This window comes from Ictidomys tridecemlineatus, chromosome 11 (genome assembly GCF_052094955.1).
Source record: "Ictidomys tridecemlineatus isolate mIctTri1 chromosome 11, mIctTri1.hap1, whole genome shotgun sequence".
Taxonomy (NCBI): domain Eukaryota; kingdom Metazoa; phylum Chordata; class Mammalia; order Rodentia; family Sciuridae; genus Ictidomys; species Ictidomys tridecemlineatus.
This window is the reverse complement of record NC_135487.1, coordinates 113,689,009-113,833,187: the sequence shown is the minus strand read 5'-3', so window position 1 is coordinate 113,833,187 and position 144,179 is coordinate 113,689,009. Positions and strand designations below refer to the sequence as shown.

General features: G+C 36.8%; 3 protein-coding genes and 4 pseudogenes across 3 annotated transcripts; 5 read left to right on the top strand and 2 right to left on the bottom strand.

The window, feature by feature from the left end:
* Positions 1-19,755: 19,755 nt before the first annotated feature.
* On the top strand, positions 19,756-21,075 carry LOC144364787 (progestin and adipoQ receptor family member 3 pseudogene; annotated as a pseudogene).
* A 6,800-nt stretch (positions 21,076-27,875) lies between these two features.
* Positions 27,876-62,182, bottom strand: LOC144368659 (vomeronasal type-1 receptor 48-like). Its single transcript, XM_078027818.1, has 4 exons — positions 62,026-62,182; positions 60,329-60,365; positions 28,453-28,842; positions 27,876-28,368 (listed from the first exon to the last, which is right to left on the bottom strand). Exons 1-4 carry the CDS (start codon positions 62,180-62,182, stop codon positions 27,876-27,878), a joined length of 1,077 nt encoding a protein of 358 aa, XP_077883944.1.
* Positions 62,183-65,057: 2,875 nt separating this feature from the next.
* On the top strand, positions 65,058-68,435 carry LOC101971479 (DNA (cytosine-5)-methyltransferase 3B pseudogene; annotated as a pseudogene).
* Positions 68,436-69,402: 967 nt separating this feature from the next.
* LOC120883638 (vomeronasal type-1 receptor 90-like) lies at positions 69,403-70,325 on the top strand (annotated as a pseudogene).
* A 12,254-nt stretch (positions 70,326-82,579) lies between these two features.
* On the bottom strand, positions 82,580-83,514 carry LOC106145497 (vomeronasal type-1 receptor 90-like; annotated as a pseudogene).
* Positions 83,515-103,351: 19,837 nt separating this feature from the next.
* On the top strand, positions 103,352-104,284 carry LOC144368658 (vomeronasal type-1 receptor 90-like). The gene has a single exon (XM_078027817.1). It carries the CDS (start codon positions 103,352-103,354, stop codon positions 104,282-104,284), a length of 933 nt encoding a protein of 310 aa, XP_077883943.1.
* A 15,232-nt stretch (positions 104,285-119,516) lies between these two features.
* LOC144368657 (putative vomeronasal receptor-like protein 4) lies at positions 119,517-120,455 on the top strand. The gene has a single exon (XM_078027815.1). It carries the CDS (start codon positions 119,517-119,519, stop codon positions 120,453-120,455), a length of 939 nt encoding a protein of 312 aa, XP_077883941.1.
* Positions 120,456-144,179: the final 23,724 nt, after the last annotated feature.

Sequence of the window (144,179 nt, the reverse complement as noted above, 5' to 3'; positions counted from 1 at the left end):
ACTGCTTGCTGAAGGTGGACATGGTGAGGATCCATAAGATGAGGAATAACTCTAGGATAGGATTTGTGGATTTAAATGTAAAATTGACCTTCCCAGAGCCTTGGGGCTGATGGTGACTTCCTGAAGCACACTCGGGATGCAGGTGATGCAGATGGAGCATCTGCTCATTAGCTTTTACAGAAAGATGAGTACCATGTATTTGAAGTCATTTGGAATATCCTGCATTTTTCAAATATTTGTCGATATTAGAAGTCCTTTGCAGAAAAGCATGAAGATGTGTGTTAGAGCCAAGTGGGTGATGGGAAGGTCAGTGAGCTTTGGCTTGGTGCCCACAAGGACAGCAGCAGTGTGGAGGAAAAAATAGAAAGCTGTTTGCTGAGATCTCAATATCAGCCTGGGGAAAAAAAGGTCTTTTTTACACTAATATCATTGACACGTTGATTCATATTCATGTGGATGTTGAAGCAAATAATGTTTATGGAAAGAAAGGTAGGAGCATTTTATAGCTGTAGTGTTTCTATAGAGATGTTTCTAGTCATGTCACCCTTTACAATCTCTAGAATCATCATTCCACCAAAATAATTCTATGGTTCTTAGTCCCCATTTAAATCTCAATCCAAAAGCAGGGAGTGTAGCACAGTGGTAGAGTGGTTACCTATCCTGCATGAAGCACTGGGTTTCAGTGCTAACCCTGAGAAAATAAGACATTAAGTTTTGTTTTGTTTTGTTTTGTTTTTAATTTTAACATATGTGTCTCTTTTGGGTCTGAGTCATGGTTTTAAAATATCTCCTGTTCACCACATAGAGATGTGCATATCATGCTCTTCTCTGTGAGCTTGTAATACCTGTTATTCAGTCTTTGCTGCCATAATAAATTACCATATTTATCTTGGTGAGGATGTGGGGAAAAAGGTACACTCTTACATTGCTGGTGGGACTGCAAATTGGTGCAGCCAATATGCAAAGCAGTATGGAGATTCCTTGGAAATCTGGGAATGGAAACACCACTTGACCCATATATCCCTCTGCTCATGTATATCCAAAAGACTTAAAAACAGCATACTACAGGGACACAGCCGCATCAATGTTTATAGCAACACAATTCACAATAACTAAACTGTGGAGCCAAACTAGATGCCCTTCAGTGGATGAATGGATAAAAAAATGTGGCATATACACACAATGGAATTTTACTCAGCAATAAAAAAAAAACAAAATCATGGCATTTGCAGGTAAATGGATCACATTGGAGAAGGTAATGCTAAGTGAAGTTAGCCAATCCCAAAAAACTAAATGCTGAATGTTTTCTGTGATATAAGGAGGCTCACACTGGGATAGGGAGAGGGAGCATGAGAGGAAGAGATGAATTCTAGATAGGGCAGAGAGGAGAGAGTGAAAGGAATGAGGCAGGGGATTAGCAAGGATGGTGAAATGTGATAGACATCATTATACAAAGTACATGTATGAAAACATGAATTGGTGTGAATATACTATGTACACAACCAGAGATATGAAAAATTGTGCTGTATATATGTAACAAGAATTGTAATGCATTCTGATGTCATTTATTTTTAAAAAATCAATAAAAATAAATAAATTACCTTATATAATGGAGAAATTTTGTTTATTTTTTTGTCTTCACTGAATATTTCATAAAATTACAAATTCCATCTTATTTTTCTTTGAATCTGCAGTACACTCAGTATTGTTGTTAGATAAAAATTATTTCCAAAGTCTGTTCATGTCAATTTTAGATCAGTGCAAACAGGAGTCTGTCAGGTAAAACATCCCCATGGACACATCCTCAGGGTTTCTTTATAAAGCTGCAGGATGGCATGGGATTAAGTACTATTCTAGACACATAAAGCATTTAACAGAGGTCAGAATTGTCAGCTCAGTTAACTGCTTTTGAATGAGTTAACATAATGAGGTTAAGTATCATTGAGTGAGCTAGGAAACATATGAAAAGCATTTAGAAAGTGTTGACCCATTGAAGTCAGTTTTTAATTTAAATCTTCACAAATAATTTTTGCTTCTAACATTTTATTTGAAAATGCTGAGAGTCTGATATTTCTTGGAAGAAAATGTAAAATATCAAATGGTTGTTATCACTTGTGATAGGAAAGAGAATACTCTGTTGCTATGTCTCACTAGAAATGTAAAACTTCAGTGTCTGTCATAGTTAATGACAATACTTCACAATTTTATGAAAGAAACATTACTCATAAAAAATAAAATTGTTGATATATATGAAGCATGTTAATAGTGTTAATTCCTGGTTTCTTATTGATTACTACCTTACTTGGTGGGGAGAGTTCATGTAGTATATTTCATATCTAAGAGAGGAAGTGATTAGAAGCCTACCACAACATCAAACTCCTCTGGCAAACTTACATCCTTGGTCAACAACAGTATTTTATTTTTTTAAATATCTATTTTTTTTAGTTACAGGTGGATAAAATATATTTATATTATATTTTTGTGGTACTGAGGTTAAAGCCCAGTGCCATATTCATGCTAGGCAAGCAATCTACCTCTGAGCCACAACCCCAGGCCCCAGTATTCTATTAAAAAAAAAACACTTTTTTCCCATTTTCCCAAGGAAATAACTTCAGATACTTCCACATTTAAAATATATCCCATGGGCACAGATGGAAGATGAAAGGACATCTCAGTTATCAATGATAAGAAATGCCATTTTTTAAAATTATTTTCACAAACCTATGGATTAGAGAAAATAGATTCTCTATCAGAATGAACTGAGACATACTTTACTTGAAGTACTTTTTACAAGGTATTACTCTGAAAGGTGTTCAGCTGCTTGTGGGTAGGAACTTAGGTCTCCTTTAGTTCCTCATTTATATTTCTCTGGGTAACTATGGGGACATGAGTCAAAATCACATTAAAATTGTGTAACATAACTTGAATGCAGGCATTTTACTCAATTTCTTTTTTAAAAATATTGTTTAGTTGTAAATGGATATTTATTACATTTATTTTTATATATGGTGCTGAGTATCGAACCCGGTGCCTCACACATGCTACACAAGTACCATATCACTGAGCCACAACCCAAGACCATATAAACAAATGTATTCATAGATTTGATGTACATAATACTGTGAAAGTGGTGATAATTTCTTTCTGAGTCTTCAAATGATTAATGCATATGATGGAATAAGAGATTAATGATCTATGCTGATTTTTGCAATTATACCAATATACATCTTAAATGGAAGTCTAAATTATTCAGAGTTCAAATTCTTATCATAATGTTTATATGGTAAATGCAAAAACCATATAAATAATTATAGAGCAACACAAGTGACCCAGTCAGTCTAGGCAAGCCAAATAGCCCCAATGTGAATTATGATTATTCCATATGAACAGGATGAAGATCATGAGACAGTTTGGATTGCAAAGCTGAAATCAATGAAAGGTGGAGCTAGCACTCTTTATTGCTGTTTGGATCTTACTCCACAAAGATGCTTCCTGAAGAAGGAGAATAGAACAGATTGCTTCATGTTTAGGAGATAGAGAAATAGAAGGAGTTATGTCAAAAATACATTAAGAAAATTAGCTGAAGCCTAGATATGTTTTTGGAGAAAAGAAAAAAACAATAAAGCAATTTATTCATAAAGCAATTCATCAGTTATTTTGATTCATAGAAAAAGGAAATATGTTACACAAACACACAGAATACATGCAATAAAACCTTCCTTTTCGATGAAAATAATATAATACAAACCTGTGATCCAAGTGTTGCTAGGTCAGATTTAACCTCTCATGCTGCAGCTGCCATGTTCAATTCTAAGAAAGTAAAAGAACTTTTCTCCAAAAGTAAGGTTAAGAACACTTGAAAGTCTTCGCAGACACTTGTCCACTCTTGGCATAATGTCAGAATATTCCTTAGCTGTGAGAACTATGGCAGGATATTCAATCAGGCCCTAGATTTTTCCTGGCCCCAAAGTAGGCACCCGGGCCTTTGAGTTTCCTTCAGGAAATCTGTCCATGCTTCCAAACTGATGTCATTCTGTTACCAATGCCTGGATGCAGATGTCTTGGACTTGGGTAAAGAAATATCTTTATTATCTTCATCTCGTTACTATATTCTTCTTTTTCAAAATCATTAGATCCCTGATCATGTGCTTAATTTACATGAATGCTCACAGATAAAGCCTGTAACTATTCAGTAAGTATATTAAAAATGAACTTGAAAAATATTTTTGTGAAGGAAGTTTTCAATTGTGAACATCACCATTTGACATTTGGGAGGTAGGAGTAGCAAAAAATATAACATAAAATATTTCTGATGAAAATATAAAATATCCTTTCTCTAAAGTATAATAAACTAATTCCATCATAAAACTTCTGTGAAAATATAGGAAAGAAATTTGTAGTTTTAATTTCAGAGGGATTCTTGTTTTTAGCATAAGTCAAATATTCCACAGCATAAGGAATTATTAGTTATGCAAAAGCATGGGGTTAATATCTGTGTCTTTCCTCAAAGGTTATATAGTGGTAAAGAAGAACTCAAAAGCTAATAGATCACCTGAGGAAAGATACAAATTCCAGAAATGTATTATGTATCAAGGAACAATATTTGCTGACATCAGGAGACATAAAATATCACCAAATAAGTAGAACAGTGATTGTCTATACCAATATTACAATGCCAAACCATGAAAATTATAGTATATTTACTATTTTTCCATAGTTTCATTTATTATTAAAAGGAGTAAACTTTTCCTTTAATTTTCATAATATCCCTTGCTTTTTCACATGGTGAAATACATTGCATTGGTATGATTTAACCAGTACATTCATTAGAGAATATTTTGTTTCCATTTTGTAACTAATCAAGATATTTCCAGCTAAAAGAAAAGAGGCTGCTCTAACTGGATCCTCCTTGGAGAACCTAGTGCCCAGCATAGATTGTCTTTGGCTATGTGTTTGGGGGTACACTGTTAGCAAGTGGTTTACCTGCACCAGGGAAAGAACTGAAAAAATAAAATGTAGATTAAGACAGTTCTAGGTTAGAGTTCACAAAAAGTCATCCACACCAGGGTCAGTAGTTTCACGTCTGCAATGAGGTCCAGTGGCCATGCCAGGATCACCCACTCCTTGTTGATCTCAGGCAGGTTACACAGGGTGGGTTTGTTTTTTGTTTTTTTTAACATGAGTTTGCAGACCAGAGTCCAGCTTGAACAGTCAGGGGCAGCTCAGTAGAAATGTGGGACAGCCTTTCAGAGTCAGGACCTCCATGCCTTAGAGAGCTGCTCTCTGCAGGCTGGGTGAACAGCACCTGGCCCCAACGAACTTCCCAAAGCCTGTGACATGAAGGCTTCAGCTGCTGAGGTGCGGCATGCTCCAGAGGCTGGTTCTTACACAGGGACCTTCATACAAATATCTGGGGGCTCCTGAACACTTGGCCTCAGATAGAGGAACTGACAGAGGGTGCCTTGCACACCACACCACCCTTCCATGCCTTCACACCTGTCTTCTCCCTCCAGCCTAGTGTCTGAGGAGCTTCCCTGGGCAGTGGAGAAGAGCCCTCCTTGCTGACCAGCAGCCACCAGTGAACTCAGCTGTGGAAGGGTCATTTGTGAATTTGAGCTGGCTGGATTGTGTGAAGTGGATGACATTCTAGAAAGGGAGACAACCTCTTGGCATGCATGACATTGGCAGGTGAGGTTAAAGGCAATGCCTTCGTCTGTTACACCATGCCACATGGAAATGTATTTAGTTTGATCACATATTTATTCCACTCTTCTACATGTTCTTGCATGTGTAGGATAATTTTGAGCCAAAAAGGGTCTAAATTTAAAATAAAATCTATGCTATAGAAGAGGAAAGTAAAGTCATTCAGATTTTTGAGGCCATAACACTTTTTTTTAGATGCAATGTCATTAACTTTATGTAAGTACATATTATGCATTTAATATGAAGCCATGAGTAACAAGCAGATTCATATTGGCCAGAATTTTTAGGCAGGTATATATTTGATGATTTTGAACATTTTAAGTTCTAGATTATTATGTAAGTCTAGATACCCTGCCATTTGAATTAATATTACTTGTGAGTAATTATGATGAAAAACATCTATAAGATAATTTAATTATGTAAGATAATATGTTCATAGTATAAATCATAGTAATAATAAAAGTAATACTATAAAATTTTGCATAAGTTTTAATTCAAATAAATTTTGTAGCATGTTGGAAATAAATGATGTAGTAAGAGTCAGAATTGAAAACACCTTCCTCCAGCACCTACTCTCCTTTGCTTTTTCTTCTACTCCACTTTGGAGCTTTGAGGCTTCCCAAAATGAGATTATATGAAGCTTTAACTCATCTCTAGACTGGTAATCTTGGTGTTGCAGCTGAAGTCTCACTATACCTGTTACTGTAGGCAGAGAGGGAGTCCCCAGTGGAAAAGAGAAATTTTTTTTCATTCTCAGTGATAAATAAGCACCATATGGATAAAAGTTTTTGATTGTGCTTCTTATTTTCCAAGGTAAGTGACCCTGGGCTTTTTATTGGGTACCAATCATAACAAACCAATTGATGATGCCACAGGTATTCCAAATGGGCAGGACCTATCATAAAGTATAGTAAGAAAACTATTTAAGAGTTTTTAATGCAAATATATTTAGAAGATATATTTCTGAGGTGTGTCTCCTGAAAGAAGCTCAGAGTAATGACACCCATTATCTATTTATGTACCTTACAGTGATGTTAGTGTTCTAAATGCTTTGGGTGTGAGAAGAAAACATGGAGACTGAACTGGAACAACTAGTCCTAGAATAAAAGGAAGGGAGTGAATAAGGATAGAAGAAAAGATATATCGAGGAAAGAAAATTAGGAAGAAAGGGAGGAATTCATGACCAGTGGTATTTTGGCGATTGGGCAGGAAGACACCATAAAGAGACCTCCTGCCTGTAAGGGAGCCACAATTGTCTGCATTGAGGTTATGGTAACTTCCCTCAATAACTGTGAGTCCTCAGTTAATTTTAGTCCATTCCTTAACTTCTCTCATTCAAGTAAAGCTTGAATTTGCAGATCTATTCTCTTTATTGCACACAAATCCATCAAGAAATCTATATAAGTCATGCTTCTACTTGTAGGTAATTTATGTAGCTTCTGTAGATTGTAGTTTAGCCAAGAGCAAGTGGTGTGAGAATCTTGGATATTTGTCCCCAAGGACTCTCTCCTTCTCACTTTAGTCTCTCTAAAAGGGAACATCATTGCTGTTAACTTTGGCTAACCTAATGTAGGGGAAGTTGATAACTAGTTATGAGCTGGTTATGAGCTTCCCTTACATTACTAGGTTGTGTCCACTTATTGTGAAGTCACAGAGGAACTGAGCTGGCCAGAATTGATTCACAGGCCCTGATCCATGCTTCTGGTTGATAGTGTCTGTTATTACTAAAAAGTTCAGAAATTGATCACCCACAAGTGGAAAAGTTATGTTATTTAAGGAATGGAGAAAAATGTGGGGCTTCACCAATGCCAAATATCAATGACTCTTTTCATCAACAGCTCTGTTTATAACATCAGACACAACTAATTGTTTTCTATGTGTTCCAGCACCCTTGCTTACATGAATTATCCTGCTGAATTTCCATCAAATCTTACCAGGTTTCTAGAAGAAAATAATTTTTAAAATATTTTTTTTATTTGTAGATGGACAAATGTCAGGGGCTAGAAGGAAGTTCTCCTTCAAAGAATAGCCTGACACTTACAAGAAACAGCCCCCTGGGAGACATCCTGCCTGGGAGACATCCTGCAGCCATCTACCTCCCTGAGACATCCTGCGGCCATCTGTCTTCCTGAAACATCCTGCGGTTAATCTCACCTTGTGAAGACATCCAGCAACTGCCGATAAGAGAGCTTCCCCATCCCCAGCATATAAATACCCCTGTGTGAACAATAAAAATTTGCAGGTTAATTAGAACTCTTGTCTTGCTGTCATCCCTCGTGTCTCTTGTCCCTTCATTCCTCCCCACCTAGGTTCACCGCCCATGTTGATGTGTCCTGCTGGTTGGGACAGACAAAATAACTTTATCTTGTTTATTTATGTTCATGTTTTGTTGAGTATTGTACCCAGTGCCTTCCACAAGTGAGGCAAGTGCTCTACCGCGGGGAGGTGCTCTGAATGACCACACCTTCCATTACTGAAGCACTAGGCTCTGACCAGTCACTACATTTCATGGTGACTTGGGTGTTCTCCCAGCTCATATAGCAGGTCTGGTCTTCAGGTGTAGTCATCCATTCCTCTGTAGCCATACCTTCCCTCATTTGAATGGCTTCTTCCCAATAAGAGGGTTCAGCACATGCTCCTCTCTCTCTCTTTCCATGGACCCCTAAGGTTAGAGAGCCATAATAGGACTCAAAGAAACAGATATTTTTCTGCCTCTGTGTGGTTATTTTGTGCAGCCCAGTTCACCTGGAGTGACCTTGAGTGTTTAGTTATGAGATGTGACAATTGGTGGCCCATACTGCAACTCCAGGGTGAAATTTAGAAATGTAATAGGTTTGGAATTTCTCTCCAGAAGTTGAGTGCATTTAGGATTTCAGAGTATTATGGTCTGAATTATAGAAAGTAAATGAATAAGACAGAAGAATAATCTGTGACATTAAACTGTTTTAATATCTTCGAATATTTCATCTTTAAAAAGAAAATTGTTGGGAAAAGTATAAATGGCAGCCGTACCCCAGAGAAAAACCCCAACATGGCGCCTAAAGACCTCTTCTTCCTACCTTCCTCTTTTCTGCAGTGGCTCGAAAAGTTCCCGCCCATGTGAACTCTCCCGCCAGGGCCAAATTCAAATCTCGCTGGCAGGGAACCTTAGCCCCAATAAGAACTAATTCCTGGGCTCTGGAGCTGATATCTGGAAGAAATTGCCAATAAACGGGTTGCCTGCCATTTATCTAAGCCCTACCATCTCCCCCTTAGTTCTATATAAGCACACAGCTTTCTGCAATAAAATTGGAATTCTCCCAGCAAAGTGTTTTGCGTGGAGAATTCTTTCAAAAATAATTTAGTTTTTTACAATTCTAGAGCCTGTCAATAAATGTAAAGAATTATTAAGATGATTAATGGAATATGTTATTAAATTCAGTCCTGTCCCATGAGAAAAGTGTATTTATGGACTTTTTGGATTGTTTTTGTGAATCTTTATGTATTTAAAATATTATGTAGAGATTTGGGGGGGTTATATGCTAGAATATACACTTGTACAGGGTAAGAGAGAAAAAAAAGTTTTTTTTTTCTTATGATGAGACCTTGATACAGGAGATTTTCAACATCTAAAGAGGGGAATTTTGTTTTTCTACTGTTTTTTAAAGGTGCTCTAACAATTTATATTAAACCTTTTTACTACATTCTTGTCCTACTGGATCAGAATGGCTATAACTCAGCCTTTGAAGACAAAAGACTTTAGCTGCTTTTTCCTATGGGTTCTGTAACTAGCCCCACCACCAGCAGTGCTTTTAACCATTAAAGAACCTGGTCTGGATGCCAAATGCAGACTGCCCTAAGATCTGATAGTAACATTGGTATCTGCCATTATAACTCATTTTTAAAATGCCCATGTGCTACAAGGGAAAACACAAAGGACAAGAGAACACATACTGCAAGCACAGGTGGTAAAGAAAAACAAATCAAATGGAATGCAACTTGCTCTGGGAGCCTTTGCCCCAGACAATGGACAATAAGCTTTAAGCTGTTTTTATTACCATGATAACCACAGGAATCCTGGCCAGCCAAGCAGTCTTCCTGGTCCCATTTCCACATTTTTTCAGGCTTCCCATTGGCTGTTGGACTGTCACTCAAATAGGACTTCTGATCCCACTTTCAGCCACTAACCTGTTCTTCCTGTTTCACACAGACTTGCTACTGAAACTACACAGAGCCTACATTTTTATGAATGTCCACCTGAAAATACTAACAAAATGTATCTTTTTTCAGACAAAATCTAATTCCAGCTTTCTACATGACAACCCTAAGCCTGACTTGCTCTCAAGGCTAAATAACTTGATTTATTTTTTTATCCCCCAACAGCTTCCTTTGAGATCTTTACTTTTGTTACTAAATAGTGATCTATTGATAAGCGGTATCTTTTTTTTGTGTGTGTGTGTGTGTGTATAAGGATGCATTTGCATACCACAAGAAACAAAGGGAACAATGTTCCTGTGATGAACAAAAAATCCTTATTCTAATCACTGACTATATAATTACAAGAAATAAATAAATGTATACACAAGAATCTTATTATGTGACATCACAAATATAAAAAAATCTAAGGAAAATTGAAATGGATTTAAATACCTTAAGAACCATATGGTTACATAAAGTTAATACAATTACAAATTATGCCCTTATTCTTAATACATATTTTTCTAGGTATTTGGATAACTTGTAGTTGTTAATCCATAAAATAATTAGCATGCATGTTTAATTATTTAGTTAAAATATATTTATCTAATCATTTTTCTTCAACAGAAAATATATAACTTGTAATATATATACACACATATATATATATATATATATATATATCAGGTGTTCTCATTGTGTAATTAGAAATATTTAAGAAATTTGTATTTTACTATAAACTTACTTTCAAGAGATAATCAAGTAGTCTTTAAATCTCAAATTATTGTACAAATTTTATAAAATATACAAACAAATGTAATTCTGTCTACAGAAATGTCTAAGCGCTTCAACTATATTTTCATTGAGACATTTCTTTTTATCAAGGTGCTATAATTTGTTTAGATTCCAAGATTTTCAGAAATTGTTACAGGTTATAATAATGAAGAATTCTAAAATAAAAAGAAGTCATTTCTACAAGAAGAAACACATATTGGAGGTCCTAAGAAGAAGAAAGAAATCTTCTTTGGTTGAAACAAGATCTTTATATTTTAAATTTTAATGATAAAAATATTTTTCTAATTAGGAAAGTCTATATCATTACCTATACTTATTATACATAAAGTTAAAACAATTGAAAAACAGATTTATATATAACTGGACTAATTATAAAAATTTAAACTGATTAATTTGAGGATAATTCAGGCTATTTCCCTGATTTTTTAAATACAAATATGAGTTAAGATTTTGTCCATTTATTGACATGATAAAGACCTATTAAAATGTTAACATTATTTTCTTTAAGGAAAGTCTTTATTACTTAATAATTCTTACTGTTTAAGACAGGGGTTAATTTTAATGAATACATTCACATCCTTGATTAAATACTAAATATAGATAGTAAATGGCTAAATTGGATTCCAACTTTGACAATTCTCTTTGGAGACTAAATTTGATTGATTCAAAGGTACTGCTGATTCTTGCATTTTCTGTTTGTTGGATAGTTGTAAAATTTGAGAGAACATTTTGTTATGACTTATGCTCTTCAAATTAAAGTCATATGTTAATTTTAATCAATAAAAATTACAAATTTGTTGGAAATTCATTGGTATTATGTAAACTCTCTGACAGAACCTATTATCCATAAAAAATATGGTAAGATTTATATACTACTCCCTACACTGGGAAGTAACTTTAATTATATTTTCTAGAAGAAAATTAAGAGACAACTATTCAAAGGATAGTATTTTAAGAGATAGATATATTTTGAAACCTCCTCTTAAAAAGAGATTGTGGGTTTCTTTTAAATTGTCAAATTACATACAATATCAAAATAATTCAACTAGTCTATATATGAAAATATCACAATGATTAATAAAAGATCTCTCATTTTCATATCTGGCCTCAGTTACTATTAACAGAGAAGGACTTAAAATTGTTTACTGGATACTAAAATTAAAAGAAACCTCTCAAGCTTAATACAGACCAAAAGAAATTCAACCCTAAGGAGAGAAATTGAAGAAGACCTTAGAAGATGGAAAGATATAACTTGTTTATGGATAGGCAGAATTAGTATCATTAAAATGGCCATATTACCAAAAGTACTCTATAGGTTTAATGCAATGCCAATCAAAATCCCAATGGCATTCCTTGCAGAAATAGAAAAAAGCAATCATGAAATTCATCTGGAGAAATAAAAGACCCAGAATAGCTAAAGCAACTCTAAGCAGGAAGAGTGAAACAGGTGGTATAGCGATACCAGATTTTAAACTATACTAAAGAGCAATAGTAACAAAAACAGCATGGTACTGGTACCAAAACAGACCGGCAGACCAATGGTACAGAATAGAGGACACAGAGACCAATCCACAAAATTACAACTACCTTATATTAGGCAAAGGTGCTAAAAGCATGCAATGGAGAAAGGATAGCATCTTCAACAAATAATGCTGGGAGAACTGGAAATCCATATGCAACAAAATAAAATTGAATCCCTTTCTCTCACCATGCACAAATGTTAACTCAAAATGGATCAAGGAGCTAGGAATCAAACCAGAGACTCTGTGTCTAATAGAAGAAAAAGTAGGCCCTAATTTCCATCTTGTGGAATCGGGCTCCAAATTCCTTAATAGGACACCTATAGCACAAGAGTTAAAATCAAGCATCAACAAATGGGACATATTAAAACTAAAAAGTTTTTTTTTTTCTTCAGCAAGAGAAATAATAAGTAAGGTAAATAGGGAGCCTACATCCTGGGAACAAATTTTTACCATTCACACTTCAGATAGAGCTCTAATCTCCAGAGTATACAAAGAACTCAAAAAGTTAAACAAAAACAAAACAAACAAACAAACAAACACAAAACACAAATAACCCAATAAACAAATGGTCCAAGGATCTGAACAGACACATCTCAGACGAGGATATACAATCAATCAACAATTACACACACACACACACACACACACACACACACAAAATGCTCACCATCTCTAGCAATCAGAGAAATGCAAATTAAAACCACTCTAAGATATCATCTCATTCCAGTAAGAATGGCAGCCATTATGAAATCAAACAATAACAAGTGCTGGTGAGGATGTGGGGAAAAAGTTACACTTGTACATTGCTGGTGGGACTGAAAATTGGTGCAGCCAATTTGGAGGGCAGTAGGAGATTCCTTGGATAGCTGGAAATGGAACCACCATTTGACCCAGCTATTCCCCTTCTTGGACTATACCTAAAAGACTTAAAAAGAGCATACTACAGGCACACAGCTACATCAATATTCATAAAAGCACAATTCATAATAGCTAGATTGTGGAACCAACCTAGATGCCCTTCAACAGATAAATGGATAAAAAAGTAGCATTTATACACAATGGAATGTTACTAAGCACTAAAATATAACAAAATCATGGTATTTGCAGGGAAATGTATGCCATTAGAGCAGATTATGCTAAGCGAAGTTAGACAATCCCTAAAAACAAATGCCAAATGTCTTCTCTGATATAAGGGAGGTGACTCAAAGCAGAGTAGGGAGAAAGAGCATGAGAAGAAGATTACCAAAAAATAAGGAAAAGAGGTGAGAAGGAATGGGAGGGAGAAGGAGAATTGCATGGAAGATGGAAGGAGATCCTCATGGTTACAAAAAATATATATATGATGGTGTGAGAGGGAAGGGAAGAAAAAAGAGAGAGAGAAATAAGTGTCACAGTAGAATGTGTAGAGAGAGGTGATGGAAAGGGAGGGGAGGATAGGGAGGGTAGCAGAATACAACTGACACTAGGATTGCTGTATGTATACACATGGATGAATAACCAATGTGACCCTGCAATTTGTACATGTAGAAAAATGAGAATTAATACCCTATTTGAATCAAATGTATGATATGTCAAGATCATTGTATTGTCTGGAGCAACTAATAAAAAAATTAAAAATTTAATAAAAAGAAATTCAAGTAGATTTTTTATAAAAACCAAACTTATATATAATATCTTTCAAAATTTATGCCAGATGTCTAACATTATCTCCAGAGATATCATGCTATTACTTAGCTAAACTTTAAAATAGATGGCCATCTTAAAAATGGATTTAAAGGAGATTTATCTTAACCATATCCCCATTACACACAATGGGAACAAGTCTGAGAGTTTGTTTGGAGCATAGACAAATTGGTATTCAACAGATAAACAAAATATCTAAAAAACATATTTTTAACAAGCCTTTGGAAGGATCACCAAAATATCATATAGGGAAAAAGACATAATTTTGGTTGGTTATTAATTCCTAGGACCAAGGCATCTGTGTCACTGTGTGAGGGTCATTCAGGCATAGCTCATAGCTGCAGTATGAGAACCCCCAAGTGTGTTCTGTTTGTTTTAGTAGACAGGCATTGTGTTTCTCAAATGTGGTTACATTTACAGGGCAATTTTGCATATAGAGAAGAGTTTCCATATGCCTGCTCCTCACACAGTTTTTTCTATTATCTACATTTTGCATGTCTATGTTAAATTTGTTATCATTAGAAAACCAATATAATGACAACCAAGATATTATTACTAATTGAATTACTTGTTGTTTGTTTCTGAAGGTGTTGATAAAATATAGTGTTGAGTGTCCACCATTATGCTATATTACTAATAGGTTCAGATTGCCAAAGTTCCCCGTTCTTCATCTCTTCACTGTCTTCTATTTCCCCTGCATCTCTGGAACAATTACATGCTTTATTGTCTATTCTTTAGCCTTTTCCAGATTGTCATATATTTGACATCACACAGGTATGGCATTTAAAACAACCTCTGCCTTAAGCAGTATGCACTACATGTGCCTCTGTGTCCTCTCATATTTGCTAGCTCATTGATTTTATATTCTGAACAACACTCCATTTAATGAATGTGTCACTTTTTAACTAAAAATATGTAAGTGCTTACTGAAAGATATCTTGTTTGCTTCCTGTTCTGGGCAATTATGAATAACAAAAGTGTGAATATTTTTATTTTTGTGTGATCTTGGGATGGAACTCAGCAACTTATGCACACTCGACAAGTGCTCTATTACCTAGCTGTATCCACAATTCAAGACCTTATAAAAATGTGCATGCAGGTTTTCATGCAGTTGTTAGAACTCAACTCCATAAACAATATGACTGTGGTTGCTATAATTATGGTTAAGACTCTGTTTAGCTTTGTAAGGAAATGTTTCCAACTCTTCCAAACTGGCTTTACAATTTTGTGATCCTGCTAGAAATTAATGAGGGTCACTGTTGAACATCTACTTACACACAGGAGCTGGTATTTTCAGATTTTGGTATTTATCCATGCTTATAGATGTGATTAGTTTCTTTTTCATTATGACCTAAGATGTTGAGCATCTTTTCCTGTGTTTATTTGCCATCTTATATACCCTCACCTTTTTTTAATTGCCTATAGCAAGTTTTATCATAGCAGCCAATCCTTATTGAATATGTATATGTCAGGTATTGATCTTGGTGATTAACTAATTTAATTCTAACTCTCCCTCCCATTATCTTTATTAAGTGGTAGAATTATTATCATCGTTTTATGAACAAAACATTTTAGGTCCAGGCTGGTAAAATAATTCACTCAAGGTCTTACTGCTACTAAATGATAGGTAATCCATGTCTAGTACAAATGTCCTAATTACTATATTCTGCTACACTTTGGAAATGAACAAGTGATAGTAATCAATGCATTGATACTAAGCACCACATTTGCCCTTGTTCATCTGCCAGCACATCACTGCATATCACTGCAAACAATACTATGAAACACAGAGATGTGAATGTCCCTGCTTAATAGGAGAAAGAACTGGGAGCACTAAAATCACATGCCACCTATGCTGCACAGTTCACACCCTGAGGACTAGGGCCATATTGAGGATATTGCTTCATCATGGGGAACCTAGTATTCATATAATGCTTTTTTTTTCTGTATAGGGGATTGAACTCAGGAGCACTCACACACTGAGCCACATTACCACCCCTCTTTTATATTTTCCTTACAAACCGGGTCTCACTGAATTTCTTAGCACCTCTCTTTTGCTATGACAAGATTTGAATTTGCCATGATAATGTCTCAGCTTTCTCAAGCAGCTGGGATTACAAGCATGATCCATCGTGCCTGACACATATAATACTTTTTAATCTCTCTGTCAAAATACAGATTCTAAAAATTCACTTTGAACCTGTAAATAGATACTCAGAGTGCCCAAGAATCTCCTTTCCCCCCTCTTGTCCCTAGTTTCCTCATCTATAAAATGGAGCAAACCAATAACTCTCTTATTGCCCTAGGGTTCTATTTTTTTTCTTTTTTTGTTAGTGCATACAGTTGCATATAATAGTGGAATGTGTTGCTATATTTTCTTACATGTGTATATATGCCATGTTTGCTTAATCCATTCTTCTGCAGATGAACACCTAAAATTGTTCCATACATTGGCTATTGTAAATCATGCTGACAGAAACATGGGTATGAGTATATCAAGATGGTATGATGACTTTAATTGTTCAGGATAAATACCAAGGAGTGGTATGGCTGGGTCATATGGTGGGTGGTTCCATGTACAGCCTTTTGGGAAAGTTCCACACTGATTTCCATAAATTTGTACTAATTTACAATCCCATTAACAATGTAAAAGCATTCCTATTTTCTTCACATCCTCCCCAGCATTTTTTACAGTTTTCATTTTTGTTTAATTTTTGTATTTGTTCTTTTTAATTATACATGAAAGTAGAATGAATTTGAACTTATTATACATACACAGAGAATAACTCCCCATTGTTGTCATTGTACATGATATGGATTTACACTTGTCATGTATTCCTATATAAACATAGAAAAGTTATTCTAGTAGCCATTCTACTGTTATTCCCATTCTTATCGCATTCCCTTTCCTCCACTTCCCCCTATCCAATATGGTAAATGTCAAATTCTCCTTGCCCACACTCTGCCTGTTGTTAGAGAACATTTTGCCTTTGTTTTGCAGTGGGAGGTATTGGCTTATTTCTCTTAGCATTATAGTCTCCAGTTCCATCCATTTTTGGCAAATGCCAAAATCTGATTCTTTCTTATGGCTGAGTAGTATTCCATTGTGTGTATATACCACTTTTTCTTTATACATTCATTTGTTGAAGGGCACCTAGGTAGGTTCCACAGCTTATCTATTGTAAATTGAGCTGCTATAAATATTGATGTGTCTACATGACTATATTATACTGATTTTAAATTCTTTGATAATACACCAAGGAGTGAGATGACTATGTCAAATGGACGTTGCATTCCAATTTTTTAAATTTTTTTTTAGTTGTTGATAGGTCCTTATTTTAATTATGCATTTATATGTGGTGCTGAGGATCAAACCCAGTGCCTCACACATCCAGACAAGTGCACTACCATTAAGCCAATGCCCCAGAATCTTTGTTCTAAGTTGTCCAAGGAAACTCTATACTGCTTTCCAGATTAATTGTACAAATTTGAAGTACCAGCAGCAATGCATGATGTACCTTTTCCCCCACATCCTCACCAACATTTATTTTCACTTGTATTTTTGATAATTGCCATTGATTAGGGTGACATGAAATCTCAGTGTAGTTTCAATTTGCCTTATTCTAATTGCTAGAGATTTTAAAATTGTTTCATATATTTGTTGACTTTACATATTTTTTGTACAGTGTCTGTTCAGTTTCTTTGCCATTTTTTTATTGTTTTTATTTTTATTTTTATTTTTTTTTGTTTTTTGTGTTAAATTTTTGAGTTCTACTTTATCCTAGAGATTCATGTTCTATCTGAAGTGCAGGTGGCAAACATTTCTCCCATTCTTTTTGTTTAAATGTATTAACTCTCTGTTTTTAATACCTTTATTTGTTTATTTGTTTATTTTTATGGGATGCTGAGGATCAACACAGTGCCTCACACTGAACTGCTAAGCAACAATCCCAGCCCCATATTTCTCCCATTTTTTAGGCTCTCTCTTCATGTTCTTGATCATTTCCTTTGCAGTGAAGAAACTTTTAAGTTTGATACTAACCCATTTATTGATTCTTGATTTTAACATTGTGTGCTTTAGAAATCTTCATGGGAAATTTATTTTCTAAGCTGACATGATGCATATTTGGTCCTACATTTTCTCCTATTTGGGTTCAGTGTCTCTGGTCAAATACATAGATCCTTGATCCACCTTGAGTTGAGTTTAGTGTAAGACATAAGTATTAAATTTTATTATACTATATATATATTTCCAATTTTTCAGCACCATTTGTTAAAGAGGTTGCCTTTTCTTCAATATATATTTATGGTGGCTTGTCTAGTATGAGATAACTGTATTTATGTGGGTTGGTCTCTATGTCTTCGATTCTGTTTCTTTGGTCTTCATGTTTGTTTTGTTGCCAATACGTTACTTTTTTTCCCACTGCAGCTCTTAGTGTAATTTAGAGTTTGGTACCTTTCCTCCACATTCTCACCAACATTTATTTTCACTTGTATTTTTGATAATGATGATAGTGATGACTCTTGCTTCACTTTCCTCTCTGAGGATTCCTTTGACTATTCTGGGCCTCTTTCTTGTTGAAATAAATTTTAGGATTGCTTTTCTTATTTCTATGAAGAACATAATTGGAACATTTATACAAATTCCATTTAATCTGTACAGCACTTTTGTTAGTATGCTCATTTTGACAATAATAATTCTAGCTAACTAAGAACATGAGGAATCCTTCCATGTTCTAAGGTCTGCCTCATTTTTTTGTATATTCTGTAGTTTTCATTGTAGAGGTCTTTCACCTCTTTTTTAAGATCATTTCCCAAGTATTTTATTCTTTTTTTAAAGGCAATTGTAAAAGGGTCAGTTTTCCTAATTTCTCTTTCAGTTGATTCATTAATGATGTATAGAAATATAACTGATTATGTGTCTTGATTTTATATTCTACTACTTTACTGAATTCCTTTATACTTTCTAGAAGTTTTCTGGTAGAGTTCTTTGGGTATTCTAAATATAGAATCATGTCATGGCAAATAGGGAGAGTTTGAACTCTTCTGTTCCCATTTATATACTTTTAATTTCTTCTTCTCTCTAATTTCTCTGGCTATAGTTTCAAGGTCTATTGTTTAATGGAAGTGGTTAAAGAGGACATCCCTGTCTTTTTCCATTTTTTAGAGAGAATACTTTCAATTTTTCTCCATTTACAATGATATTGGCCTTGGGTTTAGCATATTTATGTTTTATATTTTTTTATTCTTGGTGAATGCTATTATAAATTGGTGTGTGATGAAGTCTCCAGTATAGTTTTGGTTTATTTTTACCTAATTGCTACAGATGTTTTGATCTTAATAATTTCTTTCATTATTCTTTTCCTTTTTTTGAATTGGTTTTCCTCTTGAGGCTTTTAAAATTCTATACTTATTCTGTATGAAATTTATTTTAATTATGGTATGTCATGAAGATGTCCATTATTCAACCTGAGTCTTAAGTATTTTGAATGTGTTTTGTCTCTGGATGTCTATCTCGTTCTCATGGATTGAAAATTTTGTGTTTTTATTTTCCTGAAGAGACTATCCCATACATTGGTCTGCATTTCACAACTTCTTCAATTCCATTGATTCTTAAATTGGTCTCTTACTATTGTTCTGAAGTTCTTCTATATGTTGCTCATGTTCATTTATTTTATTTTCTTTATTTCTTTTCTTTTCTTTAATACTCTCTAACTGTTCAAGATTGGCCACTTTTGAGCTGAGCCGGGCCTGGGCAGTGGCGGCGCCTTAGGACCTCGCACGCGGTCCGCGGGCTCCGGGGCGGGGGCTCCAAAGGCGAAGCCCCCTTCCCGGGGAGGCGGGGCCTGGGTGAGCTCCGAGGCGCGAGCGGGGGCGGCCGGGAACCATGCATCAGAAGCTGCTGAAGAGCGCACATTACATTGAGCTGGGCAGCTACCAGTACTGGCCGGTCCTGGTGCCCCGTGGTATTCACCTCTACACCTTCGAGCAGATCCCGGTGTCGCTCAAAGGCAACCTGTATATCACCGATGGCTACCGGGCCTACCTGCCCTCCAGGCTGTGTATCAAAAGTTTGTTTATTTTATCTAATGAGACGGTAAACATCTGGAGTCATTTGCTGGGTTTCTTTCTCTTCTTCACCCTGGGAATATATGATATGACATCTGTGTTACCTTCGGCAAGTGCATCCAGAGAAGATTTTGTAATTTGTTCTATTTGTCTTTTCTGCTTCCAGGTCTGTATGCTTTGCTCTGTGGGACATCATCTTTTTTCTTGTCATCGGTCAGAAAAAAACCTGTCGAAGATGGATGGCATTAGCTTATGCAGGAATTTCTATTGGAATACTGAGTTGCTATGTCTCAGGAGTATTTTATGCATTTTATTGTAATAATTACTGGCGTCAAGTTTACTTGATCACAGTGTTTGCCATGATCCTGGCAGTGTTCTTTGCTCAGATTCATCCCAGTTACCTCACACAGCAATGGCAGAGGCTCCGTTCTATCAACTTTTGTTCTGTTTCAGGATATAGAATAATCCCTACTCTTCACTGGGTTTAGCTCAATGGAGGAATTGGAGCTCCTATTGTACAGGATTTTGCACCTCGTGTAATTGTGATGTATGTGATTGCTCTTCTTGCTTTCCTATTCTACATCTCCAAAGTTCCAGAGCGGTACTTTCCAGGACAACTAAACTACCTCAGATCTAGCCACCAAATATGGCATATCCTTGCAGTAGTGATGTCAGTCAACAGTATATGTCATGCAGTACAGACATAGCAAGCCGTGTCCTGACTATGTTTCACATTTGTGAAGAATTCAGGTATGGCCACCTGGTGAATTCAGTTGTTAAGCAATATAAAATGGGGACTTGTATACCCCACTATTTCTAAGGTTCCTTTTCATCTTTTTCTTTTTCTTCTTGTTTAAGGTATCATGGGTAATGCTTTATAAAAATGGAAAAATACACCTAGGGATCTGTAGTAATAACTGCTTTGTAGACCCTTAAAACTACTAATTTGCTGCTTATATAGAAAATGAGAATTAGTTGGTGATCATAACAAATAATCTGAATGGTAAGAATGAATGTGAAACTATTGTAGAAATAGGATTCAGTTTACTTGACACCAGCTTAATTTCCTTAGGAAGGGCTCATCTCCATTTGAAATGGAGTCATCCTGTGTGATTACTTAAATAGAAGATATTTTCGTTAAATCATCAAATTTAAGTGCCTAATCAAGGTGAGGTTTGTTACAGCCTATGTTTAATATAAGCTAAGATAGTGATTTTGAGTAATCAAAGCCTTTAAATACATGGTTTGTGAAAATCTGGCACTTAAAATATTATTTCCTTTAGCCACAGGGTCTGAAACATTAGGAATTTTCAGTTCGTCAGAACAAAAGTTCTTCTTTAGGGGAGGTATTAAAAAGAGGAAATGAACATGCAATGTTACTTTTTATCAGAGAAGAATCACATTAGAAACTAAGGACGTGATTAAGCAACAAATGCCATGATCTAATAATCACATCATTACTCAAGCCTTTTAATTCCAGAGTTTATTTAATTCCAGATCATAATTGAATTCTTGCAAGTGGATTATAGAAGATTTTGATCCCAAAATTCTAAAAGAAATTTGATGATGAGGACTCTCAGCTATATGGGTGCTACTTTCAAGGCCATAAGATTTACATGGCCCTGATTTGACCCTGAACTGAACCTTAAGCCTTAGAATAAAGTCATGCTGATGCCCCACTTGATGAGGACTGTGCTTTAGTCTTCAGCTTATGTGTAAGTTAACATTGTATTGATAAAATGTTTATATTCACCATCTAAAATTTGGACTTGAAGCTGGATGCAGCAATGCATGTCTGTAATCCCAACAACTCGAGAGAGGCTGACGCAGGTGGATCACAAGTTTGAGACCAACCTAAGCAATTTAGCAAGGTCCTAAGCAACTTAGTGAGACCCTGTATCAAAATAAAAAATAAAAAGAACAGAGGATATAGATATAGCTCACTGGTAGAGTGCCCTTGGATTCAATCCCCAATACCAAAAAAATTAAAAATGAATACAATTTGGACTTGAAGCATTAAATTTGTCATTGTTTATACTTAAAAAAATAGTTTTACTAATACAGTCATTGCTGTTCGTTCATTGATCATTTCATATGCATAAATTAAATCTCTTAAAGCAGACATTCATAAAAAAATTGTTGTTAGACTATAAATTATTACCAACATTTCTTAATGAGTTGACAAACTGTTTTAAATATTGGTATGTTTTCAAGATAGAACTGACTGGATATCTAAAAAAATGTTCATTGATGTTGAATCTTATTCCCAATATGCCTTTTGTACATTCAATATTAGAAAAGTTACTTTAATGTGCCTCAGTTTATCCATCTGTAAAATGTTGTTCCTCTCCAGTGTAGTGAGTTTGGAATATACATTTTCCATGTTGGTATCTCAGCAAGGAGAATTTTCTTCTAGTGGGCCCAGTAAGGGCATGCTATATCATACTCATTATTATGGTGGAATGCTATTTTGAAAATGGCTATAGTATCTCATAGACCACAGTGTGATTTATATACTAAGTAATAGGAGATTTTGGTGCAAATAGGACATATTTCCCCTAAAACATCCTTTATTGGCTTACATAATACTGCTGCTTCTAAATTGACATTTCATCCAAATGAAGTACCCTAAGTAGTTATCATCAAGTTAAAAATGAGGGGAAAGTCCAGTTATTTTAGGTGTGGAACCATTTTTTTCCAATAAAATATTCTAAAAAATAGCCTTTTAAGTTTAATTTTTTAAAAAATTCCCATCTTACATAGTGTATGAATTATGTAATACTTGCCACCCAAATTAATACATTAAAAAGAGGATATTTTGTTTTTAAATGATTATTTCTTTGAATTTAAAGGGCATACAGGTCTATAGGAAGAATGATTCCTTATTAATACTTAAGTGTTTTCTGAAAATGTTAAATATTGTAAGAAATCTATCCTCTGATTTTTATCTTTACTATGATGTATTTATTGTAAAGAAATATTCACATGAATGTGGGTTGCTGTCAACTATAAATACTTATGTATGTCAGCATTTACTGACCACCTACTATGTGCACAGTACTACTGGTAAAATGTTTTAAGACACTGTTAACATTAAAGAATATTTAAAAGTTGCCTAGAAATCTGAGCCTTGTAATAATGTATATATGTTATTTTTTGTTATTAGTTAATTAAAAGTATAATTTCCAGCTACAATACTAAAAAAGACTACTTTTAATTTTTACCTATGTGTAAATTATAAAAGCTCTTTATCTAGACTTTATAAGTATATTTTAAAATTATTTTTAGCTTTTTTTTAAGTTACCATAGCAATTTTTATAGTTTAGTTAAGAAAGTTATCTTTCTCTATAAAGCCATTTTCAAATAGCAAGATAGTGCCGGTTTATTTTTGTTTATTACTCTGAGTGCAATTCCATAAGCTGCATGGTAAAATATGTATTATGTAAATAAACTGGGTTTACTAAAAAAAAAAAAAAAAAAAATTGGCCACTTTTGTCTTCCAGCTCTGAAAGAATGTATTCAGCCTGGTTTACTCTCTTAGACTTTCAACAAAACATTTTACTTTATTATTATGTCTTTTGATTCCAAGATTTCCCATTGGCTTTCTTTTTCAGTATCTCTATCATCTTATTGATTTTATCATTCCTCTATCTGACTTCTAGATCCATTCAGTTTTTTGTCTGTGTTCTCTTGGAATTCATCAATTGTTTTGATAATTAATTATTTGATCTTTTTGTCTGTTATTTTATCCAGGGCAGTATCTTTGAATTCAGCTACTTATGAATTATAAACTTTAGGATGTGTCATGCACCTTGTTTCTTTTTTCATATTATTTTAGTTTCTATGTTGTGTTTTATGAATTTTCTGTAATATATTTCTCTTTTACTCTTTCATGTGGACTTTTTGGTGAACAGATTTCTTTTACAAAAGTGTCCTAGGGTAATATCATAGGTATGGTATCCACAGTCTTTGTGCTAATTACTATAGCAGTGGATGTCCATGAGTGGGATCTGAGGGCCCACCCCTGGCTCATCCTGCTTGGGGAATGGATGTTATTTCAGATTGTTCTTCCTTCTATGTTTTGTATTAAAGATAGTTATTAGTATGAATGTTGTTGACTATGGAGCAAGATGCTCTATTTACTGAGTTTAGCTGAGCATCAGTCTCTGCCCCATAAACTTGTGGTGTCCCTGTTAATTTTAGCACCTAACAGAAGTTGGGAAAACAAACAAAACAAGTACTTACACAATAATAGACTGCATTAATAAAATAGCAGGTTCTTATTATGACATCAACAACATTAGCACAAGCCATAGCAATGTTTGGGTCAGCAATTACCAGCAAAATTAGTAAGTAGTAATGAACTAGATCTGGTATTACAATAAACATCAGGTTTCAACTCTGTCACTCACACCAATAAAAAATGCAGCTATATGAATGATGGGTGCAAGAGTTTTATAAATCTATTAGTTCTAAAAGATGGTAAAAATTCAGTTCATGGGCTGATAGTGTAGCTCAGTAGCACAGTACTTGCCTAGCATATGTGAGACACTGGATTTGATCCTTAGGACCTCATAAAAGTAAACAAATAAAAGACATCTGTTATCTACAACTACAAAAGAAATTTTAAGAATTCAGTTCATTAAGAGAAAATAAAATATGATAGTGAGGTAGAATTAAGTTGACAGTATTTAAAAAGTGATGTTAGAGAATGCAGAAGAGATGTAGCAGGTGATGGTTATTAGAAAGGCTGCTGCAGAGTTGTTCAAGGGGAGTTTCAGGTGTGGGCTTAGGTGCAATCAGGTTTAAATTATTTGTTGATTGGTATCTGCTCTGGAGAAATTAGATCAACACACCCATAGGGTGTGTTGGGGGTCTCTGTCAGGAACATTCAAAGACTTCTAATCATGGTGCAGAGAAGCTAATCCACTATACCTTCTGCTGCTTATAAACACAGACTTCCAAGGCTTAGTATTTGAGTGTATTCATATCCACCTGTTGAGATTTTCAAGCCTCTTCATCTTCCACATGAAGAACTCAAATGAAAAGCAAGTTGAGCTCTGTTTTTCTTATTTGAATCCCCCTGGGTGCAATCTTCTCTGTGCCTGTTTCAATCATGCTCTGCTAGACATACCCTAGGCCAATCAGTAGCCCTCTGTAAAGGCTGGCCATATTCTCTATGATCTCCTGACTTCCCCTGGATGAGCTATAGTGTGGCCTCTACAAAATGGCTTCAACCTCAGCTGGCCAGTTGAAAACTACAGAGCACACCCTTTAAACACCACATGGATTAGCTTCCAGATCAGCTAAGTTCAAGGTTTTTCTGTTGCTAATCTACTTATTGTGTTTCTCTGGGTTCTCCCTCCTCTCTTTTGGGGACCAGCACCTCTGTTGCTACTGTAACCAGCTTGCTTCCAGTGTATGCTTTCTTCTTAGTTAAGTGTACCCAAGTTCTGGAGTCTCTAAAGACACTGCTATCATAGGACAGCAGAGAGAGAAAACTTCAAACCTCTGTTCTTTTCTTTCAATGAAAGAAACTTTCATATGAAAAGCCATGCAAGAGAACTTTATTATAAGTGACAGGAAAAAAAGTATGTTGAAGTGAAAATGAAGTAAAAGCAAAGTAAGGCTTCAGAGAGCTCTCCCAGGAGTGAGTGTGTCATCTCCAAGTGGTGTCTCAAAATATATTACCATTTGGTGCCTTTCTTCAGCAATCTTTGCCAATAAAGTGTTCAACTCATCCTTTACATCAGTTGGTATAGTTTTTTTTGTTTGTTTGTTTGTTTGTTTACTTTAGTTGGTCTTCTCTGGAACTGTCATGGTGGCCCTTCTATTGGGAGAAGCTGACCTACAAGACAATCATGTTAATGTGAGCATAGGGGTCAGTGTCCAGTCAGAAGTTATTTTGTTGTGTCTGAGCAATTAAAGCAATCCTCCTTCCCAAATAGAAGCATCTCTAGCTATAACTCTTAGCTCCACAATCAACCTCAATGGACATGGTCAAGGATTAGTCCCTTTATTTCTTCTTTGTTGATGTATTTCCCCAGTTATCCCCTTTGTTCCTGTTTTTTTTCTATAAATTCACTGTGATCAATTACTTTCTCATCCACTTTGAAAATAGTTTAAAGAACATGCTAAAAGTAATTTAAAGAACACTTTGGTTCTTGCTGTGTGTTTTACTGATAATTGCTAGCTACAACCTAATTATAGCACATGTGAAAGATTTCTTGGTGAAGTTTGTAATCCTTCCCTCTTACCTCCTCCTCTACCCAGAAATGACCACTTACTGGAGTTTTATTTTCATAGACGAAATTGTAGTATGAACCTCAGAGAAATCAGCAATTAGAGCCCAAGTCTGCATGGCGGGTGACCCTGGGACAATCCATTCATCACCTGCTCTTAGCTTGTTTATCATAAAATCAGGATTCCACCAACAAAGACACAAGACCACTGGGAATGTTAGGATCAAAGTTTAGAAAAAAATCATCCCTGGCACATAGTAGGTTCTCAGTTTTGGGAAGTCAGTATCATAACCAACACTTAAGTTGTTTGTCCAGAGTACAATTGGGAACGTGTGGCTCCACAGTGCCTTCATATCTCCTAGAGTTTATATCCTTTATAATTGAAGCCCTGCTGACAACCTTTCCACCTTCTACTCCTGCATGTTCATATTCTGGATATTTCATTTTAATGGAGTTATACAATCTGTGATTTTTTTAAAAAAAATAGTTGTAGATAAATGTAATGCCTTTATTTCATTTATTTATTTTTATGTTGAGGATAAAACTCAGTGCCTCATGCATGTAAGGAAGTGATCTAACACTGAGCCACAACCCCAGCCCCCAATCTGTGATTTTTGTGTGTTTGATTTTAATTAGCTTAATACTTTGGAGCTCTATCAATGTTGTAGTATATATCAGAATTTTATTCCTTTTTATGTCAGATTGTTATTCTACCATATACATGTATAAATTACAAATATATATATATATATATATATATATATATATATATATAAACACACAGACACACACACATACACATATGGGTCTATTTATACATTTATATATAATTAAATACATATGCATATACACATCACATTTGTTTATACATTCTTTGCTTGATAAACATTTGGATTTTTACATTTTTGCAAAGTTGAAATGTGTTGCCACCAGCTAGAATAATTTCAAAAAAAGAATACAACACAGCTATATTTACACAGAATGAGGGACAATGTAGAAAAAACAACAGAAGAAATATCAGTGGAGTAGATAAAAATGAAGGGAAGAGAGGAGAGATGGGATAGGGAAATACACTGGAATGTATCTGAACTAAATTTCATACATATATACCACAGTTAATATCACTATCATATAAATCCACAAGACATGAATTTTAAAAACTAAATAAGTAGAGAAAATGGATGAGGTGATCGGAAGATGGGAGGGAAAGGAAAGTACTTAGGACTGAATTAGAACAAACTATATTCTATGCTTTTATAACAATGTCAAAATAAATTTCATTATCATGTACAACTTAAAAGAATAAAATTAAGGGCTGGAGATATAGCTCAGTGGATAGAGTGCTTGCCTTGCAGTCACAAGGCTCTGGGTTCTAATCCCCAGCACCACAAAAAAAGAACAAATTAAAAATAGAACTTCATTAAAAAAAACTTAAGAAATAAAATTCACAAAAATATGCATATAATTAATAATGTGACAGAAAGTAACATGAAACTAAAAATCTATAGATGTTAATCAAGAAACTTATGCAAATATAAGGTAAAGTTATACATAAGATTTTTAATAAATAAATAGGTTACATTACCTGACAAAAATTTTGATATATTCATTAATTTATTTTTCATTCTGAGAGACAATGCTATAAAATATAGAAAATTGTTTTAATGAGCATAGTAAAGCTGCCTTAGATCAGTTTTGTCAGAAACTGACCTTTGTTCTTGCATTTGGTTTGCATTACTGTTATTATTTGAGTGTCAGCACCGATCAGCACCAAAGGACTGACTGAGCCATAGCCATTGGCCTCAAGCATGTGGAGACACACCAGGATGGGGTTATTGGTCCATGTCATGCCTATGAATAATGAAATAAAGAAATCTGCACAGTGCAGAATGGCAAAGCAGCTGATGAGCTGCAGGATGGTGTGAGTGGCCCTTTGTTGTGGGGAGGTCTTTGGGGAGAAACCAGAACTATGAAGAGTCATGGACCACTGTTTATGTCTGTACAAGAGAATGATCATGTATCCACTGGAGAGAACCATGAGGCTCACAAAGAAGACATCTCTGAGTGCCGTCAAGGTGAGAAAGATATCCCTGTAAATTGGTATAAAGGAACAGCAGTCAGTGACAAACAGAAGACCAGTTTTATTGGTTGTGGCCACAGTACACAGAAGCTGGTTGCTAGAAATGAGCATGGAAAAGACCCACAAGAACAGAAAGAGCTACTGGATGTAATTTTGGGGTTTAAATCTGAAGTGGGCCAACCAGGAGTCATAGGGGCTGATGGTGATGGCCTGAAGCACACTCAGGACACAGGTGGTGCAGATGGAGAGTCCCCTCATGACATTGTGCAGGAAGACAAGCACTTTGCATTTGAGGTCAACTGGAATGTCCTGTGTTTCCCAAATGTCTCTAGATATCAGAAGGCCCATGGTGAGGAGCATGAAGATGTGTGTCAGAGCCAAGTGGGTGATGGGGAGGTCGGTGAGCCTGGGTTTGGTGCCCACGAGGACAGCAGCAATGTGCAGACATAACAGAAAGGTGTTTGCTGAGATTCCAATGCCAGCTTGAGGATAAAAGGCATTTCTTATGGCACTGAATGTGGAATGTTGTTTCATCTTCATGAGGACATTGAAGGTTGAAACAAATATGTTTCTGGAAAGAAAACCAGAAGTGTTTGACAGAAGTAGTATTTTCATTGCCATATTTCTGTCATTTTATTACCTTTTACTGTATTAAGAAGCATTAGCTACTACAAAAGTTTCTAGTAAATAGGAGTGAGTATTTCTTCCATTGTCAATTTAAGTTGAAGGGATGGTGTGTGGCTCAGTGGTAGAGTGCTGGCTTGGCCCTCAGGAAAGTTTTGTTGCACACCAGGCATTGAAAAGGAAAATAATAAAGAAAAATTAATTAGTTAATTTTACCTCATGCACCACTTATTCATTCAGATCAATGTTTTTTGCATATTTTCCACTCACCTCATGGATTTGTAAAATTTGTTCACACCAACAATGCTAGTAGAAATGTTCAATCTTGGTATTGCTTTTACTCAGGATATAAACTGAGATGAAATTCATTACTCTGTTTCTCAACCTAGAAGACATACTATGCTTTCCTTTAGGTTATAAATTCCATCATGTTATAATCACTTACTTTTAATTTCTTCCTGAAGAGTTCTTAAAAGTGGAGATGTTGTCTTATTTATCTTTGGAGTAAAGTATCTGAAATACTGCTGCTGCATAGAAATTTCCCATGAACGATTGTTGGTGTAAAGGATGGATTAGTGGAAATTGGAATCTGCCAGGGAAATAAATACTCTCATGATGCTCAATATCATGGTTTCTTTATAGAAGTTCAGAATTGTGGAAAATTTTGTAGTTGTGTTCCTCACCCAGATGACTTCAGTTAACTCATGCCACACCACTTACTATAATGGTGAGCCCTGTTCCCTTACATAATTAATTTCATCTCAGTTTATACCCTGAGTAAGAACAGTCCCAAGAAAGAACAATTCTACTGGTATTGTTGGTGTATATAATTAAATAATGGTTAATATATTTGAAGCACTAAATAATTTTAATTATTCTTGTATTTTTACCACTATCTCAACGTGTTTTGGCAGATTTAATTTAGTATATTAAAATTTCATACCTTAGAGTATAAAAGTCTACCAAACTTTAATGCTTGCATATTGATAGTATTTTAACTTTTCTCCCCTCATTTTTAAATTACTCCCAGCAATATATAAAAATATTTTCATATTGATAAACACTCCAGAGAAACAGGCAGACAGCTGGTATGACCTCCTTCTCATGGATGAGCACTAAGAAATTTCAGTTTCTATCTTAATTTTCTCAGACCTGTGTATAAGAGAAAATAATCTAACCAGGTTAATGATGGTGGGGCATCCTTTACACAAAATGTCCCATGCAACTTGTTCAGTTAAATTCTGACAGATGTTTAGATGCTCAGCAATAGAAACTGATGTCAAGTGCCCTTCAGTTAGTCTCTCATAGGATCCACAGTTCTGTGGGTACATGGTCAATGTTCCACTGAATTTCTTCAAAATTATACAAGAGCAAGGCCCTGGCTCCTATGCAGGAATTTTCTTCAATCTCTTTAACCTGTGTCTTAAAGTTTTTGATCTATTAAACACTGAGAAAATGGTAGTAACTTAGTTCTGGGCACTTATATTAATAGTAAGAATTATGTAATAAATGATTTATATGCTCCAATTTATGAAAATAACTATCTAATGAAAGGCAATAATCCCAACATAATGCCTCTGAAATGAAGAGAGTGGGCATAGAAATAAATACAGAGAAACACAAGAGACTCAGCCCAGGGAAGCCACAGAGCCCATGTACAGAATGCACAGATACCATGTGAATAGGGTGGAATGCAAGAGATATATTTGGGGTAAAAAGCTGAATCCCATGAAATTTAGAGCTAGCATTTTTATCATGGCATTGGGATAATTCCTACCCCAACATATGTATGTGTTTTTTGAAGAAGAAAATCAAAAGCCAACATTAGATTTTTAAGTGATTAACAAACAGGAAGAGTATTCTCATAAAATACTTCCTGAAATTAGCTGAAAATCCAGCCTAAGAATGGTTTGTAGAAAGCAAAAAAAGTGGAATTTTTTTGCAGAAGGGACTGGTGATTGGACCTGGGAATGTTTTATTATATCCCTAACCCCCAGTCCTTGTTATCTTAAATTTTGGACAATTTCTCACTATCATGTCTTAGGACATCACTAATTTGCCATGATTGGTCCTGATCTTGGCATTCTCCCGCCTTTGACTCCCGAGTTCCTGAAACAATTGTCACAGTCATGCCCAGCTAAAGTGAAACTTTACTCATCTAGTCTATCTCTTTGCTTGCCTTTCAGCAGATAAAAGAAAGAAAATGGTCATAAACACACACACAACACACATACACACACACACACTTTGTAAATGCAATAAAACTTGCAATTTCAGGGTACATCAAGTATTTCAAACCTAAAATTCAGGCATTGATAATAGGACCCATCAAATTCAACCTGTCATATTCTAGTTGGTACATTTGTCACCAAAGAAGAGAAATAAATGTCTGCTATGACCAAGTTTACCTAAAACTGCAAGTCTTCAATTTGAATTGATACTTTTTGGAAGATACTGAAATATTCCTTACCTCAGAAACATTTACCAGCACATTCATTCAGACCCTGAAATATATCCGAGTGATGAGTAGTAGATGTCTAAGACTTTGAGTCTCCTTCAGGAAATTGGGCCATATTTCACAAGCATCTTTCATCCTGCTTTCATGCCTGGCTTCAGACATTTGGGAATTAGGATGGAAAACATCTCTACTATTGCAGTCTAATTACTATTTCTTTTTCTTCAAAATTATACAAATTCCTAAAGTTTATAGTAATGTACCTTAATGAATGTGCAAATGTGAATTCTGTGATTATTCAGTGACTGCATAAAAACTGTCATTGGAAAATAATTTTATGAAGATTATTTTCAATTATGAACATCATTAATAAAGATTTGGGTGACAAGATCAGCAAAAAATGCTTTAAAATATTGTATATTTTTCATTAAAGATGAAATATTTTTCTTCTAGGCTATTTTAAATTGCTGTTATTTGCTGCAGAAATTTCAGTGAGAATACAAAAAAAAAAAACGACTTTGTTTTATTTCTAGAGGATTCAAATAAATTTAACATAAGCAAAATAAATCTTGCTTTTTAAGAAATTGCTACTTATGCAAAAATTCTTATTTTAAATTTTATGTATCTTCCTAATGATTGTGCATTAGTAAAGAATAAAGCTAGTAGATCAACTGGGAGAAGGTGACAATTCTAGACATTTTCTGGATCAAGGAACGATGATTTTTAACATAGGGGATATAACCTGTAGCCAGATCACTGGGCCTATATTTATGTATAATAGCATTACTCTGCTAAGCCATGAACAAAATAATGTTTATTTCATCAAAATTATAAAATTTTTCAGTTTTCTCTCTTTGCATCTCTGGGAATTTTTTTTTAGAATAGAAAATTGAGTGAAGCTACATCAAAGAATGACTAACTCTGGAACATTTTGATGTTAAATTCTATGTCCTTTGTTAATGATTGGCATTAATAGAGAAGAACTTATCTTACAGGTGAAGCAGACACTTACAGAAATATGACAGGTATTAAACAACAGTGTTTTCCAAAATGAAGAGATATTAACTTTCACCAGATAAATGTCCCTGGGCCGTGTATACTAATGTCACTATATTAATGTCAATTATTAAAACATTTTATATTTTACTGCATACAAAACTCAAGTTTATTCTACTATTTCCTTATCTCCATGCACCCCTAGGACATTTTTTTTAAATTGTGAAATATTTTAATTGATAACAAGACTGCTAAATCATACCCTTTTTTACATTTTTGTGTTTGCTAACCATTTTTGATTCTTTGTAGTTATGTTCATCATTAGGCTACACTTTGATCTTATCACAATTGCATGGAATACAATTTGTTCTAATTCTGTCCCCAGCACTTCACCCTCTCACATTCTAGTTAAAACAAACAAACAAAAAAAGTGCGTGTCCGTCCCTTTTAAATCCAAACTACTTGGCTGGCTATCTTATCTGTTTTCAGTCAGCTTTCTTAACCAGTTCCTTCCTAAAGTTACAGAACAGAATAACAAAATTAAAATGATTCTAAATGTACAAGCTTTCTTTTTCAAAATTTGTGTTCTGGGAATTTCATAGGCTTCAACATTGTTTAGATGTATACACTAACTTATGTAAGCTAAAAGTACACTCTGACCTGATAAAAATGTTAATATTGTGTCCATGCATTAATATTCAACATAAGTTAAGTCTTATTTTATCTAACTATAAAGATTTTTATTTTATGACTTTGTCCAGAGGTCAGTTTCTTCAGAGTTAACTCAAATACATTCAAAAATTTCTTTTAAAATCTTTAGGGGGATATAAACATGGTGATATTGGAAATGAGTCTGACAATCGTCAGGTACAAACAGCCAGCTATCTGAAACCTTTGATTTCAGTGTCCATCATGGCTACTGGATTTTATACATGGCATTTACAATTATACAGGCCTATCCTAGGTCTATATATTACGTACTTGGTATCAAGTTGACATTTAGACAAATGAGCACTCACCAATTAAAATTTAAATAAGTAAATGGATTCAAAGTATTCAATTTAAATTAAATAATTAAATAGAAGTATAAATGTATTTAAATTCAAACTCAAAAACTTTTTTAGGTGGCCAGACATGGAAGTCTTAATTTCTTAAAAAATGTATAACATGTAATAAAATATATATGTTTCTGAGATTTTTCTTTAAGAGAAAAGGGATGGGCTGGAGATGTGGCTCAAGCTTTAGCGTGCTGGCCTGGCATGCATGCAGCCTGGGTTCGATCCTCAGCACCACATACAAACAAAGATGTTGTGTCTGCCAAAAACTAAAGAATAAGTATTAAAAAATTCTCTCTCTCTCTCTCTCTCTCTCTCTCTCTCTCTCTCTCTCTCTCTCTCTCTCTCCTCTCCTCTCTCACTCTCTCTTAAAAAAAAGAGAAAAGGGATGATTAATACTGGTAATTATATTTTTCTGATATTTTTAGTTTACAATGAAAATAAGTAAATTAAATTTAATATAAATAGGATTTATCTTCACAATAGGTTTCTTAAATAAATAAATTAGAAATTACAGCTGACACACAACTCCTCTCTCCTTTTTTTCAGTTATTGAAGAAATAATAGAACGCTGCCTCCACACTTTATATGACTGCTTCTCTATAACAGGCTCTACAAACCTAAACAAAAACTCTAAACAGTAGTGGTGGATTGACTTCCTGTATCAAATGTGCCATTATCATTGGCAAAGTTATTACTGGAAAACATTATGCCTTTGCAGCTGTAATAGCTACTTACAATCAAATATATATATATATATATATATATATATATATATATTTGTAATAGCTACATATATATATATATGATTGTAAGTAGCTATTACAATATATATATGTATATATCTTGTAATATAACTATATGTGTATATATATATATACACATATAGTTACACATATACACACATATAGTCCTCATTTCTCATGCCATAATATTTTGCACTTTGGTGACATATATCCACAATTAATTGCTGCTGACAACATTAAAATTTTATTCTTAACAAGTACTGACATTCATGTTTTATATCTTACATATGGAAAAAACTACGTCATCAATACTTATAGTTGTCCTCCTATCATCAAGCCATATTAGCAAATTTTTTAGCAATAATTTCTTTTCACATGCCTCATGATGGGAAATTTTCTTTGTTATGCAGGTTACACATTCTGTCTCTTTCTTGATTTATACCATTCTTCTTGAAATTGGTTTACAATGTATATAGATAAAGGGAAACAAAGGGGGATGATATCTGTTTTTATCAATGTTAAAAATGGACTAAATATTATGTCCTGCCTCAAATTTTCCCACATTGAAGTGAATTGGCTGCCATTTTCTTGGTGCTGAAATTATTTTCAACTATTTTAAACATTATTACAGATTCTCAATATGTAGCTAAACTTTTTCCTCATTTCTTTATCTGTATTATTCCCTCATTGGATTCTAATTTACCAACTCTTTTTTTAACTCTTCAAACTCTTACTGCATCATAAACCCTGTATCTTCTTTGCTCATATATGCAGCCACATTACAATTTCTGGACCTCTGACTTAAGGTAACACTCATGCAGATGCAGCTGTGAGATCTTTTTATCCTTAATTTTCATTTGCTGTAGAATCTCGAGGATTTTTCACCAAAATGCTTGATCACTAATGAACATGTTTTCTATTTATTCCCAACAGGCTCGTGCCATTGTTAATAACTGTTCTCACTGTACACCCTTTGGGGCCCCTACATGGAAATCCACAAATTCATGTGACCTACATTCTAATGCACTATGACAAATGACATAACTCATTTTCCTCCCTTTCATCCTATTCCTTTCTCCATGTTTCTATTGATATGAATTCTGAGTTTATTTGGGATAGTGCCCATAGATCTGAAAAGTATTTGCTCACATTTCTCATTTATTAATCTGCTTTGCCACTATGTGCAAACCTGCTCACTAAAAAACAGATAAGACTCCTGCATATACATCCTGTGCTTTGTAACAATTTTATACTCATTTAAATATAATTTTAACCCATGGAATTTCTCAAAATCCTACCAGACAAGCCTTGTTTAAATAAACACATCATACCCTGAAGACATGCCTCTTGAAACAAAAGAGAGGGACCTAGGTTTTCTTATTTATAATGCCTTAAATATTGCTTTATTTAATTAATGCACTTAACATTCAATATGAAGATAATACTCACAATTGGTCATCTGCTTTGGATGGACACTTTATTCCCAAACAACCACTGTGAAATATTTAAGGAAAGTACACTGTTTCAGCAGACACAGGATGACAAAACCCTGTACCTCTGATCACATGGAGACAAGGATATGCTTCTGGGCTTATGCCAAGAGGTCCTGTTTGGATACTGGCTCAGTGCATGAGACTGTCAATCTTGAGTTGGCATCAGGGACTTCGCAACCTAATCCAGAGTTTTATTTGACCCTGCATGAGGAAGATTTCTCCAAACAAAAAGATGATCTTTCTCCTCAAAAGAGAAGAAAACATACAAGAGGGCCCTGAGATACTTGACCTTGGGTGACTTGGGGGATATAAGATCATTAGCAGTCTCAGCTCAACAGCTGTTGGCTCAAGTGGGGAAAATATCTGTTGAAAATTGAAGGGAGTTTCATAAATTAGAGGAAAGGAAAGAGAGATAGGAAGGAAAGGAGGTAATGTTCTGGAATGGAAATTCATAAGCATATTCATATATATGCATACACATGTTTATATATTCATACATACATATACGTATTTATTCATATATATATACATATATTCATATTTACATGTTAATGTACATATTCACATTCACATTTTTACTATGTAAATATTCACATATATTTTTATATAGTTATATATATGTGATATATATCCATGTATATATTCTCATATCTGTATTTATATCCGTATGTCTTCTCTAGTTTTGTACTTTGGGAATTGAACAGAATTTTTCTGGAATGGGAACTCATCAGATGGAGGGCAAAAGGATTACCTCCTCTGATCATGTGGACAATACGTTATTCTAATCCCCTCATCGGGTAGATGGGATTAGGATCTACTTTCTTCAAAGGGTGAAGAACACAATGACTTACACCCCTAAAGGTGATCTATACCCATCACTAGCCTGAGGGTATGAAGATCTCTTCTCATGTAGCAGTGGCACACTGATCCATTCCCCATACAGAGTGGAAGGCATGGAGAGGTATAGTTGCATATATATTCACACATGTATTCAGGCTTGTAGTAACAGATATAACCATATAAAAAAGTATTCTTGAGGGCTGGGGTTGTGGCTCAGTGGAAGGGCACTCGCCTAGCACCTGCAGGGCCCTGCATTTGATCCTCAGCACCACATAAAAATAAATAAATGCAATAAAGGTATTGTGTACAACTAAAAAATAAATATTAAAAAAGTCTTCTTGAATTTTGTACTTTGGGGTTAAATTGGAAGGTTTTGTAATGACAGCTAATTAGATGCAGGTACAGAAATTAACTTTCCTGCTCAGATAAAGGAGATATGATTCTAGTCCTCCCACTATGGGGAGAGGATGGGGAGATCTACTCCCCAACTGTGACCTTTTCACATCAGGTGCAAAGGGTGTTGGGTTCTACTCACCTCATCTAGCAAAGGGTGTGGTGATCCATTTCCCATACTGACCAGAAGGCATGAGAATCTAATTTTATAACATATGTTCATATATATATTCATATATACATTCATGTATTTATATATACTCATGTACTTAAACATATATTCACATATATTCATATGTAAAATGTAATCCATATATATACATATATATCCATATTCATATGGATATACATATACATATATTCATTTAAATATTCATGTACATATGCATTCTGATATATACATACTCATATCCACATGAATATTCAAGTTACATAAAAAGTCACATTGATATTTATACCTATTCATGTTTATATTCATGTTTATATCCTTATACATACTCATATTGATATATTCATATTTACATACATATTTATGGCATGATTATGTATATATTCATGTGTATATTCATATACACATTTCTTTTACTCAGTGGTTTCACTGCTATGACTAAAAGACCTAACAGGAACAATTTTAGGAGATGATAGGTTTATTTGGGTCCTCACAGTTTTAGAGATCTCAATTCATAGAGAGCTGGCTCCATTTCTTGGAGTTCAAGATGAGGAAGATCATGGCAGAGAGGAGTGACTAATATGATGATTATGAAACAGAGAGAATCTCCACTCACCAGATACAAAACATAAACCCCAAAGTATCTCTAGAAGAATGTACAAATAAATGATGGATATAGAGATGATGAAATGGACCCCAGTGCCTTCTGCTCAACCTGGGTAACGGATCACCGTGCCCTCTCCTAAGTGCTCGAAGTAGATCTCCACATCCTCCAGCAAGTTAGGGGAGTAGTTCCCCTTGTGGGGAGTAGGTGCCTCTACTCATCATATCTGAGGGCTCAGATCCACAGACCTTCTCCCTGGTAAGATGTGGAGAACCATGCATCCTCCACCTGGTCAGAGAAGTTAATCTCTGTTTCCACCATCTAATGATTTCCAATTCCAGAATATTCCAGATCTACTCCCATTAGTATGTATGTGAATATGTATATGATCATATATATAAGTCTGTAAATATGGTATGTAAATAAATGTAAATATGAATATGCATATGAGTATGCATATAAATATAAATGTTTAGATTAATATGAACATATGTATGAATAAGTCTATGCATATGAATATAAACATTTGGATGAATATGAATATGAGCATGTGTATGAATATAAATATTTGTATACATACATAAAAATATGTAGATGAATATAACTGTGAAGACTAATATTTATATGAGTATAAACATGAATATTTGTGCTGTATAAATATGAAAGTTAATATGTATGTGAACATGTACCTGAATGTGTATTTGCATATGAACAAGATATTGATTAATATGTACATGAGTATATATATGTGTTTCTATGAATATAATATGAATATCTACATAAATTGTATATGATATGAATATGAATATGAATATGAATAACAAAACATGAAAATACATAAATGTATATATAAATATGTGCAAATAGGAATATATAAATGAACATATGCATATGTATATGAATATGTATGTAAATATATATAATGCATATGAGATATATATGAATAGATCCCAGTACCTCTGCATAGTGTGCAAAATGGATCACCATTTCCTCCAGATGATTTGACTTGATCTTCACACCCTCCAGACCATGAAGGGTGTTGATCCTCATGGAAATAGTAGGTCCCCTGTGTCCTTCTATTTGCCTTGCAAGGAGAGTAGATTATAATGCCCTCCACATGATGTGTGAATTAAAATTATGCATCCTTGAACTGAACAGAAAGTTAATCCCTGTAGTCTCTTTCTGATGAGTTCTCTTTCTAGAATATTCCACTTCAATCATGATGTACAAAACTGAAGAAGTCATATATGTATGCATATACTCAAATACAGAGTATAGGCCATCTTCTCGGTATGAAGAATGGATTACTGTGCCCTGTGCTAGATGAGAAGAGGAGATCTTTAGGTCATTGCCCCTTGAGAGGAGTAGGTCATCTTGGTTAGAATCACTAAATGAATATGAATATGTACATGTATATGAAAATGGTTATCGATATGTGTTTAAATATCAGTGTGTATATGTACATAAAGTTGAATGTTTACATGTACACAAACATAAATATGAGGATGTTTATGAGTTTGCATATATACATGTACATGTTTATGAATATAAATATGGATGAATATGTGCATGTATTTGAATATGAATATACATGTGTATATATGCAGAAATGTGGATATCAGTGTGTATCAATAAGGGTATGTACGAGTGCATGAAAAGTAGACAAATATATATATAAGCACACAAATATGAACATGACCATGTACCTGAATATTCATATTTTCAGAAATATGTACATGAATTTGTATGTACAAAAAATTGTTGTATGTGTATTAGCATGAATATATATGAATACACAAATATTTTCATTAATATTAATATGATTTTATATGTTTATGATGTATATGAATAGCATATGAATATGTATGTGAAATGGTACACCAATGTGCACATAAATATACAAATGAGCACGCATATGTATATGGAAGCATATGTATATGGAAGCATATGTATCTGAATTTTAGAACCTATTTCCTTTTTCTCCTATGAGGAATGGATCACCATGCTCTCTGCTAGATGAGGTGACTACATCTCCACACCCTTCACACCATGCAGCCTCTTGGTCCCCTGGAAGAATGGGTCCTAGTGTTCTTTACCTGGTTAAAGGAGAATATCCTATGCCCTACACCTAGTGAGTGTCTTTGAATCACTTATCTTCAATCTGATCAGGAGAGCTGATCAATAAATACTCCATCTGATATACTCCACTCTGGAATATTCTAGTCAAACCTTAAAAGCATGAAACTGGGCCAGATGCTACAGATGAATCTTTATTGATGGGTGTGTCTAGGTAGAATCTACACAAATGAATCTATAGATAATAGATGAGAAGCACCCCAATGCCACCCACTCATTATGGGGAATGGAACACCTATTTCTCCTCTAGACAAGGGAGTACATCTCCTGCCCTTCCACAAGATAGTATTTCTTTTTAGAGGGACTAGGACCCAGATCTTTCACACCTTGAGGGGCCTAGTTTCCCTTGGCTTCCACTGGGGGAGGGGTGTAGAAACATGTATAACCCACAGGAACAGGGGAGTCAATCTCTGTAAAGTCCTTTTTATGGTTTTTCAAGCCAGATCATTCCAGCTGTAACCTCAAAGTATGAACTGGAGAAGTCATAAATATGTATATGCATATATGGAAATATGGTCATTCACATAAATGATTTTGTATATGCACATGATGTACATGAAAATGGATATGAATATGAATATTTACATGAATATAATAAATATGTATATAAATATGAGCATATGTATATGTGAATATGTAATAAGATACAAATATGTATTAATGTGAGTATAAATAAGACACAAATGTGTATAAATGTGAATATAATATGGACTGTACAATATGTGTATGAATATGAAGTTGTATTTTATATGTACATGGAGTTCAATAAGAGCATGTACATAAATATGAGGATGCATGAGGATGAATATGTGCACATACCTTATTATACATATAAATGTATTTGTAAGTAAGAATATGGACATATATGAATATGACTATGAATATGGGCACTTGTATGTTTACATCAATATAAATTCCACTGTTTATGAATATATGCACATGTTCATGAACATTTACAGGTATACAAATATGTACATATATTTACAGGAATATGAATATGTAGAAATGTGTTTGTGATATGTGTAGAAATATGTATGTGAATATATAAGTGAAGGTGTACATGGATGTGCATATGAATATACAGATGAGTATGTATATGTGTATGGAAGCAAATACATATGAATTAGAACTACGTGTATTCTGCTCATATGGGGATGGATCACCATGTTCTCTGCTTAATGAGGTGAGTAGATTTCCATACTCTCCATACCATATGGACTGTTGGTTTCCAAGGACAATAAAACCATGTGTCATTTACCCCATGAGAGTAGAAGATCCTTATGCTGCACACCTGGTAAAGGCATTAGAAATATTTATGTTTGAATTGATCAAAAGAGTTGATAAATAAATACTCCATCTTATGAGCATTATAATATCTATCTATCTATCTATCTATCTATCATAGATAGATAGATAGATAGATAGATCCATATGAGATTTGATATCTAACTTTCTTGGTGGTGAAAAGGAAAATACAGAAAAGTGAACCAGGACCTCCTGTACTGGAAAGAAAGGGGGTGACTTTGGGAGATAAGAAAAATGGAGGAGGGGCTGGGGTTGTGGCTCAGCAGTAGAGTGCTCGCCTAGCACATATGAGGTGCTGGGTTCAATTCTCAGCACTGCATGAAAATAAAATAAATAAAACAAAATGTATTTGAGTCCAACTAAAATTTAAAAATAATTATTTAAAAAAAGAAAGATGGAGAAAATAAAATGATAAAAGAAACAAGAAATTCTACGACAAATGGAACTTCTACCAGTGGGGCTGGAAGAGACATAAAGGGCCTCTTTCCTGAGTGTGCCACTTATTTCTCCATGGTAGTGTTTATTACTTCTGTCAATCAGTCTTGTTACTCCAGGAGTCCTCATGTTGGTGTTCTCCACCACCTGTCCCTTGAGTCCTCTTTGAATGTGGAGGGGATCTGTTCTCATTATTGACTGCTGTTCCAAATCAGTAAATTGTCCTGACCCAGTTAATATCTCTGCCGTAATATCAGTCCCATATCTCCAGTTACTTTCTGCCTGCTTAGTGCAGATTTACATCCAATTAGGATCTCCACAGTAAGTAATTACCTCCAGAAAGACATCCTTTAGCTAGTGTGACACAGTCATGGGGTAGCAGAGCCTCACTACAGATCAATTCGATAAGAATTTGAACAAAAGGCAAATTGGGGCCCTTCATGGAATGGGCAAATTTTAATTCCTTTAATGTTTTAAAAGGAACAGCAGCATGAATTCACACTTGTTGGTTTTGCTCATTTATCTGTTCACAAATTGGAAAGAGTTTGGTCGGGTGCTGGGGCTCACTTCTAGCCACTTGCCTGGCATCTGTGAGGCTCTGGGTTCAATTCTCAGCAATGCATAAAAATAAATAAAATAAAGGTCTATCAACAACTTTAAAAATGTTTTAAAAAATTGGAAAGAGTTTAAATCCTGCAATAGCTTCTCCTTCCTGTAAGGTGGTCCTGAGACCACCTTGGAGTGGAGTAAAGATTGTGATTGTCAATGCAAAGAAATCAAGCCCAAGTCTCCCTTAAGGGAGAGGAGGAACCCCCAATAATTGGGGAAGTACTATTTAAATGTAAATTGCTGATGTTCACTTTTAACCCAGACTCCTCCTCTGACAGCCTTCTCTTCTGAATCTCCTGAAGCAGACTTTCAGCCTTCATCTCATTGAAATTTGATCTGGGCTATTTCCCTGCCTAGCCTGCATCCAGGTCAATGAATTTTCCTCCTGCTACTGTAATTGGCTTGCTCAACTCTGGTCTGCTAACAATGGGACAGGTAAATATTTTGCCCCAAGGCTTTCTCTCTGAGGTTTATCAGTTACAAATTGGGCATGCCTTTGTTCTGCCCTTAGTCTTTCTTCCTGCCTTTGGTACACCACATTAGCTACAGATAGAGAAATCCTTCTTGGAGCTGGGCAAGGCTTCTTGCCAGGTCCTATGCTTCTGGCTGCATCTCTAAGTCCAATGTGTAAGTTTTCTGATGACCACCGGCCGAGATCTTGGTCCAAATGTAAACACATTTCTGTTGCTGTCCACAACTTCTATATGTTCTTGATCATAGGCTGAAATGCAACCTTCAAACAGTCTCCTACAGAGCCTCTCCCAAGTATGTAAATCAGCTGATTCCTCCTCACAAAATCATAGGCAAGTGTCCCTAATTATTTCAAAAAACTGAATGAGCTGGACCCTTTGGATTTTTTTTTTTTTTTGCCTAATTATTGTCTTCAGAATCTTGAAATAGATGACTCTCTCTGAAGACAAAGAATTCCACATATTTAATTATTTTTTAACATCGAACTCACTTTTCTCTCTCCTGGTACTTTCAAGAACCAACCCATAATACTCTGAAAATATAAGCACTCTTTTTGGATTGGAGAGAAAGCCACACCCAGTAGGTACCTTAAGTCCAGGAGGCAAGTGGTCTCTGTTCCATGTGCTACCTATTGCCCACATGCCTTTCGGGCAATGGAATTGAGATCAATCTATGGGGCTTAGGGTGACAATGAAAAGACCACAGAAACGCAGATGTACTATTTTCACAAAGCAGGGATTTTGGTCAAATCTATGACCTCAGGGGTGCTCCTCCATGTCACAAGGCAAGAGAGTAAGAGACAGAGGATGCACCCGGAAACCCACTATTTGTGAGGGAAAAGACATGCAATAGAATATTCCACCCAAATAAGGCAGAGGATAGTGTTTCAAAAGAGATGTTGCCCCATCCCATTGGTTAAAGCTCAAGCCCAGACCTGAGGCACTTCCTTGCCAAGTGGAGGTAAAGGCCCCTAGCTTTGCACAGTGTGTGGCATGTGATGCCCGTCCAGTACCCCCATTACCAAAGGCTGAGTGGGGTGCTTAGCTCATGCTCAGGGCAGCCCCCAACAACTGACTTCATTTTTGTGACAGTTACATAGTAAACTGGAATGCACATAATGCAATCATCAGAGCCTTAGACTGCATGGCAGGTGATTTTGGAACAATTAGTTCTCTCTCAGGCTTTGTTTATGCATCTTTAAGATCAGAATTCTTCCAACCAGGACTCAGAATCCTGGAAAGGTGAGGACAAAGTAAATACTGAACCAGGAATTGTGCCTGACACAGTTGAGGCTCCCAATTTCTTGAATTCAGTGCTACAATGCATGTTTTGGTTGATGATGCAAAGTGCATAGGAGAGCATAGTTCCTTTCTTTTTATTTTATTGTTATTTTTAGATATACATGACAGTAGAATATATTTTGGCAAATTATACATGCTTGGAGTATAATTTATTCTAATGAGGATTCTATTCTTGTGGTTGAACATGATGTGAAGTTACCGTGGTCATGTATTCAAATACAAAGCTAAGAAAGTCATGTCTGATTTCATTGGTTCCTTTCTGTCACCTTGAGCTATAGTTGAAGAGACTTTAGTGGTTTCAGAATTATTTTTCATTTTTATTTTATTGAGGTTGAATTCTCACAGAGAGAGCCCACTATATAATGTGTGATGTAGTTACACTTACAATGTTGTGGTACAATTACCCCATTCACCTTGTTTCAAACATTTAATCCCTGCCTGGAAGAAAACAAAGTATCTGATAAGCAGATACTGACTCTCATGCCCTCCAAGGTCCTGGCAATCACATTTCTCTTTTCTTATTCTAAGATTTCCAGTTGTTGGATACATTATATGAATATAGTTAAAGCACATGTGAATTATCACGTTTGATTTTATTTACTTCACTTATCATTTTTGAGGTTCATTCATGTTGCAGCCTATGTCAATACTTCATTTTTATGGAAGACTAATATTTAAACATACATCTGGATGCTATATATAGTTGTATATTTGCTTACATGAATATATCTATATGTACCTGTGCTTACTCAGGCAAGTAAACATACGAATACATACACATTTGTTTATCCATTCTTCCCTTGATGGACATTTGGGTTTTCATCTCTGTCCTTGTGTGAATACTGAAGTACTTGATAACTGTTTAATTTGTTTTAAGATACTATTTTAATCCTATCTTAATGGGTTTTTTTGTCAGAGAAGAAATGTTATGAATTAGAGAAAAAAATAAGGAATGTGTCAACTTTGCTTTAGATTAGTTTAGGCAGAAACTGACCTTTGTTTCTCCATTTAGTTTTTAGACTTTTAATTATTTGAGTGTCACCACTGATCAGCACCAAAGGACTGATTGTGCCATAGCCATTGGCTAAGAGCATTTGGAGACCAAGCAGGATGGGGTCACTCGTACACACTGTGCCTGTGAAGAGGGAGATGATGCAGTCCACACAGTACAGAATCTCAAAGCAGCTGATGAGCAACAGGATGGTGTGAGTGGCCCTTTGTTCTGGGGAACTTCTTGGAGAAAAATGAGGGCTATGGAGAGACTTGGATCGTTGTTTATGTCTATGCAAGAAAATTATCATGTATGCACTGGAAAGAACCATAAGACCCAGAAATAGGAGATCTCTGAATGCCATGAAAGCAAGAAACAAGGTCCTGCTCCTGTAGCTCATGAGCAGAAAGGAACAGCGCTCAGTGAGAAACAGAAGCCCAGGTTGGGTTTTATTGGGAGTCACCACAGCGCAGAGGAGCAGGTTGCTGGAGAGAGACATGGTGAGGGCCCATAAGAAGATAAATAGCCCCACAATGGGTTTTGTGGATTTCAGTTTAAAGTGGGCCAACCAGGAGCCACTGGGACTGATGGTGATGGCCTGAAGCACACTCAGGACACAGGTGGTGCAGATGGAAAGTCCCCTCATGACCCTGTTTAGGAAGGCAAGCACTTTGCATTTGAAGTCACCTGGAATGTCCTCTGTTTCCCAAATGTCTGCAGATACCAAAAGGCCCATGGTGAGGAGCATGAGGATGTGTATTAGAGCCAGGTGGGTGACAGGGATGTCAGTGAGCCTGGGCTTGTTACCCACAAGGACAGCAGCAGTGTGGAGGCAAAGCAGAAAGGTATTTGCTGAGATCCCAATGCCAGCCTGGGGATAGAAGGCATTTCTTATGACAACATAAATGAACTGTTGGTCCATCTTCATCAGTATCCTGGGAAGAAAAACAGGAGCATTTGACAGCAACATCGTTTCATTGACATACTTCCCGTCCATCTGCCACCTTTACAATGTCTAGAATCATGACTAACAACAACTATCTTTGTAAAGAAGACAGGGTCTTATTCTTCACCTTAATTTCAAGTTAAGGGCTGGTTTGGGGTTTTAAGATAGAGCACTGGCCTACCATGAATGGAGACCTAGCTTTATCCCAAACACTAGAATAGGAAAAAGTAAATAAAATATGAATTAAAAATAAATTTTAGGGCTGGGGATGCGGCTCAAGTGGTAGCGCGCTCGCCTGGCATGCGTGTGGCCCGGGTTCGATCCTCAGCACCACATACCAACAAAGATGTTGTGTCCGCCGAGAACTAAAAAATAAATATTAAAAAAAAGAAATTCTCTCTCTCTCTCTCTCTCTCTCTCTCTCTCTCTCTCTCTCTCTCTCTCTCTCTCCTCTCTCACTCTCTCTTTAAAAAAATAAAAATAAAAATAAATTTTATCTCAAGCATTTGTAATTCTTCTGAGGAATGATTTTGTACAGTCCCTCTTATTTCATGGAAGTGCTCAGATCTTACTCTTGTCATTGAACCTGTATACCTCAGGTTTTCCTTAACAGCATAAATTATGTGATTTAGTGGTCAGACTTTCTATCTTCCCTGCAGATTTCTTAAAGATGAAGATGCTATTGTATTTGGCTTTGATCTGAAGTATCTAAAATATTGCTGCTTATATAAAAATATTTTCCACAACCTGTTGATGTAAAGTTAAGATAAGCAGAAATAGGAGTCTTGACCTGGGGTTTAGCTCTGTGCTATAGTGATATAGTGATTGCCTAGCCACAGGGGCACTGGGGTTAGTATTGGCCCCCAAACAAAAATAAGTAAATAAAAGTATTGTGTCCATCTACAATGAAATTATATATATATAATATATATATAATCTTTATATATATAAAGATTATATATAATATATATATATATATATATATATATATATATATCTCCAGGAAAATAATGTCAATATGCCTATTCCCATTATTTATTTATTTAAGTGTAGAATTGTAAAGAGTTTACTAATATTTTTTTCTCCTCGGACTTGGCCTTCATTTAATTCAGTTCCCATAATTTACTGTGAGGATACTGTCATCATACCTAATGATTTCTGCCTCAGTGTATGTCATCCGTTAGTGTGGGTCAGCTTAGTACTTTCCTTCTGGTATTGTTGGAGTGAGTAATTAAATATGTGCTTGATATATATAAAGCACAATAAAATCATTCATTATTGTTTTGTTATTTGTCTCTAATCTTGTTGTGGAAGAGTAAATGCAATATTTTAAAGATTTCTTAGTATAGGTAAAAAAAAATGCCTGTGTAAGATTAGCCTCCTTTGGCAAAAATTTGATTCTTAAGTCCTGTAGTATTGGACATTATTTTCTACTCATTTTAAAATTTCTACATACAATAAGCATAGATGTTTCCACATTCCAATTTTCTTCCAGGGGAACATGTAGAGAGATGACGGGGCCTCCTTCTCAATTTTTATGTCTGCTTAGAAATGCCACAGTATATTTTTCCATTTTTGTTAGATGTTTTGTATCAGTGATGAAAATGGAAAGATCACAATGAACACTATGAAATACAGATTATGCTCAGATCCTATTTTGAAAATTCACACTCTAATAAAACATAAAATCTTGACAACATCAACAAATTTCTAGAGACACATAACCTACCCAAATAGAATCAGGAGGACACAGAAAATTAATACATGTCAAACTCAAGCAACAAAAGCCTACCAAGAATAAAAGACCTGGACCAGATGGATTCTTGGCGGAGTATACCAGACCTTGAGAAATAAATACCACCAGTCCTCCTCAAATCATCCCATAAAATAGAAAAGGAGGTAACTCTTTAAAACTCACTCTAAAAATCTAGTTACCCTGATACCAAAAGCAGACAAAGACACACCAAGGAAAAATTCTGATTAATATTCCTAATAAACATGCATGAAAAAATTATTTATAAATTCCTGGAAAATCACCTTCAAAAACATATTAAAACATAGTGCACCAGGTTCATGTGGGGTTCATCCCAGGGATGCGAGGTTGGTTCAACATACAGAATTCAATAAACATAATTCAGCATGTTAATTCACTTACAGGCAAGAACCACATGATTATATCAATAGATGCAAAAACACCACACACACACACACACACTTGACTAATTACAGCATCCATTCCTGTTAAAAACACTAGAAAAACTAGGGACAGTAGGAACATACATGAACTTTATAAAAGCTATATGGTAAACCCAAGGTCAACATCAATTAAATCAAAAATTAAAAGCATGCTGTATAAAGGTAGAAACAAGAGAATGATGTCTCCTTTCACCACTTCTATTCAACATAGTCCTGAAAACTCTAGCCAGAGCAGTTACACAAAAGAAATATTAAGGGATATAAATAGGAAAATAAAAACACAAACTATCACCATTTACAGATGACATGTTGCTATAATCAGAAGATCCAAAAATTCTACCAGAAAACTTATTGAACACATATCCTGCACAGTGGCAGAATATGAAATTAACACCCACAAATTAATTGTGTTCTTATACATCAGGAATGAATCAACTGAAAGAGAAATTAGGAAAACTATTTCAGTCACAATAGCCTCAAAGAAAATAAAATATTTGTGAATCAATCAAACAAAAGAGGAGAATGTCCTCCACCATGAAATCTACATCACATAAAGAGATAAATTGAAAAAGACCTTAGAAGATGGAAATGTCTCCCATGTTGTTGAATAGGCAAAATTAATATGGTCAAAATGGTCATATGACCAAAACATCGCACATATTCAGTGTAATTCCCATTAAGGCTCTAATGTTGTTCTTATAGAAACAGAAAAAGCAGTCATGAAATTCACTTGGAATAATAAGAGACCCAGAATAGACAAAGCAATGCACAGCAAGAAAAGGAAAACAGGAGGCATCACCATACAAGACCTTAACTTATATTATAGAGCTGTAGTAACAGAACAGCATGATATTGGCACCAAAACAGGCTTGAAGACAAATGGTACAGAAAAGAAGATAAAGAGAAGAAAACCACAGGAATGCAGTGATCTCATACAAGACAAAGGCACCATAAACATACATTGAAGAAAAGATACTCTTTAAAAAAAAAAAAAAAAAGGTGCTGGAAAAACTGGAAATCAATGTGTAAAAAAATAAAATTAGACTCTTATCTCCCATGCTGATAAAAATTTAATTCAATGTGGATCAATGATCTAAGCATTAGACCCGAGAAATTGCACCTACTACATGAAAATTTAGGCTCAAATCTCCAACTGACTTCTTTAACAATACTTTTTTAAAAAAGAATTATAACCCTTTCTCAAATTAAATACAAAATGGTGCTGTGGATGTGAATAAGTGGTTGTGTGTTCCTGAGTTTAATCCACACTAACCCCTACTCCTCCCACCAAAAAAAAAAAAGAGTAATTTCATGGGATGGCATCAAATTAGAAAGTTTCTTTATAGAAAAGAAAACAAGCAAGATGTGAAGAGAGAGCCTAGAGAATTGAAGAAAATATTTTCAACCTGCACCTCAGAGAGAGAGCACTAATCATCAGGACATATAAAGAAATAAAAATATAAAAAAACCAGATAGCCCAATTAATAAATAGGCAAAGAAGTGAGCAGGCACATCACATAAGAAGAAATATGAATTGTCAACAAATATATGAAGATTTGAAACATTTTAAGTTCTATAAATTTATGTAAAGATAAAAATTGTTGGACTTTGAATTATTATTCCTCATGAGTCCTTACACTTTAAAATAACTCATGTAAGATAATACATATAATACATTTTTATAATAAAACAAAATAAAATCCTATATATTACAAAATTACTACCTGACTTAAATTTAAAGAGGCCCTGTAGCACATTAGGAAAAGTACCTGTGTACTGGTTATGGTGTGGCAAGAGTCAGATGTAACAATGCATTCCTCCAGTTCCTACCTAGGAGCTTCCCCTTCCTTCTCTTCCACTTAAATTTTGAGCTATGGCTTCCAAGATGAGGTTATATGGAGCAGATATCTTAAGCTCATCTCTCAATAGACTCCTAATCTTGTTGCTTGCATCTGAAGTCTGACAGCATCTGTCTTGCAGAATTAGAGAAGGCATCCTCAAAGGAAAAGAAAACTACTACTTCCATTCTCAGACAATGGTAAACAAGCCCCATCTGGATGAAAACTTTTTGCATGTGTAGCTCTCATTTTCCAAAGCAAGTGACCTTGGGTTTTGATGGGTACCAATCATAGAAAACATATCTTAGCTCACTAAAATGGATACATATGGGGTACAGCCTGGCAAAAAAGGACAAATTATGAAAACTAGATTGTCAGATATGAAGAAATATGAATTAGGAAGATGGATTTCTCAGGTCTGTGTGCTGGAAAGAAAACTCATATTCATGACATTCAGATATCAATAAATTTGCCTCTCAAATTTGATTTCTACATACTTTGAGCCAGTAAATCCAGTGAGTTAGGAAACTGAGTCAGGAAGATCACAAGTTTAGAACCAGCCACAGCAACTTAGCAAGACCCTAAGTAACTGAAAGAGACCTTTTCTCAAAATAAAAATATAATAATAATTAAATTTTTTAAAAAGGCTTGGGAATGTGCCTCTTTGGTTAAGCACCCCTGGATTCAATCCCTGGTACCAAAACAAATAAATCTCTTTGTTGAGAGAAGGAAATATATACCTATCACCTGAGCCATACTTGGATATGGACTGGATCTATTCTCAGGATTAAATACACAGTCCTCATGGAACATTTCTGGTCCCACCTAAGCTGGGAGTTGTAAATTCGATCTTAGCCATGAGCAGGTTGGTGTGAGAAATTTGGATTAGGACTTGCTCCTTCCCAGTTTTAGAATTACAAAAGAGAATGATTTTCCTGTTACATTGGGCAAGCCAAATATATACTGCTGTGCTCACTGAGAACTCTGTCTCCTGACAATATGAGCTTTGTGTATTTATCCTACAATGTGCACCCTTTTCCACTTTGCATGAGTTCACTTGCTGAATTCCCACCAAAGCTTGACAGGTAAAGTGTTCTCATTTAATGGGTAACATGAGAGAAGTGAGGTGGACTATGAAAAATCCGTTTTAGAACACTATTTCCTGAAGCACAGGTGGAGTAAAATACCACTAGATCAATTTTTGTTTTAATATGAAGGAGTCACTTGTTAGGAAACAGACAGATTCTCAGTTTAGGGATGTGAGGGTGTGTGAGCTTCCTTGGGCATTCAAGGTACTAATTTCCTGTCTAAGGTCTTTTTTCCACTCGTCTTCATAATGAAAGTGAGCATTTTAAGAGTGGATTTGGTTGACCTGCTGGTAGGAAGACACCATGAAAACCTCAAAGGAAACATGGCAAACAGAAGAAAGGGCTTTAGTGCTGTGATATTAATTCTCAGTACAGAGGCATCTGTATCACTCATAAGGACTAATGATCTCTCAAGGTAAAAGGACAGAAAATGAGAAAGAAAGGAAAAGAATTCATGCCTGACCTAAGAGTAAGTGTCTCCTACTATTTACATCCTTCTTCACTGTGGTGCATTTGTTAGAATCACCAAACCAACACAAGGCTCCCAACATGGGTACAGCATTGTGAACGGCTATACAGCTGCAGAAGCATTGAGAAAAGCACTCTTGAATATACATGATTATGCACACCTCCCATCCTGGGACCCTGCCTACTTCCTTTCTTCCTTCTTCCTATTGTTCATTTGGATTCAAGTCTTCAGTTGGCACAGCCTCGCTTTATATATGGGAACAAGGCTTGCTCAAAGTCACTTTCCAAGTGGTCAATCAGGGCAGCAATTTAGATTTGGACCAGCATCTGCCTGTTGTGGATACAGTACTCAGGAGAGTCATTGGGGCCTTGAGATTTGGAACTTGAGTGTTGACATCAAGAGTAAAGAGAATCTCCCTCTGTGAACCTTCTGGGAAGGGTGAAGTATTCTGGACAGGACTCAGGGCTCAGGTTGCCCAAGGGTTCAGATTAGGGACTGTACAGGTTTCCTGTACAGTCTACCTTCCCAAGAGACCTGAGAAAGGAACTGGTGACACAGGTTCCTGGTTCTGTTGGCCTAGATTGTTCCTGAACCTAAGGAATCTGAATAAGAGAGTAAACAAGAAGGAAATCCAATGCATCTCTTTTCTCTCTACTAGGAAAAGAAAAAAAAAAAAAAAAAAAAAAAAACACCTGCCAAATACTGAAATTTCTTCCTTTCACTTGAAAAGAAAAATGCTCTGAACTGAGTAGTCTGGGCTTCTATGGTTATCCAAGCATGCCAATAGGCCCCAGACCCTCCCTATTTTGCATTCCTATTTTGTCTTCTCAAGACAGCTAACAGGGGAAGGGGAGAAAGAAAAAACTAAGAGCTAGAGGCCCAGTGGCTTGCACTGACATCTCATTGGCCAGTGCATGATCATAGCTACTCCTGTCTGCAAAGGATTTTGGAGAATGTAGTTTGTTTGGGGGCTTTTTGTTTATTGGTTTTGTTCTATTTTTGGTTCCAGGGACTGAACCCAGGTGTGCTTAACAACTGAGCAACATCTCTAAACCTTTTAATTTATTAGAGACAGGGACTCACTGAGTTGCTTAGGGCCTAAGTTGCTGGTGCTGGCCTCAAACATGGGGTCTTCCTGCTTCAGCCTCAGAAGCAGCTTGGATTACAGGAATGTGCCATTGCACCTGGCTACTTTGTGTTTTATTTATTTAGGTGCTGGGGATGGAATCTGGAGCCACACACATGTTAAGCACATGCTCTATCACTGAACTTCAACTCCAGCCTTAACACTGTCATTTTGAAATGCTGGCAACACATTTTTTTAAAATGTGGGGCTGCAAGTCACCAGTAGCTAACAAACCTCACCCTTGGTCACTGGCAGTTAGTTCCCCAAAGGGCCTGACAAAATACCCATGAGAGCTTAAGAAATATCTTGAATGACTCCCAGGGATAGTTCAGGCCTCATGGAACAAAAAAGGGTTGTCTGGGCTGAGCCCAAGTAACCAGCTATGATGGGATGGCTGTGTAGCAGAGCCAGTGCAAGGTCTCGAGGGCTGACAGTGTGGGCTGCTAGTAAGGATGGACCCTGGATCTGAATGACCCCTGATGGGCTGTTGAAGGGATGGGCAGGGACAGTCAAGTTGAGCTATTGTTCTTTCATATGTGTTGAAGTGGGGGATGCAGGTACCATGTGAGAAGGGGCAAAGGGTGAGAGCATTTGGGAGCAGAGGGATAGCCCAGGGGCCTGTGGCTGGGATACAAGTGTTGGTCATACTAAGTACTCTGAGCATGTGAGTACTGACGTGTTATTAGTACATGTGGGTCTTCCAGGGTCCATGAATGCCTCCTCTGAGACTCAGGGCACATCCCAGACTGGTGAGAGGCACTGCATCCCAAGACGGGGTACCCCCAGCTTGGACTCCCTCACCTTCGGGCCTCAAGGAGATGTTGTCTGTTCCATCAGTACTGTCATGTGACTCATGTCCAGCCTACCCATGTGCATGCTATCAGTCACCAAACCCCAGCTCCACCAGGTTTCAGCATCCATGGAAATTGACTGCCTCCCCTACAAGAAGGAGACATTCACTCATAATTAGATCCAGGGATTATATCATGCCAACTGGAAGTCTCTCTTTATATATTTGCCTTTCTCAGTGTAGATGTCACTCTTGTGTACTGTCGATTTTTGCTCCCTTCATGGTGACACGGTGGCCTGAGTCCTGACTGGGGTTGCAAGTCACCAGTGGATGACAAACCTCACTCTTGGTTGCTGGCAGTTGGTTCCCCGAAGGGCCTGACCACACACCCATGAGAGCCCAAGAAAGATCCTGAATGACTCCCAAAAGGCTGTGTGACCTTAGACTCCTCACTTGATTGACTTCTCTGGGCCTCTGCCTACTGGGAAACAGGGTGAGTCTTCCCAATTTCCAGTGTGTGTTGAAGGTGATGGTTTGGTGGCGAAGGTGTTTCAGGCAGGGATGCAACATGAGCAAAGGAAAGATCTAGAATACTGGGAAGCTCCTTCAGTGTGGATCTGGCAAGGGCTGTTGATAGACAGCCATGGCTGGGGCAGGTCCAGTGCTCAGCCTGTGGTTATTAACTGCAGAGGACCTGGTGGGCCCTTACCAGAATCAGCAGCCTCAGTGTCTTCACCCAAGATGTTGTCATCCCCAATTTGGCCTCCCCCCCTTCTGGCCACAAGGAGATACTTGTCTGTTCCATCAGTACTGCCATGTGACTCAGACCACTATCACTTGTTACGAACATCCCACCTGCTAGCTCTCCATTAGGACAGATCTACCACTGGGGCCTCTGGGCAGCACAGTCCTTTGGGTTACACAGTGACAGAAGAAGGTGAGGTCTCCCTCAGGGAAGGTGGCTTAGAAGCAGCTTAGTGTAGGGCCTCAAGGGTGGGGTGGTGCATTTCCCCACTTCAGTGACTACCAAGACCCTAAGGTGTGTAAGACACAGTGCCACATCTGATTAAGAGGCAGATTCTTTCATCCCCTACCACAACTATGTGCAGCAGTTCTGCCTGTGGCTGGCCTCACCCACGTGCCACCCAGAAACACTTTCCCACTTGTTCAGGTAGGATGCCTTAGGCTAGGTCTTGGGTTCCCTCTTTATGCACCATGTCCTTGCACCCATGTTCCTAACAGAGACTCAAACAACTTTCCAATGGACCCAATTGCCCCTGTGAGCCCTGTACCCAGCTTCCTGACTTCTCTGATGTTCTCTTAACTTTGTGTGTGGTGCCCTTTTTACTTCTTCCCAAGATCATATGCACTTTCTAGCCTTTGTGTACCTATGTGTCAATGAACACCACCTAAGACACAGAGGCTTTAGTTTTGAACCCCCAAAATTGCACAACCAGTCTGGTATAGTGTCACATGCATATAACATGTCAGACATAACATTCTCAAGACAGAAGAATTACAAATTCTAGGTCAACCTTAGCAACTTAGCAAGCCCCTAAGCAACTTAGTGAAACCCTGTCTCAAAATAAAAAATAAAAATGAGGGCTGGAGTTGTGGCTCTGTGGTAGAGCACTTGCCTAAGCATGTGTGAGGTCCTGGGATCCATCCTCAGCACCACATGAAAATAAATAAATAAAATAAAAGGTATTGTGTTCAACAAAAAATAAATATTAAAAAATAAATAAATAAATAAATAAATAAATAAATAAATAAATGAAAATGAAAATGGGTTGAGTTTTGTGGATGGGGAGAGATAGAGTTTAATTTCATTTTGTTGCATATGGATTTCTAGTTTCCCTAGCACCATTTGTTGAAGAGGCTGTCTTTTCTTCAGTGTATGTTTTTGGGACCTTTGTCTAATTAAGATAATTGGAATTTTGTAGATTTGTCTCTGTGTCCTCTATTCTGTACCATTGGACTACTGGTCTATTTTGGTGTCAATAACATGCTGTTTTTTTTACTGTTGCTCTGTTGTATAGTTTAAGGTCTGGTCTAGTGATGCCTCCTGCTTCACTCTTCTTACTGAGGATTGCTTTAGCTATTCTGTGTGCCTTATTTTTCCAGATGATTTTCATGACTACTTTTTCTATTTCTGAGTAACATCATCAGGATTTTGATTGAAATTGCATTCAATCTATATAATGTGTTTGGTAGTATAGTCATTTTGATAATATTAATTCTGCCTATCCAAGGGCAAGGTAGATCTTTTCATCTTCTAAGGTCATCTTTGATTTCTTTCTTTAGGGTTCTGTTGTTTTCATTGTATAGGTCTTTCAACTCTTTTGGTAAGTTTATTTGAAAGTATTTTTTGAACCTATTGTAAATGCATTAGTTTTCCTTGCTTCCCTTTCAGAGGATTTGTCAATGATATACAGAAATGCCTCTGATTTATGGGGGTTGATTTTATATCCTGCTATTTTGCTGAAATTATTTACTAGTTTTAGAAGTTTTTTGGGTAAAACATTTTGGGTCTTCTAGGCAATAGAATCATATCATAAACAATTAGTGCTAATTTGAGTTCTTCTTTTCCTATGCATACCTTATTAATTTCTTTCATCTAATTGCTTTGGGTAGTGTTTCAAGAACTATGTTGAATAGAAGTAGTGAAAGAGGGCGTTCCAATTTTAAGAGAGAATGCCTTCAAGTTTTCTTCATTTAGAATTATGTTGGCCCAGGGTTTAACATAGATAGCTTTTAAAATGTTGAGACATGTTCCTATCATCCCTAATTTTTCTAGTGTTTTGAACATAAAGGGGTGCTGTCTTTTGTCAAATGCTTTTTATGCATCTATTGAGATAATCATATGATTCCTATCTTTGAGTCTATTGATGTAATGATTTGCATTTATTGAATATCCTATGTTGAACCACCCTTGCATCCCTGGGATGAATCCCCCTTGATCATGGTGCATGATCTTTTTGATGTATTTTTGTATTCAATTTGCCAGAATTTTATTGAGAATTTTTGCAACTATGTTCATTAGAGTTATTGGTCTGAAGTTCTTTCTTTAATGTGTCTTTTTCTGGTTTTGAGATCAGGATGATATTGGCCTCATGGAATGAGTTTGGAAGTGCTGCCTCTACTTCTAGTTTTTTTTTTTAATTGGAAATGTAGTTTTAGAGCCATAAAAAGGAAGTAACTCTCTTCACAGTAACTGATGTTAAATCATCATATTTATGTGATGAAAATATTTATGAAAGTTTCAGCTACACTTACTTACTTACATATCTTTTACTTCTTTTGGTAGTATAGTCATTTTGATAATATTTACTTATATCTCTTTGAAGTGCCAACTCTGGGGCAGGCATGTATCTACTGCTGGGTGTCCATCAGTAAAGCAAAAAGAGAAAGGCCAGTTCTCTCCTGGCTTAGTGAGCACCCATGTGAACCAAGTTCCTGCTATCTATGACTTCATTTAGTTTTCCTCATAACCTTGGGAAGGAAGTTGCATCAGTCATATAATACAGATGAGTAAACAGAGGCTCTGAGAGCTTACAGTCTATTCAAGGCTCTATAAATATATTAAAAGCCATAATTCAAATACATCCTGATCCACTCCAGACCTTGGTCCACTAACATTTATTATTTACTATTCACTACATATGAGAATATCCTTGAAAGCTTTTATAAATCCTATGTTTGAGACCTACTGTCCAGAGTTTTTTATTAAATTGGTCAGCACCACAGCCCACATATCAGTGTTTTTGTGCCTAATTCTGACAATTAGAGTCACTTTTCTATTAAAAATCAAGGAAACGTAGACAAAAAGATTGAACTCCCTTGTCCAAAGGCATACAGCAAGTCCACAACAGTACAGGGTGCGTGTCTACACCTTAATACCTCTCCAAAGAGCTCATCATGTCTCCACACACACACAAAAAAAAATTTGGAGTACACTGGCCAACTCTTTCCCCTGGCTTACTCCAGAAGCTTCCCAGAGGTTAGAGAGACAGGATTCCAGGAGGCACCTTGGTGATCAATGGGCCATGCTATATCATGGAGTAAGGCAGAGCCTAGAAAAGATTGGGGGCTGCATGTGGGGATAAACTTTGCACAGCACATGAAGCCCTGAGCCTCCTTCTTCCCAGATATGTCTTGTCTAATTGCACAGATGCTAAAATGCTTGCTCAACTATTTAGGATCTTCTCCTATTTTATATCTTCCTCTCACCTGGTTTTGGAAGTCTCAAGCTTTGACATTTGTTGTAAATTTCTTCTGCAGTTTCCAAATGAGCCCAGGGTCAACCATGTGGAATTTGAGCCTGTACAGGTTACAGTGTTCATTTTACAGATTTCCACTTAGTTCAGCTTTCCAATTCTCTTTAGAAATAACTTAATTTTCCATTTGTTATCATACCTGCATTAACTCTTCACATATTTTTAATGGTTATGATAAAAAAAGTTTCTTCTGATTCTAATACCTGGTATATCAGTGGATCTACTTGAAATGATTGTACTCTTTTGACTCCAAGTCACAGGGCTCCAATTTGTCTTCAATGCTTTATACAACTTCATACAAAATACACTGGAAACAGAGCCTAATTTCACATGGTTTCTCTCAGATAAAGTGTAGGCCTCTCCTCTGCCTCCATTAATGAAGCTAATGAGGTAGGTTCCTTAGAGAAAACTCCCAGCTTGGGCTCTGCCTCAGTTCTATGTTCAATCTGCCTGTGATCTCCTCAATCTCTGATCTTTATCTCTGCCACTAATTTTTTTTTACTTTCTCTTTCATTTCAGATGGATTTTAATGTTTTACTTAGAGCTCAAAACTCAATACTGTCAGTTTGGAAGTGATGATGTACAGAACCAACACTACCCCAAAATCAGGTGCTCCATGTAAGAACAAACTAGGGAGGAGACACCTGTCACACCTTGTGGGAAGAGAACCCCCAGAGCAACTGGGAAACCATAGGAAGTTCCAGGAGTACCCTGCCCAAAGTGGAGGCATTGTAAATTATGAAATGGGTTTGGACTAATTAGAATCACAATGAGAGTAACTTGTTAGGGTCTGTAAACAAGTCAAGATGGCGCCTGGCATTTTGCCAGAGGGAGTGGTCTGAGAAGTAACACCAGTGAGCCATTGAGTGTGGAGATTCCTTATTGGTTAACTGCTGTATCTAGTTTATGTTAATTAAGATAAGCTATGTGTAATGTATATATACCCCTCCTGTCCTACAATAAACCGCTCCCACTCCTGCTGTATCAATGTACACAAGTTGTTTGTCATCCCCCAGTTATTTTGCTTATTTTTAGAGACAGGGTGTCCCTAAGTTGCCCAGGCTGGCTTGTAAATGACTCAGCTGGCTTGTAAATGACCCTCCTGACTCAGCTTCCCCAGTTGATGGGATCACTGGTGTGGCCACCATGCCAGGCTCCAGGCACATCTGAATACTTTTTGATTAATTATACTATTCAATACAAAGTGAATGCTATGTGAATAATGTCATACTGTACTGTGTAGGCAACAATGACAATGAAAAGTTCAGACCTGTTCAGTAGACACAATATTTTTCCGAATATTTTTGATCTGCAGTTGACTGAACTCAGAGACATGGAATCCCAGGATATGGAGGGCTGACTGTATATCTCCATTGACCTTAAATTTCTCCCTTCCTATCTCAAAGGAACAAGTATCCAAATATGCTGTGCTCTGATCACTTCTAAAATAAACTCTGTGCTGTCCACTCTTCAACCCCAGCCCCTCGGTGGTGCAGCCCTGGCTGCCATTGCTTCCCTCCCCACCGTGCCTCCCAAACTAAACCGAAAACTTTGGGGAACGATGATAATCTTCCTTCTTCATCTTGAGTCCTCCACAGTGCTGAGCACAGGTGGGTTCTTGCACACTCACACTGACTTGTCACAGTCCCCATCTGTGCTGCAGGCACAGGGCTGCCACACTTCCTTGGCTATACATCATCAGGGACTTGTCTTCAACACCGAGGAAGCACCATCCCACAGCCAATTTGTAAAGATGGAATAATGTAGAACTATAATTGATTCTGTTCCAAAGAAGTCATGCATTAAGGAAGGAAAACCATGCCTGGAGAAGCCAGTAGCTTCATTACAGGTTCTGTGGCAGGCCACATGGGAGGGCCGAAAAGACACAAGAGCCAGCCAATGACCTGTCCCCTCCTATAGCACACTCAGGACCACACCTGGGCAGTGTGCACAGAAGCCAAGCAACAGGGGAGCCCTTTGCCAGGTCCTTAATATTTCAGGAACAATACACTATTAATGACTTCTCCTTTTCCCCAACTGTATATTTAAGGAAGGTTATTTCAGAGAACCAGACAAGATGTCCATATAATAAGGTAGAAGCTATCATAAGAAAAGCCACCCCTGCACCCAGATATTTTCTAGACCCTAACTATCTTAGCAGTAGGGAGACCTACCTCAGGAGGCATAGATAAAAACATCACTAGGCCTCCACTGCAGAGAGCTTGGAGCCCTTGGATCAGAGCTCCAGAACCATCCTGCATTTGTATTTCTTCATTGGGTTTCTAATCACAGATTTTGTCCATTGTACTATATTGATTTGTGTTTCTTCTCATTAATTTGAAGGTGGAGCCTTACATACTAAGAGTATTGTATCAGTCTATTCAGGACATGTGGTCCTAAGAGTCAGATAACCCATTCACATTAGTTTAAGAAAAAATGGGAACTCGTTAACTCATGTTTGGAAGCCCTGGCGTAGATCTAAATTCAAGTGCAACTGGATCTGGAGACTCAAACATTAACTTCAAATCATTTTCCTCTTGGGGTTGGGGTTGTGGCTCAGTGGTAGAGCACTTTCCTAGCATGTGTGAGGCCCTGGGTTCGAGTCTCAATACCTCATATAAATAAAATAAAGGTCCATTTTCAACGAAAATATATATATATTTTAAAAAAAAAACATTTTCCCCTTACTCTGTCTTCCACTTACCTTTGATGAATTTGCTGCAGCCGGACTGTGGCAGTAACTGGAGTTATCAAAAATATGGGAACATGATTCCAATAAAGATCCTCCTCCAGATGTGCATGTCCAGGGAACTTAGAGAAAAGTTTAGACCTCAGATCTTCCTAGATTGCTCTCCCTTTATTCCAACAGGGAATAAAGTAAAATTTACAGACAGGGTCATGTTCCGCTGGGGAAGCCACACTTCTGTGTTCTCCAGTGGGATCTTGTCACTGTTCTGCAGGCATTAAAACTACACTCCTGCAGAGACAGAACTTAAAGATGTCTGTTCCTTAAAACTCAAGGAGTTCAAACAATTTTAAGCTCTTCTCAGCTGCAAAGAGTTCTCCTTTCCTCAGCCATCTGGATGAGTGCCTCTGTGTCTTCAGGTGCACAATCAGAGTGCAGGTAGGTCCAAAAAAGGCTGTGGAAGGAGAGTTCTTGAGCCTAGTAGTGAGATTTCTACTAGCTGCCATGGAGACATCAGCTATAACAGTTGTATTGAGCCCAGAGGACTGTGCTCAGTATGGTGCAATGAGAATATTTTCATCTAACAATGTTTGGTTCTTTAAATTAGATTTTCCTAAAGTTCGTATTTTTCTTCATAAGAAATACCAAGTGATTTTAGGTTTTTAATTTATTTTAATTTAATGAGTTCTAGAGACATGACTTGCATGCAGTATGTCATCTAGAGACTTTAAATAATATTTATTTGTATACATAGTATCAGGGAAAACATAAGATTTAAATTAACATTTTATTACTTATAATTTTTTCTACTGTCATCCTCATAATTCAAATAGAACTACTATTGATGTAAGCAAATTCTATAATAAAAATAACTATACATTTAAAAATCTTTAGAAGAAAATGGGGTTCTATGTTCCAAACCTCATTTCATAAAGGGGAATCTAATATTTCTATGAACTTTTTATATGTAATTTCTCATGTAGTCTTTGAATCCAATTTAATTTCACAGGAAAAAAAACATGAAATTATAGGAACATGATGATAAGGTTTGGAAGTAAATTTAGCATTTTAAGAAACTCAAATGAACATGCTGGTAGTTTTCCATCCATGGCTCCAAAATACCCAAGAACATAATTCACAATATTTGGTGAAAGAATATTTGTGTTCATTAGTCCTTTTTTTTAGTTACTAAAAAATACCTTTCTTTTCAATTGCTATCATATTGGAAATGTCTAAATCTGATTTTGTTTAGAGGAACATATTAGCTCAGTTGAATCCCATTCTGTCCTGGTTAGAGTACCTAATATTTAGATTTTTTTCCCCAAACATAGTTTTTTGTGTCTTTAGCATGAATAAATAAATGTGAACCTTTCTTTTTTCTTGTCACTAAGACACAAAGAATAAGATGAGACAGAAAAACAGTTCCTGTTGACCAGGAAAGCAGGACTTGAATCTTTCATCCCTACATCAATCAGGGAGAAGGACTCTCCTGCAGGACTGCTTGGGTTTTCTAGTAGTGACAGCTTGGGGTCCTTGAAGAAGCACCTCTAGGGCTTCCTGTTTCTTGACATTAAAAGAACACTTTCTGTCCTAGTGGCTTTTCTCAAGAGAAATTTAAAATAGTGGTAATGTAAATATCATTGCTGTAAGTTTGAATCCTGAGCTGTACTCTACAACCCTGACAATTTACAAAAAAAACAACTGATAATTCTCACCTCTATTTCTCACAAATAGCTGCCACTCATTGCTGAAGGCTTGTTCAGGATTCTGCTCATTATATTGCTGGAGTTTGTGTATCTCACAGCAGATGTGCCCACAGGATTGACTTCTGCTGGGCGATGATGGTTTTGCCTTCTCTGAGGAGCCGGGCATCTCTCCTTGTGCTCATCATAGATTTCCAGCACAAGTAGTGCCACAAGGTAGATAGTGCTGCCTACATGGACCTCAGCTCCAAACCTACTTGCTCAAAGCAGACTGGTCACACCTCCTAGGTACTTTTGTCTAATTTCCAAAAACTTAGTGAATAGAAGGGGAGAATGGGAGGATTTGGCATCAGTGGTGAAGCTGAGGTTTGTGATGACAGTCCAAAGCATTTGAGTCTGCACACATATAAATAAGTGGTGAGTAAATATTATTTATCTGCCATCTCATTTCAAAGAGAGAAGCAAGATGATGCTCACACTGCAGAGGACAGAACAGATGTGTGCTCCCTTCACACCTTCACCCTGAAATCTGCCCACCATGAAGGTCCTAAGACCCCAAACTTGCAGTGCAGTCTTCAGCAGGGTGTCCTCCTCCTGTAATTCTCTCTCCTTCTGTCCTGACCTCCAGCTCATGGCCACTACTTCCTGAGCAGCTCTCACTAGTATGGGGGAACATGCATGATGATGCATGCATCATACAGCTACCCAGGATTTGGTGATTGCAGGTTGGCATACTGTCTAACATGACTGCTTACCTGATCCAAATATTAAAGAGAGTTTTAACCCTGAGGGGTCCTCAGTCTTTACTAGGAGCTCTAACAAATGAAAGTTCTAAAATTTTTGGATATTTCTTTTTTTTTTTTTTTTCATGTGTGATCTTTTTTTCTCATTTACTCACTTAGCCTTTCCTTCCTCTTACCAGATGTGGATTCTTCAGATGTGACCTATTTCAGAAATTCATGTTTGATTCACTGTGGTTTACACATCCTTAAACACAGAATATCAAGTTTGGGAGCAGCTCAAGAGGGCCAATTTGGCATCACCTCTAAGACCCTCATTTGAGTACTGTTTCTCAGATTGCCTGACTAATGGCAGAGAGCTCAGGCTCTGTCCCCTGTTCTCCTAGGATGTGGTGTGCCAGGCTGGAGGGTGATGGATCACAGCTGGGAAGGGACATGCCATGGGATTTCTCTTAGGTCACATTTATGAATTGTTCCCATTCCCCGGGATACTCTGATGCTTTCTAACAACCATTGTACATCAGCATGGATAATAGTATAGAACTTGCTTTACAATTCTAGTAACATATGTTTACATAATTTTAATCATATATACTGGATGTGCAGCATTTACTGATATGATTTTTTGTGGTTCAAAACTGGAGATAATAGGATGATTGGAAAAGTATTTTCTTGTTTTTTTTCTAGGCACTACATGGAGAAAAATTGTTATGTTTAACAATATATCAAATTGTTGGGACTGGGATAGAGGCTCAGTGGTAGAGCACTTGCTTAGCACATACGGGGTGCTGGATTTCATCCTCACAACCTCATAAAAATAAAATAAAGGTATTGTGTCCAACTAAATGAAAAACCAAAAATATTTTTAAAAATTGTATATTAAATGCATACATCAGGAAACAGTCAAAGATTTTTCTGTTTCTAGTACAGAAATTCACTTTTAAAAAACAATTTTCCACTGATTTTAAGGAAATGAACAAACAAACCCATGAATTTCTAAATATGATTGCAAACACATGGAATGGGACACTCCTGATTTTCATTACTCTTCTTTGCATAACTGCAGATATTTGATCACACTGAACTTAATGTCATCCAAAGGTATTGAGACACCGGTGATTAAAATATTTCATTCAATGAATGTTATATTACTTGGTTTTTATAAGGATCAAATGTCTGAAATGAATTAAAGCAGGTCCTCTATGCTACAGAAATGATGTGATAGAATGCATTTTTTTTTGTTTTGTTTCATAATACATTTTTTGTTGTTTTTGAAAAAAGACAATTTAAAAACATTTTTTTTTTGTATTTTTTTAAGGGATTAAATCCAGGGCTAGAATTAAAAACTGAGAAACATACCCAACTATTTTTTATTTTTATTTTTTATTTTGAGGCAGGTTCTCACAAATTTGCTTAGAACTATGCTACATTACTGAGACTGGGTTTAACTGGTGATCCTACTGTCTCAGACTCCTGTACCTGGCCTAGAACAATTTTTAGAAGTTATATATCACATATTATTATGGATCCATTTAAACTTATACTATAAAGTGCCCATAGATACTTGACTTATTTAAAATAAATTTGTAAGAATGGGCAAATGCCATTTATAGGCACTTAGATGTCACAAAATAAGACAGCTTTATTCTAGTGATCCAATATGACCCATGAAAGCTGAGACACATATAGATATTAGATTCACAACTTTCTTTTTTCTGGACTTATCATGGGAGGCAACTCCAAAACCTTGAATGAGTGAATGGAAAAAATTTTATTTTACCTGATCATTATTTGGTAGAAAAATTGTCTTTTTCTAGTGATGTTATAGGGTTTTCATTTTCCACAAACAGTGCATGATGGCACTCATGCCTTGAAGCTGAAAAAGTTTACCACATAGAAGCCAAGAACACAAAAACTGTCTTTATCAATAATAAGAAAGGGAATTAGATACATGGTGGGTAGGGACTGCAAAAAAAAAAAAAAAAAAAAAAAAAAAAAAAAAAAAAACTTTTAACAGAGCTAAGTTTTATAGCAAATAGAGTGATGAGCCTATACCCTCAGCCGCTGCCCTGCCCGGCCCGCGCCGCTCCCTCGCAGCAGCCGCCCCCAGCTGGGCCGCCTCCGCCCGCGTGGACGCCCCGGGCGACCCCCGACGACGCCACTCGGCCCCCTGGCAGGCAGGCGAGCGGGCGGCCGCGCCGCCGGCACCGCGGGGGTTAAGTGGCCCAAGTAAACGTAGCTGGGCGCCGCCAGATTCTCTAGCCCAGCGCCCTGCGCCACCGCCCTCGGCCTCCCACCCGCCGGTCCGGACCCGCGGAGCGACCACCGAGCCGCGCCCGAGCCAGCCCCGCGGCAGGAAACGATGAAGGGGGACACCAGACACCTCAGTGAAGAGGAGGGCGCCAGCGGGAGGGAGGACTCCATCATTCTCATCAACGGGGCCAGTAGTGACCAGTCCTCCGACTTCAAGGACGCCCCTTCGCCCCCCATCCTGGAGGCTATCCGCTCGCCCGAGATCAGAGACCGCAGATCCAGCTCCCGCCTGTCCAAGAGGGAGGTCTCCAGCCTAATCAGCTACACTCAGGATCTGACAGGGGAAGCAGATGGTGAAGGAGAAGATGGGGACAGCTCCGAGGCTCCTGTGATGCCAAGACTATTCCGGGAAACCAGGACCCGCTCTGCAAGCCCAGCAGTCCGCACCCGAAATAGCAACAACAGTGCCTCCAAGTCCTTCACACGTCCCACGCGAGGCCGCCAGGGCCGCAGTCACGTGGACGAGTCTCCCGTGGAGTTCCCGGCTACCAGGTCCCTAAGGCGGCGGTCAACAGTCTCGCCAGGTACGCCGTGGCCATCCCCGTCCACTGCTTACCTCACCATCGACCTCACGGAGGACGATGTGACACCACAGAGCAGCAGTACCCCCTGTGCCAGCCTAGCTGAGAGCCAGCAGGAGAACTCGGAGACCTCCCAGGTGGACGCAGAGGGGAGAGACTCCGACAACACTGAGTACCAGGATGGGAAGGAGTTTGGAATAGGGGACCTGGTATGGGGCAAGATCGAGGGCTTCTCCTGGTGGCCTGCCATGGTGGTTTCTTGGAAGGTTACCTCCAAGCGCCAGGCCATGTCCGGCATGCGATGGGTCCAGTGGTTTGGTGATGGCAAGTTCTCTGAGGTCTCTGCAGACAAACTGGTGGCCTTGGGGCTGTTCAGTCAGCATTTTAACCAGGCCACCTTCACTAAACTGGTGTCATACAGGAAGGCCATGTACCAGGCCCTGGAGAAAGCCAGGGTACGAGCTGGCAAGACCTTCCCCAGCAGCCCTGGAGACTCTTTGGAGGACCAGCTGAAGCCCATGTTGGAGTGGGCCCACGGGGGCTTCAAGCCCACTGGGATCGAGGGCCTCAAACCTAACAACAACCAACCAGTGGTTAATAAATCGAAGGTGCGTTGTGCAGGCAGTAGGAACTTAGAATCAAGGAAACACGAGAACAAGAGTCGAAGACTCACAGTTGATGATTCAGCCGCCTCTGACCACTGTCCCCCAAACAAGTGCCTCAAGACAAACTGCTATAACAATGGCAAGGACCGGGGAGAGGAAGATCAGAGCCGAGAACAAATGGTTTCTGATGTTACCAACAACAAGAACAATCTGGAAGATAGCTGTTTGTCCTGTGGTAGGAAAAACCCAGTGTCCTTCCACCTACTCTTTGAGGGTGGGCTTTGCCAGACATGCCAGGATCGCTTCTTTGAGCTCTTCTACATGTACGACGATGATGGTTACCAGTCCTACTGTACCGTGTGCTGTGGGGGCCATGAGCTGCTTCTCTGCAGCAATGCAAGCTGTTGCCGATGCTTCTGTGTGGAGTGTCTGGAGGTGCTGGTGGGCAAGGGCACAGCGGAGGATGCCAAGCTGCAGGAGCCCTGGAGCTGCTACATGTGTCTCCCCCAGCGCTGCCACGGAGTCCTGCGGGGCCAGAAGGACTGGAATGTCCGCCTGCAGACCTTCTTCACCAGCGACATGGGGCTCAAATACAAGGCCCCCAAGTTGTACTCTGCGATTCCCGCAGCCAAAAGGCGGCCCATTTGAGTCCTGTCACTATTCGATGGGATTGCCACAGGTTACTTGGTCCTCAAAGACTTGGGCATTAAAGTGGAAAAGTATGTTGCCTCGGAAGTGTGCGAAGAATCCATCGCTGTTGGAACCGTGAAGCACGAGGGCAACATCAAATATATGAATGACGTTAGGAACATCACAAAGAAAAATATTGAAGAGTGGGGTCCATTTGATTTGGTGATCGGTGGAAGCCCATGCAATGACCTATCAAATGTGAATCCTGCCCGGAAAGGCCTGTATGAGGGCACTGGCCGACTCTTCTTCGAATTCTACCACCTGCTCAATTACTCACGCCCCAAAGAAGGGGATGACCAGCCGTTCTTCTGGATGTTTGAGAATGTTGTAGCCATGAAGGTCGACGACAAGAGGGACATGTCATGGTTCCTGGAGTGCAACCCAGTGATGATTGATGCTATCAAAATTTCTGCTGCTCACAGGGCTCCATACTTCTGGGGAAACCTACCTGGGATGAACAGGCCTGTGATAGCATCAAAGAATGATAAGCTCCAGCTGCAGGACTGCTTGGAATTCAGTAGGACTGCAAAGTTAAAGAAAGTGCAGACAATAACCACCAAGTCCAACTCCATCAAACAGGGGGAAAACCAACTTTTCCCTGTTGTCATGAATGGCAAAGAAGATGTTTTGTGGTGCACTGAGCTCGAAAGGATCTTCGGTTTTCCTGTGCACTACATGGATATGTCCAACATGGGCCACGGTGCCCGCCAGAAGCTGCTTGGGCGGTCCTGGAGTGTGCCCGTCATTCGACATCTCTTCCCCGCCCCCCCAAGGACTATTTTGCATGTGAGTAGTTCTACCTAGGCCTGCTGGGGCACCAGGGTTCCTGGGACAGAGCCAGGAATCAGAAGGCACCCTGATCCCTAAAGGCATTCCAAGTCTGCCCCCAGCTGAGCTGTTGGGTCTCCCCTCATACCTTAATCCTCCTGCTCACTGGGAGCAGAGCCACCTGATCCTCTCCTGCAAGGGGCGGCCAAGGTGCCACCCCCTTGTGCACAATTCCAACCTGGCTGCTCTGAGCAGCCAAACACGGTGCTCATTTTTTCTTCTAAAACTTTAAAACTTGAAGTAGATAGTAAAATGGCTTTTTTCCTCCCTCTTGGATTTACCACTCAGAGAAACAATGGCTAAGATACCAAAACCACAGACCCACAGCCCTCATATACTCAGGTTAGAAATCCAAATCACCCAAGACTGTTATTGCAAGACTTTTAAAAAGTGTCTATAGCTCTGTGTGTAGTTGTAGATGGTGAGGGACATTTTAAAGGCCCAGCATGAATTTTTTTTTTTTCCCCTAGGGCTACCAGAAGAGGAAGTGATACCTCTTGTGATACCAAATTCCCTTTGTCTCAGTCCAAGGCCATTAGCCATTAGAGTATTTCTCACCATGATGGTGATTCAGCAGGGATGACATCATCATCATCATCTCATTCAGGACAATTCCCCCCCCAAATAAACCCAAGGGCAAGAGCCCCCCTTAACTAAATCCCTCCTGGAATCTGCAATAGAAGCCTCTGGAGCACTCAGGAAGGGATGGGCTGGAATTATATATAAGCTGCCATATATTATAGTCATCTCCCTCTTTCCTGTGTGCGGGGCATGAAGGAGGGGGCTGAGCTAGGTAAGACCCCCCCCCATCCGTGCACCTACAGGCACAGGTCCCCAGATGAGAACCTGGATGCTCACATTCCTCATCCTTTCTGGACATTCAGGGAAAGAAGCACATTCCTCACACTTGCCCCTCATCTAAGAGATGGCAGGGGAAAGCTGCAATAAAAGCTGCATCCTTCCTCCAGAGATTTTAAAATCCGAGAGGTCGGACAAGCTGCATTTCAGAAATGCTGTTGTAGTGGTTTTAAACACCTTTTACTCCTCTTATCTGGTGCTATTTTTAGAATCAGGAACAACCTTGACAATGTTGAAGCTTTTTATACACTTTTTTAAAAATACTCTCAAGACTTCTATTTTTATGTTTAACATTTGCATTTTTTTTTTTTTTTTTTTTTGGTAACTGGAGCCACATAACAAGAATGGGGAAAAACCGTGCCTTGTTTTCAACTGTTTTTGCTAATTTTTAGTCTATTTAATTAAAATCAGTATTTCTCTAAAAAAAATAAATAACCAGAGAAGAGTTTGCAGGTTTCCAACATAAAAATGATAACAAATTGTGAAGATGGAGATTGCCCTGATTTGACAACACACTCTACACACATCTTGGATTATAATGCTAGGTCTCATATCTAAGTACAAATAGCAGATTCCAAATAAATATTAAAAGAATTCGCCTGCGGCGAATGCCCCCTGGACAGAAAAGACAAGAGAGGCTGGCCATCCCCCTGGCCTGAGCGGGCCTGGAGTCCTAATGGAGCAGCTGGAGTCCTAATGGTGCACCACTCCTCGGCCTTTCCTGGAGTGCAGCATGCCCCTATGGCTACCGGGGCTCCTGGTGATATTATTTAAATAAATACTTTTTCTTCATTGCCTCTGAAGATATATACTCTGTGATTCATTGCCCAAAAGATGAAAAAGACCAACCAATTATACAATTTTTTTTTAACCATAAGAAATGTGTTTTACTCTGAAAAACAATTTGAGATCTTGGCCAACTCCATCCTCCTTCTCTTCTACATCTCCACATTCCTCCTCCAGCTCAGGCTCAAGCCCACTTACCTGATCATAGGTCTCTTAGCCCTAATCCACATAGGGATGATGATAATTTTAGGGTACATAGCTACAAGTGTCTTTGTATCAGGATTTGGGGGATGACATCAAGTATCAATCAGTTATCTACTTTTACAGGTTTCTGAGGGCCTTCTCCATTTGTGCCACCTGCCTGCTGAGCGTCCTCCAGGCCATCACCCTCAGCCCCAGAAGCTCCTGCTTGGCCAAGTTCAAACATAAATCCCCACAGCAGACCCTGTGTGTCCTTGTTTTCCTGTGGGCCTTCTACATGTCCTTGAGTGCTCATTTCTCATTGTCTTCTACTGCCATTCCCAATGTGACCTCACATGGCCATGTGTTTATTACTCAATCCTGAACAATTTTACCCATGAGTTACTTCCTCAGGCATTTATTTTCTGTATTAGGTGTATTCCAGGATGTCTTTCTTATAGGACCCATGGCCCTCTCAAGTGTGTACATGGTGGCTCTCTTGTGTAGACACCAGAGGCACTTCCAGCACCTTCAAAGCACCAGCCTTTCTCCAAAAGCATCCCCTGTACAGAGGGCCACCTGGACCATCCTGTTACTCATGAGTTTCTTTGTGCTCATGTACTGTTTGGACAGCAACTTCTCCTCCTCAGGATCTATATGGGAAAGATGACCATGGTTGCTTTAATGTCCAGATGATGGTGGCCAATGGCTATGCCACAGCCTGTCTTTTGCTGTTAATCTGCACTGAAAAATGAATTTTTAACTTCTTAAAATCATTTTGGTTAAGATAGCAAAAATTTAAGTACTGATGATACATAAGTTCTCCTAATGTGCCAATACACTGGCTTCTAAATAATAAATCCTGTCATACAATAGATGCTCTCTGGATTATGTGAATATGGAGATATGCATTTTTTGTTAAATCTCTTAGACATGTAAATAACAAATGTTTCACAGAAATTTCAATGCTTTACCTCTTTGAGATAACACAAGTGTCCCACATATCTGCCTGGTGTCAGCAAAAGATTCTTATGAGGAAGATGTGCGTTAGCCACTATAAACATATGGACAGTATTTATTATGTTTTAGTAAGTGCTTTAAATGAGCTGTATTTTTCCCAACTAAATATGTCAATATTTACTGCCATGAATTACCACCGGAACCACCAATTGTTCTTTTACTGATCTGCTAAAAAGAATGGAATGTAGGGATTTAAGATATCATATATAAACCAGTTCTCATAATAGCATTATTATCAATAACCCATGATGGAAGCAACTCAGTGTCCAAAAGCATAGGAAAGTATAAGCAAAACATGGCCTTAGCATATTATGGGATATTATTCACCCTGAACAAGAACATCAAAAATTGCTTGAGACCATAATTCACAAACCTTTAATGTAGAAGGTAGAACTGAGCTTAGAAACACATACAGACAGAAAATAGATTCGCAATTACCAGGACCTGAGGAAAGGTGTCATTGAGGATTTCTTATTTGACAGCAGGGAAGGGACAGATGGAAAGATTTCAGTGAAAGACACCAAGAACAGAATAGAGGAATCAGTTTGAGTACTTCTACTGTGCAGTAGAGTTCGTTAAAATAACCTTAAGTCTGTTTCAAAATAAAATTCACAATATGTAAAGACAATTAACAGCTGAAGAGGTGAAAACATTTATTACTATGATTTGATTATTACAACTTATGTACATGTACTGAATTACCATAATGTCCCACATCAAAATGTATAAATATATATCTTTAAAAAGAGTTTTTGGTAAGTTTACTACAGCTATAAAAAACTCACTGAAATATAAATAATTTTATATTTCATGATTATAAAGATGCCAGAATATGATTTGTATAATTTTCTAACAGTTTTAATGCATCTTCTAGGGGAAAAGCATTTTTTATCCTTAATAAAGTTACTATCTGATCCAGCAATCACACTTACAGATTTTACCCACATTACTTCTAAACTTATGCCCACAGAAATGGTGTATGTTGCTGATGACTTGGTCTTTGTCCCTAATGACAATTGAATTAAGAGGACATGGTTTTGAGGAAAAGGAAAAGCAGGTATATTGCCTTTGTAAAAAAAAAAAAAAAAAAAAAAAAAAAAAATGTACAGTGTACTCCAGTTCCAGAGGCTGTAATTCCGCTCATTACAGGGAACAAGTTTTTGTTTTTGTTATTTTATTTTGTCTTGTTTTATTTTGCTTTGTTGTTTTTTATGCTGGTGATTGCACTCAGGGGCTCTCACCACTGAGCCCCATCCCAAACCAATTTTGTATTTTTATTTAGAGACAAAGTCTCACTGAAATGCACAACACCTTGCTTTTTCTGAGTCTGGATTTGAACTCAACATACTCATGCCTCAGTCTCCAAAACTCTGGGATTATAGGCATGAGCCACAGTACCTGGTAGAACAAATTTGTTGTTGTTATTGTTGTTTGTTTGTTTTTGTAGAAGCTATTCAAACACTGCCTGCCAGATATTCCCTGTAGGAGAACTGCAATCCCCTTGGTAATTTGGGAGACAGCCATTCCTTAGATTTTCAGGTGCCATGCCTGAAGGCTGAGTGACTTGGTTCCTGTGGTGGGTATGTGCTCAAGGCTGTTTGGGTCTGGGAGGGGAAAAGTAAACTTTTTTCCTAGCCCCCCAAAATAAGGAGGGGGAAAGGGAGATGAGGAAAAGAAAACATGTCCATTTAAAAAAAGGCTTAGTGGCAGATCACCAAGAGCTCTATTCAAGCCTGAGGCAGACCACTACTATATATGTAACTATTGACAGCAGCTCTATTAACTAACACCATAAATTAGAAAGAATACAGACATTCTTTTGCAAATTAGTGGAGAAGCAAATGTATTTTCCAAGAAATATTTATTCAACAGAAAAGAGTAGCCTATTGATCAGCTCAACAATAAAAATGAAACTTAAATGCAGTTTACTGAGTAAAATAAGCCAGGATGCAAAGGGTACTTCTTTTATGCCATTTATATGACCCTCCTGAGAAGGAGACAATATAGAATAGACTTGCGGCTACTGATTTTCAGGGTTGGACAAAAGTGTAGCCCTTTAATAAAAAGTGAATGTGGCCTGGCATCCTGTGCCTGCAGCCAGCTTCTCAGGAGGCTGAGGCAGGACTGCATAATCCCACAATAGTGAGACCAGGCTGGGCATCACAGCCAAGACTCTGTTAAAAAAAAAAAAAAAACAGAGACAATAAGAACAACCAGCGACAACAACAAAATACTGAGGCCACTTTCAAGGTGAAGGATCTTTTTGCACTACGCTGGAATAACACATAAATGGATGCCTGCCATTTTTCAAAATAATGGAATTCATTTTACAAAACCCTGAACTCTAGTGTGGGAAAATAAAAAGAAAAGCTTTAAAATAGAGGTGAACTGAGGAACTCTGACAAGTGCTGTTTGAGCTGGAAACTATAAGACCATAGATAACATCTGAGGTCATGTACACCAACACTGTGCCCTAAAAGATAAGCAAGCTTGTTACAGAAGCATTGATTAAGAATTCATGAACAGCTCTTAGAATAAAACAAATATGTATATGGTGGTTAGTGGACACAGGGCTGTGTACTCTTAAGTCTAGACTGAGACCTGCTGCACTGCATCATGATCAGAGACATCAACATGAACTTATTTAGCTTGATAATGATACATGTGAATAAATCCAGAAACAAAGATGCAAGTGTGTAAATATTACAATGAGTATATATACAGACATGGCACCCAGTTCTTGTAAAGGTGGTCCAGAGTAGTGACACATAGTGCCCAGGTCTTGGTTCCTGTTACAAAACAGAACTAGTGAATGGTGTCAGTAGGAAGAAGAAAAAGTGTAGGTCCACACCCCACAAATATAATGACATTATAATTTATAGACTAAGATTCTTTCATGAGAAATCCAGAATCCAGTTAAGTTTCCATACCATGGAAGAACACAAACCAGAAAATATTTCTGATTCCTGTGATAGAACCAGTAAGGACTGAGTTCTCTTTCCTTTAAGAAAATGTCAGCAAAATAGAAGAAAACTTGATGAAATTTTACCTAAACACACTGGAACAAAAAGAGAGATGCAAATCAATTGAAATCAGAAATAAAAATTAAGACATCACCACCAGGTTTACAGAAATAAAAAGGGTAATCAATGAGGGAAGACTGAGAAATATTGCATGCAACCAATTAGTTAACTGGGAAAAAATCAAAAGGAGATAAATCAAGGCGCAGAGGCAGAATGGCAGAATTGATCCTTGTCCAGTCTGCCATCTTTGTTTATATCAATAAATTTAATTAGGGCATTGGCATCTGTAGTACATTATTCTTCCTGTGTCATTAGGCAGGTTAAAGAGTTAGCAACACCATGCAGCCTATTCCTCAGATAGATACTATACTTGCAATGTGCTATGTCAGGAGTTTTATGTAGCTCTAAAGAAAGACTATTGTTTAAAGTTACTGTTACATGGACAGCTTCAGGCATAGTGGACCTTTGTAAAACATTGTGGTTGTCTAACTAGAGAGTTTTTGTATTCCCAGGAGCTTTGTGTCTGAGATAAAGGTCAAGGCTGACTTTTAGAAGATACGAAAATAAATGAGTCATAAAATGGAGTGTACATTTGTAATTTGAGCCTCTCAGGAGGGAGAAGATAGAGAATGATAGGTTATCTCTTTGATGTTTCTTGTTCAATTTCATGTGGATGTAGCTCAGTGATGAAGTACCTCTGGATTTAATCCCCATTAATTTTTAAAATATAAAAAAATATGAAAAATTTGAATATGTAAGAATTGAAGAGATCAAATAAATTTACAAAAAGTTCCCAAGACAGACCATTATTTTGTGGGTTTACTGGTGAAGCCTATTAAACTTTTGAAAAATTAATACAAATGCTTATCAATCTTTTCCAAAACTTAAAAGAGTAGGGCATATTTTCTGATTTATTCCATCAGTCTATATTTTTCTGATACCAAAGACATTGATAACATTATTATATATTTGTCAAAACCCATAGAATATTCAAAACCAAGACTAATGTAAACTATCAACTTTGAGGGATAAAAATGTGCCAAAAAAATTTGTCTTATGAATGCAAGGGTGGTACAACATAAAAAAATCAGTAAATGTAATACATCATATTAACACATAAAAGAAAAATCTCAATGATAATTTCAGTTGATATGAAAAAGGCATTTGACAAAATTAAAGACTTGTTAAGTTTTTCTTAAGAATTACAAAAACTAGGTAAAGAAGTGAACCTTCTCAAAAACATAAAGCAAGTTTATGAAAAAACCACAGCTAACATTATTCTAAAAAGGTAAATATTAAAACTGTTTGCTCTCATATCCAGAACAGGAGAGGTATTCCCTCTTTTACCTCTGCTGTTCTACATATCCAATGTTATCTCTATCAAAATCCCAATTGCACTTTTTTTTTGAAGAAATGACAAAGCTGATCATCAAATTCAAACCAAATGGCAAAGGGCCACAAATACCACAAATAAAATGTTTTTGAAAGAAAGTTAGAGAAATCATACTTCCTGATCTCCAAACTTACTATAAAGTTATAGTAATCAAAACAATATGGTACTTGCAGAAGGACACACACATACACCAATGGAAATGGGACACAACCCAAACATAAACCCATGCATCTGCGGCCAATTGCTGAGTCTCCTCCAAGCCATTACTCTCAGCCCCAGAAGTTCCTGCTTTGCAAATTTCCCAAATAAGTCCCCACATCAGAGCCTATGTTCCCTGGTTTTCCTGTGGGTTTTCTACATGTCCTTGAGTGCTCACTACTCAATCTCTACTGTTGACAACTCCACAGTAAACATGCATGGTCTTATCTTTATTACTGAATCCTGCACAATTTTACTCATGAGTTGCTTGCTCAGGCATTTATTTATTTATTTATTTTTGCATTGGGCATATTCAGTGACATGTCATTTATAGGGCTCATGGTCTTCTCATGTGGATACATGGTGACCCTCTTGTGCAGGCATAAAAGGCAGTACCAGCACCTTCAGTTTAACAACCTGTCTTCAGCTGCATCCCCTGAACAAAGAGCCACCCAGACCATTCTGCTGCTCATGGGTTTCTTTGTGTTCATGTACTGTTTGGACTGCATCGTCTCCTCCTCAAGAATTCTACAAAACAATGACCCAATAGGTCATGGTATCCAGGTCATTGTGGCTATGTGGCTATGCCCCAATCAGTCCTTTATTGGTAATTACTACTGAGAAACAACTTATGAACTCTTTAAAATCATTATAGAGGAGTATACTAAGTGTTTAACTTTGAGTGATGGACTGGTTGTGTTAATGAGACTTTGAACAGTTTTATAATTATGAAAAATTGTATGTGCATTCTAGGTTAAAGAAATTAATACATGGTTTTAAAGTTTTATAAGATAAACTGATTTAATTTGATACACATAGATGGAAAATATGTAATAGATAATTTAGCCATTTACCTATAAGATGACACAAAATTGCTACATTTCTGCTTGATTTCAGCAAGGGATACCTGAGAGGTTGTTCTCAAATTCATAGCTTGGGTTACCCATTCTGGTATATACATAAAAGTGTACAATACTTTTATAAGTTAATAGTCTCAGTGATCCGTATTTTGCCTAATAAAATATGGTAACATTTATCACCATAAATTAACATATGATCCATTAACTGTACTTCTCTGTGTATAGCAGAAAAAAATTGAAAATATGATTTGTATACCTATGCTTATAGTAGCATTATTTACAATAGCCAATGTTAAAAATAACACAATACACATAAGTAAGTGAATCTAGAATCAAAATCTGGCCTGGAATTTTTTGGCTTTCAATAGCAAATAAAAAATTGTGGCACACCATTCACTACAGAAGAAACTTCAAGACCCTGTATCAAGTAAAATGTGTTGCAAAAGAAAAAATATTGTCATAATCTACTTTGATAAGGTAGAGTTAGATTCTTCTCATTTGTAGTGTTAGAAGATAGACTGGCAGGTTTCAAGGACTCAGAAAGTAAGACAATGGTGAATTTGTTTTATTAGATAGAGTTAGAGTTTGAAAGAATAAAAGGCACTGGGAATGGCTGATGGTTGCAATTCCATAATAAAATGAATGCACTAAATGTTAAAAGTATTACTCATATGTATGGGCTGGGGATGTGGCTCAAGTGAGTAGCACACTCATCTGGCATGTGTGAGGCACTTGGTTAAATCCTCAGCACCACATAAAACTAAAATAAAGATATTGTGTCTGCCTAAAGCTAAAAAATAAATATTTTTTTAAAAATATTGTTCATATGTCATATGTACTTTCCATAATAAAAATATAAATTAAGAAAGAGACTCCAGATGTTGCTCAGTGGTAAAGCATCCCAGTGTTCAAATCCAAATACTAAATGTTTCAAATGTGAAAAAAAAATTAAGCATAAAAAATAATCAAATGCATAGAAATAAACTTAACAAAGGAAGTGGAAGACTTTAACACTGAAAACTATATTATATTATGTTTAGAGAAATTTAAGCAGTTACAAATAATTGGGAAAACATCCCATGTTTATGGATTGATAGAAACAATAGGTTAAAATATCCACACTACTCACAGCAGTCTACAGATTCAATAAAATTCCCATCAAAATTCCAGTAGAATAATTTACAGAAATAGAAAAACAATCCTAATATCTATATAAAGCTAAAATCACCCAACTAGTATTTGAATGTGTCCTCTCCATATTTAAGGTATTGCCAATATAATATTATTAGGAGCTGGGTCTTCTAAAAAGTGATCAGTCCATGAAGGCTTTTATAGAACAAAGCAGAAGGCATTATACTTCCTGGCTGCAACATGTATTCAATGCATATAGTAAATAAAACATTGTGATTCTGGAATAAGAATAAACGTTCAGACTAATGAAATAGAAGGAAAAATGCAGAAATGTGCTCATACGTACACAACCACTCTTTCACAAGATGCCAAGAATGTATAATGGGAAAGTTAAGCCTTTTACACTTCCTTTAGTCTACTCAACAGAAAGTGCTGGGGAAAAGTTATATTCACATACAGAAGAAATTAAAATTTTATCTAACATCATTCTAAGCAACAAATTCAGAAAAGATTAAAGATTGAAATGTGGCACCTGAATCTACAACACTCCTAGAAGAAAATATAGTAGATACATTTACCAATCTCTCTTTATCCTTTCACCCCCAATGTGTTAGATATACTAATTACTCTGATTTTATAATTACAAAATATATCCATGTATCAAAATATTACACTGCACACCATAAATAGTTGTCAATATTATCTGTCAATACAAAATTTATTTTATATTTATATTACATTCATATATTTGTTTATTTAGTACTAGGGCTCAAAACAAGAGTTATGCACATGCTAGGCAATCCCTCTATCACTGATTCACCCTCAACACAATACAATTTTTTTTAATCTAAGAAAAAGTTTGAAAGAGAAATAAAAGAGCTATGGTGGTGTACTTGTAATCCCAGTGACTTTAGATTCTGTGGCAGGAGGTTCAAGACCAGCCTCAACAACTTAGCAAGACCCTGTCTCAAAATAAGAATTAAAAAACACTTGGGGGAGGACTGTGGTTGTGGCTCAGTGGTATGGTACAGTGCTCACCTAGCATGTGCAGGGTGCTGGGTTCAATCCTCATTACCAGATAAAAGTAAAATAAACATATTGTGTACAAATACAACTAAAAAACCTAGGTTTTTTTTTTAAAGACTGGGGATTTGGCTCACTGATAGAGTAATTCTGGGTTAAATCCTGGTACTGCAAATAATAATAATATATATATATATCATTTATCACAAAGAAGGCATATAAATGGCCCAAATAGTAATAAAATGCTAGTTTATTACTATTAGTAAAAATAACAATAATAATACATTCAGAATACATAGGAAGTTCCTAGAACTTAATGGCAGTAACCTAATAACTTATTTGAAAATGGGCAAAGACAGATAGCAGATGATCCATGGCAATCATTAGGCATGTGATCTTGAGAAAAGTACTTCATTTCCCTATTCACAGTTTTCTCTTTGTTAAGATGTAACCAGGGTAATTAACCTAAGTATTACCTATTGTTATAAATTTATTGTGTTATCATCTAGATTAAATCCATTCATATGTGTAAAATACTAAAAAAAAAAAAAGCTAAGTGCTTTTTAAATACTAATTATTCTCCTTTTGATTCTGAAATTCTCAGAAGCCTACATTGTATGTCAGGGACAGCTGAAAATATCACAGACAGAGCCAAATCACCACCCTAAGGTGGTGGATTCAGCCACATGTGGTAGTGCACACCTGTAAATCCATCACTTCTGGAGGCTGAGACAGGAGGATTCCAAGTTAGAAGCCACACTGAGCAACTTTTTGAGACTCTGTCTCAAAATGAAAAGTAATTGGTTGAGAATGTAATTCAATGGTTAATTGTTCCTGGGTTCAATCCCTAGTACCAAACAAAAACATACACACACACACACCACTAGCTTTGGCTATGCTCTTCTTCTTAAGAGAAAATCTCATGGTTTATCTGTAGATCCAGTGTTGAGAAAGGTGTTCTTGTAATCCACTCCTTTTTTTATCTTAGTGTTTACTTTTGTTCCTTAAATAAGAATTTGTTCCTTGACTACATTTTTTTCATATTTTCCTTTGCTTTTCCCTGACTGGGGATCTCAGAAATAAGTATTGAAGAAATGAACTCATGAATGAATTAGTTTTTTTTCCATAAAATTCGGCAAAGAACCTGATTAGACATTTATCACAAAGAAGGCATATAAATGGCCCAAATAGTAATAAAATGCTATCAATTACTCATCAAGGAAATGTAAAACAAAACTAAAAGTAATATATCACAACCCTTATTTAATCATTACATATTATCTTCACAAATTTTAACCTTATCTTCTACCCAATAAATACAATTGTAATTTGTCAATAAACCAATAAAGAAATCCCATAATGTGACATTATTTCATACTTGTTATGCTAACAAACAAACAAAACTAAAGGTGATGACTGTTGAGAAAATGGTAGATAAATCGTGATCTTTTTATATTATTGGCAGGGATATAAATTGGTACAGCATGTAGGAAAATCAGTATGAAACTGGCAATAAAAAATAAAGTGGGCCAGGCATGGTGGTACACACTTGTAATCCCAGCAGCTCAGGAGAATGAGGTAGGATGATTGCAAGTTGGAGGCCAGCCTCAGAAACTTAGAGAGACCCTAAGCATCTTAATGAGATGTCATCTCAAAATAAAAACTAAAAGGGGCTAGAAATGTGGCTCAGTGGTTAAGTGCCCCTGGTTTCAATCCTTGGTACAAAAAAATAAAATTAAAAGTAGAATTAATGTGTTCCTGCAATCCACCTTCTCAGCAGATGTACAAATGAACTAAAAGAAGTATCCCTATGAGATATTAGAACTCCCTGTTTAAGACAGATTAACAAGAGCCAAAATACCCAAATACCTTATGTACACAGACAGATAGTTAAGGAAGACATGGTATGTCATTTGTTATGTATAGAGAAGGAAATCTAGAGAACCATTATTAGTTGTCTTAAAAGGCACTCCATTATGCCAGGTTAGTTTGTAATTTCTCTCTCATCTTCTATTTGTGTCTGTGTTGATCATCTAGGTTGGCTTAAGTCAGGTCCAGATGTGCCAGGAGTCAGACGGAGACTTGCACTGGGATCACCACCCACCCAGACTAGGATCCTCTCTCCTCTGGATTCTCTTCTATAGTTTCTGATGTCAAAGGTCCTAACACCTGTTTTGTCTGGTCAGAAGGATATGGTTTCTATTATCACTGTCAGGCCAGTTCATGGGAAAGATAAATGTGCATAACACCAAATAAATGGGAAATAAACCCACTCAGGATAGCTCTCTCAGATTTTGACACCAGAGAGTCTTGTAAAAAGCCTAAATATTCGATGTCTAAATATTTAATATCTATGTTTATTACACATGTAGTTATAAAATATTTGAAATGGTATTGATCATGTTTTTTTTCATCAACATCTACAAAACATAGGCTTTGAGTGTTCTATAATGTAAAATTCTCCACCCATATATAGCTAATTAAAATCCAAGTGATTCTTGAGAGTAAATTTTCATTTCCTTTTTCTCCTCATTGGAATCAATAACATCAGATATTTGAGTCACGTATAAGTTAAACTTGAAATCTCAGTGAGCTTTAAGGAAAACTTTTATTGACACTGTATCCAAGCTATATCCTCTCTTACTTGTCACTCACCCTACTCTTGTCTTTAATATCCCTCTTAAAGTTGCCTGCCACTTCCCATGGCCCATGTGCTGTTTATCTAATCAGCTGTTGAAATTTATGTGAACTGTCCCACTCCACCAGATAGCTGTCCCATCCAAAAGGTGAATACCTGGTATCTGGGCTATCACAGGGGAACACAAAATTCCATTTGCTTTATAATCTAGTTTTAAATAATTCTTTATATTTGGACTTTGAGATTATACCTATTCTTGAAAATATTTCTAAATATTTAAATTAATGTTTATCTTAATTTATCCAGAAGTTAGAACAGGATTCCTTCATACTAACTATCCTGCCCTACAATATGCAGAAAAAAAATATTCACATCATTCATGTTAGGAAACAAGATTCTCAGACACATGTAACATAGATAATAGATTGTTAAAAAAGCATTTTTGAGAAATTTTGATTTTTGTCTGTGTGTATTCTATGTTACTATTAATATTCTGCTATAAAAATAAAAATTCAAATGTTATTTTATTATTTTTAGATGGAAATACCAATATTCAGCATTGTAATCTGCTAAAAAGATATAGCATGCTATCAAAAAGGTATAGCAATGATTGGAACTATAATATTCTGGTATCCAAAGCATATATAAAATAGTAAAAAAAATTGATTTGAGGGCATACTGGGAATTGAACACAGGGGCACTCCACCACTGAGCCACATACCCAGACATTGTTATTTTTTATGTAGAGATAAGGTCTTGGTAAGTTGCTTAGCACCTTGCTTTTGCTCAGGCTGGCTTTGAACACACAATCCTCCTGCCTCAGGTTCATGAGTCACGTGGATTTCAGGTATGCATCCCTATACCTGGACAGCTTAACTTTTTTATTTAATATGATCTACCTGTAATTCCGGTAACACATCAGGCTCAGGCATGAGGATCACAAGTTGAAAGGCAGCCTCAACAAATTAGTGAGGCCCTAAGGAACTCAGTGAGATCTTGTCTCTATAAAGAAAATAATTTTAAAAAGGTTTTGGGATGTGGCTCAATGATTAAGCACCTAAATGATCTATAGCTTTTTATAGTAGCTTATGCATTTTGCATGAATATAGATAATTAAATTTCTTATCCTGTGTCATTCTCTGCTACTATTATTATTAAATTATACTAGAGTACAAAGATAGTCATAATTTTACTTTATGGAACTTTTAAGTTTCTTTCAAACTTTATACATTGCCACAGATTGAACATCAATTATTACAATGTTACTTACATTCTATGAATGGATATGGACATATTGCATAAGTATTTAATTAGTTATTATAGTCACCAAATTATTTGTCAATGTATTAGGATCTCTTCATTTCAATTTGTTTTGAATATTTTTCTTGAGGTATAACTCAAATAAACTGTGCCTACTATGACATACAAATTAACAAATATATAAAACATGTAAAAGTATAATCACAATAATCCTCCAAATATTTTTGGTGAATCTTTCCAGTGCATTCTCCCTGCTCTTCTTGGCTTCTTGAGCTGTCCCCAGGACAGGTCCACATCCTAGTTATGCTAGGGTAGTGGGACAGGTTGCTGAGAAACTAAAGAAAAGGTAAGACATGTATCTATTTAAATATGCTCTTGGGGATGTTCAATATACAAAATACATGCATAAAAGACATATGAGAACTTCATAAATTTCAGTGAATTAACAGAAAGTGAAAATATTTACTTATATTAAAAGAAAAAATCCACTACTGAATAACTAAGCATTTGCATCCTTACCCCACAGGGATGTTAAGAACCTCATCATTTGTTTCTTGGTGCTGATTAACACCAAAGGACTCAGTGTGGCATAGCCATTGCCCACCAGCATCTGGACACAACAATGAACTTGATCATTGTTCCATGACATTGCAGAAGAGGGGGAGACAGTGAAGTCCCAAAAGTTTATGACCACAAAGAGACCCATGAGCAGCAGGATTGTCCTTGTGGCCCTCTGTTCTGGGGATGCTTTTGGAGACAGGCTGGTATTGTGAAGGTGCTGGCACTGCCTCTTATGCCTGCACAAGAGGGTCACCATGTACCCACTGGAGAGGGCCATGAGTCTATAAGGAAAACATCCTGGAAGGTCACAAGGGAGAAGTACATATACCTGAACAAGTAATTTGTAGAAAAAAGAGAGCAGGACTTAGTAACAAACATGAGACTGTGTGTGGTGACATTGGGAGTGGCAACAATAGAGATCAAGGAGCGACCACTGATGAGCATATTAAAGACCCACAAGAAGGAAAAGCAGCAGAGGCTCTGAGGTGAGGAGCTACACTTGAACTTTGTCAAGCAGCAGCTTCTGGGGCTGAGGGTGACAGCCTGGAGGACACTCAGCAGGCAGGTGGCACAAAAGGACAGGCCCCTCATCAGCCTGTACAAGTAAATCACTGACTTACATATTATGTCATCCCTTAAACCCTGAGACCCCAAAATGTCTGCAGTTATGAACCCCACAGTCAGCAGCATCACTAGGTGGTCAAGAGCTAAGTGACCAATGGTCAAGTCAGTGGGCTTGGGCCTGTGCTTGAGAGGAAATGTGGGGATGTGGGAGAGAAGCAGAGCAGTGTTGGCTATGATCCCATCACTGATTTCACAGAAAAACATGGTGCTCAGGTGAGGAAAGCTGGGAGCTTCACTGTTCCCATTCATCCTCATGAAGAAGCAGGTTTTGGTGAGAATCTGAGAAAAAAGTTTTTACCATGAGTATCACCATCCTCATCAATCCTTCCTACACTATGGTCATCAGCAAAATGTGTGGGTTCTTCCTCAGGCATTCTTTCTCCCTGCAGAGCCCAAGTCAATCCCACATCCTCCTGAGGCTTCAGAACTCTCTCTCATCTGCCCTCCAGGACAGACTCACAGTTGGATGGACACACACAAACTGCCAGACCCCACAGCATCTCCACACCGCCATGTTACACTTTTCAAATGTAAGCAGAATGCCTCTTCCTCTCTACAAACCTGATAAAGTCCTCAGTTCAAAGTAATAGCTCTAAATATGGGATTGAATTTGAATGACAAAATTGTATCAGCGAAGGGGCTGGGGATGTGGCTCAAGCGGTAACGCACTTGCCTGGCATGCGTACGGCCCGGGTTCGATTCTCAGCACCACATACAAAACAAAGATGTTGTGTACGCCGAATACTAAAAATAAATATATAACTAAATAAATATTAAAATTCTCTCTCTCTCTCTCTCTCTCTCTCTCTCTCTCTCTCTCTCTCTCTCTCTCTATCTCTCTCTCTCTAAAAAAAAAATTGTATCAGCCTGGAAATAAGATCCTCTTGGGCAATGACTGCAAAGAGGGTAGCCATGCAAACACTTGTATTATGTTCAGGTCTTCTTTGTTCTGGTTAATGGCTAGAATATGATTTATTGGTAGAACACATATGTGTCTAAGATGCGTCTGAAGTCACAAACTGTGACTTTATGTAAATGATCTGATGCTATTAAATTCAAAACTAGAGAGGTCAACAAATACATCTGGACCATTAATATTATTTGAAAATACGGGTAATCACAAAAATTGCTTCTTGTAGTTATTGTCTGTGTGACTGTATCAAATATCCAATAATGCCCAGGATACTAATACCACCCATTATTGTTATTATCAGATAGTCCTCCTTATATGACTTGAGAGTTTTAAAATATTTCCAGCTCGGTTATAGCTTCAAAAATCAAAGAAAAATTAATATGAAAGTAGTATACTTTTAATAATCCCTAAATGTTGGACACATGCAAATTAAAAAGTCATTTCTTGGAATCATCATAGGTAACTCTAAGTCTTAAATATTTTAGAAACTCAAAACAGAAAAACCTAGTCTTATCAGAATGCAGTTACCAATTATTATCAGAAACACACTGTAGGCTTTTTTTCAGCAGGTCAGAGGCATATGCAATCATAGTGGTAAACACAGACATATTTTAATGGACTGGGATGATTCTTTTCTAAGGATTTGGTTAGTGGTTTCCCATGGGAGTCCAAGCTTTCAAGTCTTCCAAGAGCAAGAAACAATGTCTCTGCAGAGTTAAGAAAATCTAGTGTAAATGTTATACTAGTCATTTAGTGAGCTTTGTTCTACTGTGACTAAAAGACATGCCAAGAACAATTTTAGAGAAGAAGATTATTTGGGGGCTTATGGGGTTTTGAGGGGGTTTTAGAGGTCTCAGTTCACAGATGGGCAGCTCCATTCTTAAAAGCCTGAGATGAGACAGGAGATTATGGTGGAAGACTGTGGCAGAGAGAAGTGGCTCACAAAATGATCAGGAAGCAGAGAGAGACTCCATTTGCCAGATACAAAATATACACACCCAATCATGAGCCACTTCCTTCAGCCACACCTCACCATCCTCAGTTTACACTCAACTAATCCCATAAAGGTATTCAAAGTGGATGCACTGATTGGATTTAGGCTCTCATAACCCAATTACTTTTTTTCTAAATCTTCTTGCTTTGTATCACACATGAGCTATTGAATGACACCTCAAATCCAAACCACACACTACAGAACTTGGGGGTGCCTACCATGTTGAATAATTTCTGCACCATGCAGCTGTTTGCTTTAACTGAAGCCTTTATTCATTCATAAGATGAGGGAGAGCACATGGGAAAATAAGTTCTTGTCATGTATTAGCACAGATTTGTCTTCTGAAACTAAATATGTGGTCCAAATTGTTTTCACAGCCACACAGAAATGCAGTTCTTCAATTACTGAGGGAAAGCTGCACTGTTCAGGTACTACAGATGTGACTGCAGAGGTGGCTGGACACCACGTCTCAACAAATTGAAAATTTTGATTTTTAAAATAGATACTTCATAATAACAATTAGAAAAAGTTTTGTTTCTAACATATTAATCAAGTAAACTTATCTATTTACACACTCAGATAATTAAGCTTCATACCTCAGATATACCAAGTAGAGACATCAAAAATACTCACAATATCATCCCATTCTGAGTTTTACAAGTCACAGGCTGTCATGAAGTCATAGACTGTCTTTAATCACACAGCACAAAGTGGTCTTCTTAACCTTTCATTTATTTGAAAAAAATACACACCCATTCTTTACACATCTATTACATTTAAGTTACAAAATATATCCAGATAATATTTCAAAGGTGTGGGATCAATTAATGAGCAAAACCTTTCACATCATATCCTAAAAGAATAATATGAGATAAATCCTGCTGTCAACATGAATTTTCAAGTTATTCTCATGAAATTCAGGCTTCCCTTGAAAACTCTTTTGAAAAATTGAGTCTTAAAACTACATAACCTTATAAACAGGTGAGGTAGCCTGTTTGAAAAATGTGTAATCTGAGGAGATAGGACTACATAATTCTCAGATTTACTAAGGGACGGGAGTCCTACAAACATAAATGGATGAGCACAGACAGATGTACGCAGATGCTGCACAAGCTGTCAGGAGGTAAGGGGGTCACTACCTGAAACCAGCAAATCTTCCTTGAGGCAAAAAAAGACGATCTCCTTTCACCATGCCATGAATCCAGGAAAGTGACCCCATCAGGTGCATCCACCAGCCACCCCTGATGTTAGCTTGCATGGAGCCCCCCAAAAGACCACACAAACTATCACCAACCATCAGTTCTCTCCAAATTTATATACCACACCTATATTAGTGAAGCCCATGCTCCAGGTATCATTGTTATATCTGTATGTAATTACTAAAAGAAAGGTAGATAGATATTCTGAACATTGCATTAGACAATCTTTTTCTGGAGAATATCAATATGTTATTACAACAAGCTAAAAGAAATCTGCCCTGTCTTTCCCTATCCATCCTACTCACACTGGGGGAGACTGCAAAGTTCAGGGGGTCAGGGGACAGGACAGATGCTCTCCACACAGAGCAGGATAATATAGAGGTTCTTACAAATGACAATTCCAAAATGGAGCCGACTCAATGATCCAAGTACAAGAATGTTGTCTTGCACATGTGAGAAATCCAGTTGCTTTCAGACAGACTGGAGGAAGATCAATAAGGAGATAAATCACAGGGAAAGTAACATGGAAAAAAATCTCTAAAATAGCTCACAGTTGTAAGCCCACAACAAAAAAGAAAAAGGAAAGGCCATATGAGCAGTGATGTGAAAAAACAATATGTAAATGAAATAACAAAATTCAGGTTCTCAGGTTGAAGGACCTTGTCATTCATGGTGAAAGTTGGCCAACCCATAGGAGAGAGAACACCGTTCACATTCCTACTAATATCTGAATCCTTAAAGCATTCACTTCAGACATTGTTTTATTTTGCAATTACTAAGACCAGAGGCAATCTTGAGCGCTATGCTGTCATCAAATTGACCAGAGATAAGTGAAAAATGTTCATGTTGGTGCTCCTGAGCCAGCACTCAGGAGAAATTGGGAGTACAATGGAAGAAAGAAAGTCCTCAGCGAATCCCCCTGTGAGTGTGGGTATGTATGGTTATGTCAGTGACCTGATGACAGGGTAAGGAAGGGAAGGGAGGAAGGAATTGTATTTTTGTCCCTGACATGAGCATAATCTGCATATTTCTCAAGATGAATGTGAGGCATGATGATTCATGACTGGCCTTTAGCCAGGTGACTTAGGTACCTGAGAGAGCACAGCTTGGCTTGATATCACTACACCACAGTAGCTGACTTCACCATGATTGCCATTAATATTGTTCTTTTTTATAAACAAAGGTAAAAATGGGGGGGAAATTCCAGGAAATGAGAGTGACCATGCACACTGGAGTGAGTTGGGTCTGTAGGTATGCTGGTCAACACACCCCAACTTTTGGCAGAATTTGAGCTGGAAAAGAACAAAGGGAACCAGGGGAGACTGATGAAACTAGGGGAAAGCAAAATCATCACCAACTCAACAGCTGGTGCTAAGGAAGACAAAGCCACAAGGTACCCACCAAAAAAATCCTCACGATAATTGAGCTTTCCAAAGTCCCCATCACAATTATAACCTATAAGCTTCTCTCCTAGTCAACAAGAGCTTTACAAAGACTGTCAGCAGGATCTCTGTAGAGAGCTTATTGTGGGTCAAAGATTCCTTGGTTGTAAAGGGCAGATTTCTCCTTGTATTAAGTAGGTCTGTAATCAAGCTTCTTATGGTGCAAAGGTTACTATTTTTGTTTTTCTTGGAAAAAAAATTTTGTGAAACATCTTTCTGACCTAAAATATAAGACAAAGAGTTACTTTTTTATTGACATTAACTTTATTTCATTTATGTATTTTTATGTGGTGCTCAGGATCAAAACCAGAACCTCACATGTGCTAGGCAACTGCTCTACCACTGAGCTACAAGTCCAGCCCTTGGAAGTAACAGTTAGGTACCCACCCACTGTCATGTATCCACCCCACAGACTAAAGAAAATTCTAAAGAATTTTCACATCATGGGTCCAGAGATTTTTAGCATTAGCTCCTCTGAACCACCGTAGCTTAACTAAAATTGCTTCCTAAAATTCCTCAGATGTCCAGACTCATCTGTTCTACATCAAGGGCACAGCATTTGTGAAATTCATGAGGTCAGGGAGGATGAACTAGAAAATCTGAGGACTATGTGAAAACAAGAATGGCATCCATTTGCCCCCAAACTCACTCTCCATACATGCACACACAAAAGTAAGATTTATATACTTTGTATTGTAAATTAAAATATTTTTAAAGTATAGTTTAGAGTGCTTGCTTACATGGGTATCTACAGTGTCAATATTTTACACCTAATTTAAGAAAACTATCAAGAATGGGTTATTACTATTGCAAAGGAAAGAAGCACAAAAGACCTAGAGCTGCTTTCTCAACAACATGAACTGTCAACACTCAGAAATACTAAGTGTCCTCTGTGAGAAGGTCTCTCTGATCAACCCAATAATGCAACAAAGACAGCATCATGTTCTCAATAAATGACTTTCCTCTTCCTTTTCCATCATATCCTTTGTGTTTTATTACCAAGAAAATTAGATTTATTCACATTTATCTTAAGTACTTATAAGTACTTATCAGGAAGTGGGCAGCAACAAAAATCAAACACAAAAACATGAGTTCAGGGAAGAGGAGAACATTTTGTTGTAACTGGGCACATGTGTAATTCCAGCAACTCTGAAGGCTGAAAAGGTGTAATCACAAGGTTGAGGCCAGCCTGGACAAGTTAAGGAGATCATGCCTAAAAAATAAAAAGGTGTGAGGATGTAGCACAGGTGAATAAAATTATCTTTATTTTATTCATTTTTATGCGGTACTGAGGATCAAACACAGTGCCTTGAATGTGCTCAAGAAATGCTATATCTATGCTCAGTTTCATTAAATACATTAATAATCAATGAATAAAATAAATACAAATTTTTCTTTAAAATTTTACCCTCATGAATAGATTTGACATAACCACTATTAATGAAATTATAAGAGGTATTTTTAAATATATGGTCAAAAAAATATATGGACAGCCTTCACCCTCACCAAATTCTGATAAATTACATTCTAAGCCATTTTCAAACAAGGCAAAGAAAATTTCTACCATCGTTGGTTCTTTTATTTATGATGTAATAACAGTCCAACTTTCATTATCCCCTGATAAGACATGGCCCAGTAGAGAGAGCTCATGTGAAGCAGTGTCTCCAATAATGTAATGTTTGTTAAATTAGTAGGAGTGCAAAAAAGGTTTTTCTTAGAAAATGCTGGTTCATATCTTGTATGAATGAGCATATTCAAACTCTTTCAAAGGTGATACTTTGAATGAAGAATCTCTCTTCAAACTAAATTTTTTTAAATTAACTTTATTTATTTATTTTTATGTGGTACTGATGATCAAACCCAGTTCCTTAAATGTGCTCTTCCACTGAGCTACCACATGCATTTTAAAAATTCTATTTAAAAACTCAAATTAAAGATAACTTATTTTTAAAAGCTTTAATAGATTACAAAGAAGCTAAAAGAAAAATTGAGTATACTTAGTGAAAACTCATAGCAAAATTCTATAAAATGAAAGGAGAATAACATGTTCCTTGAGAACTGATGTTAAGTGAACAAAAGTCATTATATTTCAGCAAAGGAATGTATAATTGAAGTCAATTACAGGATTTCATATCTAAATTGATTAATAGCATTTTATATTAAAAACTACTAATTTTATGAGTCACTAAATTAAAACAATGAGAATGCTAGCAAGAAATTCTTCCATGGAGAGAAAAGAAAACAGCCCTTGAGATGCAGATGGTGATTAGAGGTGACTGCTGATCCAAACCTGAAATCTGACTGGGAGACCCCTGGTTCAGGCCCTGCCTGCCCCCTGATATGCATCAGGAACAGAGAGGCACTTACCAGATGGTTTGCAGGGGATGCAATGACTTCAGACAAACCAGCATAGCTCATTTCTCTATAAGAAGGTAATTTTAGTGCCTCTATAAGTGTGATAAGATCTCCCTGGGAGAAGAGAACCATGGTGTCCCATGTGGGACATTTATGTTTCTTAATTTTCCTTTATTCTTTCCTGGACAATGGTACTCAGGGGAGAGCTGTGCTCAAAACTTCCCCTAAGTTACCCTGTCACAAAAGCATGTAACACCTGAAGGGTCAGATCATGTAGTCAACAGCAATTTTATTACTTTGATACCAACTTTAAATTAGTGTGAACTTATTTCAGACTTTGTAATTCCTGTACTCTGGTCAGATTCCTGGCACCTGAGGCCTCCCAGTGGCTCTGAGGGGTGTCCTCTCCCTGCAATGTATGACAGGCATTTTCTTCTTTAAGAACTGTCCATGGAGCACCTGGTTTCTGAGTACTACAGGGTCCTGTATTCCATGATTTCCAAGTTCTCAACTTCAGGTTTCAAGATGCCAATCAAATTTAATGATGAGCTGGGCATTGTGGTGCACACCTGTAATCCCAGCAGCTTGAAAAACTGAAGCAGAAAGATTGTGAGTTCAAAGCCATCCTCAGCAAATTAGGGAGTCTGTGAACAACTCAGTGAGATCCTGTCTCAAAACAAAAACAAAAGCAAAAAATACTAAAAATGGGGTGGGAATATGGCTCAGTGGTTAAGTGTCCCTTGGTTCAATCCTTGGAACCAAAAAAAGAGGATTTAATAAGAAATAAAACAGCATGTATCGTTTCTTGGGATAAACTCAACTAATCTGTATAGACTTTATGCCCTAATTTTTAAAAGTTAATAAAACCTCCATACTAAAATAAATCAAACTATAGAAAATTTGAGGCAGAGCTAGTGCATGGTGGTTGAGGTAAGCTGAGGCACATTTTTTCCTGGATAACAGTACTCTGGGGAGATCTGTGCAAACTTACCAAATCTGATGAAGGAAATCTGAAGAAGTCTATGTAGAACAAAGAAAACCATGTCTCAGTGAAATTGGGGGAAAACACTAAGGAATCAGTTTATCAGAGGCAGCATGCACTGTCTTTGGGCAAAACCAATATAAAATTCTGTTTCCAATGTACCTTATAAAATTTATATGAAAAATGATTAGATATGTGACCAAGCACTGTCCTTGGGCAAAACCAATATAAAATTCTGTTTCCAATGTACCTTATAAAATTTATATGAAAAATGATTAGATATGTGACCAAGAGGTACCCTTTGATCTCTAATCAAAATGAAGTACCATCATTATAAGGAGAATTACTGATATTCCTGATACTGGAATTAGAAGATGATCCTTTAGATCAGCTATTATCAATACGCATCAACATGCAACACACCAAAGAATGAATGTTCTCTCCCATATGTTGGTGCTAACACAAAATTGGTGGGGTACAGAAGTTCAGTGAGTTTGAAAAAGGGGAATGGAGGGGGAAAAGTAAAATGGAAATAGGAAGGCAGTGGAATGAATAAGACATTTGTTTTCTCTGTTCATATATGAATACATGACCAGTGAAAGTTCACATCATGTGCAGCCACAAGACTGAGATCCTAATTAGAATAAGATATACTCCATGTTTGTATGAACATATCAAAATGGACTCTACCACCATATATAACTAAAAAGAACAAATTTTAAAAATTAAAGTTTATACAGATATAATATGTAAAAATTATCTTTTTTCTGGAGAGAGATGGAACTTTCAACAGAATCTAATGAAAACACAATGACAAAAATATATAACTTCTGCTATGTAAAAATTCATGATGGACCTGGGGGAAGACTAGACACTGCAGAATAAGTCTCCAAGATACTTCAAAACAAGTCAAAAAGTAACAAAACTCAGAGAGAATGATAAGAAAATGCTTAAAAGTAAAATGTACATAAGTGGCCTATTAATTATTCTAAAATATCTGTCATTAAAACCATAGGAAGGAACCAAAATCAGGGAATACTAGGAGAAAATAATGGACAAATTTACCAAACCTGATGATGTGAATCTGAAGAATTCTATTTAGAACAAAGAAAACAATGTCTTAGTACATTACAGTGAAATTGGGGGTTAACAGTAAGGAATCAGTTTATCCAGAATAAAAATAAAATAGCCACATGGTATTGATTGATGCAATGCTAACTGGCTAAGTAAGATGAATGATAGCAACACTGCAGATACTGGCAGTACTTTTTAAAAGGTGGTTATCTGGAAGTTGGCTAGGATTTATTATAAATATATATTTCAAATTCCTTGGCAACTAGTAAAATAAGTTGAAAAAACTGTATTTGCACTAGGTGCAGTGGCACATGCCTGTAATCCCAATAACTCTGGAGGCTGAGGCAAAAGGATCACTATGTGGAGGACAGCCTCAGCAACTTAGTAAGGGCCTAAGTAACTTGTTGAGATCCTGTGTAAAAATTAAAAAAAAAATCTTAAAATGGCTGGAGATGTGGTATAGTGGTAAAGTGGCCCAGGGTTTAATCTCTGCTACAAAACATAATCAAAAAATATTTGACAAAAAATGACACATGCAATAGTGTAAATGGATCAACTAGATTACATAAGGCAGGGAAAGTATTGAATACCAAACCAATGAAATCAAAATAGCACCTGTAGAAAATATTAATTCAAGTGTTTATAAGAATTTTAGAGATATATGTTTATGTTTTTTTCTGTGTGTATGTGTGTGTGTGTGTGTGTGTGGTATTGGGGATTGATGACCCCTGATTTTATGCATGCTAGGTAAGTTCTCCAACACTGAGCTACATTCACAGCCTGACCAATGTTTCCCTAAAAATATTAAAATTTAGAAGTTTCCATAAGGTGCTGAAAAATGAGAACAAACTATCTGTTGTTTATGATAGAATTGCTTTAAATATAATAACACCTTGATCAAAAGTAAAGGGGTGAATAGACACATAAAATGCTCACATTAATTAAAAGAGTGGAAGTACCTATATTAATTTCAATAAAACATATTTTTGAGCAAGAGAATTATTGGGGACCAAGAGCTCATCACATAATGACAAAGGGGTCATTCCTCAAAAGATATAAATATACAAGAGTGAAAAATGGATAAAATTGTAATGAGAAACAATACGATGTATATCATAACTGGAGATTTCAACACCCATTCATTGGGAATGAACAGATTCAGCAGGCAGAACATAAGTAAAGACACTGTTAAATTCACCAGTGCCACCAATCAACTGGATCTAATTGACCTTTACACATTACTTCTTCCAACAAGGTCAGGACACACATTCAAGTTTGCAAGAAAAATCCAGCAAATCAGACCACATCCTAAAAGACGAGGTCATGAAACATGCCTTACCCAAAACTTTAAACAAATCATAATGTGATACTCACTCTAGGACCCTAATTTACTTAAGATAGAAAGCAGAGAGACAATGGGCAACTCCCCGAAACACTTGGGGAGTTTATACTTCTGAATAAGGCACAAAGCAATACAAATCAAGAAAGAATGTTAGCTGAAAGAAAATGGAAAAGTAATCTATCAAAATTGTGATATACAGTAAAATCAGTAACAGTAAATTTTTGGAACTCAATGTATATTTTGGAAAAGGAAATCTTAACTCAATCGTCTAAACCCCTACTTTAGGAAATCATAAGATGAAAAGCAATTTAAATCCAAAGTAAGCAACAGAAAAAGAATGATACAATTTAAAACAAAATTGAACAACACTGAAATCAGAATATTAATGGAGAAAACCAAGGAGACAAAACCTGGATCTTGGACCACCTTTGCTGACCCGTGTGGGAGCCCTGGCCCAGGTGGCCTGGATTCACCCAGCAGCCAACAGGTAGAAACATGCCATAGCTCAGGGCCAAGCTGAGAATAACCTGCTCTAACATGTGGGGGAATCCAGGATCAGGTTAAGTGCAGGTCCAACCCTTGATCCACCTGGGATGCCAGGCCTAACCTACCTTCATCTGGAGACATGGCCCTCAACACATAGTAGCTACCACCTTGTGATGAAAGACAGGGCCTAAGAGCAGCTGCATCAGAACAGGCAACCAAAGCCACTGTAAAGCCCGCACTTTCAGCCCCATCTCTGTAAGAGTTTGAATTCATCTTGGGTCACCCCATTGCTCTCTTGAGTTACCTCCACTGTTGCCACCACCATAGTTGCAGTAGCATCCATCATGAGACACCACCAGGGTCTGGAAGCCCAACACCAAGGTGAGGTACAGATAATCTGCAAGGATCCTCACTGCAGGAAAGGAAGACGCATAGACAACATGAAAAACCAAGGAAACAAAGTGCACCAAACAAACCAGGATACTATGATAACAAAATCCAAGGACAGCACAGTCAATGAAATGTCAGAGAAAGAGTTCATAATATACATACTTAAAGTGATGGATAAATTTCAGAATGACCTCATTTTTTAGAGCAAATACAGGAAAAAATTGATCACTCCAACAAAGAGATAAGGGAGCAAATACAGGTAGCAAAAGGTTACTTCAAGAAAGAGATAGAGGTTCTGAAAAGAAAAAAGAAACTCAGAAATCCTTGAAATGATGGAAACAGTAAACCAAATACTAAACTCCATAGAAAGCATCACAAACATACTAGATAATTTGGAAGATAGAACATCAGATAATAAAGACAAAGTATATAATCTGGAAAATTATATACTTCACCACACAGTGAAGATCTTAATAAATTATGAACAGAACATCCAAGAATTATGGGATAGCATCAAAAGACCAAATCTAAGAGTTATTGGGATAGAGGAAGGAACAGAATTTCAAACCAGAGGAATGCACAATCTCTTTAACGAGATAATATCAGAAAATTTCTAAAACATGAAGGATGAATTGGAAAACCAAATACAAGAGGCTTATAGGATACCAAATGTAAAAAATTGAAACAGATCTATACCAAGGTACATTATAATAAAAATGCCTAGCATGCAGAATAAGAATAAACTCTTAAAGGTCATGAGAGAGGAATCAGATCACATATAGGGGAAGACCAATATGGATCTCAACAGGTTTTTCAACCCAGACCCTCAAAGCCAGGAGATTGCGGAATAACATATACAAAGCTCTGGAAAATAAAAAGGATGCCAACTAAGACTCTTATATTCAGCAAAATTAAGCTTTAGATTTGATGATGAAATTTAAAAAAAACCTTTCATGATGAACAAAAGTTAAAATAATTCACAGTAAGAAAGCCCACACTAAAGAGCATGCTCAGTAAAATATTCCAGGTGGAGGAAATGAAAAACAACAAAGAAAATTAGCAAAGGCAGAAACACATTAAAGTAAAGGCAAGTCAAAGAGAAACCAAATCAAGTTAAAAAACAAAAATGAACCAAAATATCCAGGAATACAAATTATATGATAATAATAACCCTAAATGTAAATGGTCTAAACTCATCAATTAAAATACATAGACTGTGTCTGGGGTTCTGGCTCAGTGCCTACCATATGTGAAGCTCTGGTTTGGATTCTCAGCACCACATATAAATAAATAAAATAAAGATCTATTGACAACTAAAAAAAAATTATAAAAAGACATACACTGACATATTGGATTTTAAAAACCCAACAATGTTGCCTTCAAAATATTTATCACACAGGAAAAGAAATCCACAGATTTAAGCTGAAAGGGTTGATAAAAGCACACCACTCACATGCATCATGTAAATAAGCAGGGTTTTTCCATCCTCATAACAGAAAAGTGGATTTCAAACCAAAGCTAGTGAAAAGAGATAAAGAAGGAGATTTCATACTGCTTAAGGAATTCATGCTTCAACAAAACATAACAATCATAAAATATCTTTGTTTGAAAAAATGGGGCATCTATGTCAAACAAACCCTTCTCAAATACAAGAACAAAAAAGACCACAACACAATAACACTAGGTGACTTTTATACATCTCTCTCGCCACTGGATAGATCTTCCCCAAAAAAAACTAAACAAAGAAACTATAAAAATCAATAATTCAATCAATATGTTGAGTTACAGACATATATAGAATATTCCCTCCATCAACAAGCAAACACACTTTCTTCTCAGCAGCACATGGATCCATATGTTACGCCACAAAGCAAACAGTAGCAAATACAAAAAAAAAAAAGAAAAAAGAAAAACAAAAAAACCTAGAGATACTACCTACATTTTATCAGATCATAATAATGGAACAAAATTAGAAATCAAATGTAAAATAAAAATAGTACATACTCTAACACCTGGAGAGTAAATAATGCACTATTGAATGACCAATGGATGACAAAAGAAATCAGAGATAAAATTTTAAAAAATACTTAGAAATGAGAATAGTGATACAACATATAAAAATTTCTGGGACACTATGAAGGCAGTTCTAAGAGAAAAGTTTATTGCATTGAGCTCATTCATTAAAAGAATAGAAAACAGCCAAATAAAAAAAATAAGATTGTATCTCAAAGCCCTAGAAAAAAAAGAACAAATATACACCAACAGCAGTAGGAGGCAAAATAATTAAAATCAGAGTTGAAATCAATAAAATTGAAACAAAAAATTCAACAAATTGAAAAACAAAATGTTTGTGAAAAAATTAACCAAATTGAGAAACCCTTAGCCAAGCTAACAAAGAGAGAAAAAACTCAAATTACTAAAAGTTGTGATGAAAAAAAATATATATATCATGACAGACTGATGGAACAAGGACTTAAGCATTAGAACAGAGACCCTGTGCCTAACAGAAAACGAAGGCACACAGAACCAGCAGTACCCAGAAACAGGGTGCTCTATGTAGGAACAAACCAGGGGGAAAGAGCCCATCACACATTGTAGGGCGAGGACCCTCAGAGCCATTGAGAAACCATGAGGGGTACCAGGAATCCATCACCCCAAAATAGAAGCATGGTCAATTGTGGAATGGTTTGAACTCATTTGACCTCAGGATCAGAATGAGTGTAACTGGGCTTCTCAATGTGATGGAGACATGAACCCAATCAAGATCTCTCTCCTGAGGTGTTTAGGGAACTTAGAGAAAAGTTTGGGGCCCAGCTCTCCCAGGACTGTTGTTATCCACCAGAGAAGAAAGTAAAACTATGAGACAGGGGACATGTTCCACTGGGGAAGCCACAGTTCTGTGTCCTCCAGTGGGATCTTGTCACCTTTGCAGACATTAAAATTACATCCCTGAAGAGACAGGACTTAAAGACAGCCTTTCCTAAAACCTCACATCTCTTTCGGAGCTTCTCAACTGCTCTGAGTCCTTCCCTGCCTCAGCCATCTGGGTAAGTGCCTCTGTATCCTCAGGTACAGAATTAGTGTTTGGGTGGCCCTAGAAAAGCTGTGGGAGGAGGGAATCTGTGCCTTTTAGTGAAGTGTCTGGTAGCTGCAGGAGACATCAGCTCAACAGCCCTACTGAGCCCAGAGGACTCTGTTCTCATGGTGCAATGAGGATATTCTCTTCTAAGAATGTTTGCTTCTTCAATTTAGATACTCCTAAAGTTACTCAATTGCTCATAGAGAAAATTAGTTATTTTAATTTTTCCATTTATTTTTGTAATTTAGTGATATCTAGTGACAACTTATCTATTCTAGAGTCTTTTTATATTATTTACTGGTATATATATATATATATATATATATATATATATATATATTATCAGGAGAGCCATAAGTTTTAATTGGACATTTTAGTATCTATACGTTTGCTTCGGTCATGTGCATAAACAAATAGAGAATCAGCAAATGACTTTCAAAGTTTGAATCATTTTAATTTTTAAAATCTTTAGAAGGAAATGAGGTACTATGTTCAAAACCTCATTTCGTAGAAGGAAAACTCACACTAGTATTAAATATCTACTTAAACTTTTTGAGTATGTCTTTGCATTCAATTTAATTTCACAAATTAAAAATTCCCCTATGCTGTACTCTATCAGTTAGGAAAGGGCAATGATGATAAGTTTTGAATATACATTAAATATTTAAAAAAATCAAATGAACATGCTGGTTGTTTCCCATTACTGGCTCCAAAACACCCAGGAATATAATTCAGAATAGTTTAGAGGAAGAATAATTGTGTTCATGAGTCCTTTATGATTTGGTCACTATAGAGGAATACCCTTTGAAATTTCTGTTAGATTGGAAACAGTTGAATCTAATTTTGTTTAGAGGAACATTTAGGTCAGTCAAATCCCACCCTACCATGATAATAGTACCTACATTTTAGATTTTTTTCCAAAACTCACTTTTTCATATCTGTAGCATGACTACCTAAATGTCAACCTGTATCGTTTTCTTGTTACTAAAACTCAAAGGGTAAAATCAGACAGGAAAGCCAACACTATAGAGCAGGAAAGCAGGACTTGAAACTTCCATCACTACATCAATCAGGGAGAAGGACTCTTCTGCGGGACTGCTTGGGTTTTCTAGTAGTGACAGACAGCTTGGGGTCTGTGAAGAAGCACCTCTGAGGATTATTATTTCTTTAGTTTAAAAGAACACTTTCACTTCTAGTGGTTTTTCTCAGGTGAAAGTTAAAATGGGGTAATATAAACCCCATAGCTCTAATTGTGAATCCCAGGCTGTCCTTTACAACTCTGACAATTCACAAGTAAACTGATGATTCTCATATCTATTTCTCACAAAGAGCTGACATTCATTTTCCAAAACCTTGTGCAGGGTTTTGCTCATCATGTTGCTAGAGTCTCTGTATCTCACACAGATGTGCTCACAGGACTAACATCTGCTGGGCAATGGTTTTGCCCTCCCTGAGGTGCCAGTCATCTCTCCATGTGCTCTTCATAGATTTCCAGCACAAGAATTGCCACAAGGTAAAAAGTGCTGCCTACGTTGACATCAGCTCCAAACCCAATTGCTTGAAGCAGGATTAATCTCACCTGCTTCATCCCCTTTTTTTCCATTCTTAACTCAATGAATAGAAGGGAGGATGGGGAAGATTGCAACAAAGAAGTGGAGCTGTGTAATTATAAAAATTCATGCAATCTTTAGAGGTGAGTAAGTAAAAGGATTCCTCTGTCATCTCATCCCTGAGAGAGAGGCAGGATGATGCTTACACTGTAGAGGAGAGAACAGATGTGTGCTCCCTTCAATCCTTCACCCTGGAATTTCAACATCCTAAGAGGGCAAACTTGAAGTGAGTTTTGCAGAGGGGTATTCTCCTCCTGTAATTCTCTCACTTCTGTCCTGATCTCCAGCTCATATCCACCGCCTGAGCAGTTCTCACTAGTTTGAGGGAACGTGTATGATGATGTATGTATCATGAGCCACCCATGGTATTGTTGACTGCACATTGTCTAACAGGACTGCTTCCATGATCTAGATGTTAAAGGGAGTCTTCACCATGAGGGTCCCCAAGTCTTTATTATGAGCACTAACAAATGAAAGTTCTGTAATTTGTAGACATTTCTTTTTTAAAAATGTGTAATGTGCTCTACTCATCTACTTACTTAGATTTTTCTTCCTCTTACCAGATTTGGATTCATCAAGGGTGACCTATTTCAGAAATTCAAGTTATAGTCACTGTGATTTATACATCCTTCCCCAGAGAATGTCGAGTCTGGGGGCAGCTTGATTTCTCAAATGCATAAAGTACAATATTAGTGCTGATACAAGAGGGCATCAAGATACCAAATTGGCAGCATCAACCCTAAGACCCTTATTGAGGAGGGGTTCTCCGGTCACCCCAATGATGGCAAAAAGCTTGTGTTCTGTCCCCTGATCACCTAAGGTGTGCTGAGCCAGGTGTGATTGAGATGGACCAGAGAAGGGAAGGTTGGTGCCACAGAATTTTCTTTAGCTCCCCTTTATGAATGGTTTTCATTCCCCAGGATGCTTTCCCACAACAATGGCTAATCAGTGTGGACAATACTATAGAACATTCTTTACATTAACACTGTGATATACTTACATAATTTTAATCATATAGACTTGACATGCAGCATTTGCTGATATGATTGTGGTTCAAAACTGGAGACAGCAGGATGACTAGAAAAGCATTTTTCTGGGGTTTCTCTGGGCACTATATGGAGAGAGAATAATTGTGCTTAGGATTACAGCAAATTGTGTCCCTTGAATTCATGCAGACATCAGGAAAGAGTCTAAGCTTTCCTGTTACTAATACAGAAATTCACTTTCAGAAAACAAGTTTCCACTGGCTTTAAGGCAATGAACAAAAAAATCCATGCATTTTTTAGTATGATTGCAAACTCATGGCACTGTACACTCCTGCTTTTCATTATTTCTGTTTGGAGGACTGCAGATTTCTCAGTAACACTGAACTTAATGTCACCCAATGGCCTTGAGACACAGGTGATAAAAACATTTCATTCAGTGAGTGTATTCATGCTTGTTTTTTACAAGGTTCAAATGTTTAAATAATTTTAAAGCAGATCCTGTATGTCACATAATGCATTTTTTTTTGTTTTGTTTCATAGTACACTCTTTTATTGTTGTTGAAAGAGGGCAATTTTATTTTTTTCTGTACCGGTAATTGAACTCACATTAATGTTAAACACTGAGCCATAACACCAATCATTTTTTTTTTTTATCTTGAGGCAGGGTCTCACTTAGTTGCTTAAGGCCTTGCTAAGCTACTGTGGCTGGGTTTTAACTTGGAAATCTCCTGTCTCAGAATACTCTCCCTGGCCTAAAACATTTTAAAAGTTATTTGTCACATGATAATGTAAATATATTTAAAATTATACCATAAAAGTACCCATAATTATTTGGCTTATATGAAATCAATTTATAGGAATGAGCATATGCCATTTGTATATCCATTGATGTCACAAAATAAAACAATGTAGGACTGATGATCAAATGTAATTCAGAAAAGCTTGGAAACATATGGACATTTTATTTGTATATTCTAATCTTTCTTCTGGACTTATTATGAGAACAACCCCAAAACACTGAATGAGTGAATGCAGAAAATTTTGTCACTTTACCTGATCATTACTTGGGGAAAATATTGTCCTTCATTAATGGTAGTACAGAGTTTTCATTTTCCATGAATATTGCATGCTGAAACTCATGCATTGGACCTGAAAAGGTTGATCACACAGAAGCTGTGAAAAGAAAAGCTTCCTAGATCTATGATTAGAAAATGAGATAGATGCTGGTTGTGGGGTGCCAAAAAGAGTTAAGAGAGAAAAGTCGCCCAGGACTTGTAGCACAATAGGGTGATTACAGTTCTTAATAGTTACTTATAAAACTTAAAGTATCCAGAGAAGTGTTTGCAAGTTTCCAACATAAAAATGAGAACTTTGGGGAAGATGGAAATTGACACACTTTGATCCCAAAGCACTATATACATATGTTGAATTGTAATACTGGGCCCCATATCCAAGTACAAAGGGTATATTCCAATTAAAAATTAAAACAAACAAGAGCATTCCAGTTTTAATCAATTATGTACATAACCTTGGATTTATACATGGCATGAATGTTTACCTTCTGTTGTTTCTTAGTATTTTTCTTTTCTTAGTACTGGGAATTGAACTCAGGTGAATTTAACCACTAAGCAACATCTCCAGCCATATTTTGTATTTTATTTAGAGATAGGGTCTTACTGAGTTGCTTAGCACCTTGCCACTGCTTAGGCTGCCTTTTAACTTAAAATTGTCCTTTCTCAGCCTCTCAAGCTGCTGGATTTAGAGTCATGCCCCACTGCACCCATGTTTAGTATACTGACTTATACATTATCATGTTCTAAAGAGTCATGAAATTATTTAGCCTCACATGCATAATTTTCTAATGATATTTACTTTTTTAAAATATGACTGGAAATGATTTGAAATATATACCTACAATTTCAGACACTTGAAATAAAACCCAAACATGCCTTGTATAGGAAATATTCCATTGGCAGATAAACATCAAATTTTCTGTCTCAAGTTTATGCTTGGCCTCTGAACTGAAATTTCTTTACTCTAGGAGATGACAAATTGAACTCTTTTGAAGGTCCTCCTTTCAGACTAAGTTCAATTTCTTGTACTTTAATGAAAACTTTACAATGGAATGACTCAGAATCACTTTCACTGTGACTTTAATTACCAAGCTGATTCCAGATGACTGAGTAGAAAAAATTAGAATATATTTCTAATAATAATTGATAACTGGACATGGAAAACTTAGGAAAATTATTCTGGTGATAATAATAATATGTATATAAGACATATAGGTACACTGGTGATTCAAAAACAGTCTTAAAATGTCACCAAAGAATTTTCTACAGATAGTGATAAAATGTTCCAAAATTATGGAACTCTTTTGAGGCAGTAACAGAGGTAGTTATTATTAAAAAACTGAAATGTCTTTCCAGTCACCTGTGAGTAATCGCATAATTAAAAATAATAGTTAATATTTCTTAATGTTATTATATGTTAAAAACATTTCCACATTTAGTACTTCACCCTTTTGCACACACAATAGCTCTTGAATTCAGGTAATATGCCTGCTTATATTTATAGATGAGATGATAAGAGTTAAGCATCAAAGACTGCTGAAGATCACACTTGAAATAAATGGTAAATTTTAAATTCATATTCAAACAACATGTCTTACAGTGTGTAGTTGTTAATGTTGGCTTGGTTAATGTATTAAAGATATTAGGTCTGGTAATAAACCAGACTAAAGATAAAACTCCAATAACATTACCAGGTATACAACTACTCCATCAAGATTCATTTCTTGAGAAAGTTGGAATTCTCTATTATTATGCAAGCCTGCCATTTAAATGCATCAATAATTGTACAATTTTCAAAAAGGACTTGAGGCTGAATTGAGAAGATTAAGATAGAAACCAATTAAGGCACTATGCCTAAGGCTTCAAGATGATATTATAAACTAGAACTGTTTTCAGTAGCACATTATAATTATAAGGAAAGATGACAGCCCTAAAATCATTACACAATCCAGACATGATTTGGTAATAACAAGAAAATGGCACCTGGAGAGTGTCAGAGAGACTTGAATGCTGAAGTGAGAAAAGAGTGTGTTGGGGTGAATCCACACTTGTCCTGATGGTAACAGGAGAGGCTGAAATTAATGGGTGTTATACTATTCAAAATAAAGTCTTTTCTTCATTTTCTCCTAAGATATGTACTATGTGATTCATTGCTCAAAAGATGAATATCACCAACAAAGTCTATGATTATACTGGCATAAGAAATGCATTTTTCTCCGAAGTTGGCCTTGGGATCTCAGCCAACTCCATCCTTCTTCTCTTCCACATCTTCACCTTCCTCCTCCAGCACAGGCTCAAGCCTACTGACCTGATCATTGGTCTCTTGGCCCTAGTCCACATAGGGATGATGACAATTTTGGGGTACATAGCTACAGATGTTGCTCTTTCTCAGGATTTTTGGGATGACATCAAGTGTAAATTGGTGATCTACTTGCACAGGTTTCTGAGGGGCTTCTCCATTTGTGCCACCTGCCTGCTGAGTATCCTCCAGGCCATCACCCTCAGCCCCAGAAGCTCCTGCTTGGCCAAGTTCAAACATAAATCCCCACAGCAGACCCTGTGTGTCCTTGTTTTCCTGTGGGCCTTCTATATGTCCTTGAGTGCTCACTTCTCCTTGTCCTCTAATGCTATTCCCAATGTGACCTCAAATGTGATTGTGTTTATTACTGAACCCTGCAAAATTGTTCAAATGAGTTACTTCTTCAGGCATTTATTTTCTGTATTAGGTGTATTCCGGGATGTCTTTCTCATAGGGTTAATGGCCCTCTCAAGTGGGTACATGGTGGCCCTCCTGTGCAGGCATAGGAGACACGTCCAGCACCTTCACAACACCAGGCCTTCTCCAAAGGCATCCCCCGTGCAGAGGGCCACCTGGACCATCCTGCTGCTCATGAGTTTATTTGTGCTCATGTACTGTTTGGACAACATCTTCTCCTCCTCAAGAACTACAGGGAACAATGACCCAGTTTATTATCATATCCATATGATGGTGGCCAATGGCTATGCCACAACCAGTCCTATGCTGCTGATCTGCACTGAAAAACAAATCATTAACTTTTTGAAATCTTTGTGGGTGAAGATAGCGCATACTTAACTAGTGATGATAGATAAGTTTTCCTAATATGCCAATAAACTGGCTTATGAACAGTAAATTATAGCCTAGAATAGATACCCTCTGGAGGAAGCTAATGCAGAGATATGCATGTTTGGTTAAATCTGTTACTTTGAAATAAGTGAATAACAAATTTATATAATGTCAATTCTTTACTTTTTGAGTTAACACAAGGGCCCAACATATCTGCTTGGTGTCAGCAAGTGATTGTTATGAAGTGGGACCTTCATGGCTTGGGTGAGTCATTGAAAACACATTGAGAGTATACAGCAGGTTTTAATAAGTGCTTAAGTGAGCTGTATTCTTCCCAATAAATATTGACATATTTATTGTCACAAATTACCCCTGATTCATCAATTGTCCTCTTATTGATCTTTTAAAAAGAACTGAATGTAAGGACTCAAGTTACCGTATGTACACTAGTGCTCAAAGTAGCATTATTAATTGTAGCCCACGTCAGAAATGCCTCAATGCCCAAAAGCATATGAATGTAAAAGCAAAACATGTCCTTGGCATACCATGAAATGTTATTCAGCTGGAAACAAAAATAAATAAATTCTTGAGGGAATAAATCTGATCTGCACTCTTAGAAACAACCAAAATATTCAACCAGAGAATGGGACCAAAATTGTATTAGGTTGCAACCCAGGTATGTATAATATGTCAAAATACTACCAACTGTCATGTAAATGCAAAACAAACAAATAAAACAAAGCTGTTGGAATAAAAAAAAAGGATAAAGTAGTAAATTTCTTGTTACGTGCATCTTACCATACAAAAAGTGGCCCTTGACTTTCTTTATGTTAAGAGAAACATGCCTGGTTCTGAAGGACAAGCAGCACATGTTCCTACTCTTTTGTAGAAAGCAGTAAGTAAATATAGTAGAACAGAATGGAATGGTGGTCAGCATGGAATGGGAAGAGCAGGCAAAGGACACATGGAATGAGTTCAGTGAGGGGCACCAAAAACTGGATGGAGGAATCACTTTAGGTACTTCTCTGACCCAGTAGCAGAACTATTAGTTAAAACAACCTCAATTGTGTTTTAAAATAAAATTCCAAATATTAAAAACCATTATCAGCTGAAAAGATAAAAATCCTTATTACTATGATCTGATTACTACAATTTATATCCATGTACTGACTTACCATAATGTACTCCATAAAAATACATATGTAATAATATGTTTTTAAAATGAGGTTTCCAGTAACCTAATAGAATACTATGAAAAAATTCTCTAAAATAAAAAGAATTTTACATGCCGTGATTCTAAAGATGCCAAAATATAATTTTTAGAATATTCTAACACTTTTATGGCATTTTAGTGAATCAGATCCAAAACTTTACCTTTCTTAATATCTTTAGTTGTATATGAAGACATTTTCTTTATTTCATTTATTTACTTTAATTTTTTTTAAAGAGAGAGAGAGAGAAAAAATTTTTAATATTTATTTTTTAGTTTTCGGTGGACACAACATCTTTGTTTGGATGTGGTGTTGAGGATCGAACCCGGGGCCCATGCATGCCAGGTGAGCATGCTACTGCATCCCCAGCCCCAAATTTATTTACTTTAATGTAGTGCTGAGGATCAAACTCAGTGCCTCAAATGTGCTAGGCAAATGCTCTACCACTGAGGCATAACAAGAGTCCACAAATCATTTTTCATTTGTTTGTTTGTTTTGGCCAAGGATTGAACCCAGCAGTGATTAACCACCAAGCCACATCCCCAGGCCTTTTTATTTTTTATCTTGAAACAAGTTGCTTAGTACCTTGCAAAACTAGACTGGCCTCAAACTTGTAGTTCTCTTGCCTCAACCTCCCAAGTAGCTGGGATTTCTGGTGTGCACCACCTTGAAATTTATCTGAAGAAGGAGGAGGAGCTCTTGTTATGAATTCTGTTAAGCAGCGCTCTGTTCTCTCCAGTCTTTCAAGAGTACGCTGCCTTGGGTGGCAACAGTTTCTTTATTTTCTGGGTAACATGTTTTACATGAAGTCAAAATGTCAAATACAAATTGTAGAGAAACACAAGGAAAATTACTGGCCTTGATAACGTGTCATGGAAATTATGGATTTAAAATATTGTTTTAATCAGAAAAAAGGAAAAAATCAGTTGTTTTTCTAAATAGATATATTTTATGCCTCTGAATATTTCAAAAGATGAACTGTAGGAAATGTTGCAGTGTTATATTTTACTGTCTCATATTGTCATTACTCCTATCTAGTAATTTTGGCTTTAAAATTATGACCTAAGAAGTAATTGAAAATTGAGGACTAGTTCAGGTAACTTGCGAAAATGCTGCACATGTATATCTCCTAAATAATAAAATATTCAAAATGCACAACAACTAATGCCTTAGTTAACAAACATGTCCAAAAAATTAAAATGATGGTCTCCTGTGCTACAGGACTTGCAGAAAATGACAAATGGAGAAGAAGAAAGGAAACATGAAAAGACCCTTCACAAAATAAGCTCTAGAGACAGCAGGAAGGTGTCTGAAAAGATGCTCAACAACACATGTCTCTGGAAAAATAAAATAAAACTACAAGATCCCAATAAGCACTCAGAATGGCACACACTCACACAAAACAATAGTAACAAATACTGCTTGGTGGCAGAGCACAGGACGGACCCTTGATTGTTGCTGGGATGCCACATACAGTCTCTGGGCAGGAGAGCTCTGGTTTTCTTTTTCCATAATAAAGTTGCCATATGATCCATGAATCCCACTTCCAAATTTTACCCACATTATTTGTAAACTGATGCCCACAGAATTGGTATATGTTACTGAAGGCTGCACCTTGTCCCTCATGCCAATTGAACAAGAATGACGTGGTTTTGACAAAAAGGAAAAGCAAGTACATTATTGCTTTGCTATCAATGAAGAAGCACAGGGGGCTCCAGTCCCACAGGATGTGATTCTGCTCATCACAGGGAACAGAGTTTGTTTTGTTGTTGTCTTGTTGTGGGGCGGGTATTGGGAATTGGACTCAGGGGCCCTTGACCACTGAGCCCCATCTTTAGCCTTGTTTTATATTTTATTTAGAAACAGGGTCTCACTGAGTTACTTAGGCCTTCACTTTTGCTGAGGCTGACTTTGAACTCTTGATCCTCCTGCCTCAGCCTCCTGAGACAAGGGGATTACAGGCATGAGCCACTGTGCCCAGCAGAGCAAGGTTTTTAAAGAAGCCATTCAAAGGCTGCCTGTCAAGAAGTCCCTCTAGAGGAATTTAATTCACTTGTTAATTTGGGAGACATCAGTTCCTTAGGTCTTTTGGTGCCATCCCTGAAGTCTAATTCCTTGGTTCCTGTGGTGGGTATGTGCTCAAATGTTTCTGGTCCAGGATAGGTAAAGATGATCTTGTTCCCCCTTGACAGGTTGTGGAGGAGGAAAGGAAAAAGAGGAAAAGAAAACATGTCTATTTTAAAAGAAGCCTCATTGGCAAAGCAGCAAAGCATGAGGTGGACAACTTGTACGTATGCAAGTGTGGACAGCAGCTTCCTTCACTATCACTGTACACTGGAAGGAATACACACATTCTTTTGCAAATTTATAGAGAAGAAAATATACTTTTATAAAATGTCCATTAAACAAAAATAGTAGCTTTTCCTTAACTCAACAATGGAAATGAAACTTAAATGAATTTTACTAAATAAAAGAAATCAGGATGCAAAGGATACTTCTTTCATTCCATTTAAATACCATTCCTGAGGAGACAATAGAGACCAGACCTGAGAGGATTGGTTTTCATGATTAGACAAAAGAGCAGCCCTTGGGTAACAAGTGGATGTGGCCTGGCACACTGTGCCTGCTGTCCCAACTGCTCAGGAGGCTGAGGCAGGACCATAAGCCCACAAGTGTGAGATCAGGGAGGGCATCACAGCAAGATGGTCTCATAAACAAATGAACAAAAAACCCAGAAACAACAACAGCAAACAAAACAATACCAAGGTCACTTTTAAGGTGAAGAGACTTTTCTGTACTGAACGCATAAAATGAATGCCTGCCATTGTTCAAAACCATGGAATTCATTTTACAAAGACTGAACTCTAATGTGGTAAATTAAAAGAAAGACTTTAAGAAGGAATTGAACTGAGAAATTTTGATAAATGCATTCTATCCTCAGCACCACATAAAAATAAATAAATAAAAATAAAGGGATTGTGTTCAGTAAAAAAAATGGTTATACCAATTTTACTTACCATTTAACTTCTGCTGGATCTCTAACTTGCCTAGCCTTATATTTAAAATGTGAATTTAAAAATCTACAAGAAAATTTCACAAGCTTCCACTGGCTCTTATCTGAGCTAAAACTATACTCTGGCCTGATTTAAAAAAAAAAAAGTTAATATTACAGCAATGTAAGTTTTAAAATATTTTGAATAAATTGATGTATTTTTTTTCTGGTCAGTCTTGTTTTATCTAACTATAAAAGTTTTTACATTCTTTTTTTATCCCAAGGCTAATTTCTCCAGAGTTAACTCTCAAATACATCCAAAAATTTCTTTAACACATCCTCAAGAGGATATAAATATGGTTATGTTGGAAATAAGTGTAATAAGTATCAAGGACAAAAAGGTCAGCTAACCTGAAACTTTTGATTCAGTTTCCAGGATACCTAGTGGATTTCTGTACCTGGAATTTCCAATTGTACAGGCCTGCTTTATATCTCTATATTATGTAGTTAATATCAAAATTCACATTTAGACAATGAGTGCTCATAAATAAAAACAAATTAAAAAATTAAATGTATTCAAATAATTAAATTGAAATCAAATAATTAAATAATATATAAATATCTTTAAGATTAAGGCTCTGGGGTTTTCTAGGTGGCCAAACAATAGTCTTGATTTCTAAAAATTATCAAAGATACAATATCTATAATTTCCAAAACTTTTCTTCAACTAAAAATTGATGATTAATGGGATTGGTCATGTTTTTCTTATGTTTTTATGTTATAATTAAAATAAATAAATTAAATTTTACATAAATGGAATTAATCTTCATGAGTATAGTTTCTTAAATACGTAAATTAAAAATTACAGCTGATGCCAAACTGATCTCTCATTTTTTTCAGGAACAGGATGCTGCCTCCTTCCTTTACTTGATTCCTTCTTTAGAACAGGATTTACAAAAAAAAAATAATAAAAAGTTGTCAACAATAATTGTAAATCAACTTTTCACTTTTATTATGTTATTGTCATTAATAATTTTTGTTAAAACACCTTATACTTTTACAACAGTTGTTAGTTGTAATAAAAATATATGTATTAAAGTAATGATACTGTCCTCATTTTTTAGGCTATGATATATTGCCTTTTGCTGACATGTATGCTCAATTAATTACTAATGATTATAACAAAATTTTATCTTTGACAGACATGGACATTCATGTTTTACATGTTACTTATTAATAAAAACCTCCACATCTTCAATATTTACAATTTTCATCCTAATATCAAGCTGTATTAACTACATTTTTACCTCCTATTAATTTTCACATACCTCAAAATGGATGACTATCTTTGTATCTCAGGTAACACATTCTCCTTTTTCCTTGATTTCTACTGTTCCTTCTGTAGATGAAATAACAATGTGTACAGATGGAGGTAAACAAACAAAAATAATATTTGTGTTTACTGATGATAAATGGACTATTATACTCAACCCCAAGTCTCTCCACAACACGTTGAGTTCACTACATTATCCCGGCACTAAGATTGTTGTCTACTACTTTAAACATGACTCCAGATTCTCAATATGTAACTAAACTTCTTCCTCAAAATTTTATAGCTGTGTTATGGCCTTGTTTGGATCCCAATTTTTATCTCTCTTTTTTTTAGCCCTTTAAACTCTTTTGCAGAATCATGTGTCTCCCATCTTTCTCTCTCATATATTCAGCCACACCAAAAGTCCTGAACCTTTGATGAAAGGTAACGCTCATGCAGATAAAGCTATAAAATCCCTTTATTTTCAGAGGCTAGAAAATTCCTTGGATTTTTTCATCAAAATGCTCAATCATTAATAAAGATGATTTCTCTCTTCACAACAGGCTCATACTCTAGTTAACAACTGTTCTTATTGCATACACTTTTGGGCCCCTATGTGGGAGTCTGTAAGTCCATGAGGCCTACATTCTAATATGCTTTAAAAATTAATGTTACCCATTTTCCTCCTTTTTAGCCTTACTCCTTTCTTCATGTTCTCATTGATATTCATTCTGGGTTCACCTGGGCTGGTGCCCACAGGTCTAAAAAGCGATGTACTTGCATTTCTCACTTATTCTTTGTTTTGCCACCATGGGAAAACCTGCTCATTTAAAAGTGGGCAATGCCTTCCACATATACATCTCATGCTTTTGCACAATTTTATAATCAAAATAATATAATTTTGAATCATAATATCCCTAATAATCCTACTGACAGACTTTGGTTAAATGAGCACATTGTACTCTTAAAATTTAACTTTTTAAACAAAAACAAAAACATAAAAGAAATCTAGCCTCTTTCATATTAATAATGCTTTAGATATTGTTTTATAGTTGGTACAGTCTATATGCAATAAAAATAGTCACAATTTGTCATCTGCTTTGGATAGACATTTTATTCCCAAACAGCCATTACAAAAATTTTATATAAAATACAGGGTTCCACCAAACCCAGGAATACAGGCCCCTATGCCTCTGATCACATGGGAAATGATTGACTGCTATACTTACACCAACAGGTACAGTTTAGATTCCAGCTGACTGTGTGAGTCCTTCCAATTATGAGTGGACATCAGGGGCTTCACAACCTGATCCCCAAGTTTCATTGATTGTGGATGAGGAGAATTTCACCAAACAAAAGGACAAGGATCACTCTCCTCAAAAGAGAAGACACTCTGAAAGAGGATTCCAAGCTACTAGACTTCCAGTGACTTGAGGAGATATGAAATCATTAACAACCTCAGCTCAATAGCTGTTGGCTCAAATAGGGTTAAAATATACTCCAGAAAACTTAGTTACTGCTTTGAGTGCTACACTTACACAAACTCTATAAATTTTTCAGTCTTAACAATATTGTTGTTCTGTTGTTGAACCCCAGCTATGAAAGTTCAGTATAGTCTGACTCCTTCATTTCTAAAACCCATTATAATATCTGGGTTCACTTGGCTGAAATTGTCATATACCTGCAAAATTGTCTCATGGTACCCGTTGTCCTCTTAGCAGGCTGTGTTCTTACCATCCCCACAGGATTTAATAGGCCACCATCCTGCATAATGCATCCATAAAAGGTCTTTTCCCCTTGATGAAAACTGTGATGATTCAGTAAACTTCTCTCTAAGGCAGAATTGAAAGCCTTGTGATTTTCTTTAGTGAGTGTCCCTGGACTAGGTGTCAGGGCTTACTAAACAACTATGAAACAGGCATGTGCTGTGGTAAAAAAAATATTAATTTTACCTCTATGGCAATCCAAATGCTTAATGAAGAACAAAAACCACATTATTGAGTTATTCTAAACAATTGGGCCACAATTGATTATTTATGGTTACATAATAAAGGATCTCAAGAGCTTAATAATATGTGTTGCTTTAACTTAAGTGATAACAGTAATTCTATTTCAAAGAAGTTAGATTACTTTAAAGACATCATTGATAAGGTATGACAAGATGATGGAGGTTTAGACTTAATGGATTGGCTAACTTCATAGTTACCCAACTTTACGTGGGTCAAAAAATTATTCCTAAGTGGATGTTTACTGATACTGGGATTGTTTTGTGTTGGTTTCTGCTGTCAATGCCTACCCTAATTTTGCCTCCACCAGCATTAAGAAGGAAACAAATGTTATTTATGCAAAAGGCCTTAAAGAAACAAGAAAGGGGAGCTGTAGTGGTTCTGTGCTTAAGATGATTTTTCTGATGAATTTTGTGATTGTGGCATTGCTGGCTACGAAGTTTCTGTGCAAAGGTACACAATGTCTGGCTCCTGGGGAACTTCCATGTAAAAGACACAGGATGCCTGGCTGATGTAGAAATGTTCTTCAAGAGGGTTTGACCTTGATCTTAGGCACATGACTTCTGGAAAAAAGGAACTTGCTTGCTTGGTAATTACAATGTCTCACCAAGCTGTGGGGCTCCTGGATCTGCCTACCTAACAGTAACTTCAGACAATGAACTTTCTTGAGAACTGCATAAAACTAACATTGCATAATATAACTGTGAAATGTAGCTGTAAAATAAGCAACCTTATTGACATCCTTAACAATAATGTAGTTAAGGTTCTAACGACCTAATGTAACCTGTTGATATAAATAAAGCTTAGCATCTGGCCTCTCAGCCACTCTGCCACTTTCCTGCCTTTACTCATTGTCTCTGTGTCACCCTTTATTATGATTCTTCTTCTTATTATTATTATTATTTCTTACACTACTCTAAGATTTTATTTCACTCTAGTCAGAATGGCAGCTATTATAAAGACAAACAACATTAAGTGTTGCTGAGGATGTGGGTGAAAAGGCAAACCTATACATTGCTGGTGGGACTGAAAATTGGTGCAGCCAATCTAGAAAGCAGTATGGAGATACCTTGGAAAACTGTGAATGGAAACTATCTGACCCAGCTATCCCACTCTTTGGTGTATACCCAAAGGAATTAAAAACAGCATACTACAGGGACACAGCCACATCACTGTTTATAGCTGCACAATTCATAAAAGCTAAATTGTGTAACTAATTCAGATGTCCTTCAGTAGATTAATGCATAAAGAAAAGGTGGTATATATACATAATAGAATGTTACTAAGCATTGAAAGAGAATAAACTCATAGCATTTTCAAGTAAATGGATGGAGTTCGATAATATGATGATTAGTGAAGCTAGCCAATCTCCCCCCCAAAAAATGCTGAATGTCTTCTCTGATATAAGGATGCTGATTCATAATGGGGATGGTGGGGGAGCATGGTAGGATTAGATAAGCTTTAGATAGGGCAAAGGGTTGGGAGGAGAAGGGAGTGGACACATGGGTAGAAAAGATGATGAAATGAGATGAACATCATCATCCTAAGTATATGTAAGAAAACACACACACACATACACAATAAAACAATGGTCCATTCTTTTTTGTAACTCCAAGTTTTCCCCAAAAACCTCCTAGAACAATGGTCCACTCACACAATTCTTATGCTCATCAGCTGCTTTGCCTTCCTGTACTGTGTAAACTCAATCATGTCATTGTTCATAACTATGACATGGAGAAATGATCTCATTCTAGTATGCATCCACAATGCTGTGGGAAATGGCTATGGCACAATCAGTCCTTTGGTGCAGATCAGTGCAAACACTCAAATAATAAAAGTTTTGCAATTTAAATGGAGAAACAAAATGAGATTCTGACAAAACTGGCCTAAGACAACTTTGCCCCTCTCATTAAGACAATTTTCTCTATAGAATTATCCTTCTGAATGAAAAACAATTAATGTAATATATTCAATTTTAGGTCAGTAAAAGTAATCTATATCACTACTAAGGCCTTATGTATAATTCTACCCTATATCTGCATGACAGTCTTGATTTACACCCATGGATTTTTACAGTTTCTTGTTATTCTGTATCTTAGACTTTTATAATATGTATACTTTCTTTGTCCTGTATTTTATTTCTTAAAGATTCTCTTAATGAAGTTCCACTTGAGATATATTGTTCCTTTTTCTCTTAAGTAGCTGTGCTGTAATTGCTCCACAATCACAAGCAAGCATGTGGAGGACAGCTGTAAGGCAAGCCACTCAGTAGGTGAAGCAGCAGCTTTCTAGTCTGAGGCCACTCTGGGTAACTTGGTAAGACCCTGTCCCAAGGCAAAAAAAAAAAAAAAAAAGGGAAAAAAAGGCTGGTGATGCACTTGAGTGTTCAACCCTCTCCAGATTAATTTTCCTGTACAGATAATAATAATAATAATAATGATAATAATAATAATAAGGCATCAACATCTTTTTTCTCAACAAGATAACCTCCATGGCTAGCGCAAAGCTTGTGTGTTCTTTCTCCCTATCCCCTCATCATTATCTTCAATGCATGCTCATGAATTTCTTCAATTTCCACTTATTTTGTATCTCAGACCCTTAATCTGAGGTTGTTTTCTTTCTTCCTGAATTGTCTTTTTTGAGAATTTTTTATTTCTTGAGAATTTGTTTTTGTGTGTGCCAAAAAAACAAGCAATGCTGATACATCCTACAACATAAATCAGTCTCAAAAATATTAAACTAAGTAAACAAAACCAAAAAGAACAGATCATTTATGGTACAATTCCATTCAGGTGAAGTATCAGCAGTAAACATTTGCTCCCAAGTGACCTTCTTACTGTTAGGGTCTGTAAACAAATCAAGATGGCACCTGGCAAAATGCCAGAGGGTGTGGTTTGTGAAGTAACGCCAGTGAGCCATTAAGTGTGGAGATTCCTTATTGGTTGACTGTTGTATCTAGTTTATGTTGATTAAGATAAGCTGTGTGGAATTATAGATACCTCTGTTGTCCTACAATAAACGGCTCCCACTCCTGCTGTATCAATGTACACAAGTTGTTTGTCACCCCCCCAAATGTACACAAGTTGTTTGTCACCCTTCAGCCAAAGCTGAAGAAATTACCTCCAGACACAAGTGTGGCTCATGGGCCTCTCGGGTGGATTTTGTCTTTAATGAAGGCAACATTCTGCTGCATATTTTTCATGGCTTAGGTGAGAGAGGTGGAGACAGGGACTACAATAGGGGACAATTTGAGGACCTATTAATGGCAGTAAAAATCACCAAAATGAAGAGAAAAGTGGCTCCTTCATTGAGGAGGCCCTTAACCTGTCTTCATGCCCAACCAGAGAAACTCCTCAGTCATGAATTCTCCCTTTCTTCATTTCTCTTCCTTCTTCCTACTTACCTCACACCATGGCTCCGTTCCTGGATTTCTTGCTAGAAGATGTCCCACATCACTCTCCATATTTTCTTCTCAAGTTTAAGGCATTTAGAAATCAAAACTGCCTCTGAGGCATATTCATTGTATAGGGGTGTCATTACTCAGAGCTGACATATCTGAGAATGTAAATATGACATTAGTTATTTTTGTTTGGTCACTTTATTTTATTCTAGGCCAGGACTCTTTGTCATCAGTAGAAGAGCCCCTCAACTTGTTTGTTATGAATTCTATGCAAATAATAACCAAGTGTACTCTGACCTTGAAAAGTGAGAGCTACATGTAAAAAGTTTTCATCCAGATGATGCTTGTTTATCATTGCCTGATAATGGAAGAATCTATTTTTTTTCCTCTGGGGACTCCCTCCCTGCCTACTGCAAGACAGGTGCTGTCAGACTTCAGATTCAACACCAAGATTATCAGTCCTCGGAGAGAAGAGCTAAAGCTGTTTGTTCCATAAAACCTCATCTTGGAAGCCTCAGCTCTGTGGAAAGAGGAGGCAGAGGAGACTGCGTTGTCGGCACTGGAGGGATGCATTTTGAAGTCTGCCTCTTACTTCTTCAAATCCAGGCACAGGTATTTATTTCTAATGTGCTACAGCACTTCTTTGAATTTATAGTATGATCTGAATTTTCATTCTCTCATTTTAAAATTCATAATATTGTTATTATTTATAATATTACAAATATTATTATCTTACATGAGTGATTTTTTAACCATAAAGACTCACAATTTATAATAATTTTAAAGGCCAGCAATTTCTAGTGTTACATTATTTTCCAGAACTTAAAATGTCTCTAAACCTCATTTGATATTTTATAAGCTCACAGACTCACCTGCTAAAAATATTTCTAATATATCTTATTTTGAGTAACAACTTCCAAAAAATGTGTAGTGTATATTTACATGAAAAAAAGACACTGTATTCTTTCAAATGTCCTTAGTACATTACATCAGAATTACTTTATCTTCCTCTTTTTTGCACATAGATATTTACTGTAGGTGCATTTATGCTTTGTAAATTGACCTAAAGATGCAGGGAGACAGGAAAATAATAGAATAAACAAGTTTATAATAAAATAAAACATACTATACTATATGCTACATATAGTAATACTATACTAAGGGTTGGCATATTGAAAAATTTCTAGAATTTTTCTTTTCTCCCAGCTATTCTATGAACTGTAGTTATTCTTTACTAATGATAATCACTAACAAAGTGAATAGACTTTGAGGAAATTTTCAATCAGCAGAATGAATTGTGCATAACTTTCTTATGCATATATACAGGAACAAACCAGTGAATCTTAACATCAAGTACATCCACAAGAATGGGTTTCTAATAGAATAAGCTATATTCCATGCTTCTATAATTATATTAAAATGGATTCTACTGTCATGTATACAACTAAAATGAACCAGTAAAAAAATTTTACTTATATTAAATATATTAATGCATCTAGAATTAAAATGACAAATTCCTTTGTTATAATTGCACTGAATTTCTTGCAGTAAAGAGAGCAGATTACAATAATTTACAGAAAAATGTCTTTTAACTTTCAAGACAATTTTTTTTCTCTTCTAAAATACTTTCCACCACTTTTTCCACCCAAATCTTGACTAATCATATTCTGAATTGAAAAATTCCTTCACAAAACACTTTCTAATTAGTTTTGTTCCATCACTGAATTACTACAGTCTTCACATTTGCATGTTCATTAAAGTAAATTAAGCAAAATCTTCAGCAATTCATGATTTAGAAGAAGGAAATGGTGACTGGATCATAATAGTGGAGACCAGAATGTTTACATCCTGGTTTGCACATATCTAAATATGGCCACTGATAGGAGCATGACTTCAATTTGGAAACTTGTTGATATTTCATGAAGGAGACAAAAGGCCTGGTGTTTCAGGGCCTGAGTGAATATGCTGTAAGAGGAGCCACATAAGGAATGCTCTATAAGGAATATTCCAGAAGAGTTCTAGCTGTTCTCAACCTTGTTCATGGGGGCAGTCCTTTATTCTTTTTGATGATAGGTATTCTAACTGCAGTGTGACAGGCTGAATTGACAGGTCCTGATACCTAAGCATTGGCTATAGGTTACCTTGAAGTTGAGCCTTTCATTGCATTTAATATGAGTGCATATGTAATCTATTCCCTTGGGTACCTCCTGAGAGGTTAAAAAACTGGTTATTTTCTAGGTTAAAGTAATTTTGCTGCTTTCTGCACAAATAGCCCTAGGCTTCCCACTGGGTCTCCAGGTCAGGTAAGCCTGGTTTTGTGATAGCACTCCTCCTGTTCTCTCCTCTTCTAACCCTGCAATGCTATCTTCTGTTCTACTTTAGAAAAAACAAAAATAACTTGTAGAGTAATATACCAACAGCCAAAATTAGTGTGAACTCCTCTTTTCTTTGGAGTCAGCTTTTTTTAAAGATTTTTTTCATGATAGTTGGATATAATACCTTTATTTTACTTATTTATTTTTATGTGGTGCTGAAGATCAAACTCAGTGTCTTGCACATGCTAGGCAAGCACTCTCTTGCTAATCACAACCCCAGCCCTGGATTCAGCTTTTTAATTAAAAGTATCTGAAGAGCCTCATCCTGATACTATTTTATTGGGACACTCCAAGATGGTCTCTTTGCCTTGTCATGACTAAATCTCTTGTGTTTCTGTATTAATGTTTATGTGTTTTGCCTGTATTTCATAAGCATTATGTCAAGGATATGGACTCTCAATAACTCTGCCTTCCTTTATAAAGTTATTTGGATAAAATTTGAGAGTATAATAAAAAGTACATTATGTATTCCATCATTCTCACTGCTCATATGGAGACTCTGGAAGGAGTTATAACTACTTTCACAAGGTCACACAGATCAAAAACTTTAAGTCCTGAGATTAACGATTAATGAGATTGAGTGAGATGCCAGAATTAGAGTCATGGTCATCCTATTCAATGTGCTGTTTACCATGTACATCTGAAAAATCAAGTGAAAGACAATTGATGTCAGTTCCCACTTCTGAACAACTAAACTTCTCTTAGTACCTGACTGAATAATTTGTACAGGATATTCCTAGTAAGGCATCCCTCATTACTATGGAGATAGCAGGGCTATTTTCTCTAATACAAAAGACTTCTGAGAATAAAAACATACTGTAGTGTTACTTACCAGAGATAAGAATTGTAAAGGAGAACCCACCAGCTGTGTCCTTGTTTTCCTGGAATAGATATGGAATGTGAAAACATCTATATTTATTGCATGGAGTAATTTGAAAGTTTGAAGAAATAACTGTACAATACTAACAGAATCCAAGGATCAAAGTTTGTCAAAGAAAACCAATCAATTTGTCATTTCTTAAATCTGGTAGGAAATCCTTAATATATCACATTTACACTCCACACTAAGATTAGAGACAAAAAGATTATGAACAGTATTACAGTGCTTCATATGTGTCAGACACATATCTAATTACTCACTTCAAAAATGCTACAAGGAAAGTATAAGCTGGTTGCCATTTTCCCATGAAATCAATTGAAACCTAGGTGAAGTGAAAGCATTCCCCCAGCTAATCAATGCTGGGGCTTGAGATAAATAAAGGTCATGGGAGAAGAGGACAGAAATTACTAAATCCCTTAAAATTCTGCACTTGAATAATCCATGGGGACAGGCTTGTTGGTATTATTTTCCTGAAGGATTCTGATTTCTGCTTATCCAAACTTTACATCCACAGCTTATGGTAAATAAATTTTATGTAAGCCACAGTGTTTCAGATACGGCACCTGCAAGCCTGAGAAGGCAGTATCTTCACATAGAGAAAGCTGCAGGAAAGATTGAAAAACAAACAAAAGCTCACCACTAAATAACATGATTTATGCTACATCAGAAAACATGGTGTATACAGGCTCAAAGAGAGGCGTGAAATCTCATTACTTCCAAGTGATGAATGGGAGGTATGCAAAATCATTCTTCAGAAGAATGCATGATGCTTAAGGTGAAATTTATTCTTTACTTATTTTTTACTTACTTTTTCTTTTCTCTTTCAGTGATTTGCATGGAACCAGGGCTTTATTCATGCTAAGCCAGCACTCTACTACAGAGTCACCAGGCCATTGATTTGAAATTAACATTAAGACTAAGAGCCTACCCTACTCACAAAGATTTTTGTTGTTTTTTTAAATGATAATTCTGGAGATTGTAAGGGAAGGTAGAACTGGAAGCATGGCAATAAAAAAGGTGTTGCTCTTCACTGCCCCTGTTTTTCTCCCCAGATTCCCAATGAAGATGGACCAACATTTCAGTTATGTTGCCCTAAGAAAAGCCTTCTATCCCCAGGCTGGCATTGGGATCGCAGCTAACATCTTTCTGCTTTGCCTTCACATTGCCACAGTCTTTATGGGCTACAAGCCCAGGCTCACTGACCTCCCTGTCACCCACTTGGCCCTAACCCACATCCTCATGCTCCTCACCATGGGCCTTTTGGTGTCTACAGACATTTGGGAAACACAGGACATTCCAGGTGACTTCAAATGCAAAGTACTTGTCTTCCTGCACAAGGTCATGAGGGGGCTGTCCATCTGCACCACCTGTGTCCTGAGTGTGCTTCAGGCCATCATCATTAGTCCCCGTGGCTCCTGGTTGGCCAACTTCAAACTGAAATCCACAAATCCCATTGTGGGGCTATTTGTCTTCTTATGGGCCCTCACCATGTCCCTCTCCAGCAACCTGCTCCTATGCACTGTGGCCACACCCAATAAAACCCAGCCTGGTCTTCTGTTTCTCACTGACCACTGTTCCCTTCTGCTCATGAGCTACAGACACAAGAGCCTCTTTCTTGCCTTGGTGGCATTGAGAGATCTCTTATTTCTGGGTATTATGGTTCTTTCAAGTGGATACATGATAAATCTTTTGCATAGACATAAAAAACGAGCCATGTCTCTTTGTACCTCCAGGTTTTCTCCACGAAGATCCCCAGAAGAAAGGGCCACTTACACTATTCTGTTGCTCATCAGCTGTTTTGAGATCTTGTACTTTGTGGACTCCATCTTTTCACTGTTTGTAGGCATGACATGGACTGGTGACCCCATCCTGTTGTGTCTTCAAATGCTTGTGGCCAATGGCTATGGCACCATCAGTCCTTTGGTGCTGATAAGTGCTGACACACACATAATAAAAGTTATGCAAACCAAATGGAGAGAGAAAGTTCAGCTCTGGCTAAACTGATGTGAAGCTACTTTGCCATCCTTATTAAAACAGTTTTCTTTAGTTCATAAAATTTTCCCTCTGAAGAAAAATTATTAACATAGGAATATTCTTTTGTTAGAACAAAATAATCTAAATACTTAGCAAATATATTGGGAATAATATTCTGTTGTGTGTGCATCTTGTTTTAAGTTATTTACATTAATTGTCACTATACCTGGCCTCCATAGCATATTATAAACTATTATAGTTTCCTTTTACTTTGGATCTCACAGGTTTACACTGGATCTATTTTCTTTCTTCCTGCAATGCTGTTCTTAAAGTTTCTTTCAGTGAAATTCTATTAGAAGCAACCTGATGCCTTTCTATCTTTTTTGTGTGTAATAATATGTGCATGCTTATATCCAAGCTACTCAGGAGCCTAAAGCAGGAGAAATTCAATTTCAAGGGCACCCAGGGTAACTTAGTGAGATCCTGTATCTAAGTAAAAATTAAAAGGGCAGGAGATGAAGCTCAGAGGTGGACCACCCAGGTGTTCATTCTCTATATCAAAACCACAACAATAATAAAAAAAAAACCACAAAACACAATGAGACTGCACTTCTTGACCAACAGAAAGGCTCCTCTAAAAAAAAAAAAAAAAAAAAAACAAAATAATTGTTGGAAACCATGTGAAGAATTTGAAAGCCCCATACACTTACAGTAAGGATATAAGGTGATTACGTGAGTATTGAAAAGAATATGATGATTGCTAAAAATGTGAAAATAAAATTACCATATGACCTACCAATTCCATTCTTAGCTATATTCCATAATGAATTAAAAACAGATATTCAAATACTTGTGCATATATGTTAATAGCAATACCATTTACACTAGGAACTAGATGAAAATCCAAATGTTCATCAAGAGAAAAATAAACACATATGTCTGCATGTATTTATATATCCGTATCTGAATAAGCACATATACTATATATATATACATATATACGAATGTATAAGAATATATAACATCCATATACATGTTTGAATATTACTGTGTCATAACAAATGAAATACTGATACAGAGTACAATATGAATATATATCTCAAAAATATTAAGCAAAGTAACCAAAATTGGATATGAAAAGTCACATATGCTGTAACTACATTTACATAAATATCGAAAGATTGGAAGTCACAGAATCAGAAAAGAGAAAGGTGGTTGCCAGTGGTTGGGAGGGCATCAGAGGGTGAGCATTTGCTAACAGATACATGGTTTTTTTTCCCTCCAGTGATTGAAATGTTTAGAACGAGGTAAATCTGGTAATTCTACCACAGCATCCTATGAGAATTTAACCTCAATACAACGTAAGAAAAATCCCTGAAGACACAAAAGTCTATTTAACTAAATCTCAAGGTGATAGAGAGAGGAACTATGGAGTTACTGGCTCCCACAAGAATTCTGCATATCCAACCTGAAGCACAGAGAGTAACACTGGGTTCCAGAAATCGAGACCCAACTATGTGTCAGGCAGTCTCTTTGCTCATTAGTTACTTGCCTTATATTTCCAGTATCTTGGGTTCTGTTTGGAAGAATCCTGATCTTACAGATGAGTGAACTGAGTCTGAGAGATGAGTGATTGTTCCAAGGTCACCTGCCATGTGGAACAAGGCTCTGATAATTTATATGTATGACTTTCTAACTACTGTATTATTTATCACAATATAAAGCTACTCAGTGGTTGTTTCTGGAAGAAAGAGGAAAAAAGAAGAAGAAATTACACAGGGCTCCCAGAATCCTTCTGAGTGTATATCAATGTTAACTATCTTGATTGTGGTGTTTGTTACATTGGTAAATAGTTATATCAAAACTTAAAAAATATGCATTAAATATTTATAGTTTATTGTACTTTAGTATTACCTAAATAAGGTTGTTAAAAATTGAATGAAAAAATAAATAAATAAGCTCCTTAACAAATAAAAAATATGGGATATACATTTGGCAAGTAAGCATAGGAAAAGATGCTCAACATTTTATATCATTAAGGAATTACAAATTAAACACACCTCTAAGAATTTACAATATTTAAAGCCTGACAATACCAAGAGCTGTCAAGGTTGAAGAACAAGAGGAACTCTCATACATTGCTGGTGGAGTCACAGAAATGGACCACCACTCAGGTAGACAGTTTGATGGCTTCTTAAAAATCAAAACATACAGTTCATAAGGCCCAGGAGTCATATTCCTAGCTGTTAAACCAATGGAGTTGAAAGCTTCTATCCACACAAGAACCTACATGTAGATACCCATAGCTTCTACATGTAGATACCGATAGCTTCCCCATTCACGATTGCCAAGAACTGGAAGCAACTAAGATCACCTGCAGTAGCTACTTGCCTAATATTAATGAAAACACTGACACATCCACACATTGGAGTGCCATTCAGAAATTCAAAATAGAGGGCTGGGGTTGTGGCTCAGCAGTAGAGCACTCACCTAGCACATGCAAGGACCTGGGTTTGATCCTCAGCACCGTATAAAAATAAATAAATAAAATAAAGGTATAAAGAAGAAATTCAAAATAGAAGAAAGAAAGAAATGCACTACTAAACATGAAAAGATATGGAATCACCAGGGGAAACATCCTACCTAAAATCCTACATCTGTCTGCTTCCAACTCTATGACATTCTGGAAAATTCAAAACAGTAGAAATAAAAACATTAAAGGTTGCCAGGAATACAGAGGGAGTAGAAGAGGATGAAGGGGCAAGTACAGGGACATTTCGGGTGGTAAATCTATTCTGTAAGATGCCATCATGGTGAAAACTAACATTATACTTTGTAGTGTTCACAGAACAGTAAAACAAGTATTTGAATACATAATTAAATATTAAAATCAATAATTACTTTATACTATCAATATTTGTAAAATGTTTTGATTCTGTGATTACATCAAATATTTTTCAGTAATGCAAGATGTAAATCCTAGGGGAAACTCTGAATGGGGTGGGGCAGCAAAATGTGAACATAATACTATATGCTTTGTTTTTCTGTAAAACTGTAACTCTTCCTAAAAATAAAGGCTATTGATTAAAACAATCAGAACAGCTGTGGGGTTTTCCTAAAGCCTACTATCCCCTGCCCTAGGATTGGTCCTCGACAATGAACAAAGGGGCCTTTGTACTGAGAATTAATGAGTAACAACAACCTTGCCTTTTTAGTATATTTCCCTGTGAGGTTTTGCTTGTCCTTTTTTGTCACTAGGTCAAAAAAATCTATTTTTGCAATTTTTATTCTCTTTATTATATAACAGTGAACCAGTACCTTACATCATATAAGATACTCATCCATCAATCAATAAGGGTTATGTATCCCTCTGCTCCCTAAGTGATTCTTTCACTACTAAGGTAAAGATGCTCTAAAGGAATTTTGCTACACTTATGCTTGAAAAAAAAATGATTTGAGATAGTTTTGTTTAAAAAGTTAACCTCACTTTTCTTACAGAGAAGAAAATCTAATAACTTTAGATTTTCAGAAATCAAAAAGTTGAACATCAATTTAAATTAAAAACAATAAAATTCAAAGAGATAAAACCACATGATAGTGTCAATCAGAAGTATTCACTTCAAAGTGTTTAAAGTACATTCATATTCTCTGTAGCATTATCAAATTGATATACTTCTAGGAAGTTTAGTGCATGGGATACTCTTGAACACATTCCCCTCTGAAAAAGGAACTTTCAGTAGCAAATCGGCTGTCAAAGATGCTGATTGTAATTATATCTTTATGATAACTTTCCATTGGTCAACATGATGTAGTCAGAAAATTGTTTTAAATTATAAAGAAGTCAAACCAACAATCATGACACTCTCTTACTAGATTAGGGTAAATAGGTCAATCAGGGCCAGTACTCAATGGTGATAAAAAGTGAAACAATTAAGAAACAAGGTTGCTCTGAATCACTGAAAATTTTGTGATTGCACTCTCTCTACACTATCAGGGATTGTACAGTAAAAGCAGACACAACTCAGTAGAACTGAATGCTGTTTGAATCATTATTTGTCAGAGAGCCATGAACCATAAGACACCATTACCTTGGTTTGTGACTGTCGACAACATCCAGTAAGAATGAAAACCTGTTGAAAATCCCCTTCCTGTGCTGGGAATAGGCTGTCAATAGAAGTGGGGAAGAATTAATCAGTGGTATATTCATTCTTTGTTCATATCATATTTTTAAAATGCCTGTTGTAGAAAATGCTTGAAATGGTTCTAAGTAGGAGTTATAAATTTTTAAAAGACTGCTTATAAGTCATTAAAACTATCTTTAAAAAGTGTACAACAATTTTATTTAATAACCAGAGAGCACTACTACTGTTATCTGCCATTGAGCTAGGGACTTATAATTAAATATTTATGTGCTGACACTAGTTCCCTCCTCCCACTTATTTCCCCTGGAATTTGGAGTACTTCTTGGAAAGTGTGCTGAGTTAATTAAGGAAGTTAATTAATTCATCATTAATAACACACAATAACTACACACTGAGCCACCTTGTCACCACCATAACTAATGTTACCTTGAGTAGAATAGCCACAAATAGCTAGGACACACTTTATAATTTATATTGAAAAAATACCTGATAAAATATTTACAGAAAGCCCACAGATTGTTTTTCTAATTTTTCCTAATAAATTATAAGATCCAAACAGTAGACTCCTGAAATAATATAAAATAAAGTAGAAATCTCTTAAGTTTGTATTCAACTTCTTCTTACTTACCTGATAATAAATAGTATGACCGTAGTTCACCTTAATGAAGTTCAATAAGACAAACATGGAGAATAAAGATAGAAACATGATATTCATTTCTAAATGCACATTATTATAAGAGGATTACCCTTGTGTACACACTGGGGAAAACACTGCTTTATTTACTATAATTGTTCACTGCATAAAACAACTTTCTCTTCCATGAAACTTGAAGGTTGCTTAAAACTAAGTTTCAGGAGGTAAACTTTGCTAAGTCCACAGAAGAAAGTCACTGTTTGTTAACAGTTCCATTCCACTCTTGTTCTGTTTTTCAAACTGGAATTAAATTTAGACCACTAAATGATTTCACGTAGGCTACTAAAAGGCCCCCAGAGATGAATAACTGTCAATCATTATTGATGTGGCTTTGGAAGACTGGTCCCTGAGTGAAAGGTCTTAATCTCACAACCACAGTTCTGAAATTTCAAGCAGTGTCTGGAAAGTATGTATTGACTAAATGTCATGCTAGAATCTGTTTGCAGTCATGAGAACAAAAAGAAAATGGCATGAGGTTGGCACCAAAATGGATATGAAGACCAATGGTGCACAAGAGAGGACACAGAGACAATCTCACATAAATACAGTTATCTCACACTAGACAAAGGCACCAAAAACATTCACTGGAGAAAAGAGAGCCTCTTCCAACAAACAGTGCCAGGAAACCTGGAAATCCATACTTACCAAGAAAAAATAGAAAGCCTCTCTCTCACCATACACAAAAATCCACTCAAAGTAGATCAAAGATGCAGGCACTAGGACAGAGATGCTGTGCCTAACCCTGGTCAATGTAGGCCCAAATCTCCACTGTGTCAACTTAGGAACACACTTCCTTAATGAGCCTGCTAAAACACATGAAGTAAAATCAAGAGTCAATAAATGGGATGGATTCAAACCACAAAGCTTTTTCATGGCAAATGACACAATCAAGAAGGTGAAGAGACAGCTTTCAGAAAGGGAAGCCATCCTTACTACATACACCTCAGATTGTGCTTTATTGTCCAGGATAAATTAAAAACTCAAAATACTTAATATTGTATCTACATATCTGTTGTGGTGACAGTATTGTTTATGATTCATTCTACTATGCTCTCAACCACTTGTCCCTTCCCTCCCTTAGCTCACTTCTGTCTAATCCCAAAATACCTCTATTCTCCCCCACCCCAATTTGGAGTAGTTGGCCAAGTGTGTTAGTTTTTATCTGATATTACTTGAATATTGGATAACATTCAGCCTTTTAATCTTTGGAATTGGTTTAGTTTCCTTAGTCTAATATTCTTGAGTTCCATTCGCATACTGGCAAGTGCCATAACTTGACTATTCTTTAATGGTCAATAATTCTCCTTCTGCATATATTAATCTATTCAAGGGCACCTACTTTGCCTCATGGTTTGGAACTTGTAAACTGAGCTGCTATAAACATTAATGAGGCTGTGTCACTGTAGTATATTGATTTTTTGTCGTATAAACCAAGCAGCACGCTGACTGGGTCAAATGGTGGTTCCATTCAAAGTTTTCTTTGGAATATCTATACTGTTTTCCATAGTGCTTGCACCAATTTGCAGTCCCACCAGCAATATATGTGTGTACCCTTTCCCCATCCTCAACAACATTTACTGTTGCTTTTATCCTGATGATTGCCATTCTGACCAAAGTGAGATGGAATTTCAGGGTCGTTTTAATTTGCATTTCTCTAATGGATATTTTTTCATATACCTGTTAATCAATTTTATTTCTTCTTCTGTGAAGCATCTGTTCATCTTTTCCTATTTATTGATTCAGCTATTTGTTTTGTGTGTGACTGGATTTCAAATGTAGAATAAACTGTTACTAAAAACAAACTAACAGGTTTTTCACCCCTTATCTAAGATTGATTATGCTAAAGGCAAAGGGGTTTGCTAAGGGGATCCATTGTAGATCTAACTAAGATTATTGTCAGTAGAATTAGTTCCTGAAATGGAGCCCAAATACAATATTTCTGTTCAACTACAAAATATCATAATGCCACTTTTGAGTGGTTGGCCAACTGTTTTAGTTTTTATGATGTGAAATATAACTGAGGCCCCTAAATTCCATTTACCAGCTCAAAAAGTGAGCTAAAAAACAAAACCAAATTACACATCAATGAAGGTGACTGATATATTTTGGCACCTAAAAGCATGAATGTTATAGGTAATATTTTAAATGGTTACTAACATATTGCAGGGTTGGATGTTCATGTTAAAACAATTTAACTTTAAAACTAAATGTATGGAAGAACAAGAAAACCCAGTTGCAGGTGCCCTCTGCCCTGTTGGGGTAGACAAAGGACTTTGAACTTCTCAATGCAAGAAATCTGAAACAAACAACTAACACAGTTGGCCAACTACTCATATTTCATATTTTCTTCAAGGACTAGAATCATCAGAGAAATACCTGGATTTTTTTAGTAGAAAAATTAAGGATGAAGATTGAAGGGGGGGATGTTCCTGGAAAGAGTTGTTACCAGGTATTCTACCTCATTTACCTTGAGGATATCAGAAGCAACCACTGTACATTTTCTCACCTTATGTGCTTTCTAATGAATGTTTTTTTGTTACTCATCCTCCCTTCCTCTACAGATTGTTTCCCCACTTCTGAAACACAGCAAAACTAATGGAATGAAATGTTCTCTGTGGTTTTCATAGACAGTATAAATAGAATCACTCTCATATCTGTGTGGCATTTTGCAACCAACAGAAGGAAAGTCAAACCCTCATAAAAGTTGGGGTGGAGGGCTGTTAAGAAGTCAACAGGCAGAATCTATCAGGTTGAGTCACTATCAAGCTCTCATATTAACTAACATGAGATAAAATATTGAATGCACCCAGATGCATGGAGGGATTCAATTATTTAAGGGACAAGGAGACATACCTAATACCTCCAGAGCTCTCCAATGTCATCAGTTATTTCAAAGCAAACAGTTTCTAAGTCTTCATCCAGGCAGCAATTGACAGAACAGAGCCCACAGGCTCCACCTAATCAAAGATTCTTTTCTTGTTCATGGTCTTCAGGAATTGTCACCTGGCTAGGGAATGTCACTTATCCTAAAGGAAGAGCAAGAGACAGAAATCACAAATCGGTCAACAGTTCTTAAGAATGACAGCTGCCAGGACACTCAAATAAATTCTCTAACAAGAGCTGACTTTTGGGAAGCCAGATTTGGTTGCCCTCTTTAGAAGGAATCTCCTACACAAAATGGGGCAGCACTGTGCCTGCAAGACCCAGAGCAGAGGAGCACCCTGGTGTCATCTTTCTCTCTTTCCAGAAGCACCTGCCTGATCCTTCAGCTGCAATATGGAAGTTACTCTGACTTTCTGCTGTAATAAAAGATAGATAAATTATGAAAGTACAAGCAACACAACAGCCCATAGGCAGGCAGAGTTTTCCCCACCTCCTGTTATTCAACACCCTGACCAACTCATTGGCACCAATTCTCCCTCTTTTAACTGGAAGAAAATGTGGGTTGAATGTGCTTTGGGCAGAAAAGAAAAATCATCTAAAACTTCTGTGCTTTTCAGGTGCTACTGTAGGCAGTGTCCTTTTACTCCCTCTGGAACAGAATAGTCTTCTGATCTCCTGTGCTCCCCTACTCTCTACATTCAATTTTAATTTCCTGCTTTTCCCTTAAAGGGATAAACTTCTACTACTGATGCAAAACTGCCAACAACTCCCAAGCAAGCTTGTTACAAATGCCTAAATGCAATGCCTACATTCCAGGAATCTGTTCAAACAGCTGATCCTAGCCCCTTCTCTACCTCCTTCCCACCTCATGTACTGGATACTTGGATCTACACTACTGATAAAAATTTACTTTAAAATCCCCATGCATGTTTTAAACTGCTTTTAGCTGAAGTACAGCTGGCTTCACTTTAACTACATTTAGATATATTTAAAAATATACCTTTGTTTTAGAAAATTGTTTTACTCCATCAAGTAGATACCTGTACAATATAGGGTCTGAATTATATAAAAATATAGTAAGCACACAATGGGGAACATATGATCTCCACATCTCCTAATTGCAGAATGAAATAAAAGAGAATTAAAGGAAAATCCTAAGTGTATATGTTTCTGTGGTGTGTGTGTGTGTGTGTGTGTGTGTGTGTGTGTGTGTGTGTGTGTTCCCCTTCAGTAATAAAAAGGAACTTTGGTGGGGACTGGTACCAGGGATTGAACTCAGGGCACTTAACCATTGAGCCACATCTCATTATTATTTATTTTATTTTTTATCTTCATAAAGGACCTCATTAAGTTTCTTAGGGCTTCACTAAGTTCCTGAATCTGGCTTTCAACTTGTGATTCTTCTGCCTCAACATTCTGAGCCACTGGTGAGGGCCACAGCACTAAGGAGAAAGTTTTTACTTTTTGATGTGGTTCTGTCAACATTATTCATCAAAATATTTCTAATCTTTCAACAGACACATAAAGGTGACCTACTCAAGTAGTTCTTATTTTAAATAGTTGCTATTTAATTTTGCTCTGAATTCTCTACTCACTTTCCTGTTACAGCACTTCACTAAAACCTTTATTTAACTAATGTCTTACTCACAGATTACCACCAAAAAGAATGCCTTTTGTCACCAAGTACTTTTTTTTGTCTAATACTATTTTCTCCTAGAAAGAGAAAGCAATGTTCTTTTTTCAGTTACCTAAATGTATCTTCTTTCATATTTCAAAAGAATTAGTTTCCAATTCTATCCCTCCAAAATCTTTGGTAATTGAAAGACCCTTTGGCCCTTGATGGTTATGAACAGGGCATCTCATATACAATCATCCAGTTTCTACTAAACCATCATTGACTGGATGTTGGAGAAGGCAGGCAGGTGTTTTTCAGTTAATGAGTCACTGGACCACAAGGAGCTACATCTGAATCAGAGAGACAACTTCATTACATCCAGGCATACAATTTAAGTTGGGTGCAGTAGCCAGATGGGTCTGTGATCATCTTCATTGGGGTGGAAATAAGCATATCAATTCAAGAGAAGAATTAACATGGAATTTAAATGGCTAGACAAGTAGCAAACACTACCAGATACTCATTAAAATGTTTTCTCCTCCTCCTATAATACCATACATATATCTCTTTGGAATAGGGCTTCCTAAAGAGGAACTGTATTTTTCTGGTCATTCTTGAAGCTATGTGTAAATTTATGATTAAGTTTTCATGAGAAGAGCAAACATGAGCAACAACTATATAACTTTTTAAAATAAAATGGCTTGATCTGGTCTTCCACTCTTCCTCCTTTTATTTGTAGTTTGGAATGTTGATAACCAGATAGAATTCTAGAAGCCACGTATTGAATTTGGCAAGTTTGACATAGTCAGAGACCTCCATGGAAAACAGGACCCTTTTGGACCTAGCAATAAATACCTCTCAAGTAAAACAAGACAACTAGCTTTTAGTCTTATGGGGTTAACAGTTGTACTAAAAAATTAGGAGTTAAAAGTACACCAGTCCTCAAGTCTATGGGAGTGAATAATACCAGGGGATCAAAAGCTAGGAAAGTCAGCTCAGCCTCCTGAGACTATGGAGTCAGCATAATAGTCCAGCTCAGGTCAGACAAAGCTAGGTCTGCACTATTTTAAAAATATTAATATCAGATTAAAAATCATGAAAAAATATTCAACATCTCTAGCAATTAGAGAAATGCAAATTAAAGCCTCACTGAGAGTTCATCTTACTCCAGTCATAATATTAATTATCACAAATACAAGTAACAGTAAATGTTGGCAAGGATGTGGAACAAAAAGGTGCACTCATACAATGCTGGTGGGACTGCAAATGGGTGGAAAGCAGGAATCTAGAGATTCCTAAGAAAAAGAAAGCAGGAATCCACTCTGGAAAGCAGGAAACTGGAGATTCCTAAGAAAAGTTGGAATGGAACCACTACTGGACCCTGTCATTCCACTACTCAGCTTATACCCAAAGGACTTAAATTAAGCACACTACAGTGACACAGCCACATCAATGTTTATTGCAGCTCAATTCATGCTAGCTCAGCTATGGAAACAACTAGGTGCCCTTCACCAGATGAATGGATAAAGAAACTGTGGTGTATATACACAGTGGAATATTACTCAGCCATAAAGAAGAATGAAATTATGGTATTTGCTGGTAAATGGATGGAACTTGATACTATCATGCTGTGTGAAATAGGCCAATCCCCCCAAAAGAAAGGCACAATGTTCTCTCTGATATAAGGATACTAACACAAAATAAGGCATGGGGAGGGAAGAACAGAAGTAATTTAATTCAACAAAGGAGAATGAAGCAAAAGGAAGGTTATGAGAATAGGTAAGACAGTAAATGAAATGGACATGACCTTCCTATGTTCATATATAAATACATGACTTGTGTAACTCAAACTATAAAGAACAAATAAAAATTAAATTAAAAAATATTCATAGCAGTGACTTTCCCAGATAATAAGTGCAACTCTAGGTCGTGATGGGCAAACACTTGTGCAGAATAGTCATTTAATTAATCAACAGTTATATTTACCTTATTTGCATAGTAAAATGCACACCACAGCAGAAGACCTAAGGTAGAGACTTAAGCTGGAAATGAGGTATGAGATATGGGGACACATGAAGAGACATGATGAAGAAGGATGCAGAGCCATTGAAGTCCCACCTCTATAGGTGATGACATTAAGAGACACACACATAAATCTATATGCATACAGATGTTTTTTGAAAATGATATGAATTAATACTTACATGGAGGTTTAGGAAAGATTTTAATCACCATGAAACTTAATTGGTTTGTACAGGTTTCATGGAAGGGGGTAGGAACAGTGTAAGCAGACACATTTAAAGCTTCAACTCATACATCATATCTATTTGCATTCAAAAACAAAGCACATGGGCACTTCCCATTCAGAGACACAGAAAGTCACATGACTAAGGGTCAGGATGCATGGTAATCCCATAGGGGAGAAAGTGGATAGCTGGGAATAGAAATACAATCTACCAAAGTCAGCTATCCATGACCTATAATTGAGAAGATACAGCACAGTCTTTTCTAGAAGTTTTCCTTCAAATAGCATATCTATGGGCCATGCAAATGGGGAAATCAGTTTGCCTGTGGACTTCTCAAGCTAATGAGATTACCATGAAACCTAAACCATGGAGGATGACTCTTGATCTCTGGAGTCATTACTAGTGAGACACAGACAGTTGGGTGATTTCCATGTTCATTTCCATCTAATGTGTTTTAGTCCTCCACAATATCCTGGAAATTCAAATTTGTTTTTAGTTTCTTATTTTAAAAAACGTACTTTAACTTAGTGTTCATAAGCCAGCTACCAATGTCCTCACTATGATTACAATGCATCATGGGCCTTTCAGAAGAACTCTCAGATTGTTTAAGCCTTCTGATGTTGAAGAGCATTTTTGAGCATTTGGGGGTATCAAAATAGGGAACATCCTTGGCTTAATGTTATAACTCTACTTCAGCAATGGAGATATATGTGCAATAGGCATGTTCATTTTTAAAACCTAATCCCAGGCTTTGCCAAGTTAGGGTATAAGATGACTTTGAATTTTTATCAACCCAGAAGCTGAAGTTCACAGAGAGTTCTTCGGATTTCAGTGTAGGCTGAATCATAAGGATCACTGAGGCTTCATGTAATTATAGTATTGAGATAACATGTTCCCTATGTGAAAATTTGTCAGAAAAGTTAAGCACTAGTAATCTCAAAAGTTTCAGGGACTAGCTAGATGGCTTGCATAAAGGTTTTTGGGAAGGACAGAGAACAAAAAGTAAAATTGACTAATTTACAAAAGTATTCAATTATAAAGGAAAAAAAAGAAACTGGGCATGATGGCACATTCTTGTTATCATAGCTACTCAGGAGGCTAACACAGGAGGATCGTGAATTTAAGGTCAGCTTTGGCAACTTAGCCAGATTCCCCCACTGCCAAGTAAAATAAAATACAAAGAGATGGGGGTGTAGCTCAGTAGGAGAGTACTTGCCTAACATCTGCAAGACCTTGGGTTCAATCCCAGTACCAAAAACAAACAAAAAAAGGAAAATAAGATCTGTTCTGTCAGACAAGATACATAGGACAATTTCAGGGCAGAGCTATCTACAATCTCTGACCTGTGTCCTCAAAGATTTATTTGATAATATTTCATTGTTTGCCCTTACCTTTGAAATTGAAAGAGAATAAAAATTCGCAGAGGTGACTGGGCTAGAGTTCTGTGACGCACTTCTTGCGATAACTGGAAGAAAAAGAACATACGTTATGCATCTTAACTGGTTGTCAGTTTTAACTTCTCGGTGTCTCAATATCTTTATATGACTCAGGGAGGAAACAATTTAAATCACAATCTCTGAAGTACCACATTTTATGTATAAAATTTTAAAAATATGGCAAAAGAAATAATTAAAATCTAGTAAATGAGAAAAGGAAGTAATGAAGAATAAGCAAAAAGATCAATAAGTGAAAAATAAAAAAATAAAGAAAAATAGACTAATTAAATGCTGGTTCTTGGGCTGGGGTATAGCTCAGTATCACACTGTGTGTTTAGCATGTGTAAGGCCCCGGCTTGATCCCAAGCACCAAAAATAAATAAATAAATAAAAACACTGGTTCGTTGAGGAGACAGACAAAAGTGGTAAAACTCCAGTTGGGCTGATGAGGAAAAAAGAGAGAATATACATATACCAATATCAGTAAAGAAAAGATGATATCACCATAGTTTGTAGAGATATGAAAAGAACATATAATGAAACATAATTTTGACCATTTTATAGATGAATTGAAACCAGAATAATGAAATAACACTTCTCTTGTCCATGTTAGACAGTTGAATATCTCTTCAATCTAAAGGTAATATATTTGGGGATTTTAAAAAAATATATAACAGCTGTTTGCTGAGAAGCACTCCTGTGGCCAGTGGTCGATTGTAGGCAAGAAACTAAAGGAAAAATAAAGGTGTTATTTTCCCTGGCCATGAGAGCAATGCGTTGTGTTTATTATGCTACATTTTCATTTAAAAAAAAATGGTGGGAAAAACAAGCTACTCCTTTGAAAGCTTAATTCTCAATATTAAGAAAATTCAATCCCTGAATTTGTAGAGAAAAAAGAACAATGTGGAAGGGCAAGCAACTAGTTTGTGGTCATGGCAGGGAAAGGACCCAGACTCGAGTTAGGAAACTGATTCTGACAACCTGCTCAACCAGGGGCTCACCCTTGCATCATTCACCTGTAAAAAGAAATGGTAATGGTACTTTTCTTATGATTGTAGGTTAAATGAGAATCTATGAGTTATTATTATTCACTATATATTTGACAATATTATGCACAGGGAATCATTTTCTCCATTTGAAGAACTCAAGGAAATGTTAAGGTTCATATGCAGATAAGAAGCTACTTAAAGCTTTTGCATTTCTAAAGTGAGTCTAACTTGCCCACTCCATCTTCTTTGAGAATTACAAATATTTTTTTTTCCTCATTAGACAAATTCAAGTGAATTTCCCTGCATTCATAATTCTTTTAAAGCTATTAGCTTTCCAGTGCTAATGGTTGGCTTTTCAGTTTTGTTCAGTTTTAAACTTTCTAATGATGTGTTGGGTAAACAATATATGAATAAATAATATTAACTCATGTTAAATGCCTTGAAATTTGCACAGTGTTTTCATGGTGTGTGCACACTGTTTTCCTGTTATGACAGGTATTGTGGAATGTGCAGTTTGCTCTTGTTGGAGGCTTCCTTCTGCTTTAGCTTTAAGGTTATAGGAGGATAATGAGGTGCAGAATGTTGAGTGGTATAAAGTTCTGTAATAGAGACCACTGGTATATCAGCTTCCTCTTCCTGGAGTACCCTCTCCTCCCAGCCTCTCCATCCATTATCCATCTTATTCATTAGGACTTAGCTCCAGCACTTATGTCCTCTGGAATCCAGCATTGTTGTCCTTCCCAATGTAACGCTCACCCCTACACCCGCTGCTTTCACAGCATTTTGCTCCGCTAGCTAATATGCCTTACAAGCTATGTCATGGTTGTCTGTCTTCTGTCTTTCTAACAAATTATAGAATGATAAAAGATGTCTTACTCATCTCCATACCAAGTCAACAGCGAAACTCCCAGATGAAGGTGCTCGGGGAAATTGTGTTTGATAGGAAGGCTTTGAGTTCAATGCATTAAGTTTAGAGAATAAGAATATATGGTTTATCCTAACAAAGGTATTTTTCTTTCACATTCCAGCCTCTTCCAGGTGTGTGTGTGTGTGTGTGTGTGTGTGAGTGTGTGTGTGTGTGTGTGTGTGTGTTTTCACTACAGAAACATTTGAAACACAAGAATGAGTTCAGAGGATTGGATTCCTTAGTGCTCTTGACATCTTTTGCAGCATGGCTTGGTGCTGATTAGATCCAGAAGTTCTGTGGAACCTTGGAATACACCAGAGATTTCCATTTCTACTGCCCCCCCCCCAAAAAAAAAAACAAAGAAAAGCTTGCACTTCTGTGTTACACATACTGGACAAGTGGCTACACACACAGTTCAATTTGAATGTCTTCACAAAGCCAATCCAGCAAAGCTACAATAAATTAAGTGTTGAAGATGAAATAGCAGTTTTTGTTTTTTTTTTTTTTAATTAAGAGAAGAATTTTTAAAGGAGCAATGGTCTCCTTCCCTTATCTTTACTGTAGAACAGCATGGAAAATTTAGGCTCTGCTGCAATGTGTTAGGCACCTCTGTGATTTCCTGCTTTCTAGCTACTGGGCTTAGACATCATGAGTTGGTATTGGCTCATATTGAGGAAAAAAAAAAAAAACAAGAAAATCACATAATGAGACATATATATATAAGTATAATCTACCTGATCAATAGGTGACAATTTCTTTTCATGAAGTACTCTTGAACCTGAATGTAAAATCTTATAGAAGACAAATAATGAATGTATTTTGATGTCCTATAAAAGGTATTGAGTAAAAAGCACATTTAAGTATGAGACCCTGAGCTGAAGCTTAGCTGTAAAGACCAGGTTCTGTGTATTTATTCAGATAGAAAAGATCTACAAAGGCCTGGATTTTTTGAATGTCTGGGCTGGGCATGGTTGTTCATTCTCCCTGTCCACATCTCTTAGTCTATGATACAGCCATTAGAGAGCAAGGTGACATAGCCCATCTCCTCATTAATTTCTGAATTCAAGTGCATCAGATGCTGCTGCAAAGTGGCAGAAGTGCTGGTATGTAAACTTGATAAGGGAAGCTCCTGAAAAAGATTGATGTTTGCAGAATTTATAAATGGGAAGGATAACAGTGAAGAACCATTTCTCTAGTTATCTAGCTGAATCTCAGCTTTAAAATGCATTGTCTATCTCATTATTTAACTCTCATCATAAAAATTGTAAACCAAAAGGTATCCCATTCATCATAAATAATCAGAAGCTTTGTCACTGTTGTGACTAAAAGGTCTGACCAGAACAATTTTAGAGGAGGAATAGTTTATTTAGGAGCTCATTGATTCAGAGGCCTCAGTCCATAGGCAGCCGGCTCCATTACTTGGGGTTCAAGGTAAGGCTGAACTTCCTGGTGCAAGAGTGTAGCAGAGGAGAGCAGAGATAGACTTGCTAATTTAATAATTAATAATTTTTGTATTATATATACCTGAAAGTCATGCCCCAAATAACCCACCTCATCCATCCACACCCTACACACCTTCTGTTGCCCCTCAGTTAATTCCCATCAGGGGACTAATTCACCCATTGGGTTTAGGCTTTCATAACCTAGTCATTTCTTCTCTAAACCTTCTTGCATTGTCTCACATATAGGATTTTGGGAAACACCTCACATCCAAACTATAACATCTCCTTTGTTCTAAGAATTTGGGGCCTTAAAATGTCATCAGTGACCTTAGGGGTAGAAGGGGTGGATGGAAGAAAAGAGGCAATCTGGTTACTTTGTTTGTTTTTAAAGTGAACTTACACCCAGTGATTGAAAATTTAATGATATAAGCCAGTGAGCACTCATAAAGTAAGTGACCTTATTAAGAATAAAAAATTGAACCTGATTTTATAAGTTTTTTGTCTAAAAACTTAAACACATGAAATATTGTGAGAAATCATTTTGAGTTTTATTTGTTTAAATCACAGTATCTCACTTGATATTCCTTAAAATTATACAAAAAAAAATCATTTTTTCATAGGGGCCGTAAATACTGTAAGTCACTGTTCCTTTAGTCTGAGGTTTAGTAGACTGGGTGTCTACTGAGAATGCAGTTCCCCAGCTCAGCAGGGCCTGACATAATTGTCTTCTTCATCAACCCATAAGGACACAAAGGAGTAAATCCAGGTTTGGTGGTGGTGAGGTGACAGTACAAGACTAAGCCAGGGTCTTCAGCAGGAAAACCTTCCTGAAGCAAATCTGTGGAAAGTAGCCAGAGGAGGGAGACAGGCATTATCAACCTTCGCTCTTGTTTTTCAGGCATAATTTGATTTTTTTTTTTTTTTGGCTCAGAGAACTTTTGGGAAAATCTCTTTTGTCTTCAGTTTAACCTAGAAATGGCCTATGAAAAACTGACACATTAGGAAAATTATTTTCTCAGCTTTGAGTATATTCACAAGAGACCAGGCTCCAAAATGAGTTGTCACTGTGCTTTATTATTTTCCCTCATAGCTATTATCTTTCTGATCCTGAACTTGAGCACTTCATGACCCATCTTTTTAGCAGCCTTTACCACTGTGCTAGTGTTTTTTAAATTTATGTTTGTTTAAGTCAAGATTTGGATGAGAGGAAGATAAAACTGAAATATATCTGTCACCAATGTGTGTGTGCAAGCATGTGTGAATGCGACAAAACTTATATTTATTCAACATCCTCCTCAGTGTGATTCAGAAAAAGCAAAAATAACAATGTATAATGAAAGGGCATATATTGCCAGCAATATGTTAGTAAGTATTTAAAATTCAGAGTATCTTCTTTTTCATTATGAGAATAAATGATTAAAGCTGAACATTGGTGAACCACTCACTGCCTGTGCTATTTGACTTGCTGGTGATCCACTTTCTACAACATCAACATATTCTCCACTTTTTTGCCATAAATACACTTTTCTATGGGTTATTTTCAATCTGCAACAATCTACTTAAACAAGGGAAGGAGGATTCCTGTTGAAAATACTCAAATTCTCTGGAACACAATGATTGCACAGTAGACACAGTTCTTGGGACATCTTAAGGAAGGTTAATTTTCCTGGTATGCCCACCACATAGATACTTGTTCCTTTAACATCAAAATTGGAAGATAATTGTCCCCTTTGACACACCTGGAGTTTACTGTAATTTTTAAGCAAGTTTAATTATTAGTTTACAAATTGACTCATCTCAATGATTTAATTATTCTTGATTTGGCTTTAAAATGTAGCTTCATATCCCTTTTTAATGAGATGTGGGATAAGTTATTACTTAAAATGCTTTAATATCTGAATAAAAAATTTGGCAGTGTAATGAACCTTTTCTTAGTAGTAGTAATATGACTTGAATTTGTTGAGGCTTTATGCATTCTCATTTAATCCTCAACAAAACCATAAAGATACTCAATCTTGTTTTACAGGATCAAAGATGAAGCACAAAGAGGTTAAGTAATTTGCCACAGTCACCCATAGTTAATGGTGAACTGTGATCAGAACTCAAGTAGTCTGATTCTAGAGCTGAGAATGAAACACTGTGGACAGGTTTTTGGGAAGGAGCAGTTTGTGAGACTAGTTTGTGTCCACTTTTGTGTATCTAATTATAAATATGCTCTAGAAAAAACAAATTGGTTTGCATTTGTTGGCAAATTTATTTCTGTATCTCTTTGACCAACTCTAAACCTCCAGGTCCTTGACTTTCTCCTAAACCAGTCTTAACATTTTCCTGATTTCCTCATTAATTCAGTCAAGTAGAATCTTGGACTTCTGTTTTTTTTTTTTCTTTTTAATGAGACTTTTAACTTTTTGAAAATTATATTTTGCAAGAGTATTGCCAACCTGAGCTCATATAACTCCCATATAATGATAAGACCCACTTCCAACCACATGCGGCCTTAAGTTAAACTTGGCAATTAGAATAACACACATACATACACATATGCTGTGTAAGATATATATGCTGTGTAAGATATATATTCTTAAATATAAAGAGAAGTATAAATTGGTTCTATGATGTTAATATACTAAAAACTACAAGTTGATGTTAATTTTAAGAACTACAGACAATTTTAAGAGGCTGGCCTGTTGCTCAATGGACTCTCATTCTATTTGCAAAAGCCCAGTGTTTGATCTGATTTCCTCTCTTGTGGAGCTATGGATAATCTATGGGTGTTAAAGATTCATGGATGAGAAAAGAAGAATTTTAAATGTTCTCAGGGATCTATCTGTGTGACCACCGTATCTCTACATGAGAAGAACATGACTCTGAGAACTGGAAGGTAAACAAAATTTGTGATTTCAAAGGGATTTCCTGGGATTAGTGAAAATAGTAAATAAACCACATCTAATAAAATGATGGCATAGCACATTTGAAAGGAGCCCTCTCCTATGATTTTCAGCTCCAGAATGTGGTGTCAATTAGATGCTGCCTTTGCCTGAGTGAGAGATTGCATCCCCATGCAACTTTATTTCTGTCCAGGGTGACGCCTGGCAGCTTAAGAGAGAAGACAGTTTAATAAAGAAGCATGACTGGGCAGGTCTGTCCAGCACCAACCATTTATTGCGTAAAGTGAAGTATTGTCTGAGTTGGATGCTATCACAGTCTTTGCCATACAGAGATGCACAGTCTTGTCATAAAGAGACATCAAAGCTAGAATATGAGCAAGCAGAACAAAAATGACACAGGAGAGGTGTAAGTGTTCTGGAGGTCAGAGGAGGAGGACATATCCACACAGGGACCAGGAGGGGCCTCAGAGCAGTGGTGGAAGTCTAGAGAGGTCAGAAATAACAACTATGATTTCAACAGACAGAAGTGAGAGGGGCCCTTTGGTCATGTCCACCAGCTCAGCAAAGATGTGTGGAAATAGAACAATGGTGTTTAAAGACTTGTGAACAGTGAGGCAAAAGCAACATAGCAGGCCCACCTTGTACTAGGCTCCCAAGGAGTAGGATAAGAGGCTTGTTCTCAATTCAGAAGAAAAGTAAAAGGAAAAGATGTGACCAAGAAGTCCATTTGATGGAAAGGAACTACTATTAATTGAGCACTTAAAGTGTGTCGGGGACTTGATAGTTGTCAGCCTGGAGACTGGGACTCTGGAGAGATTGAGAAATTAAAACCACAACAGAAATAACTGCAAATTCAAATCACAAAGCTCACCTTCTTTCTCCCACTTCTTATGGCTAGCAGTGAGGAATGGTGGGAGATCACTGCAGAAGCCACTGTACCAATCCAAGCCATAGGTAATGAGGGCCAGAAAGAGGAAGATGGCTTTGGAAAAGGAAAGAAGGACATTAAGAAGCATCCAAGAAGGCCAGTCTATGGCAAAGAAAATAGATGCCTAGGAGGAGTCTAATTAATGCCCAGTTTTGAAACCTGGACTCAGAAAATGGTGAGAGTGTTTTACAGAAAAAAAAAAAAAAAGCAAGTCTGGAGAAGGGCCTGGTTTAGAGGAAGAAGGATTAGCTCCATTTCATAGTTGCTATGATATGTGACAGGCTTCATTTAAGATGTAGGAAACATCTGCACAGAAATGCGAGGCGAAGGTTTTGAATAAATGGCTAAGGTGAAGAAACATGGAAGGACTAGCAGACAGCTTCAGACAATGCCTACATTTAGGTGGAGGATAGAGACAGAACTAGGGGAGGAAAGAGAGAAGGAACTGAATCACAGTAACCAGCCTGAAAGGCAGGAGAGAATTTCAAAATACTGACCCCAAAGGTTAGGAGTCCAGCAGCCCTAGTACTAGTGGCCTCAAGTTGTACCACAGAGTGCACTGGGCATCCTGGATCATGGGGCAGGGGCCTGGGACACACTCCAGCCTGAGAGGCTGAGAAGCCACAGGGAAGGTCAAGATGGGGAAAGAGACTGACTGGGGTGAGGCCCAGGTCAAAGGTGACGCTGTTCATGGGTGATGGGGATGCAGGAGCAGAGCAGACTGGGAGAATGGAAATGCCCCAGAGAACAATAGAGAATTAATGGGGCTAAAGCTCAGAGCTGGAGGTAGAGGAAAATAATAAAAGTGGTCCTGCTTTTTGTCCTTTCACACCTACAGAAAACCTGCTTTTGTATTTATTTGCCTCTTCTTAAAGACCAGCATTTATGTTACCAGACGTACCTCCAACTTGGAACAGAACCACAAGTCACAGTGAATAACAACCAGCACTTTTCTGAAGCCTTCTATTTTAACAAAGCAGTGGTGTTGTTTGGCCGTGAGGGCTGCCTGTATGTACACTGGCTGGAGAAAGGCCTAGAATCCCTCTGTTTGTAAGCCAGGTTTACAGCTTTATTATTACTGAAAGCATCCCTTTCAGCAAATTACAAAATCAAACCCTGTGCTGGCTAATGGCACCTGAGGCTGCAAGCTGAGGTTCAGTGGCTCTCCCCAGCCAATCCCAAGACTTGGTAAGGATTTTCATTTTGGTTGTGCTGAGCTTACTGTATCTGGGGCAGCTGAGTTGCTATGATGATTTGTTCTCAAAACAAAGCAGTTTGCTTCAGTGCATTGAAACAGTCGATAAATCTACTTTATGTTGACTTGATTCTGGCATTAATTCTAGTTTAGACAACACTCCTCCACTCCATCCCCACCTCTCACCCCTGCTCCCATTAGGACTTGTGTATAGGAATCTGAAGTGGGCCAAGAAGGATTGGCTAAAAAAATAATAATACTGCAACTTTGCTTTTTAAACCTGGGGCTTTACAATTCACAGAGTTGAAGGCTGTTAGCTTGAGGGTGGCCTGCAGCTGGGGGAAGTTTGTCCTGAAGCAAATATGTAGTTAATTGCTCCAGTGTGGGCCTAGGTTGAAGGTTGTGACTCACACTTTGAGCTCACCCCTCCTTGCAGGTGAGGTGGACAGGATGCAGGATTCAAGGACCTCAGCTGCAACTTCCCATTCCTCTTGTACATCTGGAAGTTACCCCTCTCTGCCCTTGAGGTGTGGGAAAGGCAGGCCTTAGCTCCTCTGCTCGGGCCTTCCTGGTCTCACCAGTAGGGGTCCCCATTGAGTCACGAGTCCTAAACTGTTTAAGCTGGAGTCACTGAACACTTTAAGGATAACTACACTTTGACTGGGATGTCTCTGCCTCTGATTTCTTGTCTAACCATAACATGGGAGAGAAAAAAAGGAGATGCCTGACTTCCAGCATGACTTATTCATTATAAACAAATGGAGGACAGATTCACTGCCTTTTATTGGAACCGAGTATGTGCCCAGGACAAGTGTGAGTCAAAACAGAAGTCCTGAGCCTTGTTGATCAGAGCATTCTCCCTGCAGTCCCTCCTCCCCAGGAAGAGGTGCACTGGCAGGAGGGGAGGGGTAGCACTGTGGGTTTCTTAAATTCTGTCAGAGACCCCATGTTAAACCCTGGGCTTCTAAGTGAGTCAGATCCCCTCAAAACCAAGAAGACTTCCAAGTTAAAGATAAAAATTGGCCAGATCTACAAAGAAACTCATTTGGAGTGGACAGAAATGTTTGTAATCTTAGCAGTGATGATTTCTCAGCATATGTCAAAAATCAACAAAGGACACTTTAAATATGTACAGTTTACTCTATGTAAGTTATACTTAAAGGATGTTTTTTAAAAGAAGCAACAGAGGGGGCTGGGGATGTAGCTCAGTCATTGAGCACTTGCTTCACCTGTGTGAGACACTGGGTTCAATCCTCAGAACCACATATAAAAATAAATAAATAAACAAAGATATTGTGTCCATCTATAACTAGAAGAAGAAGAGGAGGAGGAGGAGGAGGAGGAGGAGGAGGAGGAGGAGGAGGAGGAGGAGGAGAAGGAGGAGGAGGAGGAAAAAGAAATAATACAACTCGAAGACTAGTGGAGGTGAAAACACCTAGCCACAACCCATCTTCAGGGTGCTGTATTTTGAACTCCAGGTAGCTCTTTTTCCCCCCATCCCTATGTTTGCTTGTGTGTGGGTACAAACCCGGAAGACACCAGCCTGCAGGGATCCTGATGTTGTATCATTGAACACTGATCCCAGTCTCCCAGAGCATGTGTTGGTAAGTGTGATACTTATTTTTTCACACAACACCCCACTCTCCAAAGGGAATTAGAGCAGCAGGAAGGGGTGAAGCCCAGGTTGGCAACCAATTTGGAGTGGTGGGGAGAAATGTTAGGTAGCCAAGGAAAAACAAGCACCTTCTGTGGTCTCTGCCCCACCACACCTCAGGCAGCCATGAGGTGGCTTCTTGTACCATTGTGTTCCAGTGGAGGCAAGTCGGGTCAAGTAGACAGCATGACTCCACTCAAGAGCTGGCTGTCAGTGGTGCCTGCAAAACCGGAAGACACCAGCCTGCAGGGATCCTGATGTTGTATCATTGAACACTGATCCTAGTCTCCCAGAGCATGTGTTGGTAAGTGTGATACTTATTTTTTCACACAACACCCCACTCTCCAAAGGGAATTAGAGCAGCAGGAAGGGGTGAAGCCCAGGTTGGCAACCAATTTGGAGTGGTGGGGAGAAATGTTAGGTAGCCAAGGAAAAACAAGCACCTTCTGAGGACTCTGCCCCACCACACCTCAGGCAGCCATGAGGTGGCTTCTTGTACCATTGTGTTCCAGTGGAGGCAAGTCGGGTCAAGTAGACAGCATAACTCCACTCAAGAGCTGGCTGTCAGTGGTGCCTGCAAAACATGCACATGAGAAATGACTTTACACTTGGAGACCAGCTTACCAGAAAGCATATTAACTTAGGGGAAAATGAACACAGGCACTTAGATGGAAAACAAAATAACAACAAAAATGAAGTAGTTTGGAAATTGGAGTCACTCGAAGAATGAGTAGT

Coding starts and splice junctions, on each gene's coding strand:
- LOC144368659 (XM_078027818.1), bottom strand. CDS start 62,182: ATGCCCGGCTCCTCAGAGAAGGCAAAACCATCATCGCCCAGCAGAAGT. Junction 28,843..60,328: donor CTGCAGCAAATTCATCAAAG/GTAAGTGGAAGA, acceptor TTTTCTTTCCAG/AAACATATTTGTTTCAACCT. Junction 28,369..28,452: donor ATCAGCCCCTATGACTCCTG/GTTGGCCCACTT, acceptor GCTCATTTCTAG/CAACCAGCTTCTGTGTACTG.
- LOC144368658 (XM_078027817.1), top strand. CDS start 103,352: ATGAATATCACCAACAAAGTCTATGATTATACTGGCATAAGAAATGCA.
- LOC144368657 (XM_078027815.1), top strand. CDS start 119,517: ATGGACCAACATTTCAGTTATGTTGCCCTAAGAAAAGCCTTCTATCCC.